This window comes from Rhinichthys klamathensis, unplaced genomic scaffold, assembly GCF_029890125.1.
Source record: "Rhinichthys klamathensis goyatoka isolate OS25496 unplaced genomic scaffold, OSU_Roscu_1.1 h1tg000225l_1, whole genome shotgun sequence".
Classification (NCBI taxonomy): domain Eukaryota; kingdom Metazoa; phylum Chordata; class Actinopteri; order Cypriniformes; family Leuciscidae; genus Rhinichthys; species Rhinichthys klamathensis.
Window position 1 is genome coordinate 1941891 of NW_026606749.1, and position 144179 is coordinate 2086069.

Here is a 144179-nt window from a genome sequence, read left to right on the forward strand (position 1 = left end):
CTATGTTTACAGTTTGTTTGGCTACTGATCATAGATGCTGTTAAGGTGGTACTCATTTGACATTTACTCATTTTATCCACCCTGACTTGTGTTTGAAGTTGAATTTAAACGGTTATTCGTTGTTGTCGATTCTGAGGATTCTGATTGGCTTGCATGGCTTTATCCTTCTCCCTACACTGCCGCCCATAGGTTTGGCATAGTTATGATGGTGCTCAATGATGTATTTATGCGGGTTGATGTAAATGACAACTTTTTTGAAAACTATGTTATTTTTGAAAACGGAGGGGGGAAATATTCGTTTCTCAAAATACCCGGCTATGTGTAAATGTGGCCTTTGTTATTTAGAATCCTGCATTCCCGTATTACTTTTGTCTTTTATGAGTTTAATGAAGAACTCTGTCTCGTCTTCTGTCCAAACATACCGTTTCCATTGCAGCTTTGCAAAATATTCCTTTTTCAAATTGACTGAAAAACCACCTCAAGCGAGCGGAAAAACTTTTTTGCGCTATATGGGAGTTTTTGCGAAATTGACGTGTTTTCATTGGGCGTATTTTCAATTCGCAATTTCAATTTGCACAATTTGAAGGGTAATGGAAACGTGACGAGTGACTGAGTTCTGGACTTGCATCAAAACTCCCGTAGTAATCAACAAATATTATTTACATTGTGTTTGCACTGTTAGTTATGATGAAAGCATTCGTTAGTGTGCAGAAATCGAGTTGCAATGACGCTGCATTCATGCGCTCAACATGTCTGTGATGTGATCGGCTCCAAAGCTCATCACTGCAACCTTTCACGTCACGATATAAATAAAATGCCATAGATCAACACTTTCAACACTTAAATCACATAAATCAATTTCTTTAATCTGTAATCTTTACTCAAATAGTTGAAGTCTCAGTCACTGAAGTCTCACAGCAGACACGCAACTTCAATCAGAGAGCTAAAATCAGGGTAGGGAAGATGGCTTTTATTTCTAAATTATGAAATTTTTTAATGTAAAAATCATACTAACATTATAAGTGCACCACAGGACACATTATAAAACAATAAAACAATGCAGTTCATGACCCCTTTAAAATGAAGTTTGAGTTGACACATGGAGAGATTACATTCTGAAATGTCCACTGTGATGGAGCTGAAGCCCAGAGACACGGTCGATCAGCAGCTAGTAACTCAGCGGTTTGTTGTGTGATCAGCAGGTAATGAGTAATGGTTCTCTCGTTAGGTTTTGAAACAGTCGGCCCCTTAGGCTCAGGTCAGCAGATTTGCAAGTGTGTTTGGCGTGTTCATTACTAATACTATCACACTGGATTTCCAGTGGATATTTTTCACAGGAACACTGTTTTTCAGAGAGTGCTGCTATGAAAAACACTGTATGTACATCCCACAGTGACAGCAAATTAACAACATTACTGATGGTGTGTCTAATTTGTCGATGTGCATATTTCTCTCCCTTCTTTACTTTTTCTGTTTTGTTGGTTGCTCTTAATTTTCTGACAGCTAGAGGTGTCTGACTCCGGAGTGTTTTTTTTTTTACTTGGCCGGTCCACAGAGTGCACCTACACTAGCTTACTGACGCTACAGTCACGACCACTCTGTCTCAAGAAGATTCCTGACTCTCTGATGATGCCCAGAGGCTTTAAAGGCTACGTTACAATACAGACACAAGAGCGAAATCGCCCAGATGAGTGGTCCTCAAACTTTGCAGGCCTCTACACAAATCATACCGTTCAAGTACCACCAAGTCAAACCATTAAATGCAATCTTAAATGATTTCTTCACCCAAACATGACAATTCTGTCATCATTTACTAACCTTTGTGTTCCAAACCTATTAGACTTCCATTCATCTTCGGAACACTAATACAAATATATATTTTTAATTCTTTCATTGCTTTTGTCCATCCAATGAAAGTCCACACAACCAAAATTTGAACACACCAAAAAGTACGAAAAAATATATTGTTAAAATAATCCATATTAATCAAGAATTTGTATTGTCTACTAACTATGTACAATTACATGAATAGAGAACCATTTCATTTATGTTGAATGTTGTGAACATTTCAACCACAACCCAAATTATTGTTTTTAATAACATTAACATTATATGGTATTCCCTTTTTGGGGGGCCTTTGTCTTGCAAAAAAATGTTTGGTAGCATTTTATGTATCCTAACTACATACAAATAATATTCTCACACGTTTTGCACACTTTGGCAAAATCACTGCTGTTTTCTTATAAACAAGTTAATCATTCTTTTTTTTTTGGAACATTACATGGACAGACAAGAGAAATACTACAGAATCACTGGACTAAAAATAACATTACCTTCCAAAGGCTCCTAAGGTTTCGTAGTTTTTTTTTTAACTCTATCTTCTCTCTTTCCTGCTGTTTATATTGCTTAATATAATGTAATCATCACAATATATCTGATATTATCTAATTTTGTCTGTCACATTGAACTGAAATCGCTAGCTTTAATCTAAATCGCTATGGCTCGCACAACGCGCTAGCCAGGGCTTGCCGGGTTTTTTTCTCACGAGCGCTCGCAGCTTTTATGAGTCCATCAAACAACTGTGGTGAGTTGGATCAGTCAACAAACAAGGTGAGTCATGTCATCTCCTGTTATTGTCACTTGCACTGCCTGCCACATGTATAATATAGCCTTCTCTGTCAGCGCTGAGGGCTACACGTGATAAATGTAGGGAGATAGTCAGGCTGACGGAGAAGATTTCAGAACTAGAGACGTGCATCCAAACTTTAATCGTGGATAGTAAGAATGGAAAGGCTTTAGGTACTGCTTTGGATGCGACTTGCTTAGAGAACTCTGTACATTGTTCGGTTCCGGCTGTAGAGCCCATGCAGCAGGGCAACTGGGTGACTGTGAGACAGCTCTTCCGTTACAATTAGAACAACAAACAGGTTCCCCCCACTCAGTGATGCACCCACTGAGAATCCTTTTGAAAGTTCCCTAGTGATTGGCAATTCTATTACACAGAACGTGACAATACACCAGCCACCATAGTCACATGTTTGCCGGGAGCCAGAATGCCTGACATCAAAGCAAATTTAAAAGTGCTGGCTAATGCTAATCATAAATTATCTAAGATTATTTTCCATGTCGGCACTAATGATTTTCGACTTTGCCAGTCGGATATCACTGAATTTAACATTAAAGAGGGGTGTGACCTCGCAAGTACAATGTCAGACACTGTAATATGCTCTGCCCCCCTCCCTGTTCGCCGGAGTGATGAGATATTTAGCAGACTGTCCTCACTCAATGGCTGGCTGTCTAAGTGGTGTCCGCAGAATAATATAGGGTTCATAGACAATTGGAAAAGTTTTTGGGGAAGACCTGACCTGTTAAAAAGAGATGGTATTTATCCCTCCTGTGATGGTGCTGCTCTTCTCTCTAGTAATATGGCACATAGTCTTAGAGTTGAAGCTTTACTATCTGGGGGCCAGGTCAGGAAGCAGACAGACTGGCTAAACCGACCGTCTGCTTGCTGCCTCACGTCACAGAAGTCAGATAAATCCCATCACATAGAGGCTCTTTCACCTAGATATCATAATATAGAGACTGTGTCTGTTCCCCGAACTAGGAAATACAAAAAACTCCCAAACCCATTTAAGGGTAAAAATGTAATTGATGTTCAACAAATATAAAACATATATAATACAGATGAACAAATGATAAAGCTTGGGTTGCTGAATATTCAATCTCGTTCTTAAAAAGCACTTATTGTTAATGATATGAGTACTGATCATAACCTAGATGTGCTGTTTGACAGAAACCTGGCTAAAACCAGACAATTACATTACTTTAAATGAGTCCACCCCCAAGATTATTGTTATAAACATGAGCCTCGTCTGAAAGGCAAAGGGGGAGCGTTGCTGTAATTTATAGTAATATCTTCAGTATTACTGAGAAGTCTAGTATTAAATACAATTCTTTTGAAGTGTTGGTGGCTGCAGGTAAAGTCCTAATTGTTGGTCATTTTAATAATCACGTAGAATAGATAATGAAAAAGACGCATTGGGATTGGCATTTAGAGACATTCTAAACTCTATTGTTGTTAGACAAGACGTGTCAGGACCCACTCATTGTCGTAATCATACTTTAGATCTAATATTGTCACATGGAATCAATGTTGATGCCATCAAAATTCTGCAGCAGAGTGATGACATCTCAGATCATTATCTAGTCTTGTGTACTCCATTTAGCCAAGGCTGCAAGGCCAACTCCCTGTTACAAATATGGTAAAACTATCACCTCTGCCACTAAATATTGCTTTATTAATAATCTTCCTGATCAGTTTAATCTCATCAGCATCCCAGATAGCTTAGAATAACTCGATATTGCGACAGAAACTATTGACTTTCTCTTTTCCAGCACTTTAGACACAGTTGATCCTTTGCGCTTAAAGAAGATATAAGAAAATAGTCCAATGCCGTGGTACAACGAGCACACTCGGGCCCTTAAGAGAGCAGCCAGAAAAATGAAGCGTAGCTGGAAGAAAACAAAACTAGATGTTTTTAGCATTTCGTGGAAAGATTGCGTACATAAAGATCTTAAAAAATGTTAGATCTGCTTATTTTTCATCTCCCTTAGAAGAAAACAAACACAACCTTAAGTATTTATTTGATACAGTGGCTAAATTAACAAGAAATAAAGCTGCAACTTCTGAAGTTTCCAAACAGCAGTAATGACTTTTTGAACTTCTTTACTAGCAAGATTGATAATATTAGGGAGAAAATTATAACTATGCAACCGTCTACAATCAGACAGTGCATTGAAGGGTCTCTGAGGAAAAATTCTATTCATTCCTTGCTATAGGAGAGGAAGAATTGTCTAAATTATTTAAATCATCTAAATCAACAAGATGTATCTAGACCCCATACCGACTAAACTACTAAAAGAGATGCTTCCAGAGGTCATAGACCCTCTACTTAAAATCATTAATTCATCTTTGTCATTAGGGTATATACTGACAACGGGCTATTATTAAAACTCTTATTATAAAAACGCAACTTGATCCTACAGAATTAGTCAATTTCAGGCCAATCTCAAATCTACCCTTTCTGTCAAAAATACTAGAAAAGGCAGTATCCTCACAATTATGTTCCGTTTTAGAAAGAAATGGTATCTGCGATGATTTCCAGTCATGATTTAGACCTTATCATAGTACTGAGACTGCTCTCAGAGTTACAAATGATTTGCTCTTATTATATTTGATACCATCGACCACAACATTCTTTTGAATAGACTCGAAAATTATGATGGCATTAGTGGAATTGCATTAGCATGGTTTAAATCATACTTATCTAACCATTATCAGCTTGTAGCAGTAAATAAAGAGATGTCATATCGATCAAAAGTTCAGTATGGAGTACCACAAGGCTCAGTACTAAGACTATTGCTTTTCACCCTGTACATGCTATCCTTAGGAGATATCATTAGGAAGCATTGCCTTAGTTTTCAGTTATGTTGATGATACTCAGCTCTATATTTCTTCATGCCCGACAAACTTACCAATTCACAAAATTAAAGGTATGAATATATAGCTAATATAAAACAATGGGTGAATAATAATTTCCTACTACTTAATTCTGAAAAAAAAAAAACAGAGTTTCTGATTATTGGACAAAAAAACCTCTGCACGTAGCAACCTAGAATACTGTCTAACACTTGATGGCAGCTCTGTCAAGTCTTTGAAGTCAGTTTGGAACCTGGGTGTGCTCTTTGATACCAATCTTTCATTTGAAAGCCACGTTTCTAGCATCTGTAAAACCGCATTCGGTAACACTTTCTATGAAGGCTATGCTTATAATGAATTATGGCTCAATTTACACTTATTTATAAGTAAGTATTAATATTTTATAAATACTTTTGTAAAGACTCATTAAGACCTATACTGCATTATAAGAACCATATAAGTCATGCATTTGCTTTTTCAACGTGCATGCTCATACACTGATTTATAAGTATTAATTAGTCAGTCGTATGGTTCCATGAATGTATTTATAAAAATGCAGCCTGCATTGCAATAATGTCATTATATTATAGTTACAATGACTTTAGTCATTCAGATTTATTTCTGTGAAATAAGTGAATATATTGTTATTAATAGCTGTTGTGTTCTTATAAATACATATTGTGAGTGATAATACAGTTACTAACCTCTATAAATGTATAATTGATGGCTTAATTGATTTATAAAAATGCAGCCTGCATTGCAATAATGTCATTATATTATAGTTACAATGACTTTAGTCATTCAGATTTATTTCTGTGAAATAAGTGAATATGTTGTTATTAATAGCTGTTGTGTTCTTATAAATACATATTGTGAGTGATAATACAGTTACTAACCTCTATAAATGTATAATTGATGGCTTTATGTAAAGTGAAAACATAGGATACAATTTTCCTAAAGCAAATGTTAAGAAATCTTTAAAATATGCTCATTATACATTAATAGCAAATAAGAAACAATAGTTCCTGTAATAAAAAAAAAAATAAAAAAAATCATTGATACAAACAGGTGGGGAAAATAGTTTAATATTTTTTTTTAATGTTACATACTAGCAAAACACAGCGGCAATATTTTTTTAAAGTATAATTACAATCTGCTATGAGCAATACCATGCATATGGCTGAGGAAATATAGATTTGAAATAAAAATTACCATTCACGACCTCTAATGCAAACATTAGCCATTAAAGACATAAATGCATAAACGATAACTAACTGGTCCTTCATTATAGTTCTTCACGTCTATTGCGATCTCAAAATTCTGGCTAGTTGATAATACCTAGAATAGCAAAATCAACTGCTGGCGGTAGATCCTTTTCCTATTTCACGAGTTCACACTTACATATAATTTTGAGTGAGTAAGATTTAATGCGTATTTGGCGTGCTGTCCGGAGGGAGGGCTCCGAGCTCGGAATTCAGCCCGAACCCAGAGTACTCCCCCCTGTAAGTGTTTTAGAACTAGGAGTGTGGAGAAGGGGTGGTGGGGGGATGCTGCAAACTGTCAATGGATCGAGGTAAGACTGCTGAGTCTATATGTACCCTCTTATCATTGATTGCTGAGTGCTGTCCACTCGTGTTAATTATCTGAACGTGCTCCTCCCGAACTTAGTTAATAAAACTTCATTTAGCACCAAAAATTAGGAATAGTCTTCCTAACATTGTTTGAGAAGCAGACACACTCTGTCAGCTTAAATCTAGACTACAATTTCTTTAACCTGGCATACACGTAGAATATTATACATTTCTATTATTCAAATCAGTTCAATGATTGTTAGGCTGCATAAACTAGGTCAGCCGGAACCGGAAACACTTCCTATAACACCTGGTGTACTCGTTACATCATAAGAAGAATGGCATATATGCTAATGTTAGTCTTTCTGTTTATTCCGATGTTTACTGTAGTCAGCCGAATCCGGGTCGTATCCAGATCAGATGGAGGACCTGCGCCTAGACACGACCACAACGCATCCCTGAAGTGTCAGAGATTGTGTCAACAGACTCTTCCCTGTGATAGCCTCATCGACATGACAGCCATCGGCACCACTGATCCTCAATAAACTCGTCTCCATACCGGCGTGATGACTCTGATCTTCATCCAGATGGAACTGGATAAATATTCGGAATGTTCTGATTCTTCAATCTGACTTCTGACCTATAATGCTGCCTGAATCAAAATCACACACTGTTCGTTCGTTGGCCAGAGGAGAACTGGCCCCTTGACTGAGCCTGGTTTCTCCCAAGGTTTTTTTTTTCTCCATTCTGTCACATGATGGAGTTTTGGTTCCTTGCCACTGCCTTTGTCACCTTTGGCTTTTGGCTTGCTTAGTTAGGGACACTTTATATGTTACCAGTTAACAAAATAAATCAATTGACACTGAACTACGTTTTATTTTTCTCTATTATTTCAATCAATTGCTTAAATTGTCTTTGTTAAGGTCTTCAATGCTTTGAACTGAATGACATTTGTTCAACAAATAACAGGTGATAATTTTATCCTATTTCACTATTAAACGTTGAAGGTAAGATTTTCTTCAGCATTATTGCTCAGAGATTGTCCACCTACCTATTAAAGAATGGCTTTATTGACACTTCAGTTCAAAAAGCGGGCATTCCAGGGTTCTCAGGATGCTTAGAACACATCAATGTTATCTGGCAACAAATTCAGTCAGCTAAAAAGGAGAGGAAGGAGCTCCATATGACATTCCTGGATTTGGCTAATGCATATGGTTCAGTGCCACATGAGCTTCTTTGGGCAGCACTTGATTTTTTCAGAGTACCAATGTCAATAACAAATTTAGTGAAAGCCTATTTTGGAGATTTGCAATTTAGTTTCTCAACTCCAGAATTCAGCACTACATGGCAATGCTTAGAGGTTGGAATAATGGCAGGATGCACCATTTCTCCACTGGCTTTTACCATGGCAATGGAAGTAATAATTAGGCCATCAAGATGGGTAGTAGGAGGAGAGCGATTGGCTTCTGGGATGCAACTACCACCAATCAGAGCATACATGGATGACATGACAACCATGACTACAACAGTAGCCTGCACTAATCGGTTATTGGGTAAGTTAACCGATAATATTGAATGGGCACGAATGCAATTTAAGCCCTCTAAATCAAGGAGGATCTCGATAGTTAAAGAAAAGGTAGTAGATAAAACATTCTTCATTAATGGTGAGGCAATACTAACAGTTTCTGAGAAGCCAGTGAAGAGTCTTGGGAGATGGTACGATGGGGATCTAAAGGACACAGTTCGAGTGGGAGAAGTTAGACGACAAGCAGTGGAAGGGTTGAAGAGCATAAACAGCTGTGCTCTACCAGGCAAACTAAAACTCTGGTGCTTTCAGTTTGGTCTATTGCCGAGGTTTCTGTGGCCACTGACTGTGTACGAGGTTTCTTTGACAACAGTGGATAAGCTGGAAGCGTTAATAAGTTCATACATTAGGAAATGGTTGGGAGTTCCACGCTGCCTCAGCAGAGTGGGACTTTATAGTAAAGGAATATTGCAGCTGCCAGTCTCTGCTTTAACCGAGGAGTTTAAGTGCGCCAAGGTCAGACTGGAAATGACCTTAGTAGAGTCACGCGACAAATGTGTAAGGGAGGCAGCACCTGTGTTAAAAACCAGGCAAAGAAATCTGTGGTAGAGGCAAAGGCTGCCCTTCAAATTGGTGATATCGTGGGACAGGTACAGCATGGAAGAGGGGGTTTTGGGCTCAGTTTAGCTCCTCCTAAATGGCACAAGGCAGGCCCAGCTCAAAGGAGGAAGCTGGTAGTCAACGAGGTGCGAAAGCAGGAGGAGAGGATGAGGTGTATAAAGGCCATTTCCCAGGCCAAGCAGGGAGAGTGGATGAGATGGGAGAGTGTGGAACAACGCAAGATGGGCTGGCAAGACCTTTGGTCAATGGAAGAGAGTAGGATCAGTTTCCTTATCAGGTCAACATATGATGTTCTCCCATCACCACAGAACCTAAACCTCTGGGTAGGAAAGGATCCCTCTTGTCCTTTGTGTTCATCACCTGCCACATTAAGGCACATTTTGACAGGATGTAAGGTGGCTCTTAGCCAAGGTCGGTTTACTTGGCACCATGACCAAGTACTGCGATGTTTGGCTTTAGCATTGGAAGGCAAGCGTAACATGACCAATAAGTTGCCACCTCTTCTAGCAAAACATTACACACAGAAGACAATATTCCTCCGCCCAGGCGAGCAACCACCAAGAAAAGGTGTTAAAACCAATTCTCGCCCAGGACAACTGGAAGCTGCTAGGGACTGGAAAATGCTGGCTGATCTTGATCAACGGCTTATTTTTCCACCTGAGATTGCCACCACTAACCTCCGACCAGATATTGTTTTGTGGTCTGGATCAGCACGCATTGTTCAACTGATAGAGTTAACAGTGCCATGGGAGGATGCTGTAGATGAGGCATATGAGAGGAAGAAACTGCGGTATGCTCATCTGGCTACAGAAGCTGAACAGCGAGGATGGAGAGTCCAGATTTATCCAGTGGAAGTGGGTTGTCGAGGATTTGTGGCACACTCTACAACCCGGTTCCTCAGAGATGTCGGATTCAGTGGCCAAGAGTTGCGTCGCACAGTAAAGAACTTATCTGAAGCAGCAGAGAGGAGCAGCAACTGGCTGTGGTTGAGACGGAAAGATTCTGGTTGGCTGTGTACAGGCCGCCACGCTACGGTTTCGTAGAATTCTTGAAAAACTCGAAGAGTCTGTTGGTTTATTTGTATAGGTTGCATAGTAAGTACAGTTATTACGTTCCTGTGTATATTGAGGGAATGAGGGTTGGTGTTTGGGCAGATATTGTGTTTTGCGGTAGGTAGTATGCCATACGGAACCGTTGCCACTGAACCAACTTTACCGAAGACAGTGGGGCTCGACAGCCTTAGTCAAACGGGTTGGCGCGTATGGTTGGGTTGCGGAGAGATTGTGAGATTGTGGTTAGGTCACATGTGAACTACGAGGAAGGAGCAACCTCAGCAGCAGGAGGGAGATAAAGGTCAGTAAGCTGGGCTGAGTTGAGTGGGGGACGGAGGGGGGTGACTCTGGGACGCCAGAGTCACTGTCGAGCCCTCTTGAGGTGTCGTGGGCTAGTCGACGAAACACTGAGGACGGAAGGTGCCCACTTGAAGACCCTAGAGATGTCCCCTACTCGGCTCAATCCAGACGGTTGTCGTGCTGGTCCACTGGGGAGACCACACTGTAGTTGCAGCCGTTGTGTGTGCTGACGCGCCAAATACACTGCAACCGTTAACGCCGGACAGAAGGAGATTCACATCACCATATGGAAGGAAGCGTAAATGGATGGAGAAGCATAGGTTACTGTAAAGCTACGTCTTAGTTCGTGCTTATCTTGGCGAAAGCCGAGTACAAATCAGCATGAAGTTTTAACATCTACTCTCGTGTAATGGAAATGATTAGTATCACTCAACCTCAACCAGACTACTCAAATTCCCCACGGGGGTCACTATAATTATATAACCAAGTATATAAACTCAAAATAAATAGGCCTAGTTCACAAAAAATATCTTCACAGAAAATTCAGTAAAGCCTCATAAAGTGTCAATTTCTCAGAATTTCCAATTGTTACGAATGTTAGGGCACACTTTCAGGGTGAAACAATACACTTTAGAAGCAAACACAAACACGGTAGTGGCACCCTACACAAACACAAAACCACTGTCAGCATTTTAATCATGTGCATTCAACACCATTTCATGAAAATCAAATATAACATACACATGATATTATGCATGTCATTCACATTTGTTATGCACATACACATTACATTAACAACTTAACGTTACCGAACTCATAATGAGACTTCATAGAGACTTTGTAATGCCGTCACGTGCATCGATCAAACATCTTCGATCATCTCGAACTCTAACCACAAAGTACACATAATACATACACAGGATGAAACGAACACAGCCTATCACACCAGATTAAATGAAGATCATCACATTTACTCACATAGAACATCGATTAAATCAAGGATGATACTTAACTTGACACACGACTGGATTTGTCTCTCATGCACTGCTTTAGCCGTCTTCTTCTTCTTTATGGAATTTTATTGGCGGTTGGCACATAACGAAATGGTGCATTACCGCCACCAACTGATATGGAGAGTGGATCTGAATGACTACTACTTATTTTATTCCAAACTTAATGAAACAAAACCGAATCAACAAAACAAAAACAAATCAACAAAACAAATCAACAAAACAAAACAAAATCAAAAAAACAAAAATAAGACTCAGATCCTCTCAATCATATTGATTACTCTAAGATAATGAAAAACGATTCCATAGCACTTACCTCTTGAGTTCTTTCTAAGAATTTCTATTAAATCAAAATGTATTCTTTCCATTCTAAGGTTTTGGATCATTTCCTTCCTTTTTCCCTCATATTTCTTACAGTGTACCATGACACAGAGACACGCCCCTTTAAATGTAAAATCAGGAAGGAAGTGGCCTTTTTTTCTAAATTATTACAGTTTTTGATGTAAAAATACTTCTAACATTATAAGCACCTCAGTAAATAATACTAAAAAATGCAATTCATGACCATTTTAATGCTGCCATCTGTTAACACCCATTTATTACAATATGGCTCTGTAAAGGGTTGTTTGTGCTGAAGTCTTTGCTGCAGATTTCAGATGTTCAGACATACTGTGAGATGAATCATAGCCTGTGGTTATGCTATTGAACACAGTGAGAAATATTCCTTATGGCATGTGAGAAATGGCCTGAGACCCTGTAAAATATCACCATACATTCTTCAGTAGATCGAAAATCTTGAGACTGGAGTTCTGGCGGAGCAGCAGATGCTCATTTTGCTGCAATATGTTTTCCTTTATGGAGTTATATAATGTTTTACTCCTATCTCTTAACTTATATAAGTAGCCTATGAACACTTAAAAAGGTCAATATCAGTCTAAAGGCTATGTCAACTGTCACAAATATCAGATAAAATTGTCTTTTCCTCAAACAATGCTATGAAATGGCTTCAGAAATTTTGAACTCCTTTTGTGTGCCATGAAAAAGTCAAATCATATTAATTTGGAACACTAAGTAAATAAAATAATTGTCCCAAAGTGTCCAAATTTACATGTGACCACAGATTTGCTTTAGCATTTGTGTTTAAACAATTATTAATCAAACTCCCAGGTGTATGACTGCCTCTGTGCTTTATATGGATTACTTGACAAGCTAAACTCCTGAGACTGGATTGAGAAAATGAAAACACATTACTGAGGGAAAATCTTGCCAGTCCAGCATATTTTAATGAGTCTCACATCAGCATCAGTGACAATGTGGATTCCCCACAGGATCAGGAAGCCTTCAGAGACCCAGAAATGACTGCTTCATTGCCTCTGCAGACCTCATTTGCTACAGTATGCAGTTGCTAGGGTGTTATGGGTGATAAAAACCTGGTTGCTTACTGGCCCAGAGTCTACAGCTATATCTAAAATTGACCCCTATTATGCTCTATTCCATACATTAATCGTTCACCATCTTCTGATGAGACGCAGGAATTCATGTGCTGCAATCCTCACATGGCATGGGTATATTCTAGCGGGTGGTGTAGTGCATTATTGGATTGTATGTGTGCACTTAATAATGGCCCATATGGCTTCAGTAACCACATAAAGAAGTAAGGGGGTGACTTTGGGCACAGCCAGTGTCTTTATGATATTCTGGACTCTAGATATGGCTTTGGTCCTTCTTTTGATGCAAGTCTCTTTGTGGTCCATTGTGTAGTTCTCCAGGTGAAAATTGTACAATTGTTTAGAAAAGTAATAGCACACACTGTAAAAAATGATCGTGATTTTAACGGTAAAACACTGTAAAAATGCTACAGTGAAAAACTGTTAATTGGTTAACAGAAAGTTTCCTTATTATATACGGTAAATAACTGTGATATATATAACGGTACATTTAATTTAATTTTACTGTAAAATACCGTTAAATTTACAGTTTTTGGATGTGAAAAAGAACAAGTCATTGTATAATTTACAGTGAAAAAATGTAAATTGACATTCCCACAATTCCCTGCGTGACACTTCACATTTGATGTATTTTGTTTTTAAATCACTGTTTCTTCATAATTTTCTTAGTTTTTTTCTCATCAGTTATGTACATTAGGGTTTTATGTTACATTTAATGTTGTTAAATTAATGCTTATTGCATTTTTTAAATTTCAACATGTTACCATGATGGTGTTTAATGTTTGTGTGAATGACACTGTGCAGCTTCTGTATATTAGTATTAACTCTCTTGTGGATGAGCTGCTTATGATGAGCTGTGGTTGACCATTTGACTCTCATCACTGCTGTGATTGTTAGCTGTCAGTGTATTACAATGGAAAAAAACAGATATTAATACTTCAAAAGGTCAGTATATTCACATTATATCAGATAATGAAATACGGTTTATTGCTGTAAAATTATATACGGTTAAAAGTTGTAAAACCTAAAACGTTGCTACCGTATTTTTAACAGGAAAACTCTGGTAACCACAGCTGCCAGGGTTTTCCTGTAAATTTAACGTTTTTTTTTTTACAGTGCACCTTTCCTCAACAAGCTGCACTATTTGATGAATAATTCATGCTTATAACAAAAAGTCAGTAGTACTTAGCTGGTCATGTAATATCAACATGTCAGCCCCATTAGAAGTGCAGTGGTCTTCATCTCATGGGAGAGCACATACTTTTAAATAGATTTCTCAAATTGATTGTTCATTTTAAAAGTTACTCTGTGTACATTCAAGTAACTCTATGAAACCCAAAACTCACAAAATAATAAATTGAATTAAAGCTGCAAGCAGCATTTAGCGGTGTTCAAGCAGTTAAGGCCTTTAAGGCCGTTAAGCACAAAAGCATCAAAAGACATTAAGTTTTATGTAGCAAGCATTTAACCATTGACATCATAGATGGAATAGACCATGTTTTAGCATGATTTACCATGATATACCAAATTTAGTGTGATTTTTCATGATCTACCATGTTCCAGTATGATTTACCATGAATCTAGCATGATTTAACATAGTTTACCATGATTTACCATATTATAGGATGATTTACCATGATATACCACATTCTAGAATGATTTACCAGGATTGTAGCATGATTTACCATGATTCATCACATTGCTAGCATGATTTGCCATGATACACCATGTAATAGTATTTTTTACTATGATTTACCATGTTTCTATCGTGATTTACCATGATTGCCCACATTGCTGCATTGATGTGAAGTGCCAATAAAAATGAAGTGATAAACTCTGACAAAAAATGATTGTGTTATAATAGTTAACATGGAAAAACTGGTTTGCTTTAGTGCTTTGATTTACTGTTGAAAATCAAGTGTGTCAAAATGAGAGTGAGCCAATAAGTGGTCTTCTACTGCCCTCTGCTGGCCATTCTACTTACTAATAAAGTGTTTTCACAGGTGCTTTTGCACTCATATGTAGACATTTGCTCACACACACACACACACACACACACACACACACACACACACACACACACACACACACACACACACACACACACACACACACACACACACACACACACAGTCATTATGAAAATATATTTTAATGGTCTATAAGCATTTAATGTCTTTGCAAGCTATTAATCAGATTATTCAGAATTTATTCAGAAACATGGGACTACACACACACACACATTCTATTGTAGATTAAACTGTCTCATTCAGGGTTCACATTTGTCAATGTGACAATGAATTTTGACTAAATGTGATTGTAAATGTTAAAATAGTGATTATGTTAATTCTAAAAATGAATTATAGAACAATGATAGTCAGCATTATGACAAAATTACTATTTTAAACAGCAGGGGGCAGTAAAACACCACTTATTGGCTTAATATGCCACTATTTTCATATAATTTTCACCTTTTTAACTGTTATAGAGGCAAATTTTGTCCGATCTGTCTAAAATTTGTCAAGCTTGTTTAGAGTGATATGTCCTGACCTTTTTTTAAGAAGATCTGAGCATTCATTGAAGAGATATAGGTTTTTGGGGACATTTGGTCAAGGCTACACATTGAAGTGACCCTATTATAGCCATCCAAATTAAGAAGTTATACCTTTTCTGATCATTATTGATCTAGAGAGTCCAGAGAATTGTACTGCACTGGTTTTAAACATTATGATATGAAAAGTATACGATCATAGATGGAAAAGACAATTTACAGCCAATACAGGCAATTTACCATAGGAAATGTATGGTTTTAAAGCTTTTTAACAGTTATAGCGCCACCTATGGTCCGATCTCCATGAAACTCTGCATGCTTCTTCACCATGTTAGGACACATGTGCTCATCAATTTTTGTGAAGTTCTGAGTTTTTATTTATGATTTATAGGCTTTTGAGTGTATTTTGACACGCCCCCTTTTCTAAATGACCCTGTTACAGTGAACCAAAGGGCAAAGTTCAACTTTTTTTTGATAATTATTGATCTAGAGAGTCCATAGAATTGTTCTAGACTGGTCTGGTTCCGATCAGGCAAAAAACCAGAGACTAGTTCGCAAAAGTAGGTTTTGGACAAAATTGTCCATAACAATTTTTTTTTTGCTCAAATCGAGATTCCGAGATATACATCTTGTCCGTCCTGAGCCAAGGAACACAGTGGTGTGCAAATCTTGATTCTAGGTCAAACGGTCGAGGAGTTATGGGCAATTTAGTACTTTTGGTTGCTGTAGCGCCACCTATGGGCCAATCGGGGTCATACTCTGATAGGTTCTTCCCAAACTGAGGCCCTAGCACCTGGCCAGGTTTCAAGTCTCTAGGCCTTACGGTTTGGGCTGCACGATGCGTTTTAGTTTTTTTTTTTTTTTTCAAATAGCAATTACAATAGGTTTTCAGCACTTCGTGCTTGAACACCTAATTATTGATAAATGGCATGGTAATCAAGCCACAACAAAAGCTAAGTGGATTTCCCCCCCAATAATTTTACAATCCAAAGTCAATTATAGTGGTCTGCTTATATCATGGTTACAACATCTCAGGTATTTTGTCTTTTCAGGTTTTTGTCTTTAAAACGCTCTTGTTGTAACGAAGCAGGCAGGAATGAAGCGGAGAGATGAATCCAATTGCAAGCACATTTAATAATAAAACAAACAAAAGAAACTCAGACTAGGAACTCAGAAAAAAGCAACCATTACAACATTAAGAACTCACAAGGACTGAACTAAAACACAGGGCTTAAATACAGAGGACCGGGTGAGTGAAACAAGACACAGCTGGGCAATTAACTAAGAACACAGGTGGAAAACATGAACACAAACGAGGAGCGGGAAAACTAGAAAGGACTAAACCAAATACACAATAATGGGGGGAACACAAGACAGACAGGAACAAGACATGAACCCACATCGTGACATAGCCCCCCCCCCATGGGCGGCTCCCGACGCCCATCAAAACAAAAAAAATAGTTCAGGAGGGTGGTGACGCGGAGGTGGTCCCGGGGGAGGGATGGAGGGCCAGGCCCGCACAGGGGAATGGGACCAGGACATAGTCATGGTGGACCTGGGCCATGGAGCGTGGGCAGACCAGGCTGTGCAGGCGACCAGGGTGGAGCAGGCAGTTCAGGCGGCCACGGTGGAGAAGACCCTTCGGGCGGCCAGGGCGGTGAAGACCCTTCGGGCGGCCACGGTGGAGGAGACCCTTCGGGCGGCCAGGGCGGTGAAGACCCTTCGGGCGGCCAGGGCGGTGAAGACCCTTCGGGCGGCCAGGGCGGTGAAGACCCTTCGGGCGGCCACGGCGGAGTAGACCCTTCGGGCGGCCATGGCGGTGCGGCCTTCACGGTCCCATCCAGGGTCCTACTGCACCCCCCCAAAATTTTCTTAGGGGCAGCCATGGGGTCATCAACAGGAACAGACACCGGCGCAGGATCAGCGGGCTCTGGCGCAGGATCAGCGGGCTCTGGCGCAGGATCAGCGGGCTCTGGCGCAGGATCAGCGGGCTCTGGCGCAGGATCAGCGGGCTCTGGCGCAGGATCAGCGGGCTCTGGCGCAGGATCAGCGGGCTCTGGCGCAGGATCAGCGGGCTCTGGCGCAGGACCAGCGGGCTCTGGCGCAGGACCAGCGGGCTCTGGCGCAGGACCAGCGGGCTCTGGCGCAGGATCAGCGGGCTCTGGCGCAGGATCAGCGGGCTCTGGCGCAGGATCAGCGGACACTGGCTCCAGTGTGTGCGCAGCCCACCCACACCACATGGCCATAATGGCCAGTGTTGCCGTCACATACGTGGCGTGAACGGTCTCTGACTGGGAAGACGTGACGTGAACAGTCTCTGGCTGGGCAGTCGTGACGTGAACAGTCTCTGGCTGGGCAGTCGTGACGTGAACAGTCTCTGGCTGGGCAGTCGTGACGTGAACAGTCTCTGGCTGGGCAGTCGTGACGTGAACAGTCTCTGGCTGGGCAGACGTGACGTGAACAGTCTCTGGCTGGGCAGACGTGACGTGAACAGTCTCTGGCTGGGCAGACGTGACGTGAACAGTCTCTGGCTGGGAAGACGTGACGTGAACAGTCTCTGGCTGGGAAGACGTGACGTGAACAGTCTCTGGCTGGGAAGACGTGACGTGAACAGTCTCTGGCTGGGCAGACGTGACGTGAAGCTCTGGCTGGACGTGGCTGACGTGAAGCTCTGGCTGGACGTGGCTGACGTGAAGCTCTGGCTGGACGTGGCTGACGTGAAGCTCTGGCTGGACGTGGCTGACGTGAAGCTCTGGCTGGACGTGGCTGACGTGAAGCTCTGGCTGGACGTGGCTGACGTGAAGCTCTGGCTGGACGTGGCTGACGTGAAGCTCTGGCTGGACATGGCTGACGTGAAGCTCTGGGCTGGACGGAACCAGCGGCGAATGGGGCCCTGGGCTAGACATCACCAACCCAGGGTCGAAGAGTGGCCAGCGTGGAGAGTGGTGTCGGGGCTCCTCTCGACCACCTCCTCTACTGAGGCCTCCACGTGTACCACGAAACTTGACCAACCGGGTCCCCTCAAAAGAGTGGCCTCTCCTCCGCTCGGTGGCTGGAGAAGAGACACTGGCGAACATGCTGCTGGATTCAGTGTTGGTGAGTTCTTCTGTAACGAAGCAGGCAGGAATGAAGCGGAGAGATGAATCCAATTGCAAGCACATTTAATAATAAAACAAACAAAAGAAACTCAGACTAGGAACTCAGAAAAAGCAACCATTACAACATTAAGAACTCACAAGGACTGAACTAAAACACAGGGCTTAAATACAGAGGACCGGGTGAGTGAAACAAGACACAGCTGGGCAATTAACTAAGAACACAGGTGGAAAACATGAACACAAACGAGGAGCGGGAAAACTAGAAAGGACTAAACCAAATACACAATAATGGGGGGAACACAAGACAGACAGGAACAAGACATGAACCCACATCGTGACACTTGTGTCCTAACAGCGAATATGTATGTTTAACTAATTAAAAAATAACAATGTTACAATATTGCTACTGAGAAGACAGGTAGCTCTTTAGAAGAGAAATGGTTTTGTTGATAAGTATGATAAAGTTGCAGGGCAGCTTTATTTTTTTCATCTGTGTGTGTGGAAGTGTCTGTAAGTGTGTGTGTGTACATGGAAGAGAGAAAGAGCAGAGATATTCTTTGAAATTGTCATTTTGTCGTGTTTGTCATGTTTACTTCAGTGTCTTTGTGATTTTTGGTGCTTTTGCTGTGGTTTGCTGCAAGGGTCTTTGAAATAAATGAAATCATTAGGAGAAGTGTGCTACCGCTAAGGCAGCAGATCTGCTGATGGCTCCGTTTTAGCCATCTAAAGCTTGAATCTTGATCTCTTGTTGCTTCTGCGGGGAACCTCCTGGGGAGGTTCTGATCAGAAACCTTCTTTCTCTGGCTCGGGGCTCAGGGATTTTCGATTGGATTTGTTTTGACCTCTAAACAAAGCACTTTGCACAAAAGCGTTTTTTTTTTTTTTTTTTTTGCGAGTGTGACCCTAGCTTCGCTAAAGCAGAATGTGGCAGCCAGTGCTGCTGAGCAAGTGCCCATTAATGGTTTGCCTTTGCTTTTTAAGTGTGGGGTGAGACGGTTGACGATCTGTGGTTTTGGAGGCTTTGACAAGTCCTCCATTTGAACCGTTGGTGCCTCAGATGAGATTCTGACTCTTAAGTTGATATTGCATTTGACCTTGTCATATCTATTGCTGGGTACACACTGCACGATTTTAGCTCCGATTTTCACTTGTCGACAGTGTGGTGGAAATCGATGTCAAATGCCGAAATCGAAGAGGAACAGGAACGAAGTATATGGCCGCCCATAGTGCTCTTACATAACCCTTTTTTTAAACCTAAAGTCAAGTCAAGTCACCTTCATTTAGCTCTTTTAACAATATAGATGGTTTCAAAGCAGCTTTACAGTGATAATAGGAAATTACAGTAACAAAGTTTGTTTTGGCTTTACAGCAGCTCTAGAATAAAGTTATTGTCCAGCTAAAGTTAGTTTTGATTGATGCAAGGACTATTAGTTCTTAACTTATGGGCCGCTAACACGACACCGTTTTTAACAGAAACACTCAACACGCTCCGGCCGCTCATTCGCACAACAGCCTGGTGTCTCGAGAACGCAAACCCTGAAATAGATTCCAAGGTGCAAGCCTTGAAATTTTTTGGAAAAAAGGTTATCTCTGCGCAAACTTCAAAAAATATATATGTGCGCAGGCGTGTAGTCTTTCTTTACAAACCAACCCTCAGCAAACTACTTGTTTGGCCTTAAAAATGTATAATAAAGTATTATCGCTTCCGCGTAGCCACGTGAGGTTTCTCATTCTACTAACTATAAGTAACTTTGCAACTACATGTCAACTAGCAGTCCTTAGAGTATTAGTAGACTGTCTGCTTAATATCTACTAACACTTTATTTTGATGGTAGGCCTACCCCAACAGACATGCTACTGACAATAAGTACACTCTAAAAAATGCTGGGTTGTTTTAACCCAATTTTGGGTCAAATATGGACGAACCCAGCTGTTGGGTTAAATTTATAAATTGCATTTTTATCCAACAATTGGGTTTGTCCATATTTGACCCAAAATTGGGTTAAAACAACCCAGCATTTTTTAGAGTGTAACTTTGCAACTACATGCCAACTTATTTTACTAACCCAAACCATAACACCTAACCCTAACCTAACAGTCTCAGTCACCTTTATTTACAGTATAGCTTATGATTTCATCGTTCGTTCATTCATTCATATTAGTTATTGGTATTGTTCTTGGTGTGCATACAGGCCGTAAACTGTTTATGGTTACAAAGCAACTTAACAACATGCATTAATTTACTGTAGAATGTGCAGTAACGATGCATTTATCTTCATTTTACAAGCGGCTCATTGCATTTAAGTCAAAATGATATTTTTTGTTATAAATATTTCTATTTATACTTGCACAAAACCAATTGCTGTTCTGTTTTGAATGAAGAAACTTTCCCATTATGTCTACAGTCAAATCAAGTTAAGATTTTCTGAAAGTTTATGGATGTTGTCAGACAGTTGGACTTGGAAATGAAACCGAAAAAGGGACGCCCACCTCCATCGCTAAAATCAGTCCACAGACACACTGATTCTATAAACCTAATTCTGTCATCCGAGACTATGGGAATATGAAATCAAACTTTTCTTTTCACTTTTCTATTTCCTTTCATCTTCACATTTTTTCATTTTCTCCCTCATCTTTTCTATGCTCTCTTGCAATCTGACTTTGCCTCTGTATTTCACACTAGGAATTAATCAGACCACAGTCAAGCACTCTGCAGGGTGAAGCTTAATACTGCTTACTAGCAGTGTAATAAAAAGTAGAAGAGGAACTTCAATGAGCCTTTTTTAAAGTCATAGCTCTCAGCTGATCCTGTGTAAATAGTAAAGCTCATGTATCAGCTACAGCAGCAGTACCAAGGATGTGATGGCTCATTTACAGATGAAAGGTGAGGATATTTTTCTATGACAAGTGTTATGATATAACTAACCTGTAAACCCCTTAACATTCATTTGCGGTGTTGAAAATATTTCTCTCTTTCAGTGTCCTTAAACTAAACTGTCATCTTTAAAGGGATAGTTCAACCAAAAATGAAATTTCTATCATTTTGATGATATATCTGCATTTCTTTCTTCTGCAAAACACAAAAGATATTTTGCTGAATGTTGCTAACCGTTTTAGCTACCGTTGACATTTATTGTTTGTACAAAAACATTTCTCAAAATATTTTATTTTATGTTTCACAGGAGAAAGTAAGTCATAAAGGGTTGACATGAAGGTGAATAAGGTGCTATATTTTAATGATGCCATAAACACACGCAAGATGCATGCCGGTTAGAAATGTATGGCAAGCTGTTTTAGCAATACCCCTGGCTCTACTACTCATAATTTAGTCAAAATTCCAAATCCAGATGTAGCACCGGTATCAAACCACTTACTGCGCCACCGGACCAGTTCTAGGTTCTAAGGAGTGGGGAGCACAAATAATTACACCAGAGACCATTGCTTTAAATATAAAAGGCCGGCAATTTACTGAATGCAAAACACACATAGAATATACAGTACGCAAAACAAAACAAACAAACAAACAAAAAAAAAAATACCCTGCGGGTTCTTAATATTGAGGTAAATAATGGAAAGGATGAGTTGAAAATCTGGGTCTGGCTCGCCATCTTGAATCCCGTCTGCGCACGTGCGCGCCCGCACACTGCAGACCAATCTTCAAACCAAGCAAAAATTCTGACCAAAACCTGACCAAAACCCGTGTGGCTTAGTTCTCATAAAATCCCCGTCAGTTCCTGACCAGGTAAATTATGTTTTTCAACTGCAAAATCAACTTTTCACTCTTTTCTCTGCTTATTAAACACAGCTCGTTCTCTCCCTCAAGCCTTGTTTATACTCGACGCGTCCGCAAGAGCGCGAAGTGCGCGCGGCAAAAATGACGTCATTGCGGTGTGGGCGGTCGTGCGAGTTGGGTGCGCAAGACCCCATTTCGCCTGGCGGTGTGCACGGCACTTTTTGTAACATCGCACGCGGCGCCGCATCCGAAGATGAACGACTTCGAGCCGAATCTGGCCGAACTGGTATGTCTGTACCACCATGTTTATGATCCTTCTATACACAGAGACATTTGCATTGATGGGCGACCATAAAAGCCTCTCATTTTGTGAATAGGAACACATTTACATTAAGCACCCAGTTTGCACTTGTATAAAGTAACTGCTTACATTTACAAAATAAGCCTACAATAGCAGAAGTAAGCCCTGCTGATGAAATTAAGGTTTAAACACTCTTCAATAAGGCTTCAGTTGTTTACTAGTTTGCAGTGAAAGTACAATAAACCTACTGCATTTATTACTCTTTTTATATGAAACAGAAATTAACAAACTACTAATAAATGGCAAACTACTTCTTCACTGCTGATTCCTGGTGGTTTAGAGGAGAATTACTCCGAGTCGCCCCCTGTCGTTTCACAGAATAGCACAACAGCGAGCGCGTCAAGTATAAACGCCTCGTCCATATGGAGAGGTGCGCGCGCAGTCAGCGGAGACTCGCGCTCGTGCGGACGCGTCGAGTATAAACAAGGCTTCAGGTCTCTGCTGCCTGCGTCTAGCGTAACTAGTCCCTTAAAGGGGCAGTGACATGCATTTTCTGTCAGCATACTTTTAATCTTAAACATTAAATTGTTGTATTAACATATTTAATTAACTCTGATGAATTAACTTAGGGTGTATTCACACCAGGAAAGTCCGATAGTTCACTTTCTTTGGTCCGGACCAAATAATTTTTTTTTTTTTTTTTTTTTTGGTACGGTTCGCTTGCAAGTGAACCAAAATTTGTCAACAAAACCACACGTGTGCTAAGGTCGTCCATTCATTGGACAAGGATTCTCAAGTAGGGAAATCAGGAAGTGCAAAAAAGGTTCAGCATGGAGATATTTCGTACTGCAATATTTGTTATTTTACTAATTTTGTGTTATTCTGTACAAACGCAATATGAAGAAACTGCGCAGAAGACGGATAAGGTATAAAGTTTTGATTCATAGAGAGGGGCTATGTTCACACATTCAAATAATGAGATTCTTATTGTATATAGGCTACTGCTAACAAGTGCTGTCAATGTTAACGCTTGCGATTTAAGTTTGTCCAGTTTAATGCAGCGTCATCCTTGTATTGTAACTATCGTTACATTATATGAACTGCAAAAGCTTTTTTTGCATCTATGCGCGATTAGACTAAAGAGAACGCGCTGTATGTGAATGTCCTGATGCACACACTCAGGGCTGGCGATTGCTATAGGCGAACTAGGCGGTTGCCTAGGGCGACAAATGTGTTGGGGGCGCGGGCGCCCTCATAGTGTCGCCCTTGGCCTACTTCCCATTAATCATAGAATTAGAATGACAAGCGAAACAAAAACATGTTTATTAAACATGATCATCCTAAGGCGCCCCTCAGCCATAAGTTTAATTACTTGTCAACCTGATTATTAGATTGAATGGATGATTATTATCGATCATTTCCTAAAGGGGGGGCGGGGGTTAGTTGCGTTACGTTACGTTCTATGGTTACGTTAGGCAAGTGCTCGGCTGCTGCGCGCGCTGATCGAAAATGAAGCGGTCTAAACCCTCTGGTGCACAGGGACGAAAACGGAGAAAGCAACAAGATAAAAATAAAGCCCAGTATAGAGGTAAGTCTTCTCATCTCAGCCATCAAGGTGTCAAATGTTCTGGCCATCGGGACAACCGGGAGATTCCCGCGGGCCCGACGTGCTTTTTGGGCCGATACATAACGTTACATCTCATACTTTTATTTTTCTATTGTTGTCTTAACGGCCCATAAAACTCGTACATCGGTGGCCCATTCGTTTTGTTTTGTTTTGCTTTGGCGGCGCTGGGTTACTTCCAAATATATAACTTACTTTCAAGTATAGAAATTTGTACAATACTCATTAAAGTTTCCTTTATTTTTCAGTGCATTTGTTTTACAATATAGCCTATGAAAATTACTGTCATGGGATTAATATTATATCTATTATTATGTAGTAGTGTAATAGACAGACACTGTAATTAAAAGAGGTTTGAATTTTTCTTTGTTCAATTTGCACACTGAATATGGGTTGGAGCTTATAGTTTTGAACTCTCAAAGTGCACCAGATTGATGAATTTAACATTAAAATGCAAAAAAATTTCTTACGGGGAAATACTCCCTAAACCCCCTTAACCTTGTAGCAGCCCAATAGATTGTAATAGTGGTGGTAGTAGTTGTAATTTATCTACTAAAAGTTATTTATGGTCAGATAAAATATAGTTGTACAATGCAACTATGATATAAATATCCTTGAACGTTCTTTGTAGCATTTGTATGAACAATTTATTGTTTAAGTTTTTGAGTAACTATATAAGAGCATGTTTAGTTTAATAAATACTTATAATTTTTTTTTTGGTAGGGGGGGGGGCGCAAAACTCAATATCGCCTAGGGCAACCAAAGGGTTAGAGCCGGCCCTGCACACACTCACTAGGCTTGTTTGAGATGCGCCTTGCCTCGCCTGAAATGTAGTCGAGAGTAGGCGGCTGCAGTGAGAGGAGGAGTGAAAAAAGCGCAGGCAAGCCGGACAGATCGCTCTTCTCGCAGTGGATCTGACACCTGTGAGATCAAAGGCGGATATCGCGGGATTCACGGGATTCACACTCGTGCACGGTGTTGCTAATAAACTGGATGTATTTTAAGTTTTGTTGCTTGAATATGAAAATAAAAATAATGAACAAGACACTCAAAGTACTTATTTAATTCCATTTTAAATAGGCCTATATGTTTATGAATCATTTTTTTCTTGACAGATATGTGTTTTTATTTTTAATTAAAAAAAAAAATTTCATCAAATAGATCGCACTGTCTGAGAGTTTGGGGATATCCACACATAATCTATACACATAAAACATGATATCAGAGTTTTAAAATCAAACATTTTAAAAGAGAACAATTACATCACGGTTGTTTAAACCAATGAGCAAAGCTGTGCCGTCAGCAAGTCGTTTCCCATCATGCTTTTGATCAGCGCAGTCGGTGGAGAGCAACTGCGCGCGACTGCAGAATCCGACACGTGCGCCTGGCGGTCGCGAGACTTTTTTGACTCACGTCAGCATGACATCAGAGCAAGGCGGACCGCACTCGGACACATTTCTAACCGGCATGCATCTCGCGCTGATCACCGGTGATCGGTTCTGCGCAGATTTTGCTCATCTCAAACAAGCCTATTCATTCATTCCATTCCAATGACGCACACACGGCGCGCAGAAAGACGCGCAACAGTATCGTGTGGCCAGACAGCGCGCCGGAATGGAATTCTCTTTCGCACTTGAACAACAATAACACAAACCATTATGCCAAAATCTCCGACTACGGAAGCCTTTTAACTCAAAGGCGCAGTGCTTTCTTGCAATTGGGTCGGTTCATGTTCACACCGTAAACGAACCGTACCAGAGTTCGTTTGGAACCGTACCGAGACCACCTCTTCAGCTGGGTCTCGGTTCGGTTGTTTGGTCCGCACCCGAGTTCGATTGCTGTATTCACACCTGCCCAAAAGGTCCGCACCAAGGGGGGAAACGAACTAGAGTTCGATTCAATCGAACCAAACAAGGCAGGTGTGAATACACCCTTACATTGAATGAATCACTTAACTTTCAAACTTATTTATGCAGCTTTTTAAACTATTCATGCCATATTTTAACATGGGTTACACAGATATCTATTCAGAAATTTTGACTCAAGATTTTAAGAGAACTCTAATTGAATTACAACTAGTAAAACATTATAATTCAAGATATTTAGAATATGAGTAGGAAGTTAGAATATTTTAAACTTACGTGTGAGTTAAGTTTATCTAAAATATTTTGTTTAGATATCTGAAAGTAATTTATTACTAGTCAAATTACAATGTTAGATATCATAAATTGGATTTTTGACTAGTCAAATCTCATTTAAAGATGCAATTTAATTATGGATATCTCAAGATGATTTCTGACTAAGAAAAAGTTTCTTTGGAGATATCTGCATTTAGGTTTGTGACTGGGAAGAATTACAATGTAGATATCTGGGTTTAACATTCTTATTAGTCAAAATTACTTTATCGAAATCTAAAACATGCATGCAAACACATCTTTACTAAGCCCCACCTTAAACATTTTATTAACCAATCATACCTTGGAAACTGCTGTTATCCGCCATTTTGTCTAATTATTGTATAATAAAGGTCCTGTATGTTTGGGTCATTTTACAACACGTACCTAATGTACTAATCTTTGAGATTAGTATGTTAATACAAGCCAAACGCTTATTAACTCTTAAAATCTTTTTCAAATCAGCTTTTACCTTTTTGTGACTGGGTCTACCTTGATCCTGAAGCATTATACTTGTCCATCACGCGTTTATCTAAATATGGGAAATATATTTATGGATAGTCAAATCATAGTTTTATATGCCAATTCCACCTGCCATATCAATGGGAGAATATGACTAGTCAACATAGCATTGTAGATATCTTGAATGTATATATAAAATAACATATTTACTGCATATTATGACTAGTCATAATCACGTAGATATCTTAATTCCAATTAAGTCAAAATTGCAGAAAATTTTACTAGTCAAAACTAAATTATGACTAGAGCCAGGTGTATTCAATGCTAAAACGGCTTGCCATAAACAAACTTAAACAAGTGACTTTAATCGTGCAAGACAGATACAGGAATAGAGACAGTGTATGGATGAGAGAGTGCAGTGCTGGAGTTGAAGAGGTGTTCGGAGAGCAGTGGAAAGCCATTTAAAATTTATGACACAAGAAAACTTTAAAATATCATGATGGGTGGGCTGTTCATAAACATATCAATAAGGGAGCCACAATGGTATCCCTCTTTGCAAGCTTATTAATTAACATTTCAAAAGCTTTCGAGTGCACATAAAAAGAGATTTAACTGAGATGAAACCACAGCTGACAGACACGATTGTTGATACTTCACGGATTAAACAAGATGCTACAAGAATAAAAATAAAAATGGTGGTTGATCATAATTGCACAGCTATTGCAGAACAGTTTAAAACATACAGATATCACATATTTAAGAAAATCTTGATCAGACAGGAAAAAAAATTAAAGGGAATGATAAAGGAAACACATGACAAGTAGTAATTTTAAGCAAATCTATACTGCCATCTACAGGGCCCAAATAAATAATGCAAATGGCTGTATTGCCCATCATATGCTGTTACTTTAGCTGGTTTCCCCCAAACACAGTCCAAAGACATGCAGGTTAGGTGGATTGGACATGCCAAAATGGCTGTAGGAGTGTGTGTAAGCATCAATCTATCCATCCATCCATCCATCCACTGTTAATTTAGCTAAGGTAGATCACAGGTGGCACATAAATATCAGGCATCAGGATGGTGTAATACTATGGTACTTTGATATAACAAAAATGGTATTACAATAATACCAAAGACTAAAAATCATTATACTTTGACATCTGTACCTTGATAGTGAATGATTCTCATAGTACGGAATTACAATGGAATGTTCCAAAACCTGTGACATGACATCAACAAACCTGTCAGATTTTCCCTCCTTTTTTTGTGTTAGTGGATATGATCCAACACTGATATGATCCATGCATCAATACACTGGGATGTCGTATGTAAAATAAGAATACAAAATAAATGAACCAAATGATACTCACAGTTTAGGTTTTTAATTAATGGTGAAGTGAATGTACATGTATTACTTGAAAGACCTTTTTAAAATACCTTTACATAAAAAAAAAATTAACAATACAGCTGTTCTGTATCAGATTATTATATCACTTAACCTGTAGCCATACTGTTTGCACCTTATAAAAACAGGATAGTGTAATACTATAATTACAATTAAAACAAATGTTTGATGTCAGGAAGACGAGATATACAATATAATCAATCTACAGCATGTCTCTATACAGTGCACAGGCCCTCTTGGTGGCCTACAAAACAAGTGTACCATAAAACCAGCAGTGACATGGAAAATAATTCATTTTTATGTACCAGTCAAAAATGCACCAAGATTTTTCACAATGACTCCATGATGTAACATCAACCATTTTGTTTTAAATTGTTCAATGAACTATATCATCTACAGCTGAATCTTGTGAAACTTGTCAATAACATGTCCAAGTCATATTTCACCCCAATACAATACAAAAAAAAAAAAAAAAGAAAAAAAAAAAGAAGAAATAAGGTTTTGCCTAAAGAAAATGAAGCTTAAGATCATTAAAATGTTTGGCATTGTGAAAAAAAAAAAAAAATTCAGTACAATGAAAACAAATTTAATTTCCATTATGGTAGTGTGATAAAACGTTTATTTTCACTCTTTTTAATGCATGCTAATATTAAAAAAATATTGAATTACAGTATTGCATTGTAATAAAGTAAAAATATATATATTATAGTAACAAGAATTACCATTGAGAATGTGCATTGACAAAAAAAGTAGAAAGAAAGTTACAACACATTATAATGAGAATATTTTGGGGGAAAACATGCTTAAATGTCATGAAAATCATATCACAATGCTAAAAATCTTAATGGTTTCGAGGCTTAATTTTCTTCATGCCAAAAATGTATTTTTCTTATAATTTTGGGGTAAAATATTGCAAGTTTTTGTGTGATTAAGCTTGAAATATCTAAAGTGAAGTGCTGTGTTGTTAAAAGAATATTAAAGAAGGTGGTTTAATCTGTGTGAAAAAGTAAAAAATTATGGTAATTTACAGTAAAATGCACATAGAAAGTGACACCGTGTGCTGACGTCCTGAGAATGTCAAAGATGAGCTTTCAGATCAACACACACACACTGATGTGTGTTCAGGGTGAGAAACAGTGTTATATGCAGACTTTCTTCTGTATTACTCTAAGGTCAGGCTAAAAAAGTCATTTCGTACCAGTGTTAAGGCATGAGTGGACAGCATTTATAAACACACATACACACACTGACACACACACAGTCTCTCACAATCACTCGCCACTAAAAAAGTTTATCACCAGTGTCATAATTTCCATAAAAGTATTATTGTTTGAGTACACACGCCTATTCTTGATCACAGAAATGTGTGTACCATAAAGAATATTAAAACACCCCCAATCCACACAGTTCTGTGTCCTCTTTTCCCTGAAATACTCCAACAAAGTGATCCGGCCATGGGAATCATGGGAACTCTACAGAGAGCTGGCACTTCAAACCTGCTGCCCAAAAGTGTACCAGGGTCCTGCACACACCCACATCACTTCCTCCTCCTTTTCACTCTAGAGAACTGAGCAGCTGGCCTGGGCACTCATCAGTATACGCTGGAGGATCATGGGAAAGATGGAGGCTTTTAGCTGCAGTTATAGGGGCAGCTTTTATCTGTCTAGGGTTTCCTCTTTAGGGATGCGGATTATGGCCGATGAAACCTGCAAAAGGAATTGAAAGAAGAAATTACATTTTTGTTATGCACATTCAGCCCATGTGATGGTTACAGACAATGATCATGTTCACATGCAGATTATTTTAATTATAGCCTTTATTCAGGAAAAAAAAGGAAGCCTGGGAATAAAACGGTGGCCGCCCCCCTAAACTATTTCATTAATATTCTACAATCAGCTCTGCATTTCTCCATTTCTCACTTTGTTTAATAAAAATTTATGTTGTGTATACTACCATTTAAAAGTTTGGGGTCAGTGTGATTGAAAAAAAAAAATATATATATATATATATATATATATATATATATATATTCAGCAAGAATGCAATATATTGATCAGAAATAACAGTAAATGCATTAATAATGTTACAAAAGATTTCTATTTCAAATAAATGCTGTTCTTTTGAACTTTCTATTAATCAGAGAATCCTGAAAAAAGTATCACGAAAGTATCCACAAAAATATTAAGCAGCACAACTGTTGTCAAGAATAATAACAATGAAAATGTTGCTTGAGCAGCATGTTCAAATGATTTCTGAATGATCATGTGACACTGAAGACTGGAGTAATGATGCTGAAAATTCAGCTTCACAGGAATATATTAAAATATATGTGGCGAGCAGGACGAGGTCAAGGGCCGTGGGCGTGATTGATAATGAGCGACACCTCGTATCTCTCACGGAGGAGCAGAAGCATAAAAGGATTGCTCGTAGAATACAGAATTTATTTATTTAATAATATTGTTTTTACTGTAATAATACTGTCTTACTGTATTTTGATCACATAAATGCAGCTTTGGTGAGCAGAAGAGACTTGCTGATCCAACTATTTAAATGGTTCTATAGATACAGATATAAATGAAGATCCCATGTGGATATTCTGAATTAAGTGTATATAAGATCCAGGAAGTAATATACCGTAATTCCTCAAATAAAGACCGGGGCCTTTATTTACCTGAACTGCAGATGGTAGCCGGCTTTTATTTGAAGCAGGCTTTTATTAGAGGCAGGCCTTTATTTCTAATTCGCGATCCCCGCCCGCCCGCCAGCCAAGTTTCCATGGTGACGCGTCATGCTTGGCACGTGTTCACCACAGCCAAAATAGCGCTGTATGACAGATGTAGCGCTTTTATTTCTAAATATTAACAAACTTGCTTACCATGTCATCAACTATCTTCTATTCTGACTCTCAAATCCGTGTAAGTGAGTTTGTTTTGTCGTTTAAAACCCTTTATAAATGATCTTGATCTGTAACGTGAGATGGGCACCGCAGTTTGGAGATTCCTGTTGTATTTGTTAAGTTACAGCGTGTGAATTCTTCAGTTTCTCCCGAAATACATGAAAGTAAGTGGCCGGTGAACTGGGAGAAGAATAGAGTAAACTTTATAGTTACTTACACTGTGTATCTGATATGAATAAAACACGTCGCCAAATATATTTGAATGGATTGTTATTGCTGCTTCCATAGACACCATTGTGTATTTTACAAACTATAAATGTATTGTTTTGCTATAAATCATATCTATTTAAATGTCTGAAACCTAAAATAAACATGTGGTTAAAAACACTGAATAGTTGTGATATGACAACCGCTGAGCGAGTCCGTCTTTGAGTGTACACTAATTTTTCCCCGGCCTTAATTTGAGACCGGCCTTTATTTGTCCGCGTTGACCACGCCCCCGGCCACTATCAGAGGCCCGGCGTTTATTTGAATACCGGTCTTTATTTGAGGAATTACGGTAGGCATAATATGCAAATTACAAAAGTGCTGAAAGTGTCAGACCTGGTGTATATCCTGCTTTCCTGATGAACTTCCATTTCTGAGCTCTTATACTCGTTCAACTCTTTTCTTATGGCCGCCTAGAGGAGAACAAAGAACACAAGAGTAAAGAGAAAGAACAAACTGAACACTCAGAATATCACTGGTTGTGTAGAGTTACAGAACTACATCTTAATGATGACGTTATGTGGTCAAATCAACATACAATTCCAAGACTTTGAAGTCTTTGTTTGGCAAAGAGGTCTTGCTTTATTAGACTGCAGACATTTTCAATTATGTCCAATTGTTTTATGTAACTACAATTTACATAAGTCAAAACTGAAATGATCTTATATCGGTCACCACTAGGGGGCAGATGAGACCAGTAATTCACTCAGACCTTGTCAGCAGGTGTAAGTTTGGTCCAGGGTTTGTCAGCACGCCGGTCATAGTCTTGAGCATGAGTGCACTCCACATACTCATGAAAGCGCAGGATTTTTCTGGCCTGGAGCTCAGCTACCGTGGGCCTCTGTGACAACTGCAGATGTAAAGACACAACAACATTTACTTTCACGTCATGCAAGATTATGCACGTCACAGAGGTCAGATAAATCCCATCACATAGAGGCTCTTTCACCTAGATATCATCATAGAGACTGTGTCTGTTCCCCGAACTAGGAAATGCAAAAAAACTCATTTAAGGGTAAAAATTTGATTGATGTTCAACAAATAAAAAACAAATATAATGCAGATGAACAAATGATAAAGCTCAGGTTGCTGAATCTCTTTCTTCAAAAGCACTTATTGTTAATTTATAGCAATATCTTCAGTATTACTCAGAAGTCTAGTTTCAAATATAATTATTTTGAAGTGATGGTACTTTCTGTAACTTTATCTAGCGCAAGTGATAAATCCCGTTTGACATTTGTGCTGGCTACTGTATACAGGCCACCAGGGCACAATTCAGATTTTATCAAATAATTTGCTGATTTTCCATCAGAGTTAGTACTGGCTGCAGACAAAGTCCTAATTGTTGGTGATTTTAATATCCATGTAGATAATGAAAAAGACACATTGGGATTAGCATTTACAGACATTTTAAACTCTACTGGAGTTAGACAAGACGTGTCAGGACACACTCATTGTCGTAATCATACGTTAGATAGATCTAATATTGTCACATGGGATCAATGTTGATGCCATTGAAATTCTGCCGCAGAGCGATGACATCTCAGATACCGACTAAGCTATTGAAAGAGATGCTTCCAGAGGTCATAGATCCTCTTCTTAATATCATTAATTCATCTTTGCCAAAACTTTTAAGCTGGCTATTATTAAATCTCTTATTTAAAAAACGCAACTTGATCCTAGAGAATTAATCAATTACAGGCCGATCTCGAATCTACCTTTTCTGTCAAAATTAATAGAAAAGGCAGTATCCTCACAACTATCATTAGGAAGCATGGCATTCGTTTTCACTGTTATGCTGATGATACTCAGCTCTATATTTCTTCGTACCCCGACGGAACGCACCAATTCACAAAATGAATGGATGACTAGTAATTTCCTACTACTTAATTCTGAAAAAACAGAGATTCTAATTATTGGGCAAAAAACCTCTGCACTTATTAACCTAGAATACTGTCTAACACTTGATGGCTGCTATGTTAAGTCTTGTGCTTTGATAGCAATCTTTCATTTGAAAGTCACGTTTCTAGCATCTGTAAAACCACATTTTTCCATCTTCAAAATATATCTAAATTACGACATATGCTTTCAATGAAAAATGCGGAACAGTTAGTTAATGCGTTCTTGACCTCAAGGCTAGATTATTGTAATGCTCTACTGGGTGGTTGCCCTGCACGCTTAATAAACAAAGTCCAGTTGGTCCAAAACGCAGCAGCTCGAGTTCTCACTAGAACCAGGAAGTATGACCATATTAGCCCCATTCTGTCAACACTGCATTGGCTCCCTATTAAACATTGTATACATTTAAAAATATTGCTGACTACTTACAAAGCATTAAATGGTTTAGCTCCACAGTACTTGAGCGAGCTCTTAACGCATTATAATCCTTCATGTCTATTGCGATCTCAAAATTATGGCCAGTTGATAATACCTAGAATATCAAAATCAAACTCAAACGGTAGATTATTTTCCTACTTAGCACCAAAACTTTGGAACAGTCTTCCTAACATTGTCCGGGAAGCAGACACACTCTGTCAGTTTAAATCTAGACTAAAAACGCATCTCTTTTACCTGGCATTCATATAGAACATTATACATTTCTTTTATTCAAATCAGTTACTGTAAATGATTATTAGGCTGCATAGATTAGGTCAGCCGGAACCGGGGACACTTCCTATAACACCTGATGTACTCGCTACATCATAAGAAGAATGGCATCTACGCAAATGTTAGTCTTTCTGTTTATTCCGAGGTTTACTGAAGTCAGCCGGATCCGGGCCGTATCCAGATCAGATCTAGACCCATCCACAACGCATTCCTGATCCTCAACAAACTCATCTCCATACCGGCGTGATGACTCCGACTTCCAAACAGATGGAACTGGATAAATATTCTGAATGTTCTGATTCTTCAATCTGACTTCTGACCTGTAATGTTGCCTGAATCATAATCACACACTGTTCGTTCGTTGGCCAGAGGAGAACTGGCCCCTTGACTGAGCCTGGTTTCTCCCAAGGTTTTTTTCTCCCAAGGTTTTTTCTCCATTCTGTCATCTGATGGAGTTTTGGTTCCTTGCTAGCCTGGCAAGCCAGACCTACATCAAGATGTTAGGTCTGGGAACTCACAATTGGCATACCTCAATCCGAAGGGCGGGATAAACGGTTGTCTTTCAATATCCCTCAGCACGCAATAGGATAGCGCTACAACCAACCAGAGCAACGAACGGCTGTGGCTGTGTGAGTCCCATGCGTTTTTCCACCAGCGGAGCTAGTTGATATATTAAACTTTTGCCGTATCCGATCGTCAAAACTCTGAACACATCTTCCTTTTTTAAGAATGACTTAAGTTACGTTCTCTTAACTCCAAGTCCTCCAGAGTCGCGGCCAAATCCGATTCGAAAGACCGCTGTTAGCCAGCAGCATCTTCTTTGTTTTCAAGTAACGTTAGCAGGGAAATCACCTATGAAAATCACGCGGAACCGTCACATCTCTGCCGTCATTGTTAAGCCCGCCCACCAACTCTATACACGATGTGATTGGCCTGACCAGAGTTTGGTTTTTCCAGCTCGAAAAGCCAACGGAGAGTTGCTAGACCACACTTTGCTGCAAAATAATTTTTGCTGCCACTAGGGTGCGTCTAGATTTCTAGGCTAGTTCCTTGCCACTGTTGCCTTGCTTAGTTGGGGACATTTAATATTCAACAATATTATTGATCTGCCTTACTTAAGGTGTACGATGATACAATTTTCTTCTAGAAACAAACGTTGTAGTATTATTTTCAAGTTATCACTGTGAAGCTGCTTTGATACAACCTGTATTGTAAAAAGCGCTATATAAATAAACCACCTGACAGTTTAATGTAATGTTAACCAATAAAGCTAAGTGGTTTCTTAAGTTTGATAATTAATCTGCTATGTCATGTTTATGACAGGTTGTGTTGTCTTAGTAATGTCAAGTTGTCATGACAAAGACACTGGCAGGTTATGATGTATTGGTTTATGTCAAGGTGTCATAACAAAGACATCTCAAACAATGTCATATTTGCATTAAAAATGTCATAATTGAGCGAATGACACTTAATGACAGTTGTCACAAACATGCATAAAACTTCCTTCATATTCATAACATGTGTCATGTCATGATTATGAAGGTGTCATGTTAGTCTTATGCACACCCCTTCAAGTAAAGTGTTACCATTAGTTTTTACTGAATTTTTATTGAACTAAATGCAGCCTTGCAACATAAGATACTTGTTTCTGAAGAATTCTTACTGACACCAAACTTTTGAACGGCCTTTCAAACTAATTCCAAACATTTAAGCCTTTAGTGGTTTTCATGACAAACTTAGTCAAGTAATGAATGTGCCTTCAAACCTTTCTGGTCAGCCTGCGCTTGATTTCGCTCCTTTCTGCCCGTCGGTCCGCTTCATTCTTGGCTGAAACAGAAGAACATGCAGATATTAAGAAAATCTTTTTTTGGAAGCTTTCAAAAATTGCGACTACCAGGTATGACTGATTACCACAAATACTATGGAGGACTAGAAGACAAGGAGTGTAACTGACCTAGTAGGATATTTCTCTGCTCAAGTTCTTGTGCGGAGGGTCTCTGACTCAACCTCCTATGAGAACATACAAAACACAAAATACACACAGTGTCAGTGTGGAAAGGACAAAGACCCCATAAAACCCCTCTGAACACACAGGCAGACCTTGTGAGGGTGGAGCTGATCTTGTTGCGGACAGCTTCCCACTGCTCTTTGTTGTTCCAGGCGATGTTCTCCTGGTCCTCAGACTGTTCTTTCTCCTGCTGACGCTCCAGCTTTAGTGCCAGAGTATCCTTTCGCTTCACACGGCTCGCAAGACCACCTGACAAGATGCACCCATAATCCTCATTAGGTGTTTTCACAAACTTTGTATTGATCTTATGTGTGAACAAAGTTGTAACATTCATGATCTAATACAAAGATGATTAAAAACGCTCTGACATAAGAAAGCTGTTAGCTAGAAAAGAGTGAGCAAATCACTACGTTCTGAAGGAGATTACACTATTACTCCATCACATTTACTTTTAGGCCTATGCGACAGTCTCAAAAATATAATTTACACCAAGGACGGTTAAAAGTACACTACTATTCAAAAGTTTGAGGTCTGTATTTAAAAAAAATTTTTTTTGAAATAAGTATCTTATGCTCACCAATACTGCATTTATTTGACCTAAATTACAATAAAAACAGAAATATTGTGAAAGTACATAACTGTCTATTTGAATATATATTTAAATATATTTGGATGTATTAAAATGTAATTTATTTTTGTGACGCTAAAGCTGAATTTTCAGCAGCCATTACTTCAGTTGTCAGTGTCACATGATCCTCCAGAAATCATTCTAAAGGCTCGCTCACACCAAGGACAATAACTATAAAGATAGTGTTCTAAAAATCATTCTTTTAAATGTGTTCACACCAGAACTATAACGATATTAACAACATAGGATCAATATAGTAAGAATCACTTTCAGAATGTTTTTTTTCCAGCTGATGAACAATAAAAAACATTGAGAGCCAATCAGAATCCATTCTGCTTTAAAGATTTCGAGGTTCGAGCATTTAAAGTTAGTTATCGTTATAGTTATCATTCTTGGTGTGAACAGAATGCTTAATGTGAACTTAATATGCAGATTTGCAGCTTAAGAATTTTTTTTATGATTATCAATGTTGAAAACAGTTGCTTAATACTTTTGTAGAAACGTGATAAAACATTTTTCAGGATTCTTTAATGAATAGAAAGTTCAAAAGAACAACATTTATTTGACATATAAATCTTCTAACATTATTACTGTCTTTACTGTAACTTTTGATCAATTTATTGCATCCTTGCTGAATAAAATTGTTAATTTCTTTCAAAAAATAGTATACTGACCCCAAACACACACAATGAGAGTTTTAACACCATATTTAACCGTTTCATTTTTTAAAGTGCTGACTGTCACAAACTTTTTATGCACATATTAGTGCAGGACAAGTACCACATTCCTAAATCACAATTAGACTAGTAAGACAGAATTAAAGCATCCTACTTGTGGGAACATCCTCCTCCTCCTCATCTTCCTCATCATCATCTCTGTAATTAATGGGTCCGTCAGAATCACTCTCATCCTCGTCGTCACTGTTTCCAGGGCCTGCGTCCTCAGGAATGACAGTGACTCGAGGGTCTCCCACCAGACCGCGTCGGCTGCGTGGCTCCAGCTCCGGCTGTCGTGTGGGCCGAGGGACTGGACGCAGCTTCTGCAGCTCTTCTTCAATGTCAAAATCATCATCCTCAGGCCTAAACAAATCAAAATCATTAAGACAGTGAGCATATGAATGGTGTGTGGTTGTGTGCTTTAAGATTTTCAGGTAGGTCTAATAGTAGTATTCAGGTACAGAAATCGATAAATCAAATGTAAAATAACACTGTTCAGCCTCGACTCTTCTCTTTATATTAAATATCGATTAATCCTTGTTAAAGCTACAAAAGTTAGGCTAATCATTCAAAAGCAGTGAGTGATTTTGTCTATGTCTTTAGTTGTTTGATGAACATTAATGACACAGACAGCAGGATGTATATTAGTCTGTTCTCGCTTTAAGACCTAGTGCATGGATCCAATATAATGATAAACATCCAATTTCTCTGTCAACTGTTTATGTTCACCTGTGTTTGAGAGGATACTCGCAAAGAGGGATTGACAATTGTATGTGTATGTGTCTGTTCAAGCGCAAGATGTGAAAGAGAACTCCATTTGTCTTCATGGGCTTGAATGGTTGAAAATAGTTTGAATTTTTAAAATGACAAGACTTAAAAACTCGTGCAAATTATACGATTTTATGACAACTGTCCCAAAACTGTCCCAAATGTCTTTTACGCTGGCTGCCATTGGGCAGTCCCTATTGTTGAGCCTTGTAACATTTCTTTCTGGGGTGTAAAAAGTACAAGTTTTTCAATCTGTTACAAATAGTACAAGGGCAGAGAACATTGTGTTCTTAGATAAACTGATATGCACACTCACAGTCGCAGAGGTTCGATAGTGACAGGAAGCGAGTATCGTCCCCCTCCTGGAGCCTCAGCGAGAAACTCTGGAGGTGATTCAAAGAGAAGTGAGTGAGCTCGCTGGGATCCTTCCGGGTTGGGCTGGACCGGGCCTGGACTGTTCAAGGCTCTCTGGATGCGTATGTGCAGAGGTAAGGGCAGCTGGGAGGGCGGGTCTGTGGTGGGGCTGGGTGGGTCCACGCGGGGCACTTCAGGAGGTGGGTGGGAGCGAGGAGGGGATGGTGGAATATGGGTTGGTGGAGGAGAGAGTGCTTCAGAGTTTGAGTTTCTGCTGTCATCTGATTGGGCAGGAGGAGGGGCAGACACAGGGGCTGGAACAGGGACGGAGGAAGGGCCTGGGGGTGGAGGCTCAGGCTGATTGGCGGAAGAGTCGTCTGAGTGGCGTTTGGTCACAGGAGTAATCCTCTTTGGGGGAATGGGAGGAGATCGCTTGACTGGGACTTGAGAGGGATCCACTGTAGAAAAAAGTAAAATCAAAATTAACTTCACAGAGAAAAGTGTTAAAGCACATAAGTTTGTACGGAAGTGCCAAGATAGGATTTTATCAGCCAAGTTATTAATTTGCATGCCATGGAATTAATCAAACAGGTATTAGTACAGGATGGGTAGTGATTTAATATTCTACGATAATAGATTCTAATATTCTGGGAGCTTGTTTGATAATAAGGTCTGAAACATTCCACTCTATGCAAGTTTGTGAACACACAAGGCTTCTAGCTAGAAAAGCATGACTTTTCATAAATGACTGTTCAGAACGAGCTACATTCTGAATGCTTACACAAGGGACGTTACAGTGACCATCAGAGTAAAGGCCTACACCAAGGATAACTGTTATGATAACAATACCTATAAAGTTTCAATAATCGTCCTAAATTTATGAGAAAAGGAACGTCCACACCCTAGCTACAATGATATTAGTTGTTGTTTCTCAATCAGGCCTTAGTTGTAGTGAACATGAAATCAAAATGGACCCTACTTAAGATTCTTAATACATGTTCCTGGTTTTGTTGTACATGATTCATCAATGCGCGTTATTGTAGAGAATAACATCTCAGACATGTAAAGAAAATAACCGCCCTCTTAAGTCCTGAGACAGTGCACGTTAAGTTTGCACTTGCAATGTGTCGGCCAAGCATTCACGTCTCAGTTAACATGCTTGCATGCCTAAAAGCAGGCCAGTTCCAAACTGAATGTCAAAAACTCAATGTTAGAAACAGCCACTGCCTCCAAACTTACTCCAAAGAACTTGTTGAGTGACACTCAGTCAAGTTGTATGTTCTGTGAGAGGGTGAAACGTTAGTATACAGGTGCATGTTCAGATGTCATCCAGATTGAGTCTGAATTTAATCTTCATAACTGGTTATTGGTCATCTTTAACACTGGTTACATGTAATGGTCACGTCTTTTAAATAGGATGAACTGAATTTCATTCATTTGTTCTCAATAATCATAGTGATTTGGAGAAGAAATCAAAAAGATGTTGAGTATGAGTGTGAAAAAAAGCACAAGTGAGGTTATTAGAACATTAGGACATGCATGCCAGCTGGTGTGGGATGGGGAGACACCAGGGCTACCTGGGTGGAGCTGAGAGCCCCTTTGGCTGAGGTAGGTGGGCAGGGACAGATAGACTCCAGACTTGCCCTGCTGTCTCCAGCTTGTCCAATACTGAGGAGGTGGAGCTTTGTAATATCTTTGTAACGTTGACACTTTGGGGTGGATGAAGGGTTTCATTATGTTTAGCATCTCATACAACAATCACAAGCACTGTTGGACACTGGTCTAGTTCAACAGGTGACACCTATTAAAACCTCCTGCTTAAAGGGTTAGTATAGGCTTTTATTCACATATAAACATTGACCAATGCACATACATAAAGCTCACAGAATTTGGTAAACTGAACTTTTAGGTTCTGAACGATTAGGTTTGTTTTCGTGCATCAAGCAAATTTGTTTGAGCTTCCGTTTACCATATTTGAGTGGTCTATGCATGTTCGCTAATCAATGTACATCAAAGCTGAAATGAAATCTGTTTATCATATAAAGCAACCATGTTCACTTCAAACAGATTTTTACAATGTATTTATGTACTTTTTGAAGCATTAAAATTTGGTGTAATGGACTTTCAAATGAGGGACAGAAAACTCTTTAATTAAAATTAGGTTTCATTAAAAATATTTTCATTTGTGTTTTGAACATGAACAAAAATCTTGTCTTGGAAAGACAAGAGGGTGAGTAAATTATGAAAGAACATGTAATCATCTGGCTCAACCAATAGCAAGAGTACAAAGGAAGACAGGGAACATTTTAGATTATATACAACTCTAGTTGGTCTTATTAGTGGTCCAGAAGGACACACTTCAGCTTAAATTGTGTTCAAGTAGGCTAAAAACAAATTCAAAGCCTTAAAATGAACTTTACTAAAAATGAAGTGAGAAAATATTATGATTTAAAAACAAGTATGAAAATGTTCAGCAAAATGTCCAACAATGAAGCCAGTATAAATAAATTTGGGGGAAACACTCAATTGCTCAAATGGTACAGACTATACTGAAATGGGATTGTCCTGGTATCTGGACTAGGGAGTCTATAAATGGATCCTGTTGGAGCGGGGTAGTGTACTGTGTTTCTAACACTTGAGCAGCTGCTGCCTGCCTCTCATGTCACTGGGCCACAGCATGTCTAAAGTTATCTTTCCACAAAGATACTGGTCCAGCTGTCAGAATGAGATCTCATCTATTTTAAGTCAATCCAAATAAACAGCATATGAATGCAGCAAATTATGGACTGAACTCACTGAATCAATTAAACATCTAAATTAAATGTAAAGGCAGTTTATTTAATCCATGATTTGGTTCATGACTCTTTACTGATTTTCTGAAATAGAGAAAATGAACAGGGAAAAAATACATCTGGAACCCAGGTGGCTAAAAAAGTGGCTGATAACTATTCTGTTCTACTGTACGGATAAAGTCTGAGAACAAAAGTACAGGGAGTTCTCATGTCTGGGAGAGCAGACGGAGCATCAGCTGCTGTGGAGGACAAACAGAGACACTTGAGTCCTATAGGAACATCACACACACGCACGCAATTTAATTTACTTTGCAAAACAAACAAAAACAAAACAAAAATTCAATTTTTGAATGATTTTGGTGTGAAACACAAAGTATAAAACCTGTCTTACAACAGTGCCTCAGTGTAGCTGAGAATTTTCTCAGAACTGTGGGCAGAAGCCAGGGCTCCTGCAGCACCCAGAGACAGGTGTGTCGTGAGACAGAAGCTGCTCAGTGAACATTGTGCCAGCAGAGCAGCACAAACAGCACAGAGACATGTCTAAGCCTGCCCATCTCGCTGGAACACTCATCTGTCTCTCTGCTTCAGAGGGAGGGAGCAGCAGACACTAACACACCTGACTCACTTAACACATAGGCCATCATTCCTTTCCGGCGGGATTGCCACCTTGCCGTGGTGGAGAGGCTTGTGTGGTCCTGTGATCCCAAGAGCAACGCCGACTGGAGCTATGCTCCTGGTAGGGCCACCCATGATAGTAAGGTCAAGGTAAGGTCAGAGGTCCCTGACAAAGAGCAATCCAACCAAGACCTCAACGGTGGAACAGTCAGATGATGATGGCTGGCCTTAGAGGAGCGTCACAACAGCTGGGAAGGCGGATGAAGGCTGCAGCAGAAAAGGGCCCCCAGTCATCTTGGACTCCATACCACTGGATTCTGACACAGATCTGTCAAGGACCGTGTGGTGGCTGTCTGTGCACCAGTCTCCCCACGCTAAACAAAGTCACGCAGAGGCACCCTCTTTGGGAAACCACCATAACATCCTGGTTTAAGTCCTATTGCGACCAGAAAGTGGTGACGGGGGCAGGATTGTGAGATCTGGAAGCCCCATGTCATATACTGGACATAAGGCGGTGAGTGCTAGACCTCAAACCTCCCGACTGGATTACCGCATCCAGAGGATTATCACCATTTGCAGTCAGAAACACAAAACTATGAACTTTGGAGCCTGAAATGTGCGCACACTGATGGATAGTGCAACCAGTGATAGACCAGAGAGGAGAACCGCAATCATCGCTAGAGAACTGAAAAGATACAGGATTGGCCTTTCTAAAACCAAACTAGTAGACAGAGGACAACTGAAAGAAAGGTGGCTACACTTTCTTCTGGAAAGTAAAAGCTGCTGATGAACACATGATCCATGGTGTTGGAATTGCCATTAGGAACCAGCTTATCAGCCATCTCTAAACACTACCTGTGGTGATTAGAGAGCGTCTCATGACCATACGTCTGGTGTTTGCCAACAACCAAATAGCAGCAGTTGTGAGCACCTATGCCCCTACTTTAGACTCTGAACAGGAAGTAAAAGAGACCTTCTACGCCTGCTACACTGACAGAAATCCCCAGAGAAGATAAGATTATTCTCCTAGGAGACTTCAATGCCAGGGTTGGCCTGGATCAACATCTTTGGAAGGTCACTATAGGAAAGGAAGGCATTGGGAACATCAACTATAATGGAATTATACTTCTCAGCAAGTGTGCTCAGTACAACCTCGCCATCACTAATAATAATAATAATAATAATTCATAACATTTATATAGCGCTTTTCTAGGCACTCAAAGCGCTTCACATGGAAGGGGGAATCTCCTCAACCACCACCAATGTGCAGCATCCACTTGGATGATGCGACGGCAGCCATAGTGCGCCAGAACGCTCACCACACACCAGCTTACTGGTGGAGAGGAGACAGAGTGATGAAGCCAATCAGTGTATATATATATATATATGGGGATGATTAGGAGGCCATGATGGACAGAGGCCGCTGGGCAAATTTGGCCAGGATGCCGGGGTTACACCCCTACTCTTTCGAAAGACATCCTGGGATTTTTAATGACCACAGAGAGTCAGGACCTCAGTTTAACGTCTCATCCAAAGGACGGTGCTCTTTGACAGTATAGTGTCCCCGTCACTATACTGGGGCGTTAGGACCCACACAGACCACAGGGTGAGCGCCCCCTGCTGGCCTCACTATCACCTCTTCCAGCAGCAACCTGGTTTTCTCAGAAGGTCTCCCATCTAGGTACTAACCAGGCTCAGCCCTGCTTAGCTTCAGTGGGCAACCAGTCTTGGGCTACAGGGTGATATGGCTGCTGGTACTAAACACTTTCTATCGCCAGAAAAACTATTTTAAAGGGATACTCCACTTTTTTTGGAAATAGCCTCATTTTACAACTCCCCCAGAGTTAAACTGTTGAGTTTTTACCGTTTTTGAATTCATTCAGCCGATCTCCGGTTCTGGCGGTACCACTTTTAGCATAGCTTAGCATACATCATTGAAGTGGACAAGACCATTAGCATTTCTAAAAAAAAATTTACCAAAGTGTTTCGATATTTTTCCTATTTAAAACTTGACTCTTCTGTAGTTACATCGTGCACTAAGACCGACGGAAAATGTAAAGTTGCGATTTTCCAGGCTAATATGGCTAGGAACTATACTCTCATTCCTGCGTAATAATCAAGAAACTTCACTGCCATACCATGAGAGCAGCAGGCGTAATGATATGACGCAGCGCCTGAAAATAGTTCCGTTGTGTTGACGGAAGGTGGCCTATTTTCAGGCGCTGCGTCATATCATTACGCCTGCTGCTCTCATGGTACGGCAGTGAAGTTTCTTGATTATTACGCAGGAATGAGAGTATAGTTCCTAGCCATATCAGCCTGGAAAATCGCAACTTTACATTTTCCGTCGGTCTTAGTGCACGATGTAACTACAGAAGAGTCAAGTTTTAAATAGGAAATAGCTTTAACTTCTGTATATTTGGCAGTTTTGCAACAACGGACCGAATAGATTTTCTCACGTCTTTCTCCGCTGCCATTGACTGAACTCCAACTCAAACTGACGCGCTACATCAACGTCATCGTTCTCAGCCACTCCCTCTATTCGCTGATTGGTCCTACAAAAAATTGATTTCTGGAAACCTAAGAATATACAGCAGTCCCAGACGTAGTACTGAAGGAAAATGAAATTGAGCGGAAGTGCGTAGGAGGGCGGAGCCAGGCTACAATATCAAGGCCTTTCTGAAGAAATTCCATATCACATATCACAAAACTGGGAACACATTGCACCTGACTGGAGCACCTGGAAGAAATCTGCCAACCCACAAAGACAAAAGGAGAAAGATAAAAAGGTTCAACCCACCACCAACGATTACCACTCTCCCCTGCCCACACTGCACCAAAGTAAGTGGATTGAAGATTGGCCTCTACATCCATCTGAACAAGTAGACCCAATGGAGAGAACAGGCCATAATTTATTATTAGTTAACAATTCTGGCAGGGAAAAAATAAAGAAAAATTTTAATTTAGCTTGTAACATTTAGAGCTGCTCTGCCCCTATGGAAACAAAGCATTCCCCCTCTTCTTTCCTGTTTCTCTTCACTGTGCTATACATTACAAACACACAAATTATTTATTTGACACCTGCCAGTTCAGATTCTTTGTCCAATGGCAGCGAAATTTCTACATTTAGTATGTATGTGTAAAACATTTAATGATAAACTGCATTCCTTCTATCACTGCAATGAAAAATATCTCCAAGCGAAGCAAGTAACAGCTGTTTGTAAAAGGATAACCTAAAAGTAGAATGTATGGAGTTGCCTTCATTAACTTTAATTTAATTTATTTTCATTTCAATTATTGAGCCACAAAACCTCCAAAATGCATAAATGCTAAATTGAAAATGAAAATGACTATCAGAACTAATCTCCAACGATTGAATATGATATTAAATATCTGTACAAACCTGTACTGAAAGTAGTTAATGACAAAGCATAGATTTTTCTCAGATTACAGTAATTATTTTCCCCCAGAGAAATTAAGTTAGAAAAAAATTAATTGGGCCACCCCATCCTAAATGGACTGTTATATTACCTAAGAAAGCTACAATGTGCAGCAGAGTTTGTGCAGATAATCAAAAGTCTGGACAAGTGAAACTAAGATATGAAATATATGTATGGACATTATTTAAAATAATAAGTATATGTTGCTAATGTAATACTGTATGTAGGTAACAATTTACAAAACGGCTATACATATTAAAATGAATTCAACAGCATGGAATGACATTGAATAATACTTTTACAGCATGTATTAATCTAGGTTAATGTTATTTTTTTCTACATACACTAATACAGTTTTAACAAGTTGTATAAAATAATATTAATATTAATGTATTATAAAAAAAAGAATATTACATGTATACATTAACATTAATTTTGAATAATAAATGCTGTAAAAACATTACAGTTTATTGTTAGATCATGATACCTAATGCATTGAATAATTTTAACACATTTGACATGTAAAGTGCTACTAAGTTTTTATTCTGATTTGTAATCCTATAATTGAAATAGTTGTAATAATAACTCTGAACAAGAATCACATTTTAATGGAAATCATGCAGGTGTACTGGCAAATGAAGTATTACCAGTAAAATGAAGCTTTGTTGATAAATATGAATTAAATACCAATCTGTACCTAGTCAAAACAAAAGACTCCAGGACAGGAAACAATATAGCTGATTACTTAAAACTATGAAACCACAGTATGACCTTACAGGATGGAATACTATCTACACAATGACAATCCATAAGGAAGCCACTGTATAACAGTCAAGGACAAGTACACTATATGGTGATAGTCTAGACCAGCTGCTTACAGACTGTGCAGTGCTGCATGACTGGGGTACTGAACTGAAAAGGTCAGGGGTCCTAAGAACACAGTTAAGAATATTTTGTATTACCAAACACATTGTTCTTTTTTCTTAAGATTGTTCTAAAGACAAAGCTTAAATATTGTAATTCATGTAAAGATTGTAAAAAAGAAATAAAAATCATTGCAAATAACCTCCAACTAAAATCCTAAAGGTAAGATGTGGAATTAATTAATTGGGTTGTTCCAAATGTTCAGCGTTACAACATAACTCTAGTCAATACATATTAATACTTATATAATACAATAATATAATCAATTCAATAATACTATGAAGTGACACTAATGAAATATAATGTAAAGAATGATTGTCTGTGATGTGACTTTTTGCTGTATTCGAAATGCAGTAACAACTCTACAGAAGTCAGAAAGACTCAAATAGAGACCTTGTTTTAAATTTTATAATTACATGCCATACAAGACAAGTTCACTCTGGTAGTGCTATCACAGTGAAAGACAGATGGCAAATGAATGCAAAAGGCCACAACATCCTGAGACAGGCTCTGTTAAATATTTAAAATGCAAGGTGAACTAAAAACTATGGTAGCTTGTTTCCGCTACGGAATAAAAAAATATTAAAAAGGCAATTGCAACTTTTTATCTCAGTTTTTAACTTGTAAATTACATCTCGCAATTGTGACTTTTTTTCTCAGTATTGCGTGACACTTGCAATAGCGTGCAATAGTTATATTGACTATCATAAACTAATTGCAATGTCAGATGTGAGCTTACATTTTCCCCCTCAGAATTGTATTTGATAACTCCCGATTGCAACTTTTTGAAAAAGACTGATTGAAAAAAAAAAAAAACAGAATTGCTGGGTACAAACTCACAATTAAGAGAAAAAAAGTTTATATCTGAGAATTATGACTTTATTTCTCAAAATTGTGAGTTTATTTCCTGCAATTCTGACTTTATAATACGGAATTGCAAGTATATATCCCCCAATACTGACTTTATAATTGCGAGTATAATAATATAATTGTGAGTATTGCAATTGCGAGTTTATATCTCATAAATAAGTAAGAATTGTGAGATGTGAAGCCACAATTACTTTTTGTATTCCGTGGCGGAAACAAACTTCCATAAAGGTGACACCAAGTGCTTATGGTAAGCTGCAGGCAGCACAAAAAGACAGCCTTTGTGGTGTTGATCAGCGAGCCTACGGCAAGAACCGCCATACAATCAGATAACACAAAAGCCTGTCATTTTCTTCTTAAAACTTCTTCTTAAAGTTTTATTAACGTTACTGTGTTTTTAAGCAGGGGGGCCTGGTACATTTTATTTGCTCTTTTTATTATGCTTAAATGCCACAGTCGGCCACTGCTTTCGTTATGTAGCTTAAGTTTATTACGATTAAAGTTACGTTAAACGTCTTCCTCCTTCCCTGAACTTAAAATTTGTTACATTAAAGTTTGATCACTTAAAGCAGCAGTGCATACGCATCTTTGTCACCATCTCTGTTTGAAACCTGAAATTGCAGTTATTTGCGGAGTTATCCTCTTTACATGGGGTGTGCATCAGCGCCCATGAATCTAATGTTTTGAGGTGTATATGTGGGTTCTGTCAACACACCAGTGTGGATTTTCACTATACATCATAATTACAGTTACTACATCTTGAAAGTATATCCAAAAGAAAAAAGTTTCACCGGAAAATGTCATCCGAACAAGTAACATGTCTGGCACTTTTGTTCTGAACAAATGAAAAAAATAAAGTGTTTTACAATAAATCACCCTACCAATGGTGATTAAAACTAACGATAGCAAAGTTAGCTCAGATCACGTCAAACCGTGCAAATTATTATTATTGTTATACTTTGTTCTCAAATTGTTAATGTTACCAACATCAACATTGCGTGACTACGTGTCTTTAAGTGTGTATTAGCGTTCTCTGTAGATATCACTTTCTGTGCAGTCTAATCTCTGTCATACCATTCGAATTTCATCTAAAGAAATTGTTCTTTTGACTTCAAAAAAGCAATTTTAAGTTCCTTAGAACTCGTTCTCTTTGAAATCTCTGTAATCAGATGCATATTTAAAACTAGAATGTAATCTAATTTCAGTCACTTACATGTGTCTGAAGTCTTTTACTTTTGACTACTGGTGATTCCCCAGTTGTCAACGATGACTGTCATTTTGAACTTTCAGGTTACAAGCCGCCATAAAAACGACAAGTTTAATTCCAATCCAGCAGCTGTACTAAGAGGCTACTAGCCGGGACTACTTCTTTATGTAGGCAAACTTGTATTTTCCCACATAAACCGACCCGACCAATCAAATTAGAAGATATTATTACAAGCTTACCGATGTGAATCTAAGGTAAGGAGATAGTTTTGAACACTGATTGGTTATTTACCTGCTCAATAACTGATTTTGGATCATTTTTAACCAAAAATGTTATACCTGTCTAATAAAACACATAATATATTAAAGTGTCTTTGGTGTTTCCATGGTTTCTATGGAAGTAAAAAGGAAATCAAGGGTAGGGAGGATATGACGTGATTGACAGGCGACGGAATGACACGGCTGTTACACTGTTTAAAAAAGCAGATTTTTCTGGATTTAAACATTTGGGAGAATGTAAGTACACAAGTCAACAAAATATATAAAACTGTTCTAGTGGTTTTTGGATATTTTAATCCAAATATCTTACTGTATTGTGCCTTTAAGAAAATATTTGAGACTTCAAAACATTTTCAAGAACTTTTGGAATTTATCTTAAAAAATTCTAAATTTCTTTATTAAGAAGATTTTCATGAATCCGGACCCAGTTACTCTAGACACAGTTTTTTTCTAGTCATTTATAATTACAGGATAAGGATTTTAAAAAGACAAAAATAGAAAACATTTTATATAATTTTATGATGAACTCACAAAAACCTTTTCCCACAGGATAACAATATTTAGAATCACTATAGAAATTCCAGCTGATCATGAATATTGCACAATCATTTTTAGACAAATTGAACGGGCCAAACTTCCATCCCTCACAGTCGTGTCTACTCTGGCTAAGGTCTATGAAGAGGGCAGCATGAAGCCATATATAGCAGCTTTGGAGCAGAAGCCAAAAACAGGACAAATAATGACTCACCTTGCAGTGCAGTGTTGCTGTTGTGATGGACAGGTTTGGGAGGGGGCACTGGTGGCTGTTTAGGAGCAGTAGGGGCAGTAGGGACTGCAGGGGTGGAGTGGGCAGGAATAGAGGGCGGGGTGATGTGGGCAGGAATGGCAGGCAAGGTGGAGTGGGTGGGAACAGTGGGCGGGATTTCACGGTCTCCTGCTGTTACAGGGGGAATGGGATTAGTGCGGGAGGAGTCGTCTACATTTAAAGACACAGTCCGAGGAGGAGGTTTAGCAATGGGAGGAGCAGCGGATGACGATGCTGATGAAGATGATGATGATGAGGAAGAGGAGGGGGGTGAGGATGGGACTGGAGCAAGCTCTGAGGAGGAGGAAGCAGCCATCAGCCATTTGGGAGGGAGAATGGCCTGTTTATTGGGTGGCTGTGACTCTTTAGTGAAGGTACTTGCAGGTTTGGGCTCAGGAACAAATCGCACACCCAGTGATCCTAATGGTGAGAACAAGACACATGCACAAACATACATAAACACAGCTAACAAAAATACACACAAGTGCACAGCACAGTCACAACAGCAGGCACAAGTACATCAGGCATAGCATGTGAACAGTGGCGTTGAGGTGCAGGAGCACTTTAAAGACCCCATTAACCAACAAATGGGAGATTTTTGGCTTTTATTTCAACTTTTAAACAACATACTTGGGATGAACCCATCAATATTTCCCACCTCAACAGTTTCAATTGTTAAAATCCCAACACTGGAATCTAGCTGTTTCATGGGGTCTTTAACACCATTGCGCTTTGAGCAAAATTTCAGCCACACAGTGAGCAACTGCATATCTTTTCTCTCTCCCCCTCCCCCATTTTGAATAGAATTGCATGAATTGTATGGTCAAACTCTTGAAACTCTTTGGTACAGCTAAGCTGTTTCTCGAGAACCTAATATAAGCTGCTTTGAAGAGCTCAAGTAAATGTATTTGTGGCACAGACACACTACTGTAATTTTATCCTGACAGCAAAAACAAGACACCATACTGACATCTATTACAATCACATTAATTTAAAAAACAGGTTGAAGCGCTAAGAAAAGATCATGTGTGATAAAAAACTATGATGCCTTGTATGATATTCTTGTACAGATATATACAGGGCTTGGATATACTGAACTATGATTTAACTATCATAAAAACTGTCAGTTCTGATCTTAGATGGTGTTCACACTGTTGTGAAAAAACAAAAACAGATTTGGACCACTTTTGCCTATTGTCTGAACGTAGCCTAATCACGCTGCAACAGTTTGAGCCTGTCTACACCAGAGGTGTCCAATCCTGCTGCCGAAAGGGCTGTTTTCCTGCAGAGTTTATGTCCAACACACCTGGCTGGAAGTTTCTAGCGATATGTAAGACCTCGATTAGCTGGTTCAGGTGTGTGTAATTAGGGCTAAGCTAGGGTGCGACACAATGAATAAGTATATCATGTACACAAATTCGGGCACTGGTAATGGAAGTAAGGACCCTGGCTCACTACACATTGATACACTGATGACATGATCCGGAGACATAATGTCCTCACTGTACAACAACTACTGGTATATATGAAAAACAGCAGATCTGATATCTTTCTGACATTATTTTTAATGTTATTTATGATATTTAATGTTATTTATGATTATGATAAATGCTTGTTACATATACATGCAACATTACAGCCGTAAATAAATAATGAATGTTTGCTAGATTATGTTCATTAACTGTCTAGCGATGTGTGTTTAAGCTGAAGTATAATTCATTAATCGTTTGTATTTTAAAAGACATCTATCGCGTGTAATTATGTGTAGTGAGTTGGCTCACATGAGTTGTGTTTCGTGCTTCAGAACTTTCATTAAGGGGACATAGTGAGCATCAATGCTCCCTGGTTTTCATAGTGCATTGTGGGACTTTTTAGGGAGCAAACATTTCAGTGCACTGGTGGGATTTCGAGATTGAGACATTTAAAATGGCCGACTCCTTCATCAGTGCCCTGACTACTGAACCAGGGAGCTGATTAAGACGCACCACTAAACTCTAGATAGGTAGTGGCCCTCCAGGTCCAGAATTAGACACCCTAGGTCTACACTGTATGCTTCAAAGCTTAAGTTCCAAATTCATTTGTCTTTTTGTCGGAAGTAGCGCAAGTGCACCACATCCAGTGTGACAGTATTTATTTTTAGCCCTAGATGTATGTGAATATTAAAATGAGTCCTCTAGTAAACCTCACAGTTTTTGGTGATGCCTTTATTCAATGTTATGAGACCACAAATCTATTGTCATGAATGAAGCGAGCTGGGTGGGAATTTTACCTGTTCGAGCCCTTGATTCTTCCTCTGCAGGTGTGTATCGTGGCAGTGTGCTGCTCTGGATGGCCTCCGATACTGGCCGCAACTTCGGTCCAATGTCAGACGAGCTCTTCTGAAGAATGTGCCGCATGTCCTGTTCTGACTGAGGCCTGACTAGTTTCCCATCAGACACCTGTTTCATAGGTTCTGGTCTCCTGACATCTCTCCTTTCTCGGTCATCTTTTCGATCTTTTTCCTCACGTCTATCCCGTTCCTCTCTTCTTTCCCTGTCTTCCCTCCTTTCAATCAGCTCCTTTCGCTCTCGATCGTCTGCCCTCTCGGGCTCATCTCGCCTTTCATGATCTTCTTTCCTGTCTCGTGGCTGTTTCTTGTCCCTGCTTTCCCTCCAGTCTTTTTCTTCCCGTTTTTCTCTGTCATTCCTCCTCTCTTTCTCACGTTCATCTCGCTCACCTCTTCCGTGCGAGTCCTCTTTATCCGGCTTCCTATCTCGTCTGTCTCGATCATCTCTACGTTCAGGCTTTACGTCCTTGTCATCTTTTCTATCCCTTCGTTCTCTGTCCCTCCCCGCTTTCTCGTCTCGGTCGTCCCGCCGATATCGTCCCTCCTCTTGTCCTTGTCTCTCTCTTGGTAACGATCCTGCACTTTTTTCTAAGTCCGACTCTAGTCGGCTGCGTCGTTCCGTTTCAGGTGGTAACCGTGTTCGAGCGTCCACATCCAGCGGCTGACGGTTGCGACTGACATCGGAAGGTGCTCTGTTGCGCCGCTCCGGTTCAGGTGCGAGGCTATTCCTCTGTTCTTCTCCGTGTGGTCGTGAAGATGGTGCCTTAACTTCCAATCCTGTGTTTGACCTGCGTTCTCCAGGTAGTGGAGCAGTGTGGCCATTCTTTACTGGTGGAGCTTTATGATTCACGTCATTACTCTCTGAAACAGATATGGGTAATGGATTGAGACAGAAACCAACAGAACAAAGAAAAACCAAAAACAAGATTTTGCATATGTCAAAATAGGAAAGAAAAGAATAATCGCAATTTCCATTTTTCAAAGTAACCTATTTTCCTGTAGAATCATATAGAATTTTTTACATTATTTTAAATGACAATTCAGCACATAATACATAAAAATATGACCGGGACATGTTTATGAAAGAAAGAATCTGATAAAACCTTTGGTTCCCCTTTAGTGAACCATTGACACTGCTAGTTTGCCATACCATTCTCTGGGATGTCCTTAAGTAACCCTCGCTCTATCAGCTCCTCCCTAGGTTTCCTCATCGAAATCTTCCTCTCCAGCACTAATCATTCAGAAAGAGAGCAGATATGCACATTATTCTCTCCAGCGGAAGGTTTTGCAAGATAGTGAGTTTTAGGGAATACTTTAATTTGCAATGCTTTGGAAAGTTGCATTGGTAGTGTGTATGCTACTACTAGTGTAGGAGAAAAAAAAAAGATCAGAATATGAGTGCTGGAGTCACTGTTTTGTATAAAATGCATATAGGATACTGTTACCTCAAAAGTTAAACAACTGCCTTTTTTTTTTTCATTCCCCATTTCCAAAATCTTTTAATTTAAACCACAAAATAATAGAAAAATGGCAAAGGTCTTAAAAAAATTGAAATTTGTCAAATTAGTAAAAATAAAAATAAAAATAAAAAAGTAACAACAAATCAAAACATATCACTGTAACTTCCAAAAAAAAAAGGTTCATATCAGATTTCAGTTTCAACAGTATTAGCATTATATGGCAGTAATTATGCAGTTTTACTGTCACAAATCAGACAAGACAAGTACCTTCTGATGTTTCCTTGAACTTGTCACTGCTTCTCTTCTTTCTCCACTTCCAAGGTTTGAAGATCTTGCCCAGGTTGGAGAACTTGCCCTTGCCCTTTGCCGAAGGGGTTCCTGCTCCTGGATGTGCTCCATCACTCTCTGGCATACTATGATCGACTTCATCATCTGGGGAGGATGAGGAAAGAGAGAGAAGTTGTTTACAGGCCTATAACTGGGTGTCCATTTTTAATTTTTTAGCAGATTTCGTACTTTCATCATGCAATTAAGTAAAAAAAAAAAAAAAAAATTACAATGGCTAATTCTAATGTTGTGCATAAGTATGTAGTTAAATACTGATAAACAAACACATGTAACATTTTATATTAATACAACTTACAACAGAATGCATTTTATATTTTAAATTTGATTAGTACTAATGGTTACTAATTACTAATGGTTCCCCAAGGAACGTTTTCCTGGTTGCATCGCACCGCCAGTAGGAACTCCGAAGTGACGTGCGGCGGACCTTTATTTTGAGGGCGCTGAGAACGCCAGAGAGCACACAGTGCTCGCATTCTCCGTGTTCATTAGTTTACGATCTGTCTAACAGTCCTGTCTAATACGTTATTAGATAGAACTGCAATACATAGAAAGTAAACAGTATATGAAAAGGCATTAGCGTATGTCGTGTGGTTGATGTCCAGTGTTGCTGGCTGAGCAGAAATACATAATCATGTTTGGCTTGGCCCCCTCAAAGTTGCGTTGAATTTTCTCCTTAGCGTAAAAGGTTAAGAGGTCCGTCTATCACTGTTTTCCATGTTCACATAGTTAGTTTCTGGAGTAAATACATAGGCTATAATCTGTGAGTTTACACTCCTTTTTTTTAAAATGGGGGGTGTTGGTGTTTCGCGTGCGTTCGGCCAATCAGCGTACACTTAAGTCACTGGTAGTTCCTAAAGTGCTGGTTTAGGCCCTACTCTGAAGTAAGAGCTAAATTAGTTCCTCCAAAGGGAGTTCCTAGAACTAAAATCGTTCCTTGTTCCTGCGGTGCGAACATGCCAAAATCCAGGTACTTCTGCCAACAGTTTTAGGAACTATGAAAAGGTTCCTCCGGTGCGAAAGCCCCTTATGGCAGCCCACAGAACCGCTTGCGGGAAAGTTGGTTTGATTTTGTAACACTGCAATGCTTTGCCAAATTGACACCAAACTTTTTATGTGTCATTGTCTGTTCACAATGACCACACAACATCAATTCGGTTACAGCGCCACCTATTGGTCAAAAGCGATAAGCAATTAATCAAATTAATCATAATCACAAATAATCATATTACATGTGATTGTACAGCCATTTTGACTAAAATAAACAAAAAAAATAATTAATTACTCATTGTTGCAGTTGCTCTGAAGCTCACAGCCATGCCTGCATAAATCATTGTGCTTTCTTTTGTGCTTGGTCCTAATACATGCTGCTTGCAGCTATATTTATTATTATGTTTAGAATAGATAGAATTATTTTCAACAAAATGAGTAATGAACTCGGTGATATATTAAACCCAAAAGTGTAAGAAGACTCTACATTGAATCCAACAACGAAATCACACAACAGAAAGTCATCATGGCACTTCTAAATGGTAACATATTACCCGCTGCACTATGTGTTCACAGCAAGAGGAAAAGGAAACAGACTCCATTTCTCACGATATAATTCAGTATATACTTTACATATTTAGGGAATTACAGTTATTGTGTTTAGTCTGAGATAACACAGTGTGAATATAGTATGTTGCTAAAATAGATTGGCATAACAATTACAATCATTTCAACAACCTAATGAGTCACATTTACAAGTAACAACAGTGGGTAGAGATTCAGAAAAGTTATATGGATACTGAAACTCTGACTCAAACAAGCCATGAGCTCACTGTGATTTACAAGATGTCAATCAGTTTTGCATGCAGTGACACCCAGGTGAGGTTTACAAAACTTTTCAATTAAATCCAGTACCTGTACCCATTAGGACAGACACATTATGCAGTGTAGAAAGATGTGCTTCAGTTTAATTTTAACATAATAAAATATCTAGATCTAATCATAGCACATCAAGCCAAGTGGCCAGTGTCATGGTTTTTCAAAACATCCCACAGGAATCTAAAAAGTGCCACCCTTTGAATGTGCATTTCAGAAGTATAAATATAATTGGCATAAAGATTAACTATAACCACAGATCTATTCCCCCCTGCTTGTTTAATTAATACTGAGTTAGCATGTTCAGCAGTTATGGTAAAACAGATCGCTAAAGAAGTGTTCCAGGTTGTTAAAGTCTATCGACAGCATTGTAGGGCATTTATATTTGTATAACTCCTAAATCAGTACAATGTGTTAATGTGTAAAAATTTTCATTAAGTTCAATCCACTTAAATTTGTCAAATTAAAGTTAACAATAGATTTGTTTTGTATTACATCAATAATTTGTATCAATATGACTGGACACCAAATTTCTAGTACACAGTATGTTTTGCATGAGACTGAATGCAGAGAGGTAAAATCTAAAATTAAGTGTCATTAAGCCGGTTTTTGGAAAAAGAAACAGGGAAAAATGTTGTCAAAAAAAAAAAAAAAACATTTGATATGTATCGATACTCAAATATCTGAAACAGTTCCAATACTCCTTTTCTGCAGTATCGATACACTGATACCAGCTGTGGGTTCTCGCTCCCTCTTCTCTCCGATGGCAACACACACCCTTCTCCTCTCACTCACTCATCTCATTTGCTCCGGTTGAATAGTTTTGGTGTGGGCCTGAATTTCACTGCAGGGCTGCAGGTATTGTGCATATTATTTTACTCATTTCCGCAGGTTTCGACACTCACACCAAAAGTGCGAGCACCACTAATCTATACGCTCACATAAAGCCGCCTCTCAAACAGCTCGGGAGTACCAAATTTACTTATTTTGTTTTGTTTATTGTGTTTAAACAGTCAAATACATTCAAAATTGTCAAAATGTCCATCTTGCCGAGTATTCAGGTAAATATAGTCTGTTTTGTAACTTAAATAGTTGAGAGAAATCACATGTGGTGTAACAGTATATTGGATCTGTGCATTCGCTCTTAAAGTGACAGCACCACAACTGAAACAGTAGCCACCTTTTACAGTTCCTCCTGAACCAAAACAACAAGCTCATGCTGCGTCCACGCCATAACTACCGTAATTCAGAAGAGATGGAAATACTTGTCATGACAGAAATCATGTTATACTTGGGGCGGTTCGTGAATTTATGCATTTCAATGGCAAGTTTGGCAACACTATCAACATCGAAATGAACCTGCAACAGTCAGGTGGTACAGGTCAGTGCTCTTTAAGTTGTTTATGTTCATTATTATTGTAATGTTATGTGCTTTTAGGCATGAGATAGTTTAACACCTTCTCTCATGACGGATTTGTTTGCTCCCTGCTGTGTGTGTGTATCAGAGTATGTGAGCGGAGTGGAGCGGCAACAATGTTCGCTCCGCGCTCCAAGCATTTAATAATCACTCCGCTCCAGCTCCGCTCCGGGTTCACCATTTACCGCTCCCGCTCCACTCCTCGCTCACTGATATCAGAAACACCGCTCCGTCTTCGCTCCCCGAGGAAATTGCGAATAACTATTTAAGTATGCTTTGAAATCTCACAAAATTTCTCCTCATCGTAATATATAGGCATATTATTATTTGTTTTTTTTTTAAACATCATTAGGAGAATAGTTTCAATGTGGTTTATTGGATAGTGTGCGAACTTTTCATATGACTTATTACATTATCAGCATTATAAGTTAAATATCATTGCTGCTTTTTGCAGAGCATATTTTGTTTGGAAAGATGAAAATAACGTTTTCATCAGTTATCTACGTACGGGTCACTACATTTCTTACAGTTTTCTGCTCGTTCGAAATCAAACCGACAGCACTGTAAGATTACATTTTTTGAATGCAATGCATTGAGACGCAATCGTGAGAAAGCGATTGCGTGTGTGAATAAGTGTTACCTGTTTAAAATGTGCTTTCACCCGGTCCAGCTCGATCTCATGAAAGTGCGTCACACATTTTATTTCTCGTACCATTTATACGCCAAAAACTTGTTTTTGCTTGCATAGCCTAAGCCTAGGATACGCAGTTTTCGCGTGCATATGATACGCACTTTATGGCGTGCACGCACTTCACACACACCTAATCATAACCAAGGCAAGGGGTTTAGTGCATTTCATTTGCACGCAAAAAAATTTTTTTATGTATAAATGGCACAAAAAATAAAATGTGTGCTATAGATACGCACTTTCATGAGATAGTGTTGCCCGATCATATTCAGTAGGCTTGAGAAATAACCTCCCGCAGCCACTCATGTCCATCGGCGTCATCATTCACATCCTGTAGCGGAGATAGCGTGGGTGCTTGGGTGCGGCCGCCCCAGGGCCCCGTGCCAATTAGGGGCCCCTCAAACGCCGCCGATCTTGCGTCACGACAGGAACGGGGCCCAGGCAAAGTACACCCAGCAAACACATTTACGTTGCGGCAATGCCTGTGGCACGTTGCATTACTGCTATGGCAACGTCGCTGTCTACGTGCTCGCAACATTGTAACAACGTAGAATTGAAAGACTCAACAGGGCTGTAGCAACGCTGTTGCACGACATTCAGCAACTGAGAGACGACTTTCTGACAATTAGCCTACATTTTTTAGTATGCTAGATATAGATATCCCCATTTAGCAAGTTATGTTTTTGAGGTTAATTTTTAATTAGTCATAAGATAATTATATACTTTTAAAATATTGTTGGCTATTTTATTTAACATATAAGATTACTTGGCTCAACAAGTGACACATTCTTACATATGCATTCATCAAATATTTTACGGTTTTTTTTAACGGTTTTAATTTTAAAATGACTTGGTAGCAGAGGGCCCCATGATGAAGCTCCGCCCCCACTGTACTGAGAGTCTAGCTCCGCCCCTGTTCACATCCTTCACATTTTTTTCTGATTTGAGTGATCCATCTCTGTACCATGCTAGAGTAATGTGTTTACCGTGTGAATCCTTACTAAAAATGCAGTTCTATAATGAGCCGTTGGCATGAATTGTACTCGTGATGGAGCGGTAGTGGAGCGCTCTCGGAGCGAGTGAAAACCACGACGCTCCGACTTTAAAAAAATCCGCTCCGCACTCCATTCAAAATCACACCGCTCCGCTCCCGCTCCACTCCTCTCACATACTCTGGTGTGTATGTGTTTTGGGGGAGCCTTGGCTTTGGAGAGTACTCTGAAGGGAACTAGCTTATTGCTAGCCTCTCCAAAAATTGCCTAACCTACCTGTATTTTACCCTAAGCTGTATTTTATTTTTTTTACAATGAAGACTATCCAGTTATTTTACATTTATACTTCCATTTCTGTAGTAGGCCTATTCCTTACCTGAACAATACTAATAGACCCACCTGAAATACGTAAAGCCATGTTTATTTCATGCGTGTCTTTATTCAATTGTATTTATCTGAGCCATTGTTTGCAATTGTTTATTTGTTCTTATTTTATAACTGACTGTTTACTTGTGTTTTCTTTTTTTTTAGTTTAACGATTCAAGAAAATATCCCCGTTGTGTTTGTAAGCTATTGCAACAAAATTATAACTAAAATATAGGAGATAAATTATCTCTATGGTGGTATATGGCAGTTTTCCCTGTGGTATCAAAAATGGTATCGATATCAATATATATTACAAGGTATCGTATCAAAGTTAGAAATCCAGCATCGTGACAACACTAAATACAAACATAATTAAATCCTCTTGATGTTTCCTTCCTTACACTTGCTCCATAGATTGCACAATACATGTTTGAATAAAAATGTTGTAACAGGAAAGAGAAGGCTGTGCAAATGATGTCTATAATGTATTGAGAGAGAGAGAGAGAGAGAGAGAGAGAGAGAGAGAGAGAGAGAGAGAGAGAGAGAGAGAGAGAGAGAGAGAGAGAGAGAGAGAGAGAGAGAGAGAGAGAGAGAGAGAGAGAGAGAGAGAGAGAGAGAGAGAGAGAGAGAGAGAGAGAGAGACCGTTAAACTGGTCTGGAGACACAAGACAAGGCAAGGCAAGTTGTGTATGACACATGGGGAGGTTTGGAATGTTTATGGGTTTTGGCAGCTCCATTGGCATAGATGCCCTTAACTGATAAAGCATGTGTTTAACAGCACACAGACCTAGTTTACTTCACTCAAATGGGATTTTCCAACGAAAACACTTTAAACAAGGGTACACAAATCTTCAAATCAAAAACTACAAGCTCCTCTGATGAAGGTCTAGCTTTGACAACGACAAGACATGGCAGTGTTACAACCTCCCACTGAGCAATAAAGACACATAATTATTACCACGCAGATTTGGCAGATTTGGCTGATAGGCAAATAAAAATAAAAAATGCAGAGATCCAATCATCTCTCCAGACCACAAGCTCTTAATGTCACATACTCATCATCATGAGAGAAACACACTGTCTGTGATGTCTCTCTAATGCTCACCAAAGCTGCTTTTATCTGATACAAAAACAGTAACATTGTGAAATATTATTATGAATAAAATGTAAAAAAAAAAGAAGAAAAAAAGTGGTAGGCCTACTTGCCAGAGAAAAAGTTACCACCGCTAGACTGTTGTGGGTTGTTGCCAGGGCATTACTGTGTGGTTGCTAAGGTGTAATGTATATTGTTTCGTGAAAATGTATATTTCATCCACGTCCACGCCCTACAACTATTTTATTATTATTTTTTTGATGTACCACTCATTTTTTAATTAATTAATTCTACAACTTTTCCCATGAAATCAATGCAGATATATGGAATAGACTACTTACTGCTTACTGGAAAAACACACTGTCCTCATGTTGATTGGAAAAAGAAGTGCACGGTGACAAGAGAAAACAATGTGACTTGTTGTCATGGCACCATGACCTTGACAAAATGGAATAATAAAGTAATCAAAGTGAACGTTGCATAATAAGAGTACAGGCCACAATATACCCAACAACCCCAAGCACTGATCTTCACCTGACAAACACACACACACACACACACACACACACACACACACACACACACACACACACACACACACACACACCTCAATCAACGCTTCTATGAAGCACTGCCTCACACTCAATGAGCTCTTTGTTTAAAGAAGGCTGCACATTCCTCTCATATCAGTGACAAACGTGAGAATCAGATCAGAGTCGACTGTCCTGAAAACACTGAGCGTAATATACAGCTATGTTAATGGTAGAGGTAGGACTTCACACAAGGACATCAAGGACACTGCTTAGTGTATAAATAAACACAGAGGTCAAGTGAACAAGCTTGTAAAATGATCAAACTAAGAGGAAACTAGTGGAGAGTATTGTGCAAACAGAAGATTCACGACAACACCTTAAAACAACATGACAAGTCATCAGAAGGTGAAAAACTACTGAAAAACTAGTGGTTATTTGAAACCTAATAAAATACTTTTTAAAAATGTGTTTGAAAGAAGCCTCGTGCCCACCAAGGCTGCATTTATTTTAATGAAAAATACAAGAACAGCAGTAATTTTGAGAAATATTATTGCAATTTAAAGATCTTGTGATGGCAAAGCTGAATTTTCAGCATCATCAGTTTTCAGAGCCACATGATCCTTCAGAAATCATTCTAATATGCTGATTTGCACTGTATTACATACACTGAAAACATCTGCGCTGCTAAATATTTTTTGTGGAAACCATGACTAGGATTCAGGATTCTTTGATGAATAGGAACATAAATTTATTTTAAATGGAAAACTTTTGTAACATTAGAAATGTTGTTAGTCACTTTCGAAAATGTTTAAGCATTATTGATGAATACAATTAAAATCTATTTTAAAATGAAATAAAAAAAATCAAACTAAAATATAACATACAATACAGACAGATAAAATAAAATAGAATTTCAACAAAAATAAATTTGTTATACGGTATTTTGACAAAGTATTTTATGGATATATTTGAAATGAAATACAAGCATGCTGCATACTATTAAAACGTATGTGAAACATTTCAAACAGAACAATATTACGGTCTCTTGACTTCAGTTTAACTATGTGAGTGTCTAATTATCAACTGCATCAATTTGCATCCAATCAAATCAATGTGTGTAATATGTCAGTTTTTGTCAATCCCATCAAAAATAAGAAAAAAAAAACTAATTTCCAGTTAATTCAATACACCTATACATGCATGCAGAAAATGTGCATGCCATGCACCATATAAACACTATAAACAGCATAAACGTCATAACAAAATTGTGCAAATCATTCATAAAACCATTCTCCTGTAAACTAAAGCATTCAATACATTTATGTAAGAATAGATTTATGAATGAGGCCTAGAGCCTCTACTTGTTCGTCTCGTCTTAAAGCACGCAGTAAAGGAAGGGCAAGGCTGCATGTTGGGTTCAAATTCATAATGCTGAAATTTCAATGGTTGGAAAACAGTGTAACAACAAACCACTTCAGCCTGAATCAATAGACAGCACAAACTGGTTTTCTCATTTAACACTGCTGCACACAACTCCTCGACCAAACACATGGTCATACATGATTAAAAAGATGCAATATAGAGACTGCTATAGAGAGCAACAGTCAGTAACAGCGTAGCACGTTCTTATATCATCTCGTAAGGTCTAATACGAGAGGAAGCGTGCCTGACAGAAACATGAGAATGTCCGATTGCACAACCGCCAAATTCCATCAGCGTATATTGACCTGCCCCTGCCTGTCTCTTACTCCTTCCTTCATGTGAAACAAACGTACACCTGCAATAATTCAGACTAGTACAGTTGGCATCAGTACAGAGTATGCTTAAGCAATATCATCTGATCGCCTCCAGCGTAAAGAGCAAAACAGGTCTGGCACTGCTTACAAACCAAACATAAGAAACCATACAAAAGTTTCTGAATCAACATTCTGTCCAAAATCCAGCTGTAACTCACCTGTTATGTAGGTAAGATTTGGGTTTAAAGTCTGAGTACTTGCTCCTTGTCCCATAATCTTGCCCTGTACCCCCAAGTCCCGTGTGCCCCGTCCTCTGCCAGTCCCGGGGCCCGCGGCAGGGAGGGCAAAACACAGTTCCACTATTCTCGGCGAGCAGGTACTCTCGCTCTGTAATCCTAGAAGTCCGTGCTCACGCTCGCCGTTTCGTCCCTCCTTCTTACTTCACAACTTCTGTTTTGGTGGTTCGCTTGCTCTTAGTCAACAACTCATGAAGGTCCCTCCCTCTCAGTAGCCCTGACTTCATAAATAACATACGCTGCTTGTCTGAAGTATGTCAGCTGGCCAGGATGCCAGTCATTCCCGGTGGCAGATTTTTCGGAGCCGAAGTTCACAGAGGGAAACTCTGGAGGGACCAGAGCAGGTCGGAGCCAGTCTCTACCTCTGCTGCTACACACCTTCATTTCCCAAAATGCATTAGACGGTGCAGTGTAACCCGAGAGTGGCTGCAACCTGAGATGAGGCGAGGTGGAGCCCTTGACTGGCAGGAAGTGACATCATAGGCTCAAATTACAGTGAGTGAGACAGATAGTGAGTTGGCATCACAGGCTGATTATTTTTGTGTGCGTGGGCATGAAATGAAGACCGTTCACAGTATACTTACATTGATGCTGAGCACCTAGGCGTAACCAAAGTGGGAGGTAAAATTCCAGACCATTATGCTGATGAGAACTTAAATTAAGACATACAGTGTTGCAATGTGGTTGGTATAGTCTTACTCTCCTCCACTGCTCAGTAACATCTAATGAGAATATGCAAACTTATACTTTACATAGGGTGAATATAAATGTTTTGTATTTTTTCGCTCTTATCAAGAATATACCAGAATTGTATTTAGTGAAGTCTGTATTTTGTATAAATTAATCAAATAAAGCTTAATAAATATAAAATGAGATGAGACTGTGTCTTGGAGGCAGTACCTTCACATTATCTTCATGGATAATAACTAACTTCTTTTCTGAACAATTTTTGGAATGATTTTCAATAAACTGTAGTTAGTAATTTCAGTGAATGTAAGTAAAAGTTAGCTCTCCTCAGGTTAACACATTATACAGAGAGAGAAAAGTAACCATACAGGTGAGATTCATCATATTAACCATATCTATAAGTATATCTACTGTTTACGGAAGCCATAAGGCCATGCATTATCATTTTATTCTTTCTTGTTTTCTCATGATTTCAACATACCAAAATAGTTGTTTTCTCATGATCACCTTTCCAAAAGGTTACCAGCTAGAATGAAATAATAGAATGGTTACTAATGTTCTTTTCTGAGAGTTCATTACACTAATACTTACGAATACTGATATTTGTCATCTAATGCAATGACATTCAAACATAAGTGTGGATCAAGTGTCCAGTAATTTCTAAAGGTCAGTGAAAAGAATAAAAACTACCTTTACAAGTGATAAAAATCATTAAAAAACCTGATAAACTAGTTATTTTAACTAGTATTAATATTTGAAAATTTTACTGTTTTTAATCAAATAAATGAAGCCTTGGTGAGCATAGGAGACTTCATTCAAAAACATTAAAACATTAGTACCAACCAATTTATTGTAATGTATGTGGACATTGAGATAAAAAAAAAAAAAAAACGTAAATCAAAGAGAACTCCATGTCAACCAGTTACATTAGGATTTAACCTCATGTAAATCCCTCTGGAAAAGGGAGTTCTCCACACAGGACATAATGTGGCTAGTGTTATCGTTACGTGTGGGAGTCTGGGATCAGAGAGAAGAGCTCTGGGACTAGGAGGAGAGAAAAGCAAGGCTGGCTGTGTTTAGTGCCAGTCAGAGGCAGGTTTTCCAGTCAGAGAGAGAGAGAGAGAGAGAGAGAGAAGAGAGAGAGAGAGAGAGACACACACACACACACGCACACACACACACACACACACACACACTGTTTGGATAAAATCACTTAAGCTGTCAGGAGACAAAATCCAGGCAAGTGTTGAATGAACTAGATAAAACTGGATCATTAAATAGGATACAACTTAATGTTGGACATTAAATGCTCTTAGTTTAAATATAAACCATTTTTTAAATCTATTAAAAAGATCTCCCAAATATCCCACTAATAATGACAGAAATAAGACTTTACTGGTCTGCATTTTAGATAAACATAGTAGACAGCTTTATTCTGCCAGTGGAGCATGTTGACAGCACTGCCTTTTAAAACAGTTGAGACAGCGTACAACTGCAAACCTTTCCCACAATCAGTTTACTGAAAAAGACATTATTTGATTTATTTTTATTATTTAAATTCATAAGAATAATTTATTAAGATAAAAGATAATTCTGCATTTGAAATTCCTCTTTAGAAATAGGCTAACTACCATCACTCTGGTTCCCTCAACAAAAAGCCATTAGTATTCCATATCCATATAGCTTTTGGATAATTGCAGATAAATAAGCTCTGTGACAAACAAAAGTCAATGATTGTTTTGTTCCTCAAGATAATATTCACAAATGGACACAACTTTTATGAATTTTGAAGCCTAAATACAATCGCCAGAAGTAAAAAGCTAAAGTTAAGCAACACCACAGTCATATTACTTCACCACAACTAAGAGAACTTCAGAAAACTCTTTCTGCATTATGTTGCATTATTTTGTAGAAAATTCTCACTGTATACAATTGACATGCATCTCTTCTAAAGATGTTTTAATTGATTTCCAGTTTTCCTAAAAGGTTTTTTAGTTTTTTTGATAAATGTGCCTCCAGAAACTCCAAGGGCCCTATCATAAATGCGGCGCAATGCAGCGCCAGGCGCGACGCAAGTGTTTTATGATAGTTTCAGCCCGACGCAGTTATCATTTTCACGTCCTGCGCCACGTTGTTTAAACAGCAAATACATTTGCGCCCATGTGCGTGCTGGTCTGAAATGAGGTGTGTTCAGGCACATTGTTGGTGCGTAGCTATAGTTGGTAGTTGGTATAGTTGCGTAGTTGGTGCGAGGCAACTGAAATAGAAATAAACCTGGTCTAAATGGCGTAATATTTTTTTTGTTATTTAAAGGGCGCGTTAGTAATGCGCGCCAATAGGCGGGTCCACAACACGCACACCGGTCTGGATCCGTTTCCTCGCTAGAGAAGCGTTCAGTTTTCCTGCTTGCAAATTCCGCCATGTAATTAGTGAATCCGCTATGGCGTGAGTGCAACTGGCTTTTAAAGGGAATGGGAGATGAGACTCTGATTGGTTTATTCCGCATTACGCCCAAAATACACCCATTACTCATTAAGAGAATAGAGACAACCCTTTTAGACCATGCGCCGGGCGCGCCGACCATTTTTCCCGCCGTTAAACTAGCAAAAGTGGATTCGGACACGACCTAAGTGAACTTGCGCCGTGCGGTTTAAACCATGCGCTTAGATTGATTTTAAAGCTTTAGGGCCCTATTTTAACAATCTCATTGTGTAATAATAATAATAAATATATATAAATAATTTAGCATGCTTGTCTCTTCTACAAAAGCCTTTTGTCTTAGCGTGACCTGATCTACACAGCTGTCAATTTCTAGTCTCACATTCTTTTTGGCAGGATGAAGTTTAATGTCCTGACAACCTCTGTAGCCAATTGTTAGCAACAGCCTTTTTCAAGACACAAGCTTAACCCTCTGGGGACCAGAAACGCGCCGGCGCGTTTTGCTCGTTTTTTTTCACATAGCAGAAAAATAGACTTAAAGTACTACCATCATTTCTGTTCATATAGAGTTAAGAAATATGAGAAAATAATCTGTTAAATGTCTACTTTTTTATGTGCCCACATACAATCGAAATAAAATATTGTGCTTTTGTAAAATAAAGAAAATAAACAGGGTGTGCGTTCTGCCTCTCGGTCACCGTGAACTTTTTTTCTGGAGCACGTCTCTAATCTTCAACACAACTCAGCTAATACTATTCACCCAGCCATAAGCAATATGTCTTTTAAATCATTTGAGTTTGTACTTTTAAATGATCCGATTCAAAACTAAAATTATTATTCTCCGTTTGTGTCATCTATATAAAAAGAGAGACGTGTCAGCCCTTCTCATTATCGTTCTCTCAGCTGATTATCTCTGGTAATGTGACACGCCCACGGAGAGCACGCGCTATTCAAACGCAAATATGTGAAGCAACACATTGAGACGCGTTAACGCCCATAAACTCTGAAAACACACATTATTTTTTAGTCAGATTAATCTACTGTCGGCTATATGAGGAACAATCCTGGGACATTTACCACTGGGTTTATTTTCACTTCGAGGATGAACAGATTCAGCTGAGAAGTAAGTGTTTTTTGCAAGTGCTTTGTTCTAATCGCGATATAGAATAACGTAGTGTCTGTAAACGGAAAAATAGCATACTGTTAAATGTGAATCATGTTTGTGTGTGTGTGTGTGTGAATGAATGAATGAATGAACGCACAGATACGCACTGTTACAGACTAAATAACAGACAACATTTCGTTGACTCGTTTTGGATAAAGTTTTTACTCTAAAATAGACATCAAATAAGCTTTTTTTTAGGAGTTTCTGCTCATATGTTAAATATATAGTATGTTTTGTCAATAAACTAATCAACTAAGATGTTATAGTGTTTGTTCAAGCTATATCAAAATAATGAATCCTCAACTTTGAAATATGTATGATCAAACTAAAACATTTATGGAGAAAGACAATTTTCTTTTCAAGATGTTTCCAACTCTAACTTTAAACTTTGAACTGAAAAAAAACCATGTCTATATGGTGAAGGGTGTGTGATAGAAGTGTCCAGACGTATGCACCCTGTATTTTCCTTATATAAATCCAAACAATCTAAAAGCCATTCTTTTTTAAATCTCCTCATTCTTTGTGCAAGGCTCCTGAAATGATATGGCCTGATAGCACCTAATAGGGCCATTATGGGGAGGGTCTTTGTCTTTCTCAGGTGTGGAATGCCACACATATTAATGAGAGATCACGCCTCCTGCATAAAGCTTTCTCAAACAAAACACGTCATTAAAAATGTAAAAGACTTTATTGACTTATCTGAATGAGTAGTCAGGATGATTCTCACATAGTTTTGGAGCAAATATTCTAGGCTATGTGATACAATTTTCAAAAGTCTTGTGAAGAAATAATCAATATGTGTTTTGTGGTCTTATTTCAGCAACTTTCATTTTTATTTTTTTCAATAACCATGCATAAACAATATTCTATTAAAAATACAAACATGTACATACATGTTGCTCAGATCTCATGGTAGCCAAGTTTGTGCTATATAGAGTGAATTTACACCTTTGCCATTAACATGTTTATAAATAACTGAAAAAAGCACAAATGTCAGTGCATGTCAAAACATCCCAAGGGCCCCAAAAACACTCTGGTCCCCAGAGGGTTAAAACAAATAATGAGTGGGGTATTACTGATGTATTTTATGTAGTCGATTAAAACATGAAAATATCTTGAGCTTTTGTTAACCACAGACCCTATTTCAGGCAATTAACCAAAAACCCATTGGGGGAAAAAATTACTGATACGATTGAACAGGAAGTGCAAAAATACGATTTCCCCCCCCCCCCCCAGTTTTTATGACTCATTTATGGCACACTATTCAGAAGTGGTTTTATTTACAGAAACCAAATGAAAACCATGGAAACACCAAAAACACTTTAATAATATATTATGTGTTTCATTACAGGTGAGCAACTGTTTGGATACCTTTATCAACAGAAAACTAATCATTGTTACATAGCTCAACACGGTTAGTCTTATCGTTTAAATCTTCTTTCCTTGATTTACAGTGAGTAACATGTTAATAATACCATGCCTCAGTCAGAGACAACACTATTTTGCGGCTAACATAGCAAAATCAGAAAGACCTTTATTTGTAGTAACAGTATTTTCTCCACCATATGAAATATTTTAAAATTGATCACATGCCATTTAGCAATCCAGATTTTAATATGATATTCTAATATTGATCTAGCTTACTGCAGTGTACAAAAAGTGTCTTATACCAGACACTGAGAGAACACAGATTAACGTTATAACATAACTTTCAACACACTCAAATGTATTTTAGTATGATTGTTTTGACCAAGTAGAACAGCGCTGCGTTACCCCATAATTTTAATTTGTCAAATAAAGTGACCTCTATGAGTAGTAATTCAGCACTCACGACTATTTCATCAGAATGAGATAAAATAATGTGAATTTAATAATAGTGGTTTGACGAGATTTCTCGTCGGGTGAAAAGTTTCTGTCATCACCATGACGGAGCGTGAGGGAAATTAGCAAAGAATATGCCACCGCTACATTCACATTATATTACGGTGCCCACCACTGTCGTTTTGCTGTTTTAAAAAAAATAAAAACCATTGTAAACGTCTGCTCTGCTCATCTAGCACGAGTTGCAGTCTCACACAGTGCAGCAGGAATCACAGTTCACTGATCATGTGACGATGGCGGAGGATTCGTTGCCCAACACAGCCGTGTGTGATACATTTCTTATCTTGTAGAATACGCGCTCAGCACCACCGTTCCCTATACACAGAGTATGTGTGATCGCGAATCCGAAAGTGAAAGTAAAATCGAGCTCCCTGATGCACACAAATTAGTCTGCATACAATAGCCTGTCTTCAAATATCAAACCTATCTCTGGACTGTGTAGTTGTGGCTTTGGTCTCTGTTTTGGTCTCTGTTTGCACTTTGAATACTGAGAGAGTAGGCCTACTTTGATAATGGTTGCACTTGCACTTATTGTTTGCACTTAAGTACTTATTTGTACTTATTATTTTTGTTATGTATGCTGTTTTTATTTCTATGTTTGTGGAAAGGAGTTCAATTAGGAGGTCACACACAGACTCAATCTGGAAGCTCATAATTCAAGTACAGTAAGGACTGAAGAGACTGTGAAATCATACAGGAGAGAAGCCAGTCAGTTGGGTTTGTGGCAAAACCTTTTACAGTTTATTACTTATATTGTTGTCTTTCAATGCATTTGATAATTCATACTCAAAGTAGATACGAAATGACATTCATTACAAGATTATTAGTTAAAGGTGCTCTATGTAGCTTTTCTTCTAAAATTAATCCTTTTTTTATTGCCTGTGTGTGAAGGGGTTGTAATCACACATTACAATGATCCACTTGTCGGGTTTTGCTATTACCTCTGAAGGCCAATATTCATATTTATATGTGAAGTCTCCGGGTAGGATTTACCGCGAAATCCAACGGATGTGACGTGCATGCGCGCTCCCGAGCCTCTCTCTTTATAGTCTATGCGACCGACGGCACTGCAGCTAACGACATGGAGTCTGATAACACCCCAAAACGACCTGCCTCCAGCACAACACAGACTCCAACACAAACTCCACAAAAATATATATATATAAAAAAAAATGTCTCTGCTGAAGCTCGTCAAGCCAAACGTGATTATGATCGACTCAGGACGAAAACACGGATCAACGTCGGCAGAGCTTTTGAATTATTAGTAAACTCTAATGAAATAGCAAGGTAAACTACATGAGACATGAAAAGAATACAAAAGACTGTTCCAGGATAAGAAAAAGTAGGTGCTTTAGGATGTATACTTGTTTTATGTACTAGATCTACTGTCTAACGTTACTCATCCCACTACTATCATATTGTTTATAATAAACATTTCCAGACACGTTCAGTACAGTAATGCTACTTCCTACTGTCTTACTGTTACACTGACATTGTTCAGTCTAGTTCACCGTTTTCGTTATCATATTATACATTCACCTATGTTGACATTGCTGATTGTGAAAGATACACGAATAGTTAGTGAAATGCCGTAGGCTAGATAACATCACATGTCGGGTAAATGCAGTCAATGTAACGTTATCATGGTACGAGCATGAGGCATTAGTTCAACGTCAAGCTGATAAAAGTAGCCTATTATTGTAACGTTGCAGTGGGAGTTTACATGAGTTTCCAGCATGTTGTGTGATGCTTTCGCCGTTGCATTGAAAGTCTCCGTGTGGCCGGTAGTGAATGCTCGCTCTTGAGATTGCACACGCACACGAGCGCTCTTGTTGCAATCTGAAACATCACCACTAGAGGCCGCTAAAAAATACATAGAGCACCTTTAAAACATTTAAAAATGCACCTGCAGACTATTTTTCTAGGCATGAATTTTGTTACGGAGGATTTCTATAAAATATTGTGCAAAAATCTCATCTCGTCTCGTTCTCGTGAATCCAATCTCGTGTCTCGTCTCATCTTGTGAGATGAGCGTCTCGTCACACCCCTAGAATTTAAGTGATCAAACGTTCCTGTAACAAAGTTCAAGTTCAGGGAAGAAAGAGGCGGACATTAAAGGTAACTTTAATCGCAATAAACATAATCAACAAAAAACGAAAGGAGCGGCAGTGGCGCTCCTTTCAGTAAACAGTAGAGTAAAATGTACCAGGCCCTGCCCTGCTTAATACCAGAGTAACGTAAATAAAACTATAATACATTAGCTCACCCATGAACATGATTTCTGCCTGAGTCCCTTTGAATTGCTTACCATAGACTCATTAGGCTGTGGAGGTGAAGACGACAACTCCCATAAATTCCATGCTCATTCACAGCGTCATCAAGCTACGCCTTTATTATTGTTTTGAAAAAGCAACCTTTAACAGCTAAACTTACATACTGTGCATAGGGGTGTGCCGGTTTCAGAATTGGTGATGACGGTTATGACGTGAGTCAAATGTGACGGTTCGTAACATAACCGTCGGTCGGGTCGGGGGGGGGGGGGGGGGGGGGGGGAATAACTGTTCGTCTGTTATAGGACAACTTAGTTTGTATAAACAAGCAGACACTGATTAGCTACTGGCTCTACGTTTATTTAACATGAACAGCAAGACAACTAGAAGTGAATGTGCTTTCCATTAAATGTATCACACAGCAAACAAATCCTTAACTAACAAAACAAACAAACGTTGCAATGAACGTGCTTTTTTTAAAATAAATCAGACACTGTAAACAAAACTTTAACGAAAAAACTTTGCAATGAACTTTGCAATTTAGACGCGCAAGCTGCGAGCCGGTGCAGTAAGACGTGCATGCTCGGGCAGATTCGGCTTGAAGTCGTTCATCCTCGGACAAGGCGCCGCGCGCGCTGTTACAAAAAAAAAGCCGTGCACACAGCCAAGCCAAATGGGGTCTTGCCGGTCTTCCGCACCGAACGCGTCATTTTTGCCGCGCGCACCTTCGCGCTCGTGCGGACGCGTCGAGTATAAACAAGGCTTTACTCCGTGTGAGCGCGCGCTCTGATCGGTAAAGGTGCACAGACCTCTCCTGAATCATCTCCAGCAGTAGCAGCCTCCGTTTCCCTCTTAAGCTGATATTAGTATTTAAACATTCTCTATGATAAAAAATGTTTGTAAAAAATATTTTAATAGCACGGTTTTGGCGGTTATAGAGTTCTAATGACGGTGTTCAACTATAACCGTCGGTCTCACGGTTATATAATAACCGTCACACCCCTAACTGTGCATTTAAGAAATGAGAGAAACTTGTATATGACAGTAAACAGGCCTACCGGTAATTCAAAGCCTAATAAGCTCTATTGTTCTACAGTTACAAGAACAGAAAGTGTAAAGCAGAAACAGGCTGACAGCACACATTTCCACTAGCTCTACATATGACCTCTTGCTTGCAGTAAAAGCCAAATGACTTACACTAGTGCCATCTGAAGGATACAGTGTGTTATACTCACTCCAATTAAATTCATTCAACTATAAAGCAATTCATCCAAACATTAATTATTAACCCAAAAGCACAAAAACTAGTAAATAAAATAAAATGTCCCATTCAAGGTGGCCATATTTGCAACATATTTGTCAGTCTCAACAATCTTAATGGCTATGAATTTTAAACATTTGGTTCCATACAGTGTGTACATTGGCATTACTACATGGATATATTGTACTAGTACTGTTTTTAGTATTTCCAAGATTGTATTTATAGCTAAAACAACCATAGCTATCAATATATAACCGTACCTTTGATATACAATGACTGTGATACAGAATTGTTCATACTGCTCATCCCACTCTGAATTGCTTTGGCTAGTTGTTCTTTTGATACACTGATGTGAGGCTTTAGATGCATTGAGTTCATTGTGCTGCTCGACTGCTGACTCACTGGACATTAGCATATGATTATAATGACGGAAGACCAGTGAAACCGTAGAGGTGAAGAGGAGCATTTAAAACACATGGGATGAATTCCCCATGGCATTTTTGCACCAGTAAAGGACATTACAGGAAGGAAAACAATTAAAGGCCATGCAAAGTATGCATACCATGGTGTCTTGGAGGAAGCAAATTGGCTTTAAACAGAGTTCTCACACCTTTGGACCAAAAAATGTCCATGTCCATTACAGTAATTTGTGATCAGTAGATGAGGATTTTTAATAATTATTTTGCTTCAGACCAAATTGTTAAGTCATTCAGACTGATTTGTGAACCCGTGTGACTCATTTAAAAGTGGATTGAAGCAACAATTTGTTTAAAAATTAGATATCATGACATGCAAGAAAATTTAGTCCTCACAAGATCAATTGGTAGTTAATGAAATTTTCTAGATCAGAACAAAAATAGAAAAATCTAAATCTGGAAATCTGACTTTTCCAGATCTAGAAAACATCTTAAAAGATTTCCAGGTCTTCTATGATTGTGGGGAACCCTGCATTTATAATCAAATGATGTGTCCTTGCAATTTGTTTTTTTGCAAAAACCTGATGAAATGTCTTTCCTTTTACCTGGTATATGAGACAAAAATATGCTAAGGGGTAATTAAATGTAACAAATCATATAAAAATGTACCATCTTGTATTAGAAAATTAAACAACGTTTTATCATACTTTGATAATAGCATTAATCTTTTAAACAACCAAGAAGATAGTGATCAAACTATATTACATCAACATACGAGTCAATCTGGACGACTAGCTGACACGAGTCACGACTATACTGCCCTCTAGTGCGTAGTGCGCGTCTGGTGCATGTGTCGAATGTGTTCATCCTGAGCTTTATTGGAAAATGTAGGCTATATTGTCTCAATGTAACTCAATTAAGTTAAAACAGTATTCCCTTGTTTTATGTTACATAAACCTGATTGAATTAGGTTACAACAACAAAATTAGAATTCATAGGTAGAATCAGGAAGAAATACCTCCTTAAAGCAACACCTGCACGTTCACTTTTTTACAGTGCAGGGACTCATCTCACAATCACTCATTCAACACTTCATCTATTGCCAAAATTATGAAAAAAAGATCAGTTAAGATTAAAAAAATAAACCAAAAATGTAATCAGAATGCATATTTTATGCATAAAAAATGTCCGTCAAAACCAACACGAACAATGATACGTTAGAGATTTATTTGTAGCCACTAGGGATGCACCGAAATGAAAGTTTTGGCCGATACCGATAATTCCTTATAGTTGAAAGTAGATAACCGATTTATTGGGAGATAAATTTAAATCCAAATTTTTATATAATATTTGAGAGCCTGATAACAAAAACAAAAGTCTCACCAGTAAAAGTCATGTCCCAAACACACAATTATAATGTTCTCATTATAATTTTATGTAGCCTATATGACAGACTTGTGCTGCACATGTTGCAATTAACTGTATTTTCCTTTTTTGAAGTGATTCCAATCATATTTCAAGCAATTTAAAACCATCATGGCGAACAGTGCACATCTGAAGCGTCTCAGCTGAGGGAAATAATCCATTATTTATCTGCTTTTATATATCGGCCAAATCTTCTTATCGGGCTGATAACGATAACATAAAAGGGCCCTATTTTAACAATCTAAGCGCATGGTCTAAACCGCATGGTGCAAGTTCACTTAGGACGTGTCCGAATCCACTTTTGCTAGTTTAACGGTGGGAAAAATGGTCGGAGCGCCAGGCGCATGGTCTAAAAGGGTTCTCCCTATTCTCTTAATGAGTAATGGGTGTGTTTTGGGTGTAACGTGCAATAAACCAATCAGAGTCTTTAAAAGCCAGTTGCGCTCACGCCATGGCGGATTCGCTACATGGTGGAATTTGCAAGCGGAAAGACTGAATGCTTACGGATCTACTCGTGTGCAAGGTTAAAGCGCGCAAGCAGACCATCTCAAGCCGGATTCCACCATATCTTTATGTACACAATAATAATCTTTTACATTGTAATCCTTTTATTTTTAATATTTGGCATGTTTGTGTGCTGCTGCGCGTCCCGTGTGTAATAAGCAGAGTGTATGCCAGTTGTGCACCCGCCTATAGGCGCATATTACTAATCCGCCCTTTAAATAACAAAAAAAAAAATACTGCACCATTGATATTAGACCAGGTTTTTGTTGGTCAATGGCACGGTCTTTTTCAGTTGCCTCAAATTAGCAACACACCAACAATGCGCCTGAACACACCTTGTTTTTTTAAGACCAGCACGCCCATGGGCGAACAGATGGGCGCAAATGCATTTGCTATTTAAACAACGTGGCGCAGGACGTGAAAATGATAACTGCGTCGGGATGAAACTATCAAAAAGCACTTAGCGCCTGGCGCTGCATTGCGCCGATTGTATGATAGGGCCCTAAAAATGAACCGATATAGGCCAAAACTAATATTGTGGCCGATATATCGTGCATCCCTAGTAGCCACCATTACAATCCTGCGTGTAATGCAGCTCACTGTCACCGAACGTGTGATTGATTGATCATGTAAAACTCCAGATAAGTTTTGTAACTCGCCTTGACTACAGACTGACATTTAGGACAACTGATCTTACAGTGTGACATGGCTTACAGCGATGATCATGTTCGTACAGTCTGACAAGTAACAATCGTAAAGGACTATTATAAATCGCACAGTGTGCACCCGGCTTTAGTTAGCATTTATTCTCTTTAGCATGCAGTGTGAAGCATTTCAAATGGTTCCCTGATCATTCAGATTCAATTTCATTCAATATCATGCACGTTATCTCTCACAGAGCATTTTGAAGCCACTTTATAGGCCGCCATTTTCTCCTCCTCGGAAAGAATCTGGTAATGTGGGTTTTCCAGGAAATGCGTGTACTCGCTGGATCTCTGCTTCTACTACCTTGTATTGTGCACGTTATTTTTTTGACAGACATCGATCTCATGATCTGGATTTAAAAACATATTGATCGTAAGGTAATAATTATGTATTTCTTAGCTGCCAAGCATTCAGTGAAGTGCTTGTTGCCCATGATTGTGGCAAGTCGATGCTTTTTAGTTCTAATATTCCAACCGACAGCGAGCCTAAGTTTTTGACGGCCGTGATAACGTGTGTAGGGGCGAACTATGTTTGATTTTTGGGTAAATTATAAGATGCCCTGGAGATGTTGTAAATGCTTTCTGCAAAGTTCATTACACTTATTTTACGGAATGAAGTTTATTTCGTGGCTTAAAGTTGCTGTAGGTAACTTTTGAAAAAATGTATTTGCTAAAACTGTCATTATGTCCTGACAGTAGAATATGAGACAGATAATCTGTGTAAAAATCAAGCTCCTCTGGCTCCTCCCAGTGGTCCTATTGCCATTTGCAAGAAATACACGCTCCCGGTCAGAAACAACCAATCAGAGCCAGGAGGAATGTCTTAGCAGTGTCAATCACGCTCGTGTACGCGCTGATCACACCCCTCTCTTGCACAGCGCGAGCGCGAGCCGTCGTTCAAACTCAAGATTGCCGGCGTGCTGCAGCTGTGCTTATGACGGAGAAACAACCTAAACTGCCAATTCTCGAGTGACACCTGCTCATAAAACAAAGAGGTAAAAGGAAAAAGACTGATGACGATAAACAAGCGAAAAAGAAAGAATTAGCCTACACAGTTGACTCAGTGTCAAAACTCTAGCCGCATAACATGTAGATAAAATGTCACACACTCTGCTAAGCAACAATTGAAACCTGCTAATTCACTGGCTTGTCATGTTGCTGAAATAATGTACTAGCACACCTTATCTAGCATTATATATCGCTAGAATAATTACTTACATACTGTAACGTTAGTTACCGTTATATTAACGTTATCTTACTAGCTATTTATAACTTATAGAAAGAGTGCAACGTTATAAAGTTACATGTAGGCTATTGCAAAATACATAATGATTTGAGGACCAAGTTTGTAGTCAAAGTATGGGCAGGCCATAGTCAATGTAAAGCATATTATTGACGTTTAGTGCCTATTAGTGAATGTGCCATATAACTTTTTATCCGCCGTTATGGGTGGCCCTGTTTACTAGCCTGCGCGTTCACGACGGGCTCCGCTGTGGAGGATGAGCTGTGGAGGGAGGGCTGTAGCGCAGCAGAGAGCAAGGGGGTGGGACCTGTAAGTTGTGCTTGTTCAAATTTTCAGGCTAAGTCAACGTTTTCTCAAAACTTCGTACTGCAGCTTTAAATAAATTACATTACTCGGAGACTGACATGTTTGCCTTGTTACAAATGTTACAATCAACTGTCGCAAATTCACTGATTTTGAAAGTCAAGTAGCCTACATTTTTTACCAGGAAAGGAGTGGTTTTGATGCTCAAAGTTCTTTAATCTAAACCAATGAAAATGCAGATCCTGTTGTAAATAATAGTGAAAAAATCACTTTTTAAAACTGTTCTTCCATTATTACATATTTTGACTCATATACAAACACTATTAGGGAAACCTATTATTTATAAAAAAAAATAATTAAAATAAAAAATAAAAAAACTATTGTTTGTTTGCTTGCTTTTACCAAACACCTACAGAGAGAAACGTGAATCAATTAGCATTAAATATATATATATATTAAAAAAATCTTTTTCAGTTTTATTTGTCATAGCAGTCTTCTTAACCACTACTATAGACATACATTTTCTGCTTTGTTGTCAAGGTAACATTTAGATTCAGATAATGTGGCAGTGACATATTATTCCAAACAGTGTGTATCAGTACAGCATAAAAATGATGCTCACTTTCTAAAGGAATTCACCAATGTCACCAAATGTATTAAACAAACACAACTACCGGTATGTGATCTGTCCCAGCATTAGACACAACACTCTATCTGTATCCCTGTTCTTTCCCTATCTGCTGTCCTGGTATCTCTCTCTCTCTGTCCCAATGCTGAGGACAAGAGTCACGGGAAGAAAACAGGCCAAAACACTGAGGCGAGTAAATCCTATCAAGGAAATCTCTTGGACTGTTTCCAGATCACAGCAGAAACTCATGTAAGTAAAGAGTAACTCCACTTCCTGGCACAGTCCCTGAATATAACTTTCATTACTAACAAAAAGTATCAACAAGTACCATGGTATTATAATGCTTTTATACATGGTATAATTTACAATACCTATCATTGAATGATATGTAATGTATGTGGGGGGTTTTAACACCTTTTTGTCTTTACAAGTTCATTTTAAATGATCCTGTGGAAAAATAATCTACGTAGCAATATAAATAGAAAGGGAATAAATAGTAATTAAGCAAGAATTAGCAAAATACTACAAAATCTACAACCGTTTTAGATAGAGTTATTTCGACCTAAATAACATTCGTGTACCATAGAATAGTAATATGATAACATTCAAAAGTTTGGTGTTGGCAAGATTTTTCAATCCTTTTTCGGTTACACTTTACAATAAGGTTTCATTAGTTAAATACATTAGTTGACACAAACTAATAATGAACTGCAATTCTACAGCATTTATTAATCTTTGTTAATGTTAATTTCAACACTTACTAACTATGAAAATCAAAAGTTGTATTTGTTAGCATTAGTTAATCCACTGTGAAGTAACATGAACAAACAATGAGCAGCTGTATTTGTATTAACTAAAGTTAACAAAGATTAACAAATGCAGTAACAAATGTACTTTTCATGGTTAGTTCATGTTAGGTAATACATTAACTAACAAATGAAACCTTATTGTAAAGTGTTACCATTTTGTCTTTTGTTCAAGTTTAAAAGAACAGTATTTTTTTTTTTTATGGTAACACTAAATGTATTTTACTCTCACTTTTGATCAATTTAATACATCCTTGCTGAATAAAAGTATGCATCTCTTTAAAAAAAAAGTCTTACTAAGCCCAAACATTTAAGCAGTACTGTACAAATGGAAGTATGATGGTGCATTATAATCTCAAACATCACTGTACTATGATACTGACACAGTAAAGTACTTTGAAAGGTATCACATGGGCAAATAATCAGATTTACTGCTGTATATCGTTCTCTAAAAAAAATATGTAATCTGAAACCAGTTGACAGATTTTTGATATGGAATAAACAAAGAATTTCTTTGTAAAAATAAAGAGTTTTTATGGTGTGCAATTTTACATGCTCATATGTGCTGTTGCATAACACCTAGGCTACATAGCTAAATGAAAAGGAATACATCCCTTTTAAAATGGATAACCCAAAATATGAAGGAAAAAACAGTCTGTACCAACAAAAATTAAAGGCTGCTTCTATTTATAAATGTTCCTCATCGTTATCAAAGAAAAGCACTTGACCCTCAATAGTAGACAACAGATATTTACTCTGTTCCTCAGTCTGTAGACATTGAAGTGCGGCAAACAACGTTTTTCCTACCTGATGATGAGGTATACTCCTCTTCTACAGAGTTACTCTCTTTGTCCATAAAGGTAAAATTCCCCACAGAAAAAACAAAGCTACAACGTGGCAAATGAAAAGCGCTGAGTTTCACCTGTGGGTGTGTCGACTGGGCAAAGCGTGATCAGATATCTCACTCGAGAGCCAGCACACCTATGCGTCACATGGTCAACCTTCTTTATGAGGCTAACATTCCTTATGAGGTCAGTGATTTTATAATATAACACAGGATCACTATCACCAACTACACTCTTTAAACCAGACATTGTTTTCTATGAAGTAGGTGGTTTAACTATTCAGGGGGAACAACAAATAGCCTAATTGAAAAATCTTCAAATAAGCAATAATGAAGATTTTTGGAAAAACTAGACCAATCACAGATATTTCTTCTGACTTTTTGACAAGATTATCCTTCCATTGTCTTACCTCGGTTTTCCATTCCCACGTCAAGAACACAGCAGCAGGTAGAGGTTCCTGAGGAAATAAAAGACGGAAGACTTGATTTGTAAAAACACTACATGTATATATATACACTCACCTAAAGAATTATTAGGAACACCTGTTCAATTTCTCATTAATGCAATTATCTTATCAACCAATCACATGGCAGTTGCTTCAATGCATTTAGGGGTGTGGTCCTGGTCAAGACAATCTCCTGAACTCCAAACTGAATGTCAGAATGGGAAAGAAAGGTGATTTAAGCAATTTTGAGTGTGGCATGGTTGTTGGTGCCAGACGGCCCGGTCTGAGTATTTCACAATCTGCTTAGTTACTGGGATTTTCACGCACAACCATTTCTAGGGTTTACAAAGAATGGTGTGAAAAGGGAAAAACATCCAGTATGTGGCAGTCCTGTGGGCGAAAATGCCTTGTTGATGCTAGAGGTCAGAGGAGAATGGGCCGACTGATTCAAGCTGATAGAAGAGCAACTTTGACTGAAATAACCACTCGTCACAACCGAGGTATGCAGCAAAGCATTTGTGAAGCCACAACACGCACAACCTTGAGCCAGATGGGCTACAACAGCAGAAGACCCCACCGGGTACCACTCATCTCCACTACAAATAGGAAAAAGAGGCTACAATTTGCAAGAGCTCACCAAAATTGGACAGTTGAAGACTGGAAAAATGTTGCCTGGTCTGATGAGTCTCGATTTCTGTTGAGACATTTAGATGGTAGAGTCAGATTTTGGCATAAACAGAATGAGAACATGGATCCATCATGCCTTGTTACCACTGTGCAGGCTGGTGGTGGTGGTGTAATGGTGTGGGGGATGTTTTCTTGGCACACTTTAGGCCCCGTAGTGCCAATTGGGCATAGTTTAAATGCCACGGCCTACCTGAGCATTGTTTCTGACCATGTCCATCCCTTTATGGCCACCATGTCCCCATCCTCTGATGGCTACTTCCAGCAGGATAATGCACCATGTCACAAAGCTCGAATCATTTCAAATTGGTTTCTTGAACATGACAATGAGTTCACTGTACTAAAATGGCCCCCACAGTCACCAGATCTCAACCCAATAGAGCATTTTTGGGATGTGGTGGAACGGGAGCTTCGTGCCCTGGATGTGCATCCCACAAATCTCCATCAACTGCAAGATGCTATCCTATCAATATGGGCCAACATTTCTAAAGAATGCTTTCAGCACCTTGTTGAATCAATGCCACGTAGAATTAAGGCAGTTCTGAAGGCGAAAGGGGGTCAAACACAGTATTAGTATGGTGTTCCTAATAATCCTTTAGGTGAGTGTATATTCACAATACAATGGCTACAATGTACTTAAAACAACAGACCTCACATTGATTGACACAACAAGAACCCATGAATGAAGCCAACATGCCAGTAAAGGACAATGTACAGACAAAACATCATTATTGCAAAATAAACAGCAACAACCCGGTATCACTTTTTTTGTGTGATAATGACTATATTATTATTATTATCTTATAAACATATTATACTACTTACCAAATAAATAAATAGACATTAAATATTGATTTGAAATGATTCTTAATTCTTATTCACTTTGATTATGAAAAAAAAAAAGACAGTGTGGAGTGATAAGTGTCATGAAGCAATGAAACTGGTCAACTGTGATTGCCATGTAATAACTACAGTCCTTTATCTGGTAAAACTAACACAACGTACCATATCTCATCCATTCCAACACATGATAAAATTAATCTCAAATTAAATAGAAATAAAATAAAAAATAATAATAAAAACTTGCAAGCTTGCACCCATTTAAGAACAAGGTCAATATAGAACTACCTTCCATCAACTATTAGGCCTATTTCCAATAACTTCTAAATAGAGGTAATACCACATTTTTTGTATATTTTAATATTTAATCACAATATTTTTTAATACATTTTTATATTTATGTTATATATTTATATATTTTAAATGTATTTATTATTGAATGTAAATTATAGAACATTAAATGTATGTAACATAAAAATTATGCCAGTAGCTATTTTTATAACTTAAAAAAAAAATGTATTTCGTTTTTGGATTTTACCAAAACCTTTTTTTTTTCATTTTTTTTTTCAAAAACATCCTAGATGTTTTCTGTCTTCTGAAACTCCAGAAAACGTAATATGCTTGACAGTAAACACAGACCTTCACGTATCATCTGCATTAAAACACGTGCATTTGCTAAAACATGTCTAAAATTATAATGAATAATCATTAATTATGTTTGTCACTGCAGACTCTTATATAACTGTCTGTAACTATTCACTAATTGACAGGATTATTGCTTACGAAGCAGCATAGTAGTTCCTCTGGAAATTAAATGACAGCAATTATTTTGTAAAAGTTTAACAGTGTTTCCCACCTTTGTCCCTCTAGTGGGGTCCGGGGACATTGTACCTATAATCAAACATATATATATATATATATATATATATATATATTACAGTTTAGCTCCAACTAGAATAACTTATGTCTGTTTTTATATAAATTAAATGTATGTCAGCTCATGATAACAAAACACCATATTAAGTTGTTTTAAATTTTAAATATATAAGATTAGGCTACATGTGTATGAATTTATACTTTATACTTCATCACTTCATGTAACCTATCCTGTCTGTAAAATAAGACAAATGTTAATGAATTTATTAAATAAATATTTGTAATAATTGTTCATGTTTGTTGTAATGTAGCTACACTGTAAAAAAAAAATCCTAATTTTACAGAAAATAACAGATTTTTTTTTGACGTTCATTTTCTTTCATTTTAAATTGTACTCAAAACTGTGTAAAATTACAAATATCTGTAAATTAAAAATTCAGCTGTTATTTTAGGTATTGTGACATTAATGACAAATCGCAGTAATTACAATTTTTTATACAGAAAAATTACTGTATTTTACATAGAGTATTTTTTCTGTTTTCTTAAATTACATAAAAATGTATGTAAAATTACAAATATAATCTGTAATTAAACTGTAACAAAACAGTTAAATGATAAAACGGTCGAATGAATGGCATATTACATTACAATTAACAAGAACACTATTGACAATTTTCCCATTCCAGTTTTCTCAGAAGCAAAAGTCATCATAGTTGGGTAAACTTCTATAGCAGTGAATGAGAGACTACATCATTAGACTAATTTATCTCATATAAAATGCATTTTGTTGAATTAATTAACCCGTGGCGCTAACAAAGCGCTTCAGTTCACCAGTGTACATTCAGCTCTTCAGCTTCAGCACACGCATGCAATGCTGTTATTTAAAAATGTAATATTAATTTTAGATGTTTCCTATTCAAAAACATTGCTGCATTATTAAAAACTAGCACTTTTATTTTTCATCAACAATATTGTTTAAATAAAATAATTTCATTATTGTTCGAGCATAGGCTATTTCAATTTACCCATGGCAAATGCATTTTGAGTCTTTAAGTAATTAATGATGTCCAATTTGTTTGCATTATTTAGGCATTATTTATTTTATGTATAGTATTTGTAAAAGGTTTTTTTTTTTTTTATATATAAAGAAAGTTGGCCAGAAGTGTAAAATAATACTGTATTGTATGCTTGCTTTACAGTATGTTAAAGTGATTGGGACATGGCTTTTAATAGTGAGACTTTTGTTTTCGTAATCAGGCTTAAAATTTTGGATTTAGATATATCGGTTATTGGCATTCAAATATAAAGAATTATCGGTTATCAGTATTGGCCACAATGACCAGTATTGTCATATCGGTGCACCCCTAAAATAAACATGAATGAACATCTTAAACTAGAAAAAATAACATTTTGCTAAATATTACATAGGCTATGCATTACATTTTTAGTTAATCTGTTATGTCTTAATTTAATGTATGAATAAATCCATAATGAAAACAAGTTATAAACCACATAATTATTTATTTAATCATTTATTTCAAAACCGAATCAAAGTAGAAACATAATTAGCCTATATTATTAAAAAGTAATTCAATTAAATGATAAATTATTAGGTAACACTTTATTGTACAGTGTCCCTGTTACACGTTACATGTACTTACTGTAGAAATTATGCATAATTACAAGCAACTAACCCTAAACAACACCCTATTTGTAACTGATTACAGTTGCTCATGTCTTTTATATTACCAATTGTCAGGTTATTTTTGTTTTTTGCTATTCCACAGAAAGTTAAACAAATCTCAGTTTTAATTTTCCTGTAATAGCAATGCTGAAATGTTGCAGTTTCGGATCAACACATGATATACTATGCATACCATTTGTTTCTAAAGTGCTGTTAGGCTTCCACTAATAAGCCTCTTTAAACAGAATCTGTCTCAGGTCCCTTCCCTCTAGTGCTGGCGCAGCTTTAAGCACCAGGACTAATGTGCACTATGAACTCTGGGACAGCATATGTGAAATATCCCCTTCCACCCAACAGGATGAAGGATAACAGATCTAATCTAGATCCTTCAACTGCACAAGCTGATTGAAGTGTCACACTGTCACTAGGGCATCTCGGATATTGGGTCACATGTGATCAAGTTAGGTAGGTGTTTACAGGCAAGTCAATCACAAAGTTGTTAATGATTAATAAAAGTGCTGGGGGGTAGGGGGTTGATTCACATTCTTCATCTTCACATCTTCTACAGTAGGCAGCGGCAGTCAACTGTGAGCGCAGTGCAGCACCCGGACACTTTAGAGAGAGTACAGGCGCTTGAAATGGGGAAGAAGCAGCATTATGAATAGAGCTGAGCAAAAAAAAATTGATTGTTCTATTAATCGTTTTTTCAAATGTGGTCGATTCAAAATCGATTCTCAAAGGCCACGAATCGATTTTTTTTTTTTCATATTTATGACCCAAAAGGCAGTATTAGTTTTCCTACTGTTCATAGGCTTATATGTGAATGGCACAGCTAATGCTGTGAGATTTGATGTTTGTTTTATCTTAAACATAAAATAACCTGATCCTGTTTGATTGCAACTGTTCTGACTTGTCCAATTTTCAGCCTCAATTTTTCATCTTGCATCAAAATCCTGTCTATTCATTGGATGCATTTGAAATATAGAGTTGGGTTCTGTTTTAATGTACCCAAGTGTCCCTAAAATAAAAAGAGTTTAATATACAGGTTTTGTGGCTCTTTATTTCTTTTTATTAATTAATGAACCACTTGTAAACTTATGTTCAATGTTCTTTTTAAATCTATATTCATTGAGTAGAATCGGGAATCGAAATCGAATCGAATTGAGAGATTGCGAATTGAAATCGAATCGGAACATCTGAATCGATACCCAGCCCTAATTATGAATGAAGCTTACTTGACAACAACAGTTCCTATTAGGGATGTGAATTTCTGCCAAAAATGCCATTCGAAAATCGAGGAGCAAAAGTCGATTATCGTTCGAAAATCAAAAAAAAAAAAAAACGCACACTCACAATGACAGAAAGGGAGGCCAATTTCATCTTTAGCGATGTGTCATCAAACAAACTGTTTATTAATTGAACAATTAACATGTTTTCGTCGTTTTTTAACATACCAGTAGTTAACTTATAGAAGAAAAAACAATAAGCAGACAGTCCGCTTTTTTGCATCGCCAAACCAGATGCTCGTTAGATAAAAAAATAATGTCATAATGATTTTATGCAAACCTGCCTTGTTACTGCAAAAGCCTACTTTTTAAACAAATTAGTTTCAATCAAAACTATTTGTGTGATGCCACTGCGCAATACACACACATTACCGCGGGATGGCGGGTGTTCATTTCATAAACTGTGGACAATGGTAGCTTATTTAATGTAGCCTATAAATTAATGTATATGTCCAAAAAACGGATAATGTCATCATACTTGTAGTGCTATCTAGTGCTGCCGCGATTAGTCGACTTAGTCGACGTAATCGACCATGCAAATTAGTCGACGGCAATTTTTTTAGTCGACGTGTCGTTTTACTATTGACCGCTATTTATTTTTGGTCTCCCGTCACAAACGGCTCACTGTAATTCACCTCCACACACCAGTCTGTGCGCCGTGCGCGCCCTGCTGGTTTATCTGCTATCATTTTCCTTCACGTTCCCGCCCGCCTTCACTGCTTTGATATGAAAAATTGCGGAGGCAGGTGACGGAGCTTTCACAGTGGGCTCGTTTGCTGCGGTCCGAGTCCGAGCGCGAGCGCGATTGTTCCCGGCGCCCCCCGCAGCGTTGGTCTGGTTTCACACTCAATTCTATCGAACCCTGTTGAGTTTGCATGCATCTTATGCCATCGCAAACGTGCACGGCGCATGATAGAAAACAGAACGCGGGTCAATATATTGTGTTTTTCAAACGGACTAGTGGATTTCCAAATGTGTTGCCCTGATTGCACACGCAATGCGCGAATACACTGCAGACTCAACTCTCGCGTATCCAAGGTAAATCATCAACACTATCATCCCTTACATGTGTTTTATTTAACTAAATGCATCATAATCAGCTAAAACGCATGGGCAGGTTACTTAACTTCCTGAACAAGCGCTCCCGAGTCCGTGTTGCTTTCACATTCACGCGAACCGCGGCACGGGCCCGCCATGCACGCAAGTGTAAACGCGAGCTACATAACTGCGTGCCTGCCTGCTTTCAGTGCGACTCATAGTGGGCTAACGTTAGTCCAGACTCTTTCAATTCAATTCCAATTTATTTGTATAGCGCTTTTCACAGAAAATGCATTGCATCTACTTTACTATTCAGAGTGATGTTATCAGTTATGCTTTTCAGAAATGTACATAAATTAATCATTATTAGCTTACTGTACATTTTTTAAGGCAGAACAAAGAGCTAATTTAAGTAATACATACATGTTTGTTATTAGAGGATTAGATTAGGACTCTGACTAATATGGTATAGCCTAATGGAAATGCAGATACTTAATGCTTAGATTGTTAATGCATAATGTTTTTGAACAGGTGACATTTTATGTTTTGGCCCTTCAGTTGAGTTCAAAATAAAATGGACACAACGAAATAAACACTTGATTTTTTTTAATTAGTCGTTTAGATTAGTCGACTAATCGAAAAATTAGTCGAAAGATTAGTCGTTAGAAAATTAGTCGTTAGTGGCAGCACTAGTGCTATCGTCACGTAATAATCTGTTTGGTTGTAAAATGTATTACCTCAATGAAATGAACTCGAATGTATCCTGTGGACTCATTCATTCACAGACAGCATACGAAGATGTTCAACTAGATCTTCATCGCTGGCAAAATATGATGCATTTGCAGATTTGCTTTCACTAGACTAAACTGTAGGACCACGGCCACTTCATCCAACGCTCTTGATGTTCTTAAATCTTCCTGTTACGACTCCGTGTCGAGTAGGGCTGTCACTTTTGAGAAAAATCAAATTCGAACGGATATCGAATATCAAGCAATGTATTCGAATATTTTCGAATATCTACGCGCCCCCCCCCCGCGCTCGTGCGGAGCGCGCACACGTGCCTGGCACACATTTGCGCGTCTTTACATGGACCCTTATAATCGGATTGGCGGCTCAATCGGACTAAAAAACCTTCATGTAAACACCTTAATCGATCCGATGGTTTACTCCTTTTGTAATCCGATCGAGAGAACATGTAAACACTTGATCGGATTGAAAACCGAAACTAAAAGGACTGCGCATGTGCAATGACGTATTACGCACGGAGCGAGCTGTTCTTCCTGTTGAATAAAGTGTCATATAAATGAGTGTTCCGTTATTAAAAAATTATCATTTCACTGTAAAGTGAAGCAGGACAACGTCCCACCAGTGCTTGTTTCAGATTCTCATCCACAGATGACTGGTTTTGGATCAAATCATGCACGACAAATCATGCTCATCATCTCCAAATCATGACCAGAGACGGATAAATATTAAGTCTGCTGTTTAAAACAAATAAAGAACCAATAGAGGAGAATAGTTATGCGCGAACAGCGGCATATTCGTGCAGTGTGCGCATGTCAAAAAAATCAATTCCGATTTGAATCTTGTGACATATAACGCGCACATTACTTTATGTATCGTTCATGTAAACACCGTGTTCGGATTCATCAATCGTATTGTCCATTTCCAGACACTACTTTTTAGATGAGTTGTTGGGGTAGAAATTGTCCGCTCAGGCTGGCCGTTCTGTGCGTTATATATCTTCCATTTTCAAAACAGGGTGGCTATTGGCTATTATTCGCTTGATTTGGTCATGAGCTTACGCTACAATACGTTTAGAGTGCCAGCTACTGGATGAGATGGCAAACAATAAAATAAAAAACAAACGGTCTAATCATAGACTGTAAAAATGCGCTAAACATGGCACTTTAAAAACCGGTTAGTTTATTTATAGTTCGATTACGGATATTTCACGTCATGTTCGAATGCATATTCGAATATCGAATAAAAAGTGACAGCCCTAGTGTCGAGTGTGAATTGAAAGCGCTTCAGACGATTCAGTGCGCGAGGAACTGAACAGCTCATTCAAACTGATTCGCGAACCGATTTAGACAGATCTGCCAACTTGTTTGATGAAGTCTTTGAACAGAATCGACTCAAAAGAGTGATTCATTTGCGAATGGAGCATCGCTCATGGCATGCCCATAAAAAAAAAGATAGCGCGCTTGGAATAAACATGTATTTCATTAAAATAAAGTAACGAGAGGAACGTCGCCCAACGTAGTGAAGTAAATGTAGCCTACTTGGTTACTACCATAGACAGTAAAGGTTAGTCTACTACCCACCTCTGTTGGGCACAGAGTTAACGGTCACGACAATGCTCTTCTTCTGTTGTTTGTTTACACTATGTATAAAACACTGGTATCCTAGATCGCGCAGAAGGGGGTTTCATTCATGTTAGTGGTAGCTTGTGTCCCCGACAGGAAAATACCCTGTTGCGCGATCTGTGACAGTAGGCGCGCCGTCAATTATGTCACATTGGAATTGCGGGAAAATATAACGATATTCGAATAAGCACTTTTATGATCGAATTTCGAACGCAGTTCGACTATTCGACTATTCGAAGATCGCGACTCATCCCTAGTTCCTATCCAATAGAAAATATACATAGTAGGGGTGTAATGATATTCAAACAGCAGCACACGTAAGAGACCTCAAAAACAGGAAACTCTTCCCACTGCCTTTAGAATTAAGCTAAGGCCGACTCAGGCCGTGCTCAAGCAATTACCAAGGCAATTGGTGATTTCATGACGCTGGATGTGCGTCCATATATATAAGAATATTATATAAACTTAATCTTTAAAACGTTATGGACGTGACAGAGCACTGAAGCATCGACCTCTTAATTATAGCCCTTATAAATTCAACAGGCAGTGCTGTTATGACAAAAGGAGTAGATTTATTTCTCAGGCATGCCTCCATCTTTCTGCAAAATGCTTTATGTTAAAATAAAGCTTTAAAAAAGGGGGTCTTTGATCCCTCTTTTGAAAGCATGAAATATTGTTGGTTGAAAATTTAATTTTAGCATTGTTGCTCACCTCATATGTGGTGGAAAAACACGGCAATTTTCTTAATTTCTGATACAGCACATTAATACAGTATATTGCAGACCTAAATTGATCTTTAGGTAAAAACTAAATTTTTTCATGGTAAGGATGACTTTTGCGTGGAATTGCCCGTATGAGGCTCGACACATTCACGTTGCCAGATCTAGGGGGGGGAAACAGTAAACAAGAACAACCCCATAATAAAACAAAACTAATTCAAAATGAGTTTTTTTGTTGAAAACAAGACCAAAATATCACAACCAGGCCAGCCCCTTCCCATTTTAATAATCCCATAAACTTGATCACTTAATGAGTCAAAGCCCAAAAAAATAGCCCAAAAAGGCTTACAAAAAAAGTGAAGATGGCAACACTGAAAAGGAGTGCTCTGCTTTAGCAGCCTTCCAACAAAACACGACTCCTCTGCCAATGGCGGTTTTTGCAGAACTTTCTGAGTTTTTGGTCACTGTAGTATTAATTTGGTCAAAAATAGCACTTCCAAAAATGCAAGACTTTTTTTTTTTTCGTTAACACAAGGAATAATTTGGGGGATTCACTCATGTATTTAAATGCGGTTGGCACTCCTGAAACTTTACAGTGTGTATGTGGCTTTTGTTCATTTGCCTGATTATGAAAACCAGAAACATTATTTGCATGCATGATTTGAGGATCAGTTATCAGCAGATGTGGCAACCATGCATGACAACATTAATGAAACCCTATCCTTCTAATAGCAAAACAAACAAGCTAGTATCAGTCATTATCTTTACTCTCTCCAGTGTAGTCCTTGACAAGTGGAAAACAGAAAGTGTAAAAATCAATGGCTGGCAAAGATTCATATATTTATTTCCACGCATTATATTTTCAAAACCAGATTTTTCTGACAATACGAGTGGTGCTGTGCAACACAAAGGTATGACATGACGATACTCTATGATAAATTATTTATGATGCTCTCTAGTGTAATGTGTATGAGCTGCAGGTGAAAATCTAATCACTTAGAAAACTACATAGCCTCAACAATCTGTACATTATTGTGTAGCACAAATAGACAATATGTTTTTAAAGGGTCTGAACAGCAAATTTTATCTTAGGCATACTTTGGTTTTAGTGTGTATATAGCATACAGATTAAGAAATAGTAGAGCTGCACGATTAATTATCAAAAGATTGCAAACTTAATTCAAACACCCACGCAATCTCATTCCTATGACAACGATTCTGCGATGTCTATGGTACGCGAGTCATATTGATGAACAATATCAATTTTTAAACCCCAAGAATTGAGCCATGGAAAGATGTCAGTAAAACAGCTTGTAAACAATAGGCCTATGTCACGTAATGTTACATTTATCTCAGAAAAGCCATTCAATGACCATAGCTCGACAGTTAGCTCTGGAGCAGAGCATTTTTGCTAAATATATTCACTATATTGCATATTCATTATATTTTTAACATGTTTTTCAATATTTAAATGTAGGCCTATGTTTGAATAAGCCACTGTTTATATTTAAAAAACAAATTAGAAGTAGAAGTGGTTATGTAATTTAAAAAAATGTTTTATATTATAAATAAAAAAATTAGGAATACATACAGAAATTTTACAAAATAAAATAATAATACACATATCGACAAATAAAAACGAAACACAGACAAACAACAATATGAGGATAGACGAAGAAAAGAAAAGGTAGAGAAAAGAAAGTCTTATAATTTGAAATGTCCTTTGGGGTATTCAGTAATTTAACATCTTTTTCCCCATCTCTAGTCCCCCCCACTCTCCTCTCCTCCCAAACCTCCAAACAATAACAATAATAATAGAGATAGTAATATGATTTTCTGATTGATATGGCTATCTGTGCACATCCCCAGGTGAATTTATTTGTAATAGCTAACTTATAAAAAGCTTTTTATAAAAAAATTATAAAAGCTGTCTTATGTGCCATTTAAATGTACAAATCAGTTGTTAATTTTAACCCGTTAATATTATAGTAGGTCAATCAAAAAAGGGTTTACAGTATTATTTAGTATTGCAGTATTTAGTTGAGAGACAGTTTTGCCCTTTAGAAAAATTGGCATACATACCTGATATATCCAAATGAATATCAAATTGAATCAAGATCAGAATAGAATGTCTAATAGGGCTGGGCCTGGGTATTATTGACACAAATTTCACAATTCAATTTGATTTTGATTTACAAGCTTGTGATTCGATTAAATTCTTATTTCGATTCAATTCATTTCTATATCGATTAACTGGGTATGCATCAGGTACAGTGCATGGTACATTTTCTCAAGGAAAAAATATCTTCTCAACTAATGCGTTAAACTATACAGGGATCCCCAGTTGGCACATCACTATAATATTAAACGTTAACATTTAGGCCTGATTTGTAAAAGCTACTTACATTTATATTGCAACTTTTTAATGATAAAATTATGTTTCTATAAAAAGATGTTGCATTATAATAATTTAAATGGTTCCTCTCATAAAACATGACAGATTTATTCAAACATCAAATATTGAAGAACAAGTTAAGTAAAAATACAATGAATATACAATACATTATAGTGCATATTATTTAATTATTTGCCACACTTGTCCCGGCATTTCTTGTGCTGGGCACTCTCCCACTTCAATTAAGCTCTCGCGCTTAAATTGTGTGAATTAGCGGTGTGATTATATCCGTGGATAATACGCGGCTCGGGCGGGCCAAGTAATAAAAAATAACATTCCAATTAATCGTGCGTGGATCGCGGCCGCGGGTGAATGAGAGATAAATCATTAATGTGTTGATTTAAAAAAAAAGATAGAACTCTCATTTCAGAGTACGCAATGAACAAGCGTCACTTTTTTTACTTTCGTTTTCAACAAAAACGTATAGGCTAACTCTTAAAGGAGAACTCCGGTCAATTTTAACATTGAGCTCATTTTTTTGTAAATTTGGAGTGCTGTCAGTACAGAGAACAACGACAGAAATCAGTGTTTCGTACACCGTGTTATCCTCTTTTTAAAATTTGCACCCTGTTGACTTCAACGGGGCAAGTTTTAAACCTGCTCGTAGCCTCTTAACAACCTTAAAGGGGTCATATAATGCCATTTGTGTACAAGCTAGTATGATTCTTTAGGGTCTAAATTAAAAGTTTGTAATATACTTTAATTACAAATTCTCATTAGTATTGTAAGAAAACACTTATTTTACCTGGTCAAAAACAGCTCTGTTTTCACCACGCCGTTTCAGTGTATATGACTTTAAATGATAATGAGCTTCGCTCACCCCGCCCCTCTGTTCTGTGTCTATGTTTGTAACACAATAACACAATAACCATAACGCGTTGTTCAGTATAAACGTGGGATTATGAATTATATTGAGAACATCATACATAGAAAACATGCCGTAATGTAGTGTAAACCTTAGACGCATTCATTGTGAAGCGTGCAGCTAGCGATTTGCAAAGATTAATATAAATATTAATAAAGTTTAATAAAACGTTACACTCACTTCAGTTGTTCTAGAGGTTCAGCAGGAACACGAATAGCTGGTACCGATCCTTTTTTCATGAGCAGCTTCTTAGCAAAACCAGCTTTATACTGATCCTCGTTTATAAAGCAGTCTGCTGAGAAATGATTCGTGCAAACATGAAAGCATTGACGTTGCTCGTGGGGAATATTCCCTTCGAAAACAAACTCAGCCACTGCGTCTTCAGCGGTTCGGATTTAGGAACATTAAAATGACTGCTGTGTTCGTTATTACACCCAAGAACAGAACACCACAATCGCTTAGACGCCATTCTGCTCATAGACAGTGCTCCAGCATATCAACAATGACCGCGCCGGTCCGCGCAGACTATGATTGACAGCTCCCTCACGAGCGAGGGCGGGTCTGTGTTGAAACGTTGCTGTCAATAAACAATCGTGGGAGGGGCATCCGAGCGTGTGACGTCACACAAGGTCGAACGGCTTGATTTGAGATAGGGGAAAACATAAGGAGATTAAAACAAAAACACTGGATGGATTTTTATCATTTTATGATGGTTGTGTACAGGCACTGCCAAGTCACATTTCAGTACAATCAACTTGTAAAAGTGCATGTACCATTATATGACCCCTTTAATGTGTCATTACAAGTGCACAGAGTGATCTCATTAAGAGTGAACACGGTGAATCTGACTGCAGTAAATGTGAAAGATATGAATAAAAATGATGTTTATTCAGCCATCTCACATACCCGTATTTACTTCCTGTTTTCGGTCGAAGTCCACAGTAGTTGATTGTCGATTGTCAGTATAAAGCTGGTTTTGCTAAGCAGCTGCTCCTGAATAAAGGATCGGTATCAGCTATTTGTGTTCCTGCTGAACCTCTAGAACAACTGAAGTGAGTGTAACGTTTTATTAACCTTTATATTAATATTTATATCTTTGCAAATCGCTTCACGATGAATGAGTCTAAGGTTTACACTCAGGGTACATTACTGCATGTTTTCTATGTACGACGTTCTCAATATAATTTATAATCCCACGTTTATAATGAACAATGCGTTATGGTTATTGTGTTACAAACGTGTACGCACAGAACAGAGGGGCGGAGTGAGCAAAGCTCATGATCATTTAAAGGCATATGCACTGAAACGGCGTGCTGAAAACAGAGCTGTTTTTGACCAGGTAAAATAACTGTTTTCTTACAATACTAATGAGAATTTTTAATTAAAGTATATTACAAACTTTTAATTTAGACCCTAAAGAATCATATTAGCTTGTACAAAAATGGCATTATATGACCCCTTTAAGAGTGACATTTTAAGGGATAGTAATGTACAGATTCATTGTACACTGATTACACCGATTTTTTTTACCACAATTACGTGGCCATATTGAATTGAGATTAATGTGTTAAATCTTGCCTGTTTATAAATCTATTTTGTACAGCGTACAAAACAATCATCCAGACAAGATGATCACAACAATATTATCAAACTCTGTAAACAAATCAACTCTGATTTCATTTTCAATACAATCAAAAACGGAGACGCAAGACGGCAAGTTGTATTTGAATGAAACAAGAGCGCGCGTCTGTTGTGATGCATAGATGTGCGCTGTGTAATAATACGTTGCTATTGACGACGGTCATTATAAAGAAGGAAATGGCACAGAATAGAATCTTGCTTAAAAAACTGCATAGAGCTGCTTATTTATTTGTTGTTTGTTGATTTTCAATTAAAACTTGTTGAAATGTTTTCAGTGTGAGCGTCAGTTCTTTTTGAACACTTTTATCTCATTTTAACAAAACCGTGATAATATTGATAATCACGATAATTTTGGACACTATAATCGTGATATGAAATTTTCATACCGTCCCATCCCTACCGTATAAAGATATTTATCACACACACACACACTCAGGCCTATTGCAATCACTTGTACATCAATGGCAAGTTATATTTCTCAAACAGTTCTTCTCTCATCTGACACATGTCCAGCCAGGCTAAACACAGGACAAGTGGAGCATATGTGCAGGGAAACAATTGGGAAAAACAAGTTTAAATGGGTAAATGTTCTATAAATATTTTTGAGTCTTCATTTTCTTTTCTGACATAGCCTAGCCTACTTCAGTTCTTGTTAAAACACACCATATACATGCAAATTCTGTGCTAATTGAAATTTTGTCCATCAAAAGTGTGCTTTCACTTAAATTGAGCGCAACAAAAAATAGACTTGGCGCCGAAACCCGCGCTTTACCACTGCTCACGCGCTGCTCCGGCTCCCGGTGTGAATGCACTCATTGATTAACATGCACGCCGAACAAAAAAAAAACGCGCTGCTCCCGCTTGCGGTGTGAAACGGCCATAATTCACGAGGTTTCCTACATGTGCGCGTTCAGTGTGCACGTGTGATGCTGATGTTGCGCGGTGTCAATCATGCGGCGCCTGAGTGCATTTGACCGGCATAAAATCGGATAATGTCAGACTGACCTGCCGGTCGCCGATCATGGCCGATCACGTGAAAATCGGCCGATTCCGGTCACCACCAGCCGATCAATCGGTGCATCTCTAATTACAGCACTGGAGTAGCGAGCACTATGAATTGTTCTTCATGCGCACTGTAACTGAAATTTAAAACTGTTAAAGAGAAAAGGCTCAATAAACTGTTGCATAGATAGAATACACTAAGCATAGATAGATATAATCTCTTCACTTTGTGCTTTGAACTTTTCAATGCGAAGCGTTGGACGTTGTGACTTCGAGTTGCTTCAAGTGCATCATTCTGTGCACGGGATGCGCATAAACGCTTTGCCGCTCTTATCGGAGCCTTTCATATTATAATACTTAGGGGAGATTTAAACACCTGGGGCAAGGGGGCGTGGCCTATGGGAATATCACTCACCCCCTGGGGAAGATAAAGACTCACCACAGCTGAGATAAAGACTGAAACCCATGTGTTCAGATATTTCTGTAAGAACACACATCAACAAGTGACTTGACCAACATGTACCGTCATTTGAAAATAATAAGGTTAATTTTAGGTTAATTGGTCTTTTTGAACCTTTTCAGTCGGGTTTTCGCCCATCTCACAGCACTGAAACTGCTCTTCTGCGTGTGGTTAACGACATTCTCTCATCGATGGATTCAGGGTTAATAAACATCTTGATGCTCCTTGATCTAAGCGCCGCTTTTGACACAGTCTGCCATGAATTGCTTATTTCTCGGCTTTCTGATATTGGTATAACTGGTTCCGCTCTTTCCTGGCTTATTTCCTATATCACTGACAGAATGTATTGTATCACCATACAAGGTCATAATTCTGCCACCAATTTACTTACACGGGGCGTTCCTCAAGGTTCGGTTCTTGGTCCACTCTTGTTTATCATCTACATACACCCACTTGGTAGCATCATACGCAGGCATGGACTACAATTCCATTGCTATGCAGATGACATCCAAATTTACCTCACCACCAGCTCCGATAGACCATCCCTGCCTGACTCACTCACTGCATGCATCAGGGACATAAAGCATTGGATGTCCCTTAACTTCCTCAAATTAAATGATAATAAAACTGAGATATTAGTGATTGGTTCTCCAGCCTCAGTCAAAAGGATGGACCAGTCCTTCTATATTGATGGTTTCCATATAAAGCCTTCATCACTGACTCGCAACCTCGGTGTCTTATTTGACTCAACTCTGTCTTTTGGCTCTCATATTTCTTCCATTGTTAAAAACTCTTTCTTTCATCTTCGAAATATTGCTCGTCTAAGACCATCTCTCACTTTAGCTGACGCCGAACTCTTAATTCATGCATCAATCACATCACGTCTGGATTATTGCAATGCTTTATTTCTTGGCCTTCCCAAAAAACTTATTGCAAGATTGCAGTACGTCCAAAACTCAGCAGCAAGAATTCTCACCTCCACCAGGCGTTCTGCTCACATTACTCCGGTGCTTCATGACCTTCACTGGTTACCTGTTTCATCACGTATCCACTTTAAGGTATTGCTTTTAACATATAAGGCATTAAACGGTCTTGCACCCCCATATTTGTCTGATCTACTTTTCACCTACCGTCCTGCACGCTCTCTCAGATCAACTGAACTTGGTTTACTGTCCATCCCTCGTTTTCGATTATCTACAGTAGGTGGAAGGTCATTCAGTGTTAATGCGCCAACATTATGGAATTCACTGCCCCTTTCACTTCGAAATATCTCATCAGTGACTGCTTTCAAGACACAGTTAAAAACATATCTGTTTAACATGTACTTCGTCTAAATGTGATTATATGTGTCCTTTGTGATTGTAAAGTTGTGCGTCAGTGTTAAATGTATTATAAAGGTACCATGTAAAGCGACCTTGAGCTTCGGAAAGGCGCTATATAAATAAAACTTCTTCTTCTTCTTCTTCTTCTTCTTCTTTAATCAATCATGCCTGCTGTTGATTTGACAAGGTGCCTAAAAAAGATATTCGATCTCCAGCATTGATCTTCATTAACACAGTAAAGGATGACAAAGTGAACGGAAAAAAATAATAAATAAACATGTAAATAAAAAAAGTGCAGATGGAGCACAACATTAAGGTAATAGTAATAACGAATTTGTAAGGCCTGACAAACTGGTCTGACAACTCCTGAACACTAGTTGAAAAAAATGCAGCACAGCTGAAGTTAGCTTGAACAGTTCATGTTCACAGAGGACATGTTAAGACAAATAACCTCTGAGGAAAAACTGACTGTTACAGGTCTGTGTTTTGACAATTCTCTGGCAGCCCAGCCCATATTCAAATACTTTACAAAGTAACACTGAACAGAAACTCACACTAAAATCACTCAATTATCAATCAAGGTCCATTATAATATATTAACATTATTATCTTAAAGGTCCCATCCCATGACATGAAATTTTCACTTTCTGAGGTTTTTTAACATTAATATGAGTTCCCCTAGCCTGTATGGTCCCCCAGTGGCTAGAAATTTAAATCGGTGTTAACCGCCCTTTAGCTATCTTTCTCTGCCTTTGAGAAAATGAAAGCTCAGACGGGCTGATCTTGAATCTCCTCCGTATGACGTCATACGGAGGAAAGGTAACCTCCCCTTTCTCTGCTTTGCCCGCCCAGAGAATTTGGCTCGCCCCTTGAGAAAGTGAGCTAGGAAGAACGAACGCGCGAGCGCGATTTGAGTTTTTCCTCAAGAGATATCTTGGCTTGCAAACGAGCGAAGCATGGCAGTAGGGGTGGGCGATATGGCAAAAATATCATATCACGATTTTTTTCAGGAAAATCACGATTAACGATTTTATCACGATTCTTTTTCATGTTGGTTTTACTATTTTGCAAGTGACTGAGCATTACAGCCAAACTAATGTCCCTATTTAAAAAAAAAGCCTTATAGGTAACAAAAGAAAAAAGAATGGCAGACATTCAGGCCAAAGTGGCGAAGATAAAAATCTTTATCATTATTTTCTTTGTTATTAAGAATTAGGAACAAAGATACACATTAAGCATACACAACTTAATATACAAATGAAATAAACAGTGCTTTATTTTTTCAACTACAGTAGGGGTATTTAAAGCAACACCATGTGATTTTTCCTCAGCGGTCGCCCTACAGTTTGGAAGCAGAATTGTCCATTACTGCTGTCGTAAATAATTTAGCCTTCCGCAGCCGACTGTCGCACGCGCACGCTCGCTGTTTTTCCAGCACCGGCTTTGGAATCAACAATGGCAGACATCCCAACCTGCAAGAAGTCATTTCAGGGAGGTATATCTTGGTGACTGGATTATTGACGCGGGGGGGGGGGGGGGGGGGGGGGGTTGGGGCGGGGGTGGGTGGCGGGTTGACTAGCTTTCGTGAGGCACACTCGCAAGGTCTCTCGCTCTCTCTCTCTCAGCCGTGCTCGCGCTATGTATGTTATGCGCGCAGTATGTTCTGTCTCGCATGCGCGCTCTAGATTCCGGCAGATCTGAACTAATTTGCGGGCATCAGGGAGACGCAGGAGACTCCCGGGAGACTTGGGATGTCTGCAATGGCCACAGACAATTTGAGGAAGTGGTGGGGGAAGTGACGTATGCCGTAAAGCAGTCGAATTTTGTAGTTCTTTTTGTGCACGGGTTCCTACCCGAAACCCGAAGTTACATAGTGCCAGTAAAAGCGATACAGACTAGTGTTGCACGGTGCACCGATACTTCAAAAGTATCGCGATACTCGGAAATTAAAAACTTCACGATACCTAAATTTATTAGTATCGATACTTCTAAGAATGACCGCGTTCCAGATTTGTAAGAGAGTAATGCATGTTGGTGTGTGCAACGCACGCTTCCAGTACCTCCCTATGTACGTCTGTGTTTTTCTCCTCATGCGCGTGTGACAGGGCGCGTGAACTGAACGAGCAGAGAGAGCGAGAGAGAGCGAGCGAGCCCCGGTCGCGCGCGCGCACTCTCTCTCTCTGCGGAGCCAGGCGAAAGGATAAGGCTTCACCGTCTCAAAACTAAGCGCTGTCTTGCTCTCTCTCTCTCTCCCTCGCACATATTAATCAAAATAATTCGACACGATGGTAAGGTCGGGTGACTAAAGTTTCATGTGGAGCATTCGGAGTTTTTTTTTTCTCCTGAATTACCGCTGGGTGTAAATTGTGGTAAAATACGTTGCCTTATCTTCTCTGAATCGTTCCGCACATTCAGCTGACATAAACCACACTTTAAATAAACGAAAAAAAACTATCCAGTCATGAAATGTTTTCTGTGATGACAGTGGGATGTCCTAACCGCCTGGATAATCACACAACGCGCACACGTCCGATAATGACACGTCCAATTCGCGAACTAATGACTCATTTGAACCGATTCGTTTTAATGAATGGTTAAAACAACTGATCTGTCTGAATCGGTCCGGTGTATAACTAATCGTTAACACTTTGTAATAAGAGTTCATTTATTACATAAATTACATAAAACAAATAAAAACACTTGTTTTTTCCCCCCGAAAAAGCATATGACTACTTTTTTCCACACAGTGCTATCATGAATCGATAAGAGAATCGTTAAAGAATCGGATCGATAAGCAGAATCGTCAGTGGCATTGATATTGATAAAATCTTATGTTTCTTATGATAACTGAGATAATGCTGCTCTAATTTTATTTTTTATATTTTTCATATTTCATATTTTGTTCAAATGGTTAATATAGCCTATCTGCTGTTCATATGTTCATTTTTTAGTGTGTTATGATTGGAATGTTGTCCCAGTTTTAAAATAAAGCACAGCAATGATATTTGAGAGTGTTTCTCCCTTTTCAGGAAAAGTATCGAAAAAGTATCGAAATCGCAATTCTTGACTTGGTATCGGTATCGAAACAATAATTTTGGTATCGTGACAACACTAATACAGACCACGTCAGGCTATGGCAGACGTGTCATTTAACTTATTTTAAGTCGATGTACCATCACAAAGGTCTTGGAAATATATTATGAAGGTTGAAAAACTACATAGTGTTACTTTAACAGTAGCATTGAAGAAAGTAATTAGGCTAAATGAACAAATACGAAAATAAAACACAACATAGACTTCACTGTATAAATTATACATTGATTATTATTAAAGCTACTACTAAAGTTCTCAGTCAAGAGCAGTCAGTGATTTCCTCTTTGTGTTTTGTTCTTTTATTAACATTAAAGGGATAGTTCTGCCAAACATTTTAATTGTCATCATTTACTCTCTAAAGTTGTTTTAAACCCGAATATGTTTCTTTCTTCTGTTGAAAATAAAAGTTATTTGGAAGAATGTGGCTAACCAAACAGTTGCTGTACTCCAGTGACTTCCATAGTATATGTTTTCCTACTATGGAAGTCAATGGGGACCAGCAACTGTTTGGTTAGCCACATTCTTCCAAATAACTTTTATTTAATTACTACAGGTTTGGACCAACATTAGAGTGAGTAAATAATGACAGAATTTTTATTTTTGGGTGAACTATCTCTTTAAGGACAAGAGGCAGCTTGTTTACTAAATGGCTATGTCGCTTTAAGAGCTGCACGCGACGCGTCTAATATACACGCATTTGACAATCCGATTTTCTCTCATTTGTTTTTCTGTTTGCTTTCACTTTAGACATAACCAACTTTGTTTGTGTAAACCTTGTGTGTATTTGACAATATTAGCGCAATAAGACTCGAAAGATAACTTATAACGTAGTCCAGTAAACAGACGCTGTTAGACAGGCTTTTAGTGCCCGTGTGCTTCGGGTGTATGCACTCAGAAAGCACACGTCAGAACAGCGCATCAGCACGTGAATTACATGTTTAACCAGCAAGGCTTTAAAGTAACAACAGGTAGTTTTTTGCTCTCGGGCTCCCCCTACAGTTGGGAAACAGTATTGTCCTCTACTACTGTCGTAAACTCTGTCATCCTACATGCACGTGCAATTGTTGACAACCAGGATAGCCCTGAACACTGTAGGAGGAGGTCACATGCAGGTGTTCTGCTTGCGTCGCGTGTGAAATGTTTTCATCCCAGGTACAGTGGCATATATTTCAGCATGTCATATGAATATAATTTCATGGGTTTTATTTTTTTTCTAACGACAAATGATCGCGATGCTCACGTTTACAAGCCAGCGTCATTATAGTAGCCTAGTCTATTGGTTACCGTTTTACTGGATCTATATGATACTTCAATGCAATGTTTGAGTGGTTGATAATAACCATATATCGTCAATATTATAATATCAAGCTACCATAAATGAATCTGCAAATTTTACAAATCGATTTGCATTATAGCTTGAGGCAAGACAAATAAACAAATATCACAGACATGTTAGGTATCCTAAAATATGATTTTATTAATAATCTTCCTCCTTTCTTTGTACATGTTGAGTAGACTACACTTTTTAGGTCAAACATTTGCTATTTGCATTTCATCGATTGCAAAGTTCAAATCAGAACGAGAATACTAGCGATAGCTAACCATCAAAAACTAGAATATCGTTTACTAGCTACCAGATTGATAATTCGCTACTACTCTAGCGAATTAGAGAGGTTAGAGAGAGGCATTCTTTTTTCGATGGGGGGTTTGATGCTCCCTGCACACGCAAGGTCTCTCGCTCGCTTTCTCTCTCTGCCGTCCGCGCGCGTTGGAGCACAGTCTCTGTCTCGCGTGCGCGCTCGCTCTAGATTCCGGGAGATTTGAACTAATTTGCGGTATAACTTGTCGATCACGAGTGGCTCAACAGGTAGATCTATAGATAAACTCATCTTTCAGGGATTTGACCGACCGGGTTGACAATTTAGCGTGAGAAACCGGGGGTGTGGCGTACGTGTGAGCGTGTGAAACCAATCAAATGCGGGTGTCTCACGGCCAATGCGTGAGAGTTGGCAGCTCTGCAATGTTGATCCTCGTTCTGCCTTTAACACGATCACTTTCTCTTTTTCTCTTTTTGCTTTGCTCCGATAAAACCTTTGCTTTCTTGTTTTTCTGTGCTGCTTCCGCCATGACTATAACATTTGGCTCGCAAGTCCGATTTTAAGGAACTGGGGGTGGTGGTGGAAGTGACGTATATGCCGTAAAGCAGTCGAATTTTGTAGTTCTCTTTGTTCGCCGGTTACTACCCGAAACCCGAAGTTTAAAAGTACGATTAAAAACGCTACAGACCCCGTCAGGCTATGGCAGACGTGTCATTCAACCTATTGTAAGTCGATGTACCATCACAAGAGACTTGGAAATATATTATGAAGGTTGAAAAGTTACCTGTTGTTACTTTAAAGCACATGCAAATAATGAACTTCTGTGAACTGCAGTGTCCCGTTCCTCTGCGTTAACATTTGTTGTATGTTGAGACGGAGCTCGGCGCCAGAACTGCAACTGATAAAATGCACGATACTACGATATTTCTTCAAAAGCAGATCGTGGAGACATTTTAATCGTCCACGATCAAAAACCGTGATATCGCACACCCCTACATGGCAGTTGATCAGTGTTCGGATGTACAAATGAACACAAAATTTTTTTTTTTTAGTTCCTTCATCCGAGCCTCTGAAGAAACAATGGGTAATTTTATTTTCTCTGGAAATGCGCCGACACAACTTCCCAAAGTATTGTATGGTCCAAACATTTCACCGACGACTGTTTCCTCAACTTGGGCCAATACAGAGCTGGCCTCGATGAACGTCTGAAAATATATCGATCGAGCTACCAAGCAACAATTTCTGATGTGTAGCCTAATTGTTCAAGTTCAGACAGGTAATCTTTCTCTCAAAATCGTTCAATACTGTTTATGCGTCAAGTCAAGCCAGTGACTAAAATATCAACTTCACATCGTTTCTTTTAGTAGGATGAAAATAATCTTATTTAAATTGTGAACAAATTATACAGAAAGCAATCAAAGAACAATCTTTCCACACAGCGTGAGTTTATCTGAACAACTTGTATGAAATCAATGACGCACGTTACACTGCACAACGAAGCTCTTACTGTAGCCTACATCATCGTGTTTGCATTGGTGAAAGCATTAGAGAGAGTGCAGAAACTGCGTTGATATGATAAGATCTTCATTCTTGCGATCAACAGACTGTCATCTGCTTGCTCAATGCTGATCACGGCAACATTTTATGTGATGGGAATAGATCTAAATACTTTAAAAACTTCTCACGATTCGTTAATCTCGATAGCTGTAATAGTAAAAACGTATAGGATAGCTGCAGTAAAAGTATTCAAGAGAGTTTCACATGTAATACGTAGCTATTTCATATGCAAGCATGTCAGCCAATCACAGCAGTAAATCCCACAGCAGACACGCCCCTTCAAACAGAGAAAAATGCCTTTTATTTCTAAATTATGACTATTTTTGATCTAAAAAACATACTAACATTATAAGGGCAACCCAGGAAATAGGGCTGGGCGATATGACGGTATATATCGTTACCGCGGTAGAAAATGTCAACGTAACAGATTTTTTTATTCCGTGTATATCGCGACATGCAAATAAGTGGGCGTGGTTAACTCGCGTGCAACGTGCGTGAGACTGAAACACAGCGAATTGTAAAAAGAAACACGGAGAAAGCAGATCAAGAGGCTCCACAAAGGAATTACATTTTATAAAGGGTTGTTGTTGTTGTTAACGTGATATTTTCGGGGGGGAAGGCGCAGAAGTTAACTAGAGCAGTGCAGCACCCAGGCGACAGATAGAGGAGTGCACGCTCGCAACGAGGAAAGCTGGACAACAACAGTTCATATATCAATATCGTAACGAATAGAAATAACCTTAAATAATGTATAGTTATCTGCATCTTTCCGTCTCTTATGTATAGTTTTTAGGGATGTCCCGATCCGATACTCAGGATCGGTATCGCTCCGATACTGCCATTTTTGCGGGATCGGGTATCGATCTGACATCGATCAGACGAGGCCGATTCAAATCCGATATTGTGGGTATACTATTATGTGTTATTGTTAAGCCCCACAAAATGCACAAAAACATTCTAAAGTACCATAACGTTTTCGTGCACTCTATTATAAGTGTTCTGAAGCTATTATGTGAGATATAAATTAATATTTAAGTAATTAAATTCAAGATCACGTAAATTTTTCCCTCTCGCGGCTGTCAGTCATTCTCCATTCAGCATTCAAACAGCGCGTCGCGTTCGGTTGCAGTCAATGATGAAACTATCTTCAAGATGATTCAATGTTAATACTATTATACTTGATCTGTAAGATAAAGGTCTATGTTTTCGCATAAAACAACTTTATCTTGCTGGACTTTATTGCTGTAACTCAATCGTGTTACTCTCTACCGGGTGTCGGACGCTGTCAGTTTGATCACAACACTAGAGTCAGAGCACTATAATTGTTCTTCACGCGCACAGTAACTGAAATTTAAAACTGTTAAAAGAAAAGGCTCAATAAACGATTGCATAAATAGATACTGTATAATACACTGTCCATCAATATGTATCTCCGTTGTGCTTTGAACTTTTCAAAGCGGACTCGACGCGCTGCGTGCTGGAACTCCACGTGGCTTCAAGCGCATCATTCTCCGCTCGGGATGCGCATAAGCGCTTTGTGCCGCACTGTATTGGAGCCTTTCATATCATAATGCATTGACGCAATTAAAGCTTATTAACATTAATAATTATTAATGTTGCTGCCTCATTAAATAGCTGTGCAATACACTTAAAACATGTCTCAATTTTATAGCAGATTTAGCTATATCTAAAATAATTATCTTTTTCATTTTTGTTATCTTGTTTTTCATGAATGTATTTTACAACAATAAAAAGAGCAATGTGTATTATCCACTAATCTAGTTTATAATAGCATTTTTGTCATAGATTATGATCATATATTTTGGGGATTTGTTGTTTATCTTTATAATGAAGCAAGTAGATTGTGTTTAACACACACAAGAGTGATAATCAGTTTAACACACAGTTATAGAAATTCTAATTGATTTAAAAAAACAAAAACTGTACTGGTATTTACAATGTAGAATGCTGCTGTTTAAATTGTTTTAACTTTAAACCTGTTGGTAGCTAGCTAGCTTTAAGTACTGAAGTACCTGTATTTTCTTTCATTTATATATTTCTTTATTTTTTTGTAGTGTTTGAATAAAGGGTGGCAATCTTTCATAATCAACTGTTGTTGTGGACTATATAGGAGGTATATTTTAGGTGGCTAATTGAGAAAATTGCTATATTTTTTATTAGTTTAAGAATAAAATAAAAATATCGGATTAATATCGGTATCGGCAAAAGCCAAAGCTGCGGCATCGGTATCGGTATCGGAAGTGAAAAAGTGGTATCGGGACTTAAACACGCAAACAGTTTGCCGCCCGTGGTAATGAACAACCTGCTTGTTAAAGTGAAATCCTGTAGCCTATCTGAGGCAAAATGACTATATGCATTGCGAGTTATATATTTCTAACTCCAAACAATTGGCCACCGAACCAGCTGATAAAATCTTCCTTTGATTCGATACGTGATTACAACTTGACACTCAAATTAACCGATCGCATTTTACTGATGCAGAAGACGCGCGCGTGCACACGCACTGAGGGAGCGCGGTGTTCACCGGACTATGGTCAAATAATGACGCAGTTACAAGGTGTGTATAATTTAAACTAGGCTACTTTGTCAACACTAACAGTAGCTGCTGTTCGGTTTTCAAACTGCTGCTCTCCTTCTAGTCACTTCTGAACTTCTATTGATTAAAGCGCAGGGTGACGGGTTGCCAGATATCACAAAAAGAGCTAAACAAGACCCTTAAAAACGCAGTGTATAAGCAGAGATGGCACAAATGTACCGGGGAACACATTTAAACATAACTAGTATTACTATCCTACAAAATTAAAAGGAGATAACTAATTTATAATGAATAGAATAGTTCAATATAAAATATTCAGATATTATAAACTGATTGATGAAGTAAAGCATAACACGAGATTGAAAAATTATTCAGAAACACTTTATTTAAAGTTTAATTGCACCTATGAGTTGTATTTAATATCAATCAGTTGGGGGCAGTTCATCTAAAAGTTGATGAGTGTGTTTTGTTTATATTTAGCTATCTAAATAGTTTACCAAAGAAAAAATTGACCAAATAAGAGAAACAGAAAACAATGTGAAGTACTTTTCATTTCTAAAGTATTTGGGTTTATTTATTATACAAAGCCCTTTTTGTTGATTTTTCGAGAATAACTACATATAACTATATCGTGGAATATATCGTTACCGTGAAATAAAATTAGTCATACCGTGAAATAGAATTTTGGTCATACCGCCCACCCCTACCAGGAAACATTATAAAATAATAAAATAACCCCTTGTCATGGGACCTTTAAACAATATACAAAGCAACAAAATGATCAACACTTGAATTAAATACAGAACATACAATGACACTCCTGCAGCTTTGCATCACCTCCCTCTAGAGAAGGAAACATGAGCAAAAAACACCTTGGGCCGCCATTTTACTGACACTACAAAATACAAGAGCAATCACAGGACAGACCGTGCTGTGAATGTGCATGTGATGTGAACAGCATAATGTGGACTGCAGGGATATGATTATAAAAATAATAAAAAATATAACCAACCACATGAATGAGTCAAACATCCCCACAGTAAAGAAACTGTACAGTGCCAAAGCCTGACAAAAATGAGACGGAACTGGACTGACTGGTTGTGTAAAGTGACCTGGTGTCAATGCAGTATTTACATAGCTGTGAGAGTTTAAAGTACAAGCTAGATTTTAGCTCAAACAAGCCCCAGACATACAAACACATGGCACAGATCTAAGACTGAGACTGTCATGCAAAATACCACATTCTGCTCCAGCATTAAATTAAAGGAATAGGGCCCAGTACTTATAGAACAGACTTTCTTCGGAAGAACGCAAGAGTAAATTTGCACAATGTCCTGTGTACAGTTTTCAATGTACTGTGTACATTTATCGACGGTACAACACCAATGTCGGTAACGATATAAATGTTTCATATAGCGCTCGATATTTTCATTAAACTGGATCGCCTGTAGATCTTAGTTCACATGTCGCGTCTAAAAACGTGTGGAAAGCGCGGCTCTGCCGCTGTCTCCTTCTTTCCAAAGCGCTTGTGCTCCCGTGGCGTCTGTCGTTGTTATGCAACCATGAACTGTGCTCTCCACATCATGTTGACTTAAGGTGCGTTCCATTCGACCGTAAGTGGACTGCGAAATTAAAGATGGCTCGACCACTACAACGTTGCACAACATCAAATGGCAAACGTAATGAAAGCGTAATGAAACTGCGCTACTCATTATTTCACGTGCAATGGGTCTCATTCATGAAACACGAGCAGAACGAATTTTTGTGTAAATCGTGTGTAAAGTGGTTCTGGCGTAAATTTTCGGATCCATTAAAATGTTCGTATTTTCCAAATGTTAGTTGGTACGAAAGAAATCTACACCTGCTCCCAGCCACGCGTAAATAGTGAGTTTAACATCCGAACGTTTTGCTCATTCATAACTAAGGCTGCATTTTAATTCACCTTAATCGGGTACATATTTACACAGCATTTTGAAAAAATATTATACATAGTAATTACATACGGTTTTTCTTTTTACTTCTGGGACTGTTTGATTAACAGATGAAACTCCATTAACTGCATCTGTAGCTAATATGCTGCCAAACTTCCTTTTTTTAGGACCTGATACGCCATGTAGCCAACGCTTGAAAATAAAATGTGGTGTTTTGAATGAACTTCTGATAATAAAACTTCGATTTCTGCATCTGAGAATTTTTTCTTTTTCATTCGTTTTTGAGAAGACATGTTGAAATCCTTCGTTTGGTGTCATAATATGATGCCCATATATAGTTGTCAGTCGGATTTAATGGGCGGGATTTATGGTAATTGAGAATGAGCGTGCACGCGCGTCCCATTTACGACTGATTGGAATTCATTAACACACACACACATTTCACTATCACATCTGACGTTTACGAAGTATTTGTGAATCAGGAGATGAGTTTTCGGGAAGGTCTCTTTACGCGCAAATCACTCTTACTCGAATATTTGCGAATGTTTCATGAATGAGACCCAATGTACGTATTCACAGACCGTTTATCAGTTTGGACCCATGTCAGTGCAGCGAGACGATCTTGATCAAGCGACACTGTTACTACACAGCACTAAGAGAACCAGTAAAGAAAGCATTTGAATTCGCCACAGAAGTAATAACATCGCTGCGAGATCTGGTGAGAAGCATTCAAATTTCTCTGTTATCAATGGATCAAACATCGCTGACGTGGAAACCAGGAGAAACATTGTGCCATGAATGAACTAGTTATAGGCTTTAAGTCCACAAATCAGAAACATTCACCATGGATTTAATGTAGTAACACTAACTGTAACCATGGAAGTTTGGCAGGAATAGTAAAACGCTTTCAAGTATGTCACACATCTTTGTGTGCATTTGCATTTGCCGTGTGGTTGATGTCCAATGTCACTAGCTGAGCAGAAATACATTCATGTTTCGCTTGGCGTTGGATTTTCTCCTTGGCTTAGCGTAAAGGTTGAGAGGTCCTACTATTATTAGTAGTAGTATTATGTAGTGTAATGTAGACTGAGACACTAGGCCTATATCACAACTAAAAGAGGTTTGAGTTTCCTTTTAAGTTCAGGTACAAGTCAAAGCACTTACTTTGTTCAATTTACACACTGAATATTAGGGCTGTCACTTTACGTTCAAAAATCGATTGCACAATCGATCGGACCAACCAACACAAGTATCGAAAACGAAAATAGGGAACGGCCTTCTCTCGGAGAGCGTCCAGCTCATCACGACACGCCCGCAGCGAACGCGCATCACACAGCAACTGCAGGCTCTGACAAACACACAAACTATACTATACTTCTGCATAATGTGTCTCTTTTTACAACAAAAATGTGAATTCTGCTGGTATTCAGACAGTCTCATGCATACAGATACAGATTCGGCCTACAATCGCCTACGTAGGCGAAATTTGTTTGACATTTCGTAAACCGTAAATGTTGTAAACACAATCGTAAACACAGCCATGTTGAAGCCTGCAGTAATGTTTTTTATTGATGTTATGGCAGTCCACTCTGCTTATTGTTTTTCGAGAATCTTGCACTCCTGTTTGTCATTGTGCACGAAACTTCATGGCAATAAATCATCAGAAATATTGCTGACTTGTGCGTGTCTCAAGCGCACTCTTAGTTGTCCGTGGATTTGCCTATATTTGGCGCTGAAAATGAAAACGTCTTTAGACATGGAAAATCGATTTTACAATCGATTCAATGAACATTTATGTCTCAAAAATCGATCAGGATTTTTTCACAAAAGTGACAGCCCTACTGAATATGGGTTGGAGCTCTACATTTTTAACTCTCAAAGTGCACCAGATTTATGAATTTAAAGGTCCACTGAAGTGCCTTGGCACGTGCAGCTTTGTATGATCGGTTGAAGCAATTCAACAGGAAGCTAAGGCAGGACATATTGAATAGCTCCTCCCCCTTTTCAAATAGCCAATAGTGTTTAGTTTACCTCACAGACTGCAAGTCGTACTTGACAGCACCATGGAAGCAAATTCAAGCTCTGATGATACGTTGGATTCACTAGTAGAGGTGTGAATAAATTCTAGCCATTTCATTCCAACGTACAGTTGGAAAACAGAATAAAACTCGAGCAACCGAACACACATCTCCACCAGCCCATATTGCTCTGTGATGTGTTAACAATGGTCGCTTTGGCCAGGTGTTTATAGCATAGGGGACGGGACGTTTTAGATTCTAGAAAGCATTTGATTGGACAGAAGATGTGATGAGAAGCTGAAGTCCGTGGTGATAAAAATCCGTAATCCATTTTAGCGCAAGTGAGAGACTAAGTTTTGAATGCGCTTAAATCTCCTAAATGCGAATTTTGTCATTGTTTTGGAACACACAAGCTTATTCATAACCTTTATGACTCATGCTTATCGCCAGGGCTTTTCAAGACTTTTTCCGACGCGTCTTTGTGTTCATATCCAAGCGATATTCACTGGCAGTGCGCCGAGTGAATGTGCAAATTCACTCCCTGACAGTAGATGGCGCTTATTGATAAACATAAATACCCCAGTACACAAGGTGGCGCTGCGCAACTTTACGCTTCTGACACTCGCTTGTCACACAGAGGAAGAAGAGAGCCAGTATCATACCATTCACACACTTTTTGCTAACTGGCAAACAGAACATGGATATAAGTTCTTTGTGTTCAGACTTCAGAGACCAGCAGCTCTACATTCATCTTGCCTCGTTGTATCTTCTTCATCTACTTATTTACCTCTTCGCCGTCTTCTTCTATCAATGCCGCTTTGTGCTTGAGCGCCACCAAGTACTGTAACTTCAGCAGCTCCAGGCACGTGAACAAAAGCAACAATCTCATTGTTCGGCCAGTTTAACCAAAAAAACGAATCAGAGGCGGGGTTTTTTTTAATTAGCCTACGCTTTTACGCCTGCCATTTTGCGCGTCAGTGTGCATACTCACATTGGCACCCTTTGTTTAGTCACGACTCACGAGGCGTTAAACGTCACAGATAAGCGCGCGCGATAATCGTCCCAGTGTGAACGAGCCTTAAGTCTAACATATTCATATTACTAAAAGCAAAAAAAAACAACTTACATTTTGATTTCAGTGGGCCTTTAACTTTAAATTGTACAAAATCTTATTCCGGGGGAGGCATGCCCCCAGACCCCACTAGAGGGACAGAGCCACAGAGGTCCACCCACCACAGTTTCACAAAAATCCTGTGGGAAACACTGAGCTCCTATTGCGCTGGGTTAGTTAGACCAACTCTGAAATAGGAGGCAATTTACTTCCCCCAAAAGGCATTCCTAGAACTAAAATCATTCCCAGTTCCTGCGGTGCGAAGTGAACACGCCAAAAAGTGGGTACTTCTACCATTAGGGGCACCCTAATTCCTCACCCTAATTTCCTGTCGGGGACACAGGTGTCACTAACATGAATGAAACCCCCTCCTGCGCGATCTAGGATACCAGCGTTTTATACATAGTGTAAACAAACAACAGAAGAAGAGCATTGTCGTGACCGTTAACTCTGCGCCCAACAGAGGTGGGTAGTAGACTAACCTTTACTGTCTATGGTAGTAACCGTCTATGGTAGTAACAAAGTAGGCTACATTTACTTCACTACGTTGGGCGACGTTCCTCTCGTTACTTTATTTTTAAGCAAAACATGTTGGTAAATGCGTAGTTTATTCCAAGCGCGCTGTGTCTTTTTTATGGGCATGAGCGATGCTCCATTCACAAATGAATCACTCTTTTGAGTCGATTCTGTTCAAAGACTTCATCAAACAAGTTGGCAGATCTGTCTAAATCGGTTCGCGAATCAGTTTGAATGAGCTGTTCAGTTCCTCGCGCAATGAATCGTCTGAAGCGCTTTCAATTCACACCAGGGATGGAAATTAGCACCCGCCACCAGCCAAATGCGGGTGATTTTGTGTTGTGGCGGGTAAACTCGCTTCACCTACCGGCCACCGTGGCGGGTAAATAAAAATAGCATACTGTTTCACCCGGACGGCGGACACTTTTAGAGGAGGCACACCTTCAAACAAAAATGTGGCGTTACATCGCAGGCGTAGAGGTCTGCAGAGAAAACATCATGGTGCGTTCACACCAGACGAGAATAGAGCGTCTGGCGCGAGTGATTTCATTGTTAAGTCAATGCAAAGACGCGTTACGCGCGTAAAAAATTCCTACGGCGCGAATGAGGTGTAGAGCGCGCCGTGGTAGATGCGAATACGCCTCATTCGCACGGCAAGTTCGAGCGTCTGACGCGTTCCGCGCGCATGATTTTATTGAGTGCTTTTGTGCATTCACGCGTTTGACGCGAATTCGCGTCTGCCGCCCGAGTTGAAAAATTTGAACTTTGGCGTCAATTCGCGCCGCGTTAACCAATCAGGAGCCTAGCTGCTGTCACGTGGGGAAGTATCTGGATGCTTCAATAAATTATTTTGTACTAAATGCCTGATGTGGTTCTAATGCACAACAAAGCAAATATTTTATCACATAAAACTTGATTTCAATATATGAGACATATTCATTTTGTATTGAATGCTATTTATTCCATTTCATATCTAGATTATATTAAATATTATTCTAATGTAAAGGCAACCAACAAACTATAGCTCATAAATCCGTGTCTGGAGAGTGTTGTGTGAGAGAAAAAAAAAAAAAATCACAGGACAGGTTAATTACTTTTGGAGGCTGGCTCAAATTATCATCAAAACAAAAATAAATGACAGATTAGGTGGATGAGGCCGAGGGTGAGAGAAAGAGAAAATGTCAGTATTTCATTGAGACTTGAGATTAAATAAACTGCTTAAGTATTCTTGTAGTATTCATTTTCACATGCAGTTACACATTGTCGGTTAAAAACAAGAAAGTGGCTGGTAAAAACATTGAGTGGCTGGTAGATTTTGAAATCCACCAGCCACAGTGGCCGGTGGACAAAAAAGTTAATTTCCATCCCTGATTCACACACGAATAGTTTTGATTGCAACTAATTTGTTTAAAAAGTAACGTTAGGCTTTTGCAGTAACAAGGCAGGTTTGCATAAAATCATTATGACATTATTTTTTTTATCTAACGAGCATCTGGTTTGGCGATGCAAAAACGGACTGTCGTGCTTATTGTTTTTTTCTTATAGCCTATGTTAACTACCGGTATGTTAAAAAAAACGACGGAAACATGTTAATTGTTCGAATAATAAACAGTTTGTTTGATGACAAATCGCTAAAGATGAAATTGGCCTCCCTTTCTGTCATTGTGAGTGTGCGTTTTTTTTCTTCTTTTTTTTTTGATTTTCGAACGATAATCGACTTTTGCTCCTCGATTTTCGAATGTCATTTTTGGCAGAAATTCACATCCCTAGTTACGGGTACATGAATTTAAAAAAAAAGAATGAAGTGCACGGATAAATCATTTATAATAAACACAACAATATTACATATAAAAAGAAGATTTGTCAAATTTGATTTCATGCCAACTTTAAGTTGCTCAGAGAACTAAAATGACATCACAACAGCAATTTCAGGAAGCTCACAGTGCACTTCATCATCCTAAAGAGCATCAAGAGCTCTGACCTCAACTAAACAATCCTTCATTGTCTGACAGTCATTGTTTGATGCGCTGACTAGATGAATGGAGGTTAAATGAGACACAGTCAAGCTTGAACTAGGCCATTTACTGAACAAAATCACTGCAACATTTGCAGGACACACAGCCACATTTAATTTATTATTAACCCAGAGTCCACTCTGTTTTCTATGGAAGCTCATTTCCACAACATAAAAAAAAAACTGCTTTGGTGAATCTTAATGATGACATAAATTGTAATAATTATGACATAATCTCATAAATAATAATTATGAGATAAATCCAAATTATGACATAGGCTACTACAAAGTCATAGCCTTTATGAGATTAAAATGTTGAATCTTATACGAAAAGTCAAAGTTATGAGCTCTATAGCTAAAACTATGGAATAACCTATACTGGACACTATGAGATGAAAAGTGAAATTTATGACATACTACCAAGTCTGTCATAATTATGACATAGCGTTAGATTAAATTGACACACTCGTAATTTTGACTTTTTGTCAATATTATGACATTAAGTCAAAATTATGAGATAAAGTTACAATTATGACAAAGTGATAATTATGACATACTAGGTGATAATTATGAGATTAAAAAGACAAAAAAAATAACTTTCTAGGTGTATCTTATCTTGATAAGGTCATCATTTTAAATTTGTAATATAACTATGGCACAAAAATTAAAAGTTATGACTTAGCCTAGTATGTCATAATTTCACATTTTAAATCTCATATTTATATCTTAGTATGAAATAATGACGATTTTCCAAAGCAGAAATGGGTTTCAATAGTATTAAGATGGACACCACCAGCAGCAAAGTTACACCGCATTCAGTTTTCACAGTACAAGTTATGACTTTTAAAGGTACAATATGTAGGAATTTTTTGCCACAAGAGGGCGCAGTTACCAACAATAACAAAGGCGAAGCTTGGTGACGCTATGAGGGAGAGTTGAACAATGGGAGATGTGGTTTTCACCATCCAGAGATGTTATGGAATTAATGAATCATGATCACGGATGAGGTACTTATCGTCTGATCGCAAAATTTTATGTCACCATAATGAATTAACTGCAAGGAACGCGAAATGTTATACTAAATTATCCTGTTACAGCTATTTGTCAAATGATTTGTTGGGTTAATGCTGCGCAGTTTTACGTGTTTATCGTTAATGTCGTGTTGTTTTACGTTTTCAAACTAGGGCTGTCACTTTTGAGAAAAATCTAATTCGAACGGATATCGAATATCAAGCAATGTATTCGAATACCACCCCCACCAAAAACAAAAAAAACAAAAAAAACACCGTAACGGAAATCACACATTTATTAACAGTCTGACAGTCATAAGCAGGACTCAGGCCTGTCTGAACTTTTTTTTTTTTTTACTTAATGTTTTAAACAGCAAGTTTTCAACTTAATCTATATGAAGTGCCACTATGCATAGCCAATCACAAAATTAGGCTACATATGGGAAAAAACTGAAGCGGAACAGCACAAACAATAAAGTGACAACTTAAACAGCAGCAGGAGTAAGGCCTATATAGCCTAGCCTAATTCATTTCTTAATATTGTTTGCTAGAAACACCAATTTATCAACTTGATCTGGATCAAGTGCGGCTCTCTTTTTATTGACGATGTTCCCCGCGGTGGAGAACACGCGCTCGGAGCGCGCACACGTGCCTGGCACACATTTGCGCGTCTTTACATGGACCCTTATAATCGGATTGACGGCTCAATCGGACTAAAAAAACCTTCATGTAAACACCTTAATCGATCCGATGGTTTACTCCTTTTGTAATCCGATCGAGAGAATATGTAAACACTTGATCGGATTGAAAACCGAAACTAAAAGGACTGCGCATGTGCAATGACGTATTACGCACGGAGCGAGCTGTTCTTCCTGTTGAATAAAGTGTCATATAAATGAGTGTTCCGTTTTTGAAAAAATCTGATTTCACTCAGCGTCTGTGAAGTGGAGCAGAACAACGTCCCACCAGTACTTGTTTCAGATTCTCATCCACAGACGACTGGTTTTGGGCGCGGGGTTTTACTCCGTGATCAATATAAGCAGCACGGCAAATCATGCTCATCATCTCCAAATCATGACCAGAGACGGATAAATATTAAGTCTGCTGTTTAAAACAAATAAAGAACCAATAGAGGAGAATAGTTATGCGCGAACAGCGGCATATTCGTGCAGTGTGCGCATGTCAAAAAATAAATTCCGATTTGAATCTTGTGACATATAACGCGCACATTACTTTATGTATCGTTCATGTAAACACCGTGTTCGGATTCATCAATCGGATTGTCCATTTCCAGACACTACTTTTTAGATGAGTTGGGGTAGAAATTGTCCGCTCAGGCTGGGCGTTCTGTGCGTTATCTTCCATTTTCAAAACAGGGTGGCTATTGGCTATTATTCGCTTGATTTGGTCATGAGCTTAGGCCATCCTTAAAAATATTCTTGTTTGCCGTAACCCGACCGACCCTGTCAAATTAGGACCGACCCAATTATTTTTTTTTTTTCCCTTTTAGTCCGACCGACTTGCCGGTTGTAAACTTGCATTAAGACCGACCGATTTTTTTTTTTTACTCTTCAAACAACTAATACAAATGCAATAAAATAATATACATTTATTATAGTAAGTATTGTGAATATAAATTGGGTAGGCTACGTTCTTTCTTTTAAATAAAAACCCGTGGCGTCATCTATTATGATTATGTTTACACCATTGGTTTACGCATGTCACACTATGGCCTGTGCGTTCGCTTCGTTTCATTCACTGTCAATGGTTCGCGCTCGGTGATGATGGCTGCGGCGCGGCTACTTGTGAAATACGTCTGTATGAGCCTACATTTAGTCGCTCATTATTCGAAATTCAAATAGGGAATCGATGTTAACGGCCTTTTCTCGGAGCGCGTCCAGCTCGTCATGACATGCCCACCGCGAACGCGCGTCACACAGCAACTGCAGGCTCTGACAAACAAACACACATAAGTGTGGGAAGCCAAACACACCGAAAGGGGGACGAAACGGCGCGGTGTGTTACAGAGTTCGCGCTGCGCTGACTTGTAATCTGCGTGGCTCAATGGACCGAGACGCGCGAGCGCGACAGACTCGACAGCGCAGAGAGAAGTGTTTGCTTGCGCCAGCCAATGGTCAGAGCGGCGGGAACTAATCTCACCAGCGCCACGCTGACCAATAAAACAGCACATCCCATACCGAAATGTACTAAATTGCACAAAAGAAAATCGACCATTCCATAATATGTCAGGACTACTTAATCGGCCTATAGTTTCCTACAATGCGCCTAGCTATTTGACCACACTGATTTCCGTTAATAATAATAGCAGATGTTTATGGGTCAAATCTCTCACTCTCTCCCTGCAACTTTTTGTTACCCTCCTTTCCTGCCCCGAAAGGGGGCTTGTAACAGTATGGGTCAAATGTAAACGAATGGTGCCAAACGCGCTGTTTTATTGGTCGGCGCGGCGCTGGTGAGATTAGTCATTTTAATTTATTTGTTTCCCTCTGAAAATCCACTTTCATTGAAATCTAGTGGCTCCTTTTTTTTCTTTTTTTTTTGATTCTGCCTATTTTTTTTCAAATGAATGCAGCTGGAATTAATGCAATAAATATGTTTTTTTTTTTACAAAGATTTCAAATTGTTTGTGGTCTATAACCTGTATCAGAATGAGGTTCGCAATGGTGCGCCCGAAGGCATGGGGGTTGAAGACCCAGTCAGTGACGTCACGATATGCAAATTTGTTTAAATTCATACCGACCTAATCACCATGACCAAAATTATCCTTTTTTTTTTTACATTGAATCTTGAAAAAAAAAAATATAGACCTACCTACCCTTTTTTTTTTTTTTTTTTGCTGTTACTGCAAACCAAAATATTTTTAAGGATGGCCTTACGCTACAATACGTTTAGAGTGCCCGCTACTGGATGAGATGGCAAACAATAAAATAAAAAACAAACGGTCTAATCATAGACTGTAAAAAATGCGCTAAACATGGCACTTTAAAAACCGGTTAGTTTATTTATAGTTCGATTACGGATATTTCACGTCATGTTCGAATGCATATTCGAATATCGAATAAAAAGTGACAACCCTAGTTCAAACCAATCGTATTCAAAGTAAATTTGAACGAACATTTGTAAGTAATGGCTAAATATTGTTTAACAACACATATCTGATTGTATTTAATTGCACTGCCATAATCTCGGTCAAAACACAAGTGATAAAAAGCATTACCAAAGTACAAAGCGCAATATAACTGTGAATTTTCATCAGCATAACGATCACTTGATAGTTTTTGAGGTGAATCAACATATGCATAATGATTGTTCTGTCACTTGTTGGTCCCAAAGTCTGCTTGCCATGGTCCATAATGATTGAACGAAACAGCAACAGCGTACAGCTAAACGTTACGCACTATGCAGTTGTCCGCGTCTGTCGCCATGGTTACGTCATGGCTATGGCAGTACGAGCGGAAACCGAGGAAAGCGCGGATATTGCGTCATTGACAGGCGACATTTTTTTCCGGGACGGCCACTTATTTAAAATTGGAATTTCTCTGAAATAAAAAATCTTTGGAGACTTTTGGGATATTTATATGATATGATATGATAAGTACACAACTGCAGGAAATATATCACACTGTACAAGTGATTTTTGGATATTTTATTACAAAATTCCTACATATTGTACCTTTAAATGTAATAACTATGACAAAAAAAGATAAATTTATTTCTATGTCAATTTGATCTTTTTTTTTTTTTTGTCATCGTTTTGACTTGCCCTGAACTTTACAATAAATAGAGATGTCAGAACAGCACCAGTTATTCTAATTCCTGCAGTATGTGGTTTCAATGTGTATCTGGCAGAAAACAAACCCTGAGGTTGCTATTTCTGTGAGTTTCTACCTGAACATCACCTGTGCCTGCTGAAACTTGCCCAGGCCAACTGAAACTATGTGGGGAATGCAATGAATTCGTGCATGTCAACGACAAATAAATTAATCTGACCGAGTCACAAAACACAAGGCTGAAAGCCACTCTACATATAAACTATAAATCAGTGTTGATGATCACATGGTGAAAAGGTGAATCACAGAACGGATGCTAACCTGACTCAAAACTTAAGTCACTTTATGATCATTAACTAAATTACATGACAACATTATTTATACAGTTATTCCCTAGACGTTTGAGTTTAAAAGATTTGCTTCGGGTGTTTACATTCTTTTTAAAATTGTTTATTATTGTTAATTATTTCCTGGTTTGCTCAGCTGATGATGTTTTGAAACAGCAACAGGTTGTTGAGCTACTAGCAGTTAGCGGCTAATGTTTCACACCAAGTCAAAACATTTAAACATAACCTTTTATTATAAATGACGACATTTATACAACTTAAAAAGCATTACCTGTGTGAATGTGTTAATAAAATCCCTCCATAAAACTTCTTAAGCCGTGAAGAGTTTTAAACGCGGGTCCCCCAGGTTAACCTTGCGGCTGTCAGTCAAACTCTGTCAGATCCACAAACTCCCAAAATGAGATGAGATTAGATGAAACAAAGAAAGATCCGAAATGTTCTTGGATTAATATGTCCTAATCCAAAGCCCCCTCATGGCGATGTTGTGGGTTGAGTTAGTTCGGTTAACCCAGTGTCAACTCGTGTTTATCGACCGCAGCAGTTGGTTGACTGTCAGGTTTCTCTCTGATCAAGCGCGAGATCACGGGTTGCCAGGTGTCTCACCTGAAATTCCTCCTCTGCAAAACCTGTCGCGGTTCGTTCTCTTCCATGGCTGGCAGTCTGGCAGATCATGTGACAAGGAAAAGCTCGAACTTGCCAGCAAAATCTTAAGGTTGCCAGGTTGCCATAATAAATCCCTCCTTCTAAATGTATATTCTGCTTATATATTTATTTATTTATCATAATTACATTTTATATTTAAGATGTAACATGTTATTGTATAATGTTTATGTTAATAATTGTATTAACTAAATATATATTTTTAAATAACTTTATTAATTTACTGTTAATATAGGCTATTGTTTGACTGGACTGCAACTGTCATGACATCATTGCAGAAATACATAGAAAATAAAATCGAAACTACCAAGCACTATTATTCTTATACATTTGTTCTTTAATTACCAGTATGTGCAAACATGCAAATGTTACTTTTGATTTGATGTACATGTATTTTAAACTTCAATTTGACTTTAATAAAATAAAGGGTTTTATTTTCTAAAACTCTCACTCTTTCTGTCTTGTTTCTAAATATGAATTATGAGTTTGGAGCCTTTACAGTGTTATTTTAGCATCATTGATCACTGTCATAGTTTTGTAAATATGTTTGTTTTTATTTTTATGTTATAGTTAAAGTTTTAGTAATTTTGTGGTGTGTTTTGTTATTTTTATTAGTTTGTTTATGTCTATATAGTTTTTATTATTATTTATTTAGGTTTTACTTCTAGTTATTTTAGTAATAAACTAAATGAAAATAAGAAATGTTGTCTTGGTAACAAAAAAGGAATTTACATTTTTTTAATATTTAATTTTATTTCAGTAAACGTTTATTTTATTGAAAGTGATGAAAATGTTTGTATGGTTTTAATTTTATTTGACTATTATAATAACCCATGTTTATAGCATTCACAGGACATTAATGGCTGAAAGGGCATCCAGCTGAAGTGTGGAACTTGTTCCACTAATCACGCATGCCATCTAGTGGCCATAATTAAGACCGCAAGCTAACAAAAAAAATCAATTTGAAAAGCCAATTGCTTATTTTGGTAGTATCCTCTAAATATCTCTATAAATTCTCTTAATATAAAAAGGAATTTCATTTTCTCAGTTTAGAATAGGCCATATTAGTCAGTTATTCTGGTAATATAGTCTCTCTATTTACTTTAATCGTATTTTTAAAGAAACTTCCAGTTGACATCTTCCGAGGTCAGGGTTGGTGGGGGGTCTGGAGTGTGCCCGAATTCGTGTACACAATACTGATTCACGATGATAGAGCTGATTGAGATGCACCCTAAGAAACAGTAACAACCAAGGAAACAGAAAGGAAAAGCAGGAAACAATGAGAAACTAAAAGTCCATGAAACACGAAACTGAAACTAGACTACACGTACAGACATATGCCATATACAATTCTTTATGTTATGTATAAGTGAAAAGTCCATTCATTATTTTTCACTTATGACAGTCTTTACAGTCATGAAGGAAGGAAGGAAGGAAGGAAGGAAGGAAGGAAGGAAGGAAGGAAGGAAGGAAGGAAGGAAGGGGGGGGGGGGGGGGGGGGATGAAGGAACAGCAACCGCAATGAAGATGAAGGATCAAAAGTACTTTAACACTACTTTCAGGTTACAGGAACACAGATTAAACAGCCACAAAGCATTGACAAGACAGGACAAACAGAACCGAAACTCTGAGAACTAAAGTACATGGCGACAATGGGGTGCACACAGTTGAGCTAAATGACAAATCAATTAACAACCATGACAACAAACTAAGGGAACCGGTGCAAACTGAAAACAAAGTCTAAAACGGTGTGTGAGTGTGACAGTAATAGTAAACCAATGTGTGTTCAGTCTATGTTTAATCTTATAATTAATGCATAATCTTACCTGTTAGATCATCAGCAAGCTTGTCCCACTCAAGCCATAATTCATTCTCCTTTTTAATGACACACTGTAAGTTATATAACCTTAACATAAACAGACATATAAACCATTCTGTAGGCGGAGACTGTGAGTTCCATTGAAAGCGATTGCTGGTATTACAAAGAGTTAATGACCTTTATTATAAGATTTATTTATTACAGTTTTGCTCATTTGTAGTATTACTTAAAGCCAAGTTTCACAGCAACCCAACTCATCGAATCCTCCACACCTAAACAGTTACGCTAAATTGGCATATAATTAATTAACAAGTGAAACATTGCAGAAATGTTTGGTTCTACTAAGAGTGCCAGTCACACATATTGGGGTACTTTCTTATAAAGAAATTAATTGTGAATTTAATGTACTTTAATGGTTTGACACCACTTATGTTTCTGCAATGTCTGGATATGTGAAAGTAAAACTGAAATCTACACCCCTGGAGGTACACTTACTGGGCTGTGTCAAGCAGGTGTGATCATTAAATGAGTGTCCATGGTAACAGATTAATGGTGGGAAACTAGAACAAAGGAAACATGTGACTGAAGACAAACAAACTAAAAGTCATGAAAATGAAACTAAACACACAGACCGTGACATTACTAACTCTAATCGGACTTACTAATATACTTACAATCACCAAACAGTTTATTGTTTATAGGTACACCTGTTCAATGCAAATATCTCACCAGCCAATCAGATGGCAGAAACTCAAGGAATTTAGGCATGTAGACATGGTCAAGATGATCTGCTGAAGTTCAAACTGAACATCTGAATGGGGAAGAAAGGTGATTTAAGTTACTGTGAACAAGGCATGGTTGTTGGTGCCAGACGGGCTGGTCTGAGTATTTCAGAAACTGCTGATCCACTGGAATTTTCACACAACCAGCTATAGTGTTAACAGAGAATGGTCCGAAAAAGAGAAAATAACCAGTGAGCAGCAGTTCTGTGGGCGGAAATGCCTTGTTGATGCCAGAGGTCAGAGGAGAATGGCCAGACTGGTTCGAGCTGATAGAAAGGCAACAGTAACTCAAATAACCTCAAATAACCAGATCTTTTGCTAAGACAGTTGAGGACCACTGGTTTACACATTTCAAATTCCCGTTTCACTAGTCACACGTTTTCAGCTTTTGTGGCAAAACGTCTGACATCATTTCTAATTTGTAGACCACAGAGAATCATTCTAAATGGCAACTCATGGAGGGATATATGACATTCCAACCTTACCAGGTCACACAGTTTAAAGTAAACAATGCATTCCTCCTAGACTTAACAAGAAGTGATTATTCATAATCTTGCAAAGAAAAGAATTGCAGACAGAAATCAACAACCAATCCACAGTCCATTTCTTCATATCCCCTTTTATGGATTTTATAACCAATATTTTGTTGAAAATTCACAATCTACTGTATATGCTAATTTTGCTTGATAGTACAGTACATATTATTCATGTATGTATGTGGTTTTGCTTTAGCCCAAATATCAACTGCTTTGGTGATAATGATGAGTTCACACACTTCATATTGACAGTCTGAGATGTGAAAGCAGGTCAATCGATGTGTATAAGTCTAGACTCCTAGACATGCATGAAGCATTGTCCAAGACTGAAGTAACTAGACAATAGGACTAGATTTACTGTTAACAATGCTGTTTAATTAAAGGTACAATATGTAAGAATTGTGTATCAAAATACCCAAAAATCACTTACACAGTATTATATATTTATTTTAATTGTGTGCTTACATTATCCTAAATGTTTCCAAGAATTTGTAAATTAAGAGAAATTCACAATTTTAAATAGTGCCCATCCCTTGTAACTTGTCGCATGTCAATGACGTAATATCCGCGTTATCCCTGGTTTCCGCTCGTACTGCCATAGTAACCATGGCGACAGACGTGGACAACTGCGTTACGTCTAGCGGCACGCTCACACTGTTGTTGTTTCGTTAAAACATTTTGGACCATGGCAAGCAGACTTTGGGACAAAAGGAGAAATAAAACAAGGATCTATATTGGCGTGGCGTTTTTGAGAATTCGAGAGCTCCACGTCCGCGACAAACTTCGACTTGACAGAGCTCCACGAGTGACGAGTTGACAGGCCACTCTTACATGTACTTTATTAGACAGGTGAGCAAATGTACATAAAACAAATCAATGTTATATAGCTCAACATGATGAAATGTTAGAATATGATCAGTGTGTTATTCTAATGTTGATCTAGCTTCCTGCTAGTCTCATACAGCCAACAAACTAACACATAGAATAACATTATAACTAGGGATGCACAATATATCGGTGCCATATCGTTATCGGTCGATAAATGATTACTTTTAGTGTTATCGTTATCGGGCTGATATGAAAATTCGGTCGATATATCAAAACCGATAAATTGGTGCCTTCCGCATGACGTCACTCGTCGCACGCAGCAGGAGAAATAGCGTGCATTTGAAGGAGTTTATGCTAGAGTGAAGACAAGATGTCGGTGGTGTGGGAGTTCTTCAACATGAAAAAAGAGGACATCAAAATTGCAATTTGCAACAGCTGTCAATGTGAGGTAATGCGAGGAGGCAGTAGAACAAAAAACTTCAATACAACTAATTTAATTAGCCATCTGAAGTTTCGCCATTCCGAAATGTATAAAGACTATCAGACAAAAGCTTTTGAGCAAAATTGTAACTCATATCAGTTTTACTATGCATTTGACATGTGGAGTTCCGACGTAAGTCCAGTGAGTATGTAGAGCCTTACTGCTCAGTGGATTGAGGAAAACTTTGAGATGAAGAGAGTGGTGCTTCACGCACAAGAATGCACAGCGGCGCTGCTATAGGGCATGCATTTGAGAGCATGTTAGCTCAGTGGAACATAACGAAAGATATGGTTCATGTTGTGATGCGAGATGATGGCCGAAATATGGCAAAAGCCATGGAAGATTGTGGTTTGAACAGTCTTGGCTGCATGCTCATACTCTTCAGTTAGCAGTACATGAAGGAGTTCTGAGCCAGTGCAGCATTTCCGACTGTATGCCGATAGGGAGAAAGATAGTCGGACACTTCAAACATTCTCAGCTCGCCATGTCCCGACTCGGAGAGATAGAGACAGCGCTAGGATTGTCAAAAAAGATGCTCCAACAAGACATTCCGACACGATGGAACAGTACATTTTATAGGATGTCGAGTTTGATAGCGCAGAAGCGGGCACTTGGTGCCTATGGGGCAGAATACGAGCTTCCCGCATTATTCAGCGCATACCAGTGGGGCCTTATTGAAAATGCAATAACACTCCTTGCACCTTTCGAAGAACTGACGAGAGAAGTAAGTTCACACACGGCAACAACTTCAGATGTTATCCCCTCTGTTGAGGCTCTGAAACATTTACTGAACAAGAGTCTCAGTACAGATAGCGGAGTGAAGACGACAAAAACTGCTCTGCTTGAGGCTGTGAAGCAGCGGTTTAACAGCATATACACAGAGCCTTTGTACGTCATGGCAACGATCTTGGACCCAAGGTACAAAGATCGCTTTTTTGATCAAGCCACTAAACAACGAGCTACAGAAATGCTGCTGAGACAACTGAACAAGATGACAGCACCAGAAGATGCAGAGAAAGAGACGAGCGAGACAGAGTCTCCTTTAAAAAAAAGACGCACAGAGAGCGACGGAGGCGCAACATCCCAGCTTGACATGTATGGTGAAATTCTTGAAGAAAACACAACCAAGGAACATCAGACATACGAAGACACTCCAGTAGGACAACAGGTAAAAAATTATCATATTCAAAAGTGCTGTACCTAACCATTTAATAACAAAGAAAAAAACTAAAACAGAATTACAACAAATACAATTTTATTTGACAACAGTTATAAAGAGTAGAAAACAAAACATTCATGTTAGGACTTCACTGTAAAAAATATAATTAATAAGCCCTGACATGTTTTTACATTACTTTAACTCATAAGTTAAGCAATGTTCAACTTTTTTATTAGTTATATTAGATTAAACTCATGTATTAAAGTCAGTTTATCATAATTTAAGACTAAATTACTTAGCAGCCAAGTTGACTGCACTTAATTTAAGGCAGCAAGTATTCTTTTTTTTTTCTTTACAGTGCTTACATGCATAAAACTTTACATGCTTATTTGTGTTATATTGAAGAAAAGATTGTAATAGACTTTGTGTTCCTCTTTGTAGGTGAATGCATATCTAAGCGAGCCACCCATTTCCAGGAATGAGAGCCCACTGCAGTTTTGGAAAAGCAATATGTCCCGTTTTCCAGCCCTGGCCCAAGCTGCACGCAAATACCTGTCAGCTGTCAAGTGTCGGCAGCGAACGTCTCTTCTCAGCGGCATCAAACGTGATTGATGAAAAGAGAAACAGACTTTTTGTGTGAGAAAGCCAAAATGCTTCTCTTCGAGAAAAAAAAAAAAAAAAAAACATTCCACTCTTACATTCACATAAGTAGCAGCCAAATGGTCAGACAATCCCATATAATTTCTAGTTGGCCTATACCTGTTCTTAAATACACTCAAAGTCATGCTTTATTTATCCATGGCACACTTTGATTCTTTGTTAATGTTGTTCAGTGACTAGTAAGTTTTATACATTATTACATTTTTTTGTCAGGCAAAAAAATATATTTGTATAAATAATATTGTACAAAGATATAATTGTATAATTAATTTGAAAAGTTATGAAATATGTTGGCTACTTTTAGTGAATAAATTTGGGAAAAGAAAGACCTAGATGTTTCCTTGGAGTTTCCTTGTGTCAGCACTTGCGGGTAGTTCGGTAGAATGAAATGTCCTTATTCCTTTATATCCGTGGGAATCACATGTGGCGCTTACAGTATCTGTCTCTTATTAGCAATCGCGCCATGCTGCATACCACAGTCATGTTAAAAAATATGAATGTATTCACTGATCCATAAACATTATTAGATCCATCGGCATGACGAACAAGTTCCATGATTCCGGTTATTCACTGCGTCATCAACCTACTCCTTTGTTATTGTAAGAGGTTAGCGACCCCGGCCCTAGCAGCGAAAAAAAAAATACATTGTAGCTTTAACGACTAGTCATAATCCGTCTAAAATTAGACTTTGTGACTCATACATCGAACGTAGTTGTCTGTGCATAGCTGGAAACAATATGGAAGATATCCAATGCAAGTCTTTTCTCCCAATACAGTTCCTGCTATACAAAATTTGGTTTTTAAATTTTACATCTGTTAAAGGGATAGTATACCAAAAAGAGGGACAGTACACCCCCCAAAAAATAAAAAATCGAGTCATCAAGTTGGCCTATTAATCACAAAGTAGAAAAATAATTAATAATAGATGATTACATTTCAAATGTATCCTTGTGAAAAAGTGAAATGAAATGTTTCACCTTAAAGTATATTTTAAATAATTATGTTTTAATATATATTTGTCACCATTATGTTCAGTGTCTTTATGGACTTTTAGTTTATCTTCATTCATCTCATGTGTTCCTTTGTTCAGTTCCCGCCTCTCATTGGTCGTCATGGTTTCTGTCATTATGAGTTCATGTGTATCGTTAATTACCTTGTTTGTATTCACTACTTAAGTTTCTCCTTCACCGTCATTCAGTGTTTGGTCATGTCACTGTTAACTGTGTGCCTGTGCCTGTGGAAAAGAGGACAGGGCTGACCCTCGCCTCAGAAGTGAAGCTCCATTATGAGTCTGACCAGGGGTGTGAGCCCGCGACATCAGCGGACGAGGGAGTAGTGAAGATGGACAACGAGGACTGGCTGATGAACTTCAGTGAGGAGTTGGCGACTCCCACCCTATCTTCATCATTGCCGTTTCTTGAACACTAGGAACTATGACTTAATAATTTCATCAACCTGCATGGACTGTTATACTTACAATTATTCTGTCGAGATTTCTGTTGCCACCATCACCGTGAAGCTCAGCCAGTCCTCCAGCCCTGCCGCTGCCAGATGTTTACAGCCCTGTGCAGTCTCCGTGAAAGCTCTGCTATGACATTGAGCCGCAGGTCATGCTACCACCACAGCACATGTGGCTCCGCCTCTGGCCTCAAATCTATTTGCTCCATCTCGGCCCGTCGACCTGTCTGCTCCGCCTTGGTTAACCTTCGGCTCCACTGGAGACCCTCGGCCTTGTGGCTCCACTGGGCTCCCTCGTCCCACCGACTCCCTCTTGGTCTGTCGTTACACTACTTCCGCCACTGACTTGCGGGCCGTCCGCTGCCCTCTGTCCCTCCACCCCTACGGCTGCAGCGGCTTCCTCCTTCCCTTCAGCCTCTGTCCTCCGTCACACCGGCTCCACCTCAGCCCTGGGGTACTCTGGTTCCACCTTTGACGTTCATTGCCGCGCCATTGCCTTGGTCTCCAGTACAAGTGATTGTCTCTCGTTTTCATCGGCTCTCTGTCTGCGCCTATGGATCCATTGTCCTCGTCTCCTGCAGTCGTCCCCCAGCTGTCGTCAGCTACTACACCACCTTGGCTCCTCCCTCGACTCTGCCGTGGGCTGTCAGCACTGGTGAGCTCTGGGTTTGGCCACCAGGCACTTAGCATCTTCGCTGCAGGGTGTTTGTCGTCATCCACCTACCACCATCCCTTCGCCTCAGCCTCTCACCATCTACTCGTCAACCTCCAAAACCCCCTCCACCCCTCCCTCTGCTCTTTCTTCAATTACGGTGCATGGTCGCGCCTTGCCGGAGGGGGGTGTACTGTTACCATTATGTTCAGTGTGTTTAGTTTTCATGAGCTTTTAGTTTATCTACATTCATCTCATGTGTTCCTTTGTTCAGTTCCCGCCTCTCCTTGGTAGTCATGGTTTCTGTCATTATGAGTTAATGTGTATCAGCTGTGTCTCGTTAATTATCTTGTTTGTATTCACTAAAGTTTCTCCTTCACCATCATTCAGTGTCCGGTCACGTCTATGTTAAGTGTGTGTGTTGCATCCCGTTTGCCTGTTATTTGGACTATTGTCATTAAAGCGTCATACTTCATCTTCGTCTGTTTACCTGCAACTACCCATGAAAATATTGTCATGTTTTAATGAAGTGAAATTATTTTGATGTATCATAGCCTACTAAAGCATATACAAAATACTTGATTATAATTTTAACTGTAGTGTGTTACTCAATATTGTATCAATATAAATGACATCAAAGTATTTTTTTAGTTTACTTAAAGGGATACTTCAGGATTTAGCATTAAGCTTTGTATCAGTAGAAAACCAGAAGTATTTTCGAATTACCGTGCTTCCCCCCCTCATATCCCCCTGATATGAGAGAAAAATTAATTTTTAGTCTGGAAAAAAATCCTCCGATGACGCAAAAATCGTCATTTTGCGCCATCGGAGGATTTTTGTGCCAGAGGCTAAAGACTACAGCCAGTGTTACGCATGTTTTCACCACGCCCATATGGGGCGGGATCTCACTCACAGAATGTAAAGATAGTGTCAGCCATCTTTCTGTAGAAGCTAAGCTAACAGGCTCTTGCCTCTTGGTCTGTGTAGAAAGTTTGTATAGTAGGCTAATAACGATGGTGGAAGGTAGTTTTGAAGTTGAAATGGCAGAAGGGGATTTCGAAGATCTGTTGCGAGAATCTGATGCTCGCGGCGACCTGTACGAGCCGCAATACAGCGATAAACAGTTGCGGGAGATGGAGGAACAAGAGGCGGCCGGAGCGAGACCTGAGCCCGGCCAGATTCGAGCTGGGGCGGACTGGCGGTGTCAGTGCTCTCGCTGTGCGCCTATGGAAACAGATATAGAGTCCTATTGCTGTCGCGAATCTCAGCGATGCCATTTTCTTCTGGACGAGATCGCTGAATCCGCAGAGCTTTGAGTGTAAAAGTGTTAATATTAATTATTTTTTTAATTAAAAGTTATAACTCAGATTGGTTGTGGTTCTTTTTATAAACGTTTAGTGTTACTAGAGTGTGGATTAGCCTAGATAATGTATTAGCTTAGAGAAATAGTGATTCCAAATGGAGGAAAACAGTTCATATGCAGAGCTACTACTCTGTTGACATGGTCCTGCCTTGCATCATATTTTTAATGCGAAAGTCTAAGTTGTGTTACTGTATATACATTAGGCTAGTACATCCCGGTACAATGCAATTTAGCACCATTTCGATGGAAATTTATCAAATAACTCACGATGTATCAAAGCAAGCCTAGTTGTATCCATTTTTCGGATTCTGCTGCCTGTAACCAGTAGGCGTGGTTTCGTAAGGGCAGCAAAGCAAGTGCATTCTGGGAGTTGTTGTCTTTCAGCCACATGAGTAAAAAATACATTTTCTGCCTTTTCTCAGTCATACTTCAATTTCAAAAATAATTTCACATTTCTACTATATAAATGACCAATATTAAATACACATTCATCTTCCCAGAGGTGAAGTATCCCTTTAAGTCCTATTTAAGTGGGTATTACGTTCAAAGTGTCCAAAAACATTACATTCAGTTTGCACGTAAGTATATTCTATTAGTAGGCCTATATTAAGTATGTTGTTTTAATATAAGTAAAACTAAAGTGTCCATTTTCATGAGGGTTTCAAGGTGTGAAATTTAGTAACACTTTTTTACAGTATTGTTACACATGTTACATACATACCCATAGTAATAAATAAATTATGCATTATCACATGCAACTAACCCTAGAATAAGTACATATTACTCTGTACTTAAATGTATAATTACACTGTAACAAGGACACCTTAAAATAAATTGTAACCTATTTTTTTTACCTTTATTATCTTTCCAGCATGAAAAACTTAACACAAAATTTCTTGATTTCACTGTTATATCACAAAATAAATAACATGCAGTCAGCTCTCCACATAACTGATGGAAAGCAGGGTATTTTCCTGAAGAGTCCACTCTAGAAAAAAAACTCTAATAAATAAGACACATTGCAGCGAGGTGATAACCTACAGTCTATGTTTATTCACAACAGGACAATGACCGTTTGATAATTGTTACATCCTCTCTGAGATAAACTGTGATACTTTAGCTAAAAATAATCAGAATACAGCTAAATTTAGAGTGGAAAAATCACCCTGACAGACCCCTGAAGTGTGGCCCGCCATTATGTTTTCACAGAGGGAAAAATAAACATGCATGTGTGTCTGAGGGTGCGGTATAGCATCAGATAATGTACAGTAGAAGTATGATCAGGGTTGAGTCACACATTATTTCCCTGCCTTAAAGTACCTGCCTTTATGTTACATACAGAGACAGATCAAAGCGATACTGAGCACAGTGGAAACTACTATCCATTGTTTTTCATAACAAACCGTAACTCGCATTGTAAATCACATTTAAGCTCTTGTAGTTGTAAGAATGATTTGACATTTTTTAGAATGACCACATAAACAACAGGATACGCTCTATTTATCTGATGAATTTCAGCACAACAGTGGCCAACATTCTCCTTATATGATTCCTATCAACTTTCACTGTCTCCATTCGGTGGAGCATTTCAGTGGAATAGCCCATGTATATTATATACATTTTGTATATTATATAAGGCGTGATTCATAGTGATAACATGAACTACGTGCCCATCTCAAGTTTTGTGTTATATTGTGTTGTTTCATACAGTTTTTATTTTCATCATTCATCAAGTTGAATAGGTCAGTGTGAATAGAAACTTGTGTGGAGAACTGTATTTCTGAATGCATTTATTCATGCAGTGAATTCTGTTATTGCCTGCAATAAAATATCTTAAACAGAACTTTCATCTGAAGTGAAGGCCAACATATTGATGGCACAGTATGTGCTGGTGCACTATGGATATGTCTTCTGTAAGCCAGTACATTTCAAGCCAAGTAGAATGTTTAAATCGTGCAAAAATGATACAGTGTATGCACACTCCTAAAAACACCAGGATGAAATCATATTTTTTAGATTATTTATTTTTGACAGAAAAAAAAACACAACATAATATTTTACAGTTTTTTACAATCACTTTGTTACTATTTTCAGAACCTTGATGTCATTTTTCACAACTCTAGACACAAAACTCACAACCAATGATCAAAAAGCACATTTTTCAAAACTCTAACCCTTTTCTCAATTGCTTGGATACAATACACATAAAACTTAGATCATTTGTTCATTCAACAAAGATCACCTGTTCAATATGACACAACTTAACATCAAAGTACTACTATTTCAAAAGGCAATTCACACATTACATTTCAAATGAGTGTCTATTCATTTCCTTACAATGATCTAACTATCAATTGATACAACTGCTCAAAATGATAAGTAACTGTTGCATTACTCTTAATGCATAGTTGTATGGAAACAGACACACAATCTTCCATGTTTACAGTAAATCATGAAAGTTTCAAGATAATGAGATTCATTGTCACCAATTAGCATGGCATGAACCAATTAGACTACAATATCCATGGATGTAGCCTAATATTTTGTCATACTGTAATGCTTCATCAGACATTGTGTCTATGGTGCCAAATACTGTACCACCTTTTCAGACTATGTACAGTATTGACAGTACAGTACTGTATAGATGCAGGCCCTTGTAACTGCGTGTCCAATTCTGCCAATCACAGCAGAGCAGTGTCAGGCCTGGACTCGCCATGCCAAAGGTTTTTTCCAAGATGTCATTTTCCAACATCCATTGTGATGTAGATGAGAACCTGTGGCCAAATCCACAACACAGAGTTGATGACAGTGTAGAAGTACAGTAATCACTCCTGTTTAGTTTCTTACAGCAAGTTGAGGAACACTGCATTTGATGTTTTACAGTACTGTCTTTTCTTTTCTATTTCATAGCTAATTATTTTTGCTTTGATTCAAAAAACCATGTTGTGATTGTACTGTAGTGTTTTGCATCAATATATTACAAACTTTGTTCACAATGATTCCACTGTGTCTGTAATATTCTCTCTACTACTGCAGTACTTTTACAGAGATGTATTTACTGTACATGTAGTACCATAATGAAACCTGTATCACCTATTTTGCTCTACAATATTTAATGATTGTACGAACAATGACACAGTGAAACTATCGGTTGCTTGTGTGTGGGTGATCTATAGTTATGTTTCAATGGTATTTCACAGTTAATTTGTTTTTTGAACCAATGATTGTGCAAGTGCAAGATTTCTTTAAAGATGTGAATGCACAATGCAATGTTTTGAACATTAGACAGCCTGTGTTACAAGTGATTATCGTTTTGAGTTTTGTGTCTAGAGTTTTGAAAAATGACATCAAGGTTCTGAAAATAGTAGCAAAGTGATTGTAAAAAACTGTATATTACTAACTAAACTAGTAGTTTACTACAGTATAATATTACTAGTTTAAACTATATATCATGGAAAAGTATTTCTGGAAAAAATAAACAAAAAAACTTCATATCTAATTAACAAAGACTTTTGCAAGTTATTTTGTTGTGTGTGTGTGTTTGTGTGTGTTAACTTTACAATGCACCCCAAACTTTCATGTGTAATTCAGTGAAAAACATTTTTTCAAGTTCAAACAGCTTGGCTCCATATCATTTTATTTTTTTGTTACAGGTGCTTTTATGAGCCCATGCATTCAGTGAATGTTATTAAGATAATTTGTATTAATAAGGTATTTAATAATGTACAGTATAAATGATTTTTTCCACAAACATAATATGAATTACCAATAAATATTCTTACACGTCTTAACTGACACTGATGAAATTATTATGTAATTTCTGAGGGATCTGTTGGGTGTCTAATTTTTTTCACAGATCAAAATGTTGACTGCTATAGTCCTGTTCTCTAACTGATAAACCACAGTTGAAAAGTTTGGGGGCAGTAAGATTCAAAGAAATTAATACTTCATTAATTATAAGAAGGGAGGCATTCATTTGATTAAAAGAAAATAAAGACCTTTATAATGTTAAAAAAGTTTAAAATGAATGCTGTTCTTTTAAACTTTCTACGCATCAAAGAATCCTGAAAAAATGCATCAAGGTTTCCACAAACAAATATTAAGTAGCACAACAGTTTTCAACATAATAATATGAAACATTTCTTGAGCTGCAAATCAGCATATTAGAATGATTTCTGAAGGTTCATATGATTTGACACTGAAGACAGGAGTAATGGCTACTAAAAATTCAGAATTGATCACAGGAATAAATAACATTTAAATAGGTTAAAAATAGAAAACAGTTATTTTTGTCATGCTGGGTTGCAGCAAACAGACAATGAAGAGGAAGATCAAGTCAAAAGTCTTTAATAACACGCACTCAGAAGGCAAATCCAAATAACAAAGGCAAGTACACCCAACCGAAGCATTAACGTGAACAGACAAAAGAACACTGAAAAGACTACAACTTAAATACAAAGCAAATGAGGGAAATAATGACAAACACCTGTGATGAATAATGAATCTCCATAGTAACTAATAAGTGGTGGGAAACTAAACAATAAACAACAGGAACTAAAGAAAACAAACTAAGAGTCCATGAAAAGGAAACAAACTGAACCTAACCGTGACAATATTATGTTTTACTGTATTTTTCTGATCAAATAAATGTAGCTTTGGTGAGGATACTTTTTTCAAAAATATTAAATCTTATAGATTTTTTGAACGGTGTAAATCCTGATAACTATCAGTCAACTTGATATTAATCACATTTTACGCACCATTTTAAATCAAACATACATACAGCAGTTAATTTTCATAAAAGGTTTTCCCCATTCTTTGCTAAAATGCCAAAGATGTTAAATGCCAACAAAAAAAAACACAATGCCAAAAAAAAAAATACAATATTAGTGCATTCCTCTGAATGTCCTTGATAAGCAACATTTAATCTACCACACAAACAATGTGCTTAACCATCCCACACCCTTCACCAGAGATTTACTCTCCCTGTCCTCTGTGTCAGAGACTAATAATAGAACCACATGAAATCTCTCAGGCATGAGCAAAGACAGCTCTTACTAAGTTCTTGGTCGCATTTTAAAACAATGACGTGTGATTGTGGGCTAATCCGATTAGATCACAGGAGAACGTGTCTTTAGGGCTGTCGTCAGGATTATAACAGAACCCAGTGGATGCAGGTTCTGATGGAGCCTGATAAACATGTTCATGTGAGGTCTATGTGAGGCCTGATGGGGAACGAAGTCTGTGAGGTCTGTGGCAAGAAGCAAAACTTGAGATGGGCACGTAGTTCATGTTATCACTATGAATCACTTTTCTTTATGACATCCAAAATGTATATACAGACATGAGCTATTCCACAGTAATGTCAACCATACTGCATCATGGAAAAATCTAGTTTTTCAGAAAAGGAATAAAACCTATTTTTAAAATGTAATGATTTCAAGTATTCATATAAATAAGTCACAGATAAGACAAACCCCAAAATGCATCGCAATGGTGTTAGTGCAAAGGATAATCCAAAATGGCAGATTAAAATAAACGCATTTTTTAGAATATACAACTATAGTGTAATTGTTTAGTGTTAGATTTTTCAAATATTTAACCTATTTATCCTATGCACTTTGTTTGAGCTATAGCTATTATTTTTTGTGTTTATATTAATTGCTAAAATTGTTAATGGTTGGAATCGGCTGTGAGCGTTAGCTGAGTTTCTCATGCTGTTTGTGTGGCAGGGTTGAATGTCTGTATAGCATATCACATCGGTGGCTGTTTACATAAATACCTGAATATCTGCATCATAATCCAAACTAATTAACTATGCACACGTGAAGTGTGGCATTTACTGATAAAATTCTATTAGATTTGCATAAATGCATAAGAAAATAAGTGATATCTTTCTAACACATCTAAAACATGCCGTTTTTCCTCATCCAAGGTGTTTACATAATTCTTTTCTGTACAACATATTGTAGGTTTATCGGAAAAACATGCCTCTAGTACCTACATTTTAACTCCAAAAATGTTCATACATGCAATTTACTGCAGTTTCCAGCTGAAATAAAAAAGTAAAACACCAACAACATTTATTCCTTTTACAGAAATGATGATTACAGGGGGTGATTATCATTTAATAAAGACTTATTTTGCAATGTTGCACAATACAATATGACCTCAAAACTGATGTGTGAGCTAATAGATTTTGACCTTTGCAGTAAACTTGCTTGGTTAGCTGACCTGGTACATCAGAGCACTTGCGATGAAGACAGCTGTATGAGTTGTCATGGGGATACGAGACCCATTAAACAAAAATGGCTTGTATATTCAAATACTTGCAAGCTAAAATAGAAGCCCGTTTGTTTGTATCATTTCTGCTTTTGTTAACACTATCAGTGGTAGGCCTGTTACGCTGTGTTCAAATGTGATATTAACCTTTTTGGGCCATTCACCAGACATTTCATTTCTGAACTGCCACTGTTCAACAACGAACTTGATGAAACATTGAAGAGGCGGTATTAAGGCCTTGTCCATACTAATAAGTTTTCGTTTGAAAAAGCGCATCTTTTTCTCTTTGTTTTGGCCTTGTGTCCACACTGAGACGCCATTTTTATTAAGGAAAATGAAGCTTTTTGAAAACGCTCTCCAAAGTGGATAAATTTGAAAACGCCATTTTCGCGTTGTAGTGTGGACTGTCAAAACGGAGATATTTAAAAAAATATGACGTAAGTTTAGTCATGTGACGCATATTGTAACAATAGATATTCATGTTTAAACCGGTATTGTGCCTGTTATGTGAAACACTTTCACACTGTTGCTAAAATACGTTACTTTGCACACTCTTCACATCACAGTCCTGCAAAGATGACAGAAAATGTACTCACATTTCCTGTCCTGCTGCAATACATGAGAGCAGATGCGTTTTAGACCAAACATATGGTGACTGAGTGCGACCTTGATGCGTGAATGGTGAGATATTTTGCTAAATAAAATTATCCTGTCAGAAGAATTGCGCGATAACTTTATTATTTTTTAACTTTATTATTCCGTCTCAGTGAGCTTTAGTGAGGTTTTACGCATGCGCGTGGATGAATTTAGCATTTTCAGGCGTTTTCCAAAAGTTTCTCATCCAGACTGAAACGTCGGAAAATGCCTGAAAACGCTAGTGTGGACGGAGAGCGTTTTTAAGCGAAAACGCCGTTTTCAAATGTATCCAGATTAATGTAGACGTAGCCTAAGTGACATGGCATCAGACGCACAGAAGCCAATGGCACATGTCGCTATGCTTAGTGATCATCCGGTGGCACATCCGGTCTTCATTGGCACGTGCCAGTGTATAGCGGCATGTGCCACTGACATTGACTAGCTGCATCCAAAAACTGAAAAATGCTGCCTCCGCAGGAAGGATACAGAGGTAGGAAGGCACGTCCGAATCCAATGTAGTGCCACATACTGTCTCCTGAGATACCTTCATCTGATCGATTTTTGAAGCCAGCATAGATGTGTCCTTCGCTACTTTTGATATCACACAACCCTGTGCATTCCATTCCCTGAATGTTGAGCTAAAAAATAAAGATGGCGTCTGAAATTTGAGGTTGGTGGTCAGTTTGTGTGTAAAGTGTACATTTTGAACAACTTTTCCCACTTTTGATGACATTTCTAGGGAGGAGTTAGTATTGTAGTAATTAACATGTTGTCACAGACAGTGATCAGGACCGCAGGCCTTGTTGCATCTGTTCTCTCCCGACTAGATTAGGGATTGCATGATGTCATCAAGCTTCTTGTTCCTGTGTCGGTCAGGACAGAGACAGATAGTGCTGTTGTTTCTAATGATGCACTGTACTGGATCTCTGCTGCAGGTGTGTGAAATACAGTCAAGTATCTGAGTCCTCAACTCCAAACCATTCAGGAATCAGATAAGACAAGACAGTGTCTCACATAATGAAGGCTTTAATACTAAATAATCTCACCAAGTCTTTCGGGCAGGAGAACTGCGTGGCCCAGATTCTAAAAGTCTGACAAATACACACACATTCACACTGATCTGCATTGTTCGGCTCCTAGTGAGATGATTAAAGGAGAACTCCGGTCAATTTTAACATTGAGCTCATTTTTTTTGTACATTTGGAGTGCTGTCAGTACAGACAAAAACGACAAAAATCGGTGTTGCCTACACCGTGTTATCCTCTTTTTAAAATTCGCACCCTGTTGACTTCAATGGGGCAAGTTCTAAACCTGCTTTTAGCCTCTTAACAACCTTAATGTGTCATTACAAGTGCACAGCCATGTGAGTGGTGTTGTTAAGAGTGACCACGGTCAATCTGACTGCAGTAGATGTGCAAGATATTAATAAAAATGATGTTAATTTAGCCAGCTCACATACCTGTATTTACTTCCTGTTTTCGTTCTAAATCCACAGTAGTCGATTGTCGAGTTCGCGCGCGCCAGTGTTAATTTCGTTGACGAAAATAACGACGAAAATTATTCGTCAACGACATTTTTTCACAGACGAAAACGAGACGATAACTAAATAAAACCTAGTTTTGAATGACAAAGACTATGACGAAAATCTAATGACATTTTCGTCAACGAATAAAAACTAGACGAAAATGTTAGATAGTGACGATTTGGGAAGCGATCCGTCAGAACTGATGTCCTGAGCGTGTGTGATAGATGCGCACATTTGTAGGCTACTGTAACGTGATCTACCCCGCGGTCATAAAACGTTAAAAAATTTGAACGTCTGGGAGAATGAGTAGAGCAGACATATAGATCTGAATAAGAGTGACGATGCAAAAAAGAGTTCTATTCGGTGCGGTTTTCTGTGCGCACACACCTAACCCGAAGCGTGCAGTCATGCACAATACACCTACAGCGCGCGAGTAGGCTACTGAATTGAGCTCTCTTTCGTGTCTGAATGGACAAATACACACAACAGTCTGTCTAAATGTCCGTTTTAGAGAGTATTCATGTAAACTATGCTGGTTATGTCTTAAACTGTGAGTGTATCGGATGTGCATCAGTGCAATTGTATCCGCATGTCATTGGACATGATCCGACGTCTTAAAGTGACAGTGGCAATAAACATAATGCGGTCCGTGTCCTTAATTTTGATCAAGCAACAAAAGAAAAAGAGAAAAGCATTCACTGTTTGTTAATAGCTTTAATAAGGATTAATTATATTGAATTCATACAAATAAATATGTCTGCTTGAAAGAATAAAGAATGATGTATGCAAGTATAAGGAATGCATATATCATTCATTGTAAAGAAGACTGTGTTGTACTTTAGGAAAAGTGGTTTTATTTAATTTTAAGATATTTTTTAAGTAACAGCAGTTAAATCTGTATCTGTATTGCATGTTCAAACTTAAAAATCATTCATATTAATAGGTTAATAGATGTTTTCTCCGGGAGTAAATGGGTTTGGAAATTTTAGAGAAATTCTAAATTAACGCATTACAATTGAACTAAACCCATTATATTTTAGTCGACTAAATCTACTGTAGATTTAGTCGACTAAAATGTTATTGTATTTCGTCGACTAAAACTAGACTAAAACTAAAACAATTCAGATGACTAAAATATGACTAAAACTAAATGCCATTTTAGTCAAAAGACTAAGACTAAAACTAAATCAAAATTTGCTGACAAAATTAACACTGGCGCGCGCGATCATTGGTAACTAATATAACTAATGATCGCGCGCGCGAACTCGACAATTGACTACTGTGGACTTCGAACGAAAACAGGAAGTAAATACAGGTATGTGAGCTGGCTGAATTAACATCATTTTTATTAATATCTTGCACATCTACTGCAGTCAGATTGACCGTGGTCACTCTTAATAACACCACTCTGTGCACTTGTAATGACACATTAAGGTTATTAAGAGGCTAAAAGCAGGTTTAGAACTTGCCCCATTGAAGTCAACAGGGTGCGAATTTTAAAAAGAGGATAACACGGTGTAGGCAACACCGATTTTTGTCGTTTTTGTCTGTACTGACAGCACTCCAAATGTACAAAAAAAAATGAGCTCAATGTTAAAATTGACCGGAGTTCTCCTTTAACAGCCATACTTACCAGCAAGTGTGTGCCAGCTCAATTAGGTCTTATCGTGTTATCTGCCAGATTTTTCATAATGGACAGATCATTTAGTTGTGTGCATATTTATTCAGGTCATGAGAAGTTGAATATGTGTCTAGAAACCATTAACATTTGTTGCAATGGTTATGTAGCCTATAGTATAGAGGAGGAGTATTGCTGTTGCTTAGTTTACAGGGACATCATTGCAATAAGTCTAGAAACACAAGAAATAACTGCACAAGTTTTATACAAAAAATAAAATACGAATAAACCTTGGAATATATGTTTCTTTAGAGGTTCACACAAAATAAAACATTCATATTTGATTATTTAAAAAGAAAATGCAAGCAGTGTCAAGCACCATGTCCCACTTACAGCATAGATACTTGCAGTATATGTCACGGTGTTTGAATTCATTGTATCCTTCTTGTCTCGTGTCATTGTTGTTGTGTGTGTGAGTGTGGGCGTGGTCTCCCGTCCGTACCGCTGATCAGTGGCTCCAGCTGCATTCCATTCCAGCACCAGCTGAACCTGATCACCGATGCCTATTTATACTCACTGTTTTCGTCTTGTCCTTGTCAGATCGTTGTGATGTGTTCCTGGTGTTCGTTCCTGTTCCTGTCTGGCTGTTTCTTGTACCTGCGTTCATGTCCCGGATATCTTCGTGTTCCTCGTCATAATTCTACAGCACTCTCTGGACTGGAAATCAACACTTCACCCTCATCACATCACGTCACCGGCTTCCATCAAGGTCCCTGCATCGCTTGCCCGTCCCTGTGTGTCTGAGACTGTGACTTTCTGGCTACTTTATTCACTGTAAATAAACATCACTTACCTGCTCTTGTCTCCACTCTCGTTCCTTCCCGTGACAGTATATACCTCACTGGATCATTGAATTTTACATGACAAGTAGTTGTCGTTCTTTAATTTGTTTGGCCATGTGGCATTGCAATAGTTTATAATAACAATTTGACTGTTTATATCCCTCTACCTCCATAACGGATCAGACAAGAATAGTGAGCGGGATTTAGTGGAAGCAGAGTTGTGTGATTTTGACTGAAGTGTGGAAAAGTTTTTGAAAGTCGGAGTGTCTGTATTCTCTCGCTCTGAAATCGCTCTGAGCATAGTTGGAACAGAGTGATTACAGATCCTTTTGAGCTAGGAGGGGAAATTGCTGTCTGTGGTGAGCAGGACGAGGCCGGGGGCCGTGAGAGAATGACTTGAGGCCGGTGGCGTGATTACTGATGAGCGAAGTAACAGTGACACTGAAGATCGAGAGAGGCCAGGCCTGGATTTTACGTTGTGTTTTGTTTATGTGTTATTATGTGGCAGCTCCGTGAGGGACTGCTGCCTTTACTTTCGTTTTGTATTTGTTAAATTATTATATAAAAAGTCTGTGAAATTTCGCCGGTTCCCGCCTCCTTCTTCCCATAACAACATACTCCATTACACTGTCATTCAAGTCTGTACACTCTAAAAATGCTGGGTTGTTTTAACCCAATATGGACAAACACAACCGTTAGGTATAAAAATGTAATTTAAAAAAATTAACCAATGATTTGTATACATATTTGACCTTATTGTGAGTTGAAACAACCCAGGATTTTTTAGTGTATGTTGCTTGCTTACATGCAAGGAGTGATGCTTTGGCTTGTTTTGGATTTTTTTGTTGGTGGAAAAAAAAAATACTGTATGAACTAACTATCCAAATTTTCCCTGAAACTTTCACCCTGTGATTTTGCTAAACTGTGCCTAAAACATGCCACAAATCTTACATGACAAAACCCTTTTCTTGCTAAATAAAGAAAGCCATGCTTTTTACATCACTGTGAGTCATTTGGCCTCTGGTTCCTGGTTCATGCCTGTCTCCAGATCAGTCCATGTCCCTCCAGATCAGTGCACCCTGATATGTAACTATGCACTGTATGCTAAATCTGTCATCTTTCCTAACCTTCAAGATGGGTCTCTGTCGGTCACATCATGGAAAACGATAACATGTTGTTTGAGGTGAAAGATAGTTTTTTTGAGCAGTGGAAAGCAGGACCAAATTTAGCAGATCTGACAGTCTGGAGATTGTCATATAGTCACACAGGAAAATGGAACAATGGCTTCAAGCTACTGAGGAATCTGGGTGTACCCAATGGGAGTGCAGACTGCCAAAGCACCAGACTTGATCTGGAGGGTGTTTCAGGACAAGAGTTTAATGGATTACAAACTCCAGGTCATCAGCATCAGAGAAAGCAGTCTCAGATTTATTGTGGTATGTTTACCCATTACCTAACAGTGGGTCAGGAGCGGACAACAGTGAAAAATAATTAGATCACGACTCCAAATCAGGAATGAGGGGAGAAGATGTAAACACCATCCCATGAATGTGTATAAAACATTAACTCTGTCATTTTTTTAAATATATAGTAAAATGTGATGCCTGGAATATTCAGTAAATGTGTCAGATTTACATGCAAACTCATGGTTGCATGTCAAGAAGTGCAAACTGAATGTAATGTTTTTGGACACTAATTGCATGTTAAAGGGTAAGTTCACCCAAAAATAAAAATTCTGTCATTAATTACTCACCCTCATGACGTTCCCATAACCCACAAACCCGTAAGACCTTCGTTCATCATCAGAACACGAATTAAGATATTTCTGATGATATCCGAGAGGTCTCTGAACCATAGGCAGGGACGTCATTGCAACTTTCAAGGCCCAGAAAGGTAGTAAAGACATTGTTAAAATTAAGGGTGGGGGGAAAAATAGATTCTTAGATGCATCGCGATGCGGACGTGGACGATTCTGAATTGATTCACAAATGTCAAAAAAAAATAATTCTAAATATTTTTTTTTCTCTCTCTAATAACGTAATATTGACGGAATGCAAAAGGCGGAACTCTGAAGTGTGGACGTGCAGTGCCCGGACAGTCTGTGGCATGCACATAAAAGAGACGCGCACATAAGAGACGCATGATGTCTGAGCGCGAAATTCGAAACGGCACCCTCTTCGTTAAAAGCTAACGTATGAAAAATTGGCAATTTCATTGTGACCTATTTTGTGTATTTTTTTTGTATGAGAGCTGCTTTCTGTATTGTTTAGTTTTCACAACAATATGCTGTAATCCGATCTGTTATATGTACGTTATACTGCCCTCCACAGTCACAGTGTGTATCAGTGCAATGCCAGGCACAAAAAGTTACATTTTGACTGTGCTCTCTGCAGATGTTCATTCACTTTTTTTGTATAAACTGTTTTTGATTGTTGTACAGCAAACATTTCAAGTCATAACTCTGTATTATTTAGTTGTGTATAAGAGCGGCTTTGTATGTTACTAATTATTCAGAATATGCGTAAGTCCACAAGCATTATTTTTGTATGAGAGCTGCTGGTACATAATTCTATTTTTGAAGGAAAGCTATTTGTGATTTTGCAACAGCAAAATGTTTATTTAATTTTTTTTGTCTGAAGGATTATATTGCTCATTGCAAATAACAGGAGGATGTTGGTTAGAAGTCTATTATTAAATGCTAGAGATTCAGAATATGCTGAAATTTTTATTCATTTACTACAAGTATGCTGCTGATTCAGGCACACATGCATTTTCCTGTTGGTTCTTTGCAATGTTGGGACATATGCTGGCAAATGTAACCTTACAGATGACTTGTCAAATCACTTCCATTTGTTTTATTAATAAAATTAATATAGGAAGTATTGGCAGTAAGTTCTCTATGGGTCATCATAAATACTTTGCTTTAAAAGTAGCTAGTAGTCACAAAAAAAAAGATGCATCGATAATCGTTACCCTCTGAATCGTAATCGAATCGAATCGTGAGGATCCTATAGAGATTCCCACCCCTAGTTAAAATAGTCCATGTGACGACAGCGGTTGAACCTTAATGTTATGAAGCGTTGAAAATACTTTTTGTGTGCAAAAACCAAACAAAAATAATGACTTTATTCAACAATTTCTTCTTGTCTGTGTCAGTCTCCTACGCTGATGACGTTGTAAACACAGTGCAGCGCTTCCGGGTTCTATGGCAGAACGCCGCCTCATTATTGGCCAGCTCCTGCGTCAGCATCACACGCATGCTTCGTGGTGCTCACGTGAACAGCGTCGGCCAATGGTTAGCTGGCATTCTGGTGTAGAACCTGGAAGCGCTGCACTGTGTTTTCTACGTCAACACCGGATGGATGGTTCAGAAAGCTCTCGAATTTCATCAAAAATATCTTGAAGATGAACGAAGGTCTTACGGGTATGTGTCATGGTGCTCACATGATCTGCGTCGGCCAATAGTGAACCTACGTTCTGACATAGAACCCGGAAGCACTGCACTATTTACACTACGTCAACAACGAACTCACATTCAATAAAAATAAAACACACTTTTTTCCACAAGGGGAGTTATGAGACCCCAAGCAAATTTAAATGGTTTCAGGTCAGCTAGTTAGATGTCATCGTATGGTATGATAAGAGTTTATTAAGGTTTTAGTTAAAATTATAAGTATGTGAAATATTTTATTAAAGCCATTAAGGTAATCTGATCTCAGAATGTTGCCATTACCTCATTCCAGCTCAGTCAGAGTTCATATACAGGCAACTGTGGCAAACACGGAAAACCCCACACTACTTCCTGAAAATAATGTTCCCTTTCGTTGTCACTCCGAGTTCCGTCGGATGACGACGAATGGGGGTTTCGCTTAGAAGCCAATCAACTTCAAATACTTCAAAACGAGCCAATGGCAAAGAAATGCCATGGGTCTGCGGAATTTGCATAGCGTAACTCCGCCTCACCTCGTGAGTATATAAGGAGAACGCTGGCAGCAAACCGGCATGTTTTCGCTTTGGAGCCAAGTTAATCCTTCGTTCCACAAGCCATTCCTGAAATTGTCAGTTCTTCAAACGAGCAAGATTCTCTGGTGTTGGTGTGACGGCGATCTTCGGCGAGCGCGCACTTCCTGCTTATCTGTCTGTGGTTCGACAGCGAGTGTGTTTCTCCCCGAGCGCTTCAACACAATCAGGTTTCTTTTTCTCACAAAAGAGCTTGCACGTGGCACGTCTTTTTAAAGATGCCTCGCCCGTGCACTTCTGGTTGCGGTAGGCTGGTTGACGACTCTGATGGGCACGGGTGCTGCATAGTGTGTTTGGGCATTGATCACGCTAGAGCAGCACTCGTGGATGACTCATGTTCTCTCTGTGGGAACATGACCATCGCAGCATTACGGTCAAGACTCGGTGATCTCGCAAGAGTGAGG

General features: G+C 38.4%; 1 protein-coding gene across 5 annotated transcripts; it reads right to left on the reverse strand.

Annotated features, from left to right (window-relative positions):
* Positions 1 to 28999: 28999 nt before the first annotated feature.
* Positions 29000 to 119077, reverse strand: phactr4a (phosphatase and actin regulator 4a). Of its 5 annotated transcripts, XM_056264857.1 has the most exons (15): positions 118726 to 119077; positions 79635 to 79682; positions 53584 to 53748; positions 53007 to 53087; positions 51800 to 52717; positions 49474 to 49950; positions 40180 to 40311; positions 38565 to 39060; positions 37596 to 37843; positions 36229 to 36385; positions 36083 to 36138; positions 35894 to 35955; positions 32234 to 32371; positions 31858 to 31934; positions 29000 to 30064 (listed from the first exon to the last, which is right to left on the reverse strand). In XM_056264857.1, exons 2-15 carry the CDS (start codon positions 79645 to 79647, stop codon positions 30049 to 30051), a joined length of 3036 nt encoding a protein of 1011 aa, XP_056120832.1. In that variant the 5' UTR covers positions 79648 to 79682; positions 118726 to 119077; the 3' UTR covers positions 29000 to 30048. The 5 variants fall into 5 exon arrangements, with proteins under 5 accessions (XP_056120832.1, XP_056120830.1, XP_056120829.1 ...); XM_056264855.1 differs by lacking the exons at positions 79635 to 79682; positions 118726 to 119077 and adding an exon at positions 79188 to 79290; XM_056264854.1 differs by lacking the exons at positions 79635 to 79682; positions 118726 to 119077 and adding an exon at positions 62571 to 62984.
* Positions 119078 to 144179: the final 25102 nt, after the last annotated feature.

What these genes read in the sequence shown, in the direction of transcription:
- phactr4a (XM_056264854.1), bottom strand. Translation starts at nt 62,625, where the DNA reads ATGGGACAAGGAGCAAGTACTCAGACTTTAAACCCAAATCTTACCTAC. An exon ending in AGCGCAGGCTGACCAGAAAG is followed by an intron (nt 32,372 to 35,893) that starts GTTTGAAGGCAC and finishes TTACATCTGCAG; the next exon opens with TTGTCACAGAGGCCCACGGT. An exon ending in AACTTACACCTGCTGACAAG is followed by an intron (nt 31,935 to 32,233) that starts GTCTGAGTGAAT and finishes GTTCTCCTCTAG; the next exon opens with GCGGCCATAAGAAAAGAGTT.